The sequence below is a fragment of the Pinus tabuliformis genome, chromosome 5_2 (genome assembly GCF_031772625.1).
Source record: "Pinus tabuliformis cultivar Carrire ecotype Pingquan chromosome 5_2, CPIR1, whole genome shotgun sequence".
NCBI classification, from domain to species: domain Eukaryota; kingdom Viridiplantae; phylum Streptophyta; class Pinopsida; order Pinales; family Pinaceae; genus Pinus; species Pinus tabuliformis.
Genome location: NC_142306.1, coordinates 212128080 through 212272258, shown reverse-complemented (window position 1 = coordinate 212272258; position 144179 = coordinate 212128080).

Here is a 144179-nt window from a genome sequence, read left to right as displayed (position 1 = left end):
CTTCCACGATTTCCCAGACATTTGTTCCAAGAGATTGAATATAGGCTATGGTTCTTACCTTCCAATGAATGAAGTTTCTCCCATCAAAGGTTGGTGATCTAATGGATCCCACACTTTCCTGATTACTCATGATGATGGATCTACCTTCAAGCGATCAAGCTTCTTCTCAAGGACTTGCTCTGATACCAATTGTTGGAAATAATACTCAGACGAGGGTGAATCAGTATTATTAGATCAATAATTTAATTTTCAAAACTAATTTGTATACGCTACTGCAACTCAGAGAACTAACTTGTATACGCAACTATAATTAATGAAGCCAACGTATATGCAGAGATCTTTTGATTTACCCAAATTATCATGTAGTGAACTTTAATCAGTGCATCAGGAATTCCTTAGACAGTGCAGTAAAAGCAGAATACAGCATCACACATAAGCAACATACATAAACACCAAGATATAAGGTGGAAACCCAATGTGGGTGAAAACCACATACTGCAATCGTCTCTGTCTTCTTTTAATAATAAGAAAATTATGTTTACAATTTTTGTACTAGTGCAGTCTTATACTAGTACGCAGGCTTCTACCTACAGAAGGCTACAAACTTATCTTGTTCTCCAGCTTCTACTGGAAGGGAGCTACAACCCCGTAGATCTTGTACTAGCTGATATGTTTACTAGTACGTAGGTGTTGTCCTACGGAAGGCTAAAACCTTCTAGTTTCTTCCAAGGACCACGTTTCATAAATTTTCAGGCTGGATCCATCAACAAAATCATTCAATCATCAAATATATCTGCATCAACCAATCTCCTATTGAACCAACCACAACCAAATCAATCAATTACTTTGACAATCCATCAATCTGATATTTCATAATGTTGTCACCAGAATACAGTAACCAAAACCTAAGCTAGAACCCAGAACACTGCAATAACAAACAACAACAAATAAAACATATATTTTAAGGTATACACTACCTTCATGTGTTGAACCTATGTGTATACACGCTTTCCTCGAAGCCAACCAGCTTATACATCTGCAAATATTAATTCATAATTCTGCAGCTATACCAGACTTCAGTTATACCTAGATCATATCATTTATAGAATAATATATGCGCCAGTATTCAGATCTATAATATTCATGAGAAAAAGCACATAATGATAGTTTAGTTTATGCCTTATCATCCCGATCCATCATTAGATCTTGTCCTCCATCAACCGCTAAGGTTCCTCCTTGGTTCAGATCCAGCAATGCACCGTAACCCAATAACCCGCATACTAGATCTCACACTTCATCAGATATTCAATGCTTGAGTGCATTGGCCTAATGATCTTCTCCTCCTTTTATTGTTTTAGGCCTTTCTCAATACCATGGACCAAAACCACTTAGGACCAATACCTTGGATCAAATACCTATGGTCAATACCTCGGACCCGATACCTTGGACCAATACCATGGATCAAAATACCATGGACCAAATACTTCAGACCAGAAACTTAGTTTTCCAAGGTATACACGCTTTTCCTTTTGTGAAAGTGCTTGTGTATGTATACGCGACTTGTGTACAATGAACCCACGTGTATACGTAGCTTGGCCAATGGTGAACTTGCGTATACCTCTCTCTCTTCATTCTGTGAAGTCTGATCTGTAACTCTGAGATTTTAACTTGTTGTATTGTAATCTACCATCTGAGAGAGTTTCCATCAAGAACAACACTTGTGTCATAGTGCCAACAGTTTTAATGTATGGCTCATAGTAGTGCTCATCCAAATCTTGTGCTTTATACCATTTTTACCCCACATTTGGAATCCTTATAGCATCAACAATGATGTAGGATGAAACTGTAAATGTCAACCCGACAAGAGTTACCTTGTTATCACGGAGATTAGCTACAAAAATCCTGGTTAGCTCAGGATGGTGTTGAAATCTTTGGATATTCTCACAAAACTCATAACATCCTAGATTCCTGAAACAAGAGACAATTATATGAGAATCTTATAACTCTCTAATGTTTGATGGTTCCTCTCTAATAATTTTTCCTCCCTTATGTGGTTTTTTCTGATGCTGAGGTTCATCTACCATGATTTCATTGCCATTTTTTTTCTCCTCCTCATAATCTCCATCCTCTTTATCCATGTCTTTTGAATTTGAAATTTTGAAACCCTAGAGAAGGTATTCAAGAAGTGAGTTATGGTGAATAAGGATAGGGGAATGGGAGAGGAGTTTGTGTGATGTAGGATGAGATATGTATGATGTGAGAGTGAGAAGGAGGGTATTTTTTTGTAGGGACTGTTTAGTAAATAGCGGTTTAAGGATTTTGTTTTAGGGATTCGGGTATAGGGGATAGGTGTAGGGATTTTCTTTTGGGGATTAGGGTATAGGAACCAGCTGTAGGGATTTGTTTTGGGGATTACGATATAGGGAATAGGTGTAGGGATTTTGTTTTGGGGGATTAGGGTATAGGGGATAGGTGGAGGATTTGACAACAAAATGTGGGAATAAGGGATATGGTAAGCAAGGAGGATTTTTTAGGCAACCTAGGGCTTGAACATTTAAATAGCAAACAAAATTCAAAATTGTGAAATGAGTGCCGAGAGGATAGCTCAGTGAGTGTACTTACTTGTTTAGAGGATCTAGATAGAAAAAGAGCAATTTAGATGGTTTATAGGGTGGTCTTGGTGTTTGCCTGCCCTATGTGCAACACCTTGCACGAGTGCGCAACGCTCCGGTTTTATGTGAACCGTCGTGCAAAAATGCACTGGAAAATAGGCTCTATGCAAAACACTCTATCTATATGCGCAACGCTCCCTCCTCTATGCGAAATGCCTCCACAATCTCCCTTGCATGCTATGATCCCTACTCTATGTGTAATGCCTCTTGCTCTATGCGCAATGCCTCCTCTTTGCTAAGCCACCAATTGGCTTCAACTGCCTTCTCTCCTTCAACTCTCTTCTTTCTCTTTGTCAAATGAATATGATGAATTTGAAAAAGGATTTTGAAATCTTTCATAAAGGGTGATTTTTATTTTTCTTTAGAAAAAACCCACTTTATAATGTTTTTTGTAACTTTTACATTGTCATCAAATCTGTGTTTAACACTTTTCTTTCTTTGTCTCTTTTCAGGTGTATTATGCTTTGATTGAACTGATTTATTCAATGTCTTCATTTTCTTGCAACAAGGAGAAATGTTTGGCTAGCTTATGGGAACACTTATTACATGAAATGGTTTGAAATACAACAAAAAATATGAATCAACTAAAATACTCTGTTTTCATCTCAAAAACATGTTTTTTAGATGAAAATTACATCATTAAAATAATATCTTTGTACAATAACCATGACTTCACTCTTTTTTTATTGGTCTTCCTCATACCTTTGCTGCCCTTTATTTACACTTAAAACTATGCTTTGACCTTGGAAATGGACCCTAAGACCTAATGGAAACATAACTGCCATGACTCTAAACATAACATAACTGAAACCATAACTGAATGCAACATGGAGATGGGTCGGCAAATGTAACTCATGAGGGAAAATCTGATTTTTTGAGAAGAAGACAACCATGAGTGAACCATTTTGGTATGACCTAGTGGAATGATTCAAAATTCAGTATGAGACACCTAAAATGAAAATTCAAAGAGAAGATTTGATCCCTAATGGAAGTATGCATATACTTACACTAACATTGGCCTTATTAGGGATGGCAGCTCCTTGGAGGTGTTAAGAACACTGTAGACCAAGTGCCTAGTTGATTGGGCCAATACGGTCAAACAAATGAAATACTGAAATTTTTTTGAAACTTTTGAAAAATGACTCGATAAGAACTAAAAAATGACTCACAATCAGCTCTAAACTGACTCAAAAAACAACTAAATGCAGCACAAAGAATTTAAGCTTTATAGCCTTCACTTCGGGCCCCAAGCTCAAATGACATTGTACTTCAAAACTTGCAAGGACAACAAATTGGTATATACAATGATAGTGAAACAACTTCAGCAAGTTGCATCAGAAATAATAGTGTTTCAGGAGCCTACCATTCACTGGTCCTCCAGAGCATTCTTGATGATCCATTTCCTTTAATAAAAATGCATTTTTTCCTTGATAGGCTAAGATTTTATAAGGTCCTTTCCACATATTGTCAGACTTACCATGTTTTCCTTTTCCTTCATTCAGTGCATCCCATTGCAGCACTACATCTTCAGCTGAAACTTTTCTACCTTGGTTTTGCGATCATAGATTTCCTTTATCTTCTCTTGCAGTAGAAAAGTGTTTTGAGAAACCTCTTTCCTTGTTTGTTGAAGGTGAATCATTTGATTGATCCGATGCTAAATATCATCTTCTTCACTGCTGGATTCTTCTAATAATCTCATGACCAGGACTGCAAGGGATGTAGGAAACATTATATCAGTACCATAAACCAATTCAAACGGCGACATGCCTATTGATTTCTTACTGTTCACTCTGTTGGCCCACAAAGCTTTCGATGCCAATTCTTTTTATTTGCCTCCAACATCTTCTTAATAATGTTTACCAAGGATTTATTTGAAGACTCAACTAGTCCATTTCCATGCAGACAGTATGCCATGGAATGACCCAATGTGATGTCATATTCATTGAAAAACTCAACCATTTTCTTTGACTTAAATTTTGTTGCATTATCTGTAATAATATTGCGAGGGCAACCAAAATCAGACAAGATATTGGACTCTAGAAACTAAATGATTACTGTGTCTGTAGCTTTCCTTGTTAGAATGGATTCGGTCCATTTGGTGAAGTAATCTATAGCTCTCAAAATCCATTTGTGCGTGCTGATGACGTAGGATGAATTTCTCCTATGAAATCAAGACCCCACTGATGGAACGATGCATTAACTACAACTAGTTTCAAAGGAAGAGGAAGCAACTTCCTTTTTCCCTAAAAAACTTGACATTCGTGGTAGATCATGACTATATTATATAAATTTGAAAATAAAGATCGCCAATAATACCCTGCTCTCAAGATTTTATTAGCTGTTGTTTTCCAAAACAAGTGACCCCCACAATCTCCTCTATGAAAATCATTCATTGCTTGTTGAGCTTCATTTTCAACCAAACAATTAAGAAGAACCCCTCCCGGATTTTTCCAATAGAGAGCACTGTCTAAAATGCAAAACTTTGAAAACTTCAGTTTTAGTGATCTACCTTTACTTTTCGACATTCCAGGAGGAGGAGAAAGATGCTGAAGAACATATACTATATTGGAGTAACAAAGTGAGTTGAGAAACATCTTTGATACTTGAATGAGTGTGCCACCATCTTCATCATCTAACATTGTTGCAATAATATTTATGTCTAGAGCATGAAGATTTGACTCAGCCATGATTTTTGCCAAGCCTTGACCTTTGATTAGTTTCGTGGGCTTAATCTCAAAATCATACTCCGACATCACTGCTATCCACTTACCTCTTCTTCCTTCCGTATCAATTTACATGAGGACACCTTTGGCAGCCACATTAGGAACATATGCTATGGTATGTGAATGCAGAATGTAAACTCGAAAATCATTCAATGCCTTTATAAGAGCCAAAGCTTGTTTCTCAATGATGTTATAACACAGAGAAGCATCTTTGATAGTCCGACTGAAAAATGCAATGGGCTACTCCACCTAATCCTTCTTTTACATCAATACCACAGCCAGAGTGTACTCAGATGCAAATGAGAATATAATAAATTCATGAGTATAATCGGGACTGATCAAAGCAGGGTTTGTGGTCAAAGAAAGCTTTACCAAGTTGAAAGATTTCATGGCATCCTTGGTCCATTTCACAGTGTTTTCCTTCTTCAACATATTAGTTAACTCACGCAAATGCTCAACCAAATTTAGTATAAATCTGCAAGTTCATCTTACCATTGAAGGCTTGGATCTCCTTTTTGTTGCGCAGAAAGTCTATTTGCTGAATTGCCTCCACCGTAGAAGGATCAATGCAAATACCATCTTTAGAAATTATATGGCCAAGGAGTTTACCTTCCTCCATGGCAAAAAGACTCTTCTTTGGACTTAAAGAAATCCCAAACTCCCTACATTTCTGAAAAACAATCCTTAGGTGGTGTAAATGCTCATCATTAGAATTAGAAAATATTGTCAAGTCATCTAAATAAACCACTAAGAAAACATCCTTCTCATTAGTGAAAGCTATATCCATAGCCCACTGAAAAGTGGCCCCGAAATTCTTCAGCCCAAATGGCATTTTGGCATACTGAAAAGTCCCACATGGTGTTGTGAAGGCAGTTTTGTCTTGGTCTTTTTCGTGCACCAAAATCTGATTGTGACTTGAGTAGCCACCTTGTAGTGACATTTGTGATGCTCCAACTACTATTTGCAGAATATGGTCCATCTTAGGAAGAGGATAATTTTCTTTCAGGTATACTTTATTTAGGTTCCAGAAATCAATATACAACCTTATCTCTCTAGTCTTTTTTCATACCAGGACCAAATTTGAAACCCAATTAGAGAATCTAATTGGAACAATGATACCAGCTTTAAACAATCTATTTACCTCTTTCTTGATAGGTGGCAGCAACTTTGGGTTGATCCTCCTCAACTTTTGTCTAAAGGGTTTTTGATCCAGCTTGATAGGAATGGTGTGCTAAATGATGTTCTTGTCATATACTTTCAAATCTGAGTAATCCCATGCAAAAACATTAGAAAATTCAGAAAGCAACTTAACATACTTACCTTTGACTAATTTTTTTGATAAGTTGACAAGCTTGGGCTGGTCCGCTATCCCAATGTTTACATCTTCAACTCTTTTGTTAGTAGGAACCAAGGATGGTTTTCTTGCCACATCATATTGATCAAAAAACTCCTCTAAAGGTATAAGACCTCTAGGAATAACATTATCCTTTAGTTGTAAAACATCCATTTGATTTACCTCAATGTCTTGTTCATCAGAGTCACTAACATCATCAATGAAAGCATTGTTAAACTTTCCTTCATTCTGCAAAAAGGAATTAATTTCATTGTCATCCTAGAAAACTTGCCAATATCTCAAATTATCAAGAACAGCAGGCCTATGTTTGACATGAATTTCAAATTGATTGCTAGAATTCTTTGGAATTTTTAGATTGCTCGTTGTTGTAGCCAGTGAATCAGAAATGATGTTTTGACTTCTCAGCACCATTTTCAATGTGTATTCTTGAAACATTTTCAAGATATCGAAGACTATGTTCCTATAAGCTCTCATCAACGGATGCTTCAATTGATACCCTCCTTTGACTTATTTAATCACTAACTCTGAATCACCATAAACATAAATCCTTTTCACACCCAGCTTCTTCAAAATCTTTAGACCTGTAATCAATGCCTCATACTCCACTTCATTATTAGAGAAATCGAAAGCTAATTTATAGGAATGCACTCTAACATTACATGGGACTTTGTCTCGCTAAAAAATAGGACTTTGAATCCAAATTCCAATACCCACACCATCTTTACCCAAAGCACCATTGAAGTCCATGCTCCAAAGACCATCTTCATCTTCCAGATGTTGGAATTCTACTTTTGTTTCAATCTTACCTTTGCTGGTTGGTTCATTTTTCTGTTCTTGACTGACTTTCTACTCTTGTGAAGGCGGCTCAGAAGGAATTTCCATTTTTTTCTTTTCTTGATTAAGAACTACTCTAAAACTTTCAAAAATTTCTGGTACATCATCTACCTCTACAAGCTTAATATCTACATAATTCAATCCACTATCAGTGTACAAAACAAAAGACTCTAAATCTGTATGTACAGCATTTATCAAATGATTTATGGGCTTCTCTTTACTATTGATCATATATTTCATCTTCTTTTCTTGGTACAACTTCCTCAATTGACCGAAAACATGGATTGTCCCATAAGAGAAGTCAAGTTGTAAAGTGTGTTTGAGTTAGTCTCCCCACGATCTAGACAACAGCATACAAAAAAGGGGTGGTATATGAGCTACTACCACATCCATCAAAACATTATTGGTTGGGATTTGATCTAAGGAAACCACCAAATCTTTGATGAGACCAATGCAACGAACTCTACTAGAATGAAATGAATACAAATCATGATATTTTCTGGTCATATCCAGGCCCAGCGTTTTTATAATAGCCTTGGGCATTAAATTGTGGGAAGCTCTAGAATCAAGCATAGAATAATGAAGAATATACTCATGCAGTCTAAGACTCAAATAAAAGGGTGAGACTTCACTATCTTCTAGTTGATCTTCTATAGCTAGACCAAAAATAATTTTAGGGTGATCATCCTCAACGTTCACCATGTCGGACAAAGGATCAATTTGCAGTATTCTAGACACACGGTGTTTGTAATGGCTATTCTTAACAAACTTGATCAAAGGAATGGACACTTTCAATTTAGCAATTTCACTTTCTAAATTAAAAGATGTGACTTTTTCTACCTCTTTGACACTGATGTCCCTCTTATCTATTTGCTCCTTCGTTGCACTATCCTTTTTCTGACTGTATTTCTCTTTTGTAGCAGTACTTGTTGATAGCTGATTTACCTTGCTAGGATTCTGATCGGCATTCTCCTTTACTTTTTTCTGATTGTTTGAGAAATCATTCTTTGACTGAACATCCTCCCTCTTCTGAATATGACTTACTAGTACATCTCTTCACCTCAAAGGATATTGTCTCTGTTGTGTGCTCAAAGCATTCATGTAACCACACTGATAATCATCAGATTCAACCTCCAAAACAACATCATTTGCTAAGATGTAGTCCTCATCCTTTACAGTGTCCAAACATTCTGCATACTCCTCATCTTTGGTCACGAATATAGGCATACCATCTTTAGTGAAGAAGTTATTTGTTTCAAATACCAGATCTTCCTCCTCTTCTTCTTCCACTCCTTGAAAATAACTCCGTTGTAACAGGGTTCTGATCTGCTATTCTTGTTGTGGTAGTGTTATCAGGAAAACTAGTGTCCATTCAGCGTTGCTATTCCCACTAAGACAGGTAGCTATCTTAGAAACAAACAATTTGAAGTTACTTGTGTTTTCCTTTATGAGAGATAGATGAGAGAGAAGTAGAGAGTACCAACCTTAGTCTTTCGCTTGGCTCCTTACTTGTTTCCTCTCTCCTTTGATAGAGCTTTCGCCACTCCTTTCTCACTTGTCCCACTTCAGAAAAAACTTGTAGAGTCAAAGCAGCATAATACCATCAAAGCATAGAGATCTATAACCATAAAAAATGTAGGATCAGATATACATTAACCATACACATGCATAAACAAATACAAGATTCAGAGATATACAAGTATATGGAGGAAAACTCAAATAGCTTTATTGATAAAAGTAGTAGAAGATAGGATTAGAACCAAGTTGTTTGATCCAGTGCCATACTCCCAGCATGAAAGCCCTCTTCAACTCATGAAAATCTTAGATTACCTAGCAATACAATGTTTCACAGAGCAACCAACAACAGTTCCTTACAAAATACAAAATTCCAACCTCTGGATCTCTAGGATGAGGGATCCATATATAGATATTTGTAGGTGGGTGAGTCAACCTCTGGGATTTTGATTAGTGTCATTTAACTGATATTTCTTGGTTCCACTTGGAGATTTCATGATCTCTTACCCATCCCTGGGTGAATTCAGAGAGGTAAGTGTCAAATGAGCAGTTTCTAGAAGATTCTCGGGGTTTCCACCTAGCAAACTACCTTTGCCATTTGTTTTATCTCACTCATCACACCCTACAAAGGGGCTCTTTTGTATGCATTGCACTTTTTGCATGTAGCAGGTGAGATGCATCACACCCTTAGCACTGAGTAGTCTTTATGGTCTAGTTTTGACTAGTTCTGAGTAGTTTTTCAGGGAGAACTTCTAGGAGATGATGTAATCAATTGACCTTGTTCCTTTAGTGTATGAAATGACACTTTTATGGGATTAGAAGCCCTTGGTTTATGGACATATGAGATTGGGGTTGCAATGCCCAAATATGTCTATGACAGTTGCCCCCTAAAGCATGAGGTCGTAAATCTTCTGATGTCGGGTGAAATGCTTTATCATGAGGATCCGAGGTTTTTTGAACTGGAAGGTGACTTGTAATAAGATACAATACAATACATTATCTTCATAATATTCTCATGATCTAGCTAAGGCAAGAATTCCCATGCTCAGCTTTATAAATTCATTTTTATATACATAGGATAAACAACCGTTTGTGTGGCAGACTAATGATTCTGGTAGAGCCATCATCCCTTAGCTTGGATGATTATATGTGCAACTATGATGTACATTTGATGTCTTTATTTTCCTAAATAGATCGCAACCCAGATGGATGAAACTAGATCTTGGGTCTTCAAACTCATTCAATCTTTTCTCGAAGTACAAGTTGATCAATGTGAAAAGATGTTCTAGTTTTGAACATGGAAAGACATCGCCTGATTACTAGCCAATGATGTAAGCTATTAACAGGTGCAAAAGGAATCATCGATAATGATAATGACCCTCAAGGTGCTACAGTACAATTCACGTGGTGCGAATACATGAGTCGATGTCGAACACCACACAAAATCTTTCAATCAAAGGCCATTGATGTAAACCTATCACCGAAAGTGAGAAACTTGTCATTGAGGCATGCAAGCTTCAAAGTACTGAAAGGGTTATTCCTATGTCAACTTCTTGGATAATGAGCTGATGTCGACAAGAAGTGACCGGTCATAAGAGGGCCTTAATGAATCCCACATCTATGACATGAAACAGAGCAAATCATTTTTTGGAGGTGAAAACAATTTGATGATACAAAGTTCAGGGTGGCGGCCATGAAAGAATGAAGCATGAAGGTATTGCAGTGGATGAGATATTAGCTGGGTTGGTGAATTCTCTGAGCGACTTCTCTTGAACATATCAGTGACATTGAACTGGATTGGTAGCGTAAACCCGAAAAATGGATGGTACGGAGGACCAATGGTGATATAACCAGTGAATGGAATAACCCAACCCGACTCAATCATGGTTATGGAGTGAAAGTGTCATGTTCAAGAGCGACCTGCTACCAATAAAGTTCTTCAAGTTTTCTTCCCAAATTTTCCCCAGTCATTGCTGACCAGTACCTCTTTATTTTTGTTAAGTTTGAGGAGGATAACATATGCTTGTTCTATAATTTTCCCTTCGGGAAAACCTGTCACTATGTTTTAGCAAGCCTAGCAACAGTGAAACTCGCTCTTGTCTGTAATGGACAAGTTTGTCGCTATTGTTTTAACGAGTTTAGCGACAAATATAATTTGGTCCTTTTCAATTTTAGAGAGTATAAAAAGAGACGGAAAGGCAACTCCAATAGTCCTTTTTCGTAGTATAATCCCTTAAGTCCAAAAAAGTATAAAATAATACGAACATGATGACTTTTCGATTATTTTAACGAGCCGAAAAAGATAAGCACTTGATCTTTTCATATAATGATCCCTCGGGTCCAAAAAGATTAAAATATAGAGGAGGGATGGCACTTCCAATGACTTTAACGAGCTGGAGAGGCCAATTTCTTGGAAATCTTTTCATATTTTACAAGTCAGATGAAAAGAGCTTAAAGGAGACTCTTTTCTTAGGAACAAGTGATGTTTTTTGGATAGCAACTAGTTCCAAGTAAGGTTTGGAACCTTTTCAATCACGACAGTGTAACGAAGGTGGCTAATAGAATCACTCATCACAGTTGTTCCTCAAAAGGGTAAACAATCAAATGGAGGCATATGATTGGCTAAAAACAAGTGGAGGTGATGGTAAGAACATGAACAAGGTTCAAAAGCTGATAATTATGCGATCGCAATGGTTATTTACCAAAGGTGGGTGCATTTTTTAATTAGCTTGAACTCTGGGGGAACATGTGCTCATTGCTAGGTTTATTTTTTAACGAGCTTGAACTTCGCGTAAACCTGCTCATGCTAGTTGTATAATAAGGATGTCTCATCAATAGGTTCATTTTTTAGGGAGCTTGCCCCATTTGAAACTTTGCTTCAGAGCCTTTCTTTATGCAAGCTAGGAACGACCTACCTACGAGGTTAAAGGGTTGAGAGCCTACAAACTAAGAAAATAAGCCTACAAAGTAGGAAAATAAATGGTTGCTTTTCACCTGCATCTGAAATGTTTGCATGCCCCGAGGTATAATAAAGTAGAGTTTCCAGGCTACCATACGGAAGTTCTTGCATTAGCAAGATTGTTCCATCGGCGTGACAGACAAAACACTTCCTTGGCATTGTCCATTGAAGTGGACAAAGGTGGCTGTTGTTAGTTCCAATCACATAACCTTTGACGAAGGAATCCTTTTCCAGTCTAATCCCATTTTCCTAAACGAATGGGTGTGTCAGACTAGTCATATATCCTATGTGGAAACCTACCTTATACTTGGGGTTTTCCTGCCGAAGCAGACCAGGGCACATGTCCACTGGGTTTAGTCACATTCACCGAATCACTCACACTCATCACGTGGACGGACTGGAGATTGATGAGACATTCCTTGTGCAAAAAGACCAGTTAGGGATGGAATTTGACTAGTAGCTATGTTTGAACGAGGGAATGAAAGTTGGTCTATGAGCTGGACCACTTTGCCTTCATGCGGGAAACACATCACTCGAAAGAGTGAGGAAACAATAGCTCCCATGCTATAAATGTAGTCACACCCAAGGAGTAGATTTTAATCTAAATTCCCTTGGACTACCATTAGGTTCAAATAAACGGTTTTCCTTCTCAAAGTTATAGGCAAATTTGGAAGGATCCCTAATGGTCGATTGGTTCCCTTATTGAAGCCTAACAGATTTCGAATCTCAGGCAGAAGTGATGGCGAACCAAGCACTTTCCAAGAAGTTGAGGAAAGGATACTCACGGAAGCCCCTTCATCTATGATAGTACCCGCCATGATCAGTCTGTAAGCTTGTACTATGATTCGGAATGGTACATTAGATGGAAGGCGGGATCTCCCTAGTAGATTCCAATCAAAGGAAACAACTATATTGCTTGGAGGAGGGACCGAATAGACAGCCAGATTAATCTCTGATGAAATTCCTTCCTACGGTAAAGGAACGGGTAGATTTCCCCCAGGTTCATCGGATTATGTGTTGACAAAAAGAATTTGAACGATGTTGTCCTCATTCTCTTTGGTGATTGTATCATCTGAAGGTGGACCTTCTGAAGACAAGACTGGGTTGACTGCCATCTCGACCTATTCACTTTGGTTCAGTGTGGACTCAGAGAGTTTAACTTCAATGATAGGTGCTTTGACTAACAACAAAGGTGTGCGAGTGGAATTTTCAACTAGTGATGGACTCGGCAAGAGTTTCTTGTATCTAGGAGGAAGCTGTAGTGGTGAAGCAGGATGCTTATCTAAGACTCTTTTAGCTTCATCCAAGAAGGGACAATAGAGGAGGGTGTGATCGCCTTCACACAGTCTACAAGGAAATTTATATTTTCCTTTTTGTCCATTGACTTCGTTTTCACTAGTTGACGGTGTACTCTCAACATGATCGTTAGAGGTTGAGGACACCATATTGTGCAAACGAGGAGACCAGTCCCTTAAGATCCGCAAGATGCAAGGACAATCTCGATGATAGTTGTCTCCTTTGCAAATGACACATGGAGATTTAGGTTTGGATGGTGCAATGTGTGGATTTTTGCCAGACGATGCATGGTTGCTCCCTTTCGTCATTTGCTTCTTCTTCTTCTCAGTTACTTGTTTTTTAGCATTACTAGCTTCACCAAGTGAAGAGGAAGAAGGAGAGGGAGAAATGAACAAAGAAGAAGGTGGGGGAGCAGCTCTAGTATCTTCTGGTCACTGATTTGATTGCTTAGGAATTACGGGGTTTTGAATGACAGAGGTTGAGAAAAGCCATACTGGTAGGCCGATTGTAAGTCCTTGAAGGGACAAAGTAGCCATATGAGGTGCACCAAAACCTCCCCAAGAGGAGAAGGGAGTAGGATTCTCCCCAAGGGGAAATCCTTCGTTGGTGGACTCCATTTTCTAAATCTAAGACCAACGAGGGAACGGTGATGTTATTCCATTTAAAATAAATTTTATGACACTTTGACACAACTTGCTTTTTCAATTTTTAAGAGTCAAGAAAAAGCTAAAGGTGGCTCTAGTCGCCTTCGATTTTTAATGAGCCTGAAGTGACAAGTGCTCAGATGGACCTTTTCTTTTAAGGAGTCTAAAAAGGAATGAAAGTGACTTCTCTGGAAATATAGATAGAGGGATTACCAAACCAATTTCGAAACTGCAGAATACTTTTTACGGTATGGCAATCAATCTTCTCGAATGTTGTGTTCAGTGCATTGCGACAGATAGGGTGGTAGACATGGGTTCCTAAGGATAAAGGATATAGCCTATTGTGATCTCCGAATATATACTCGATGGTACATGGGAGCACAAGTTTGTACTGGCACTTGTCGTCTCAAAGGGGAGGAATCACCCAACCTACAATGAAAGCGATAGTTACCAGGCTTTATGACGCTGGAATATGTCTCTAGCCTAGACTTCTAAACGTTGTGCATTAGGTTCCAAAGTGTTTTTATGTTCATTGAGGTTTATTTTATAGTTGATATTTATTAAGAAGTTTGCCCTTAAGGTTCACCATGTGATGTAGATATACAATTCCTAAATATGTAATATAAGATGATAAATAGTCGTTTAGTTTCTTTTTGCAATGAAAATCCTAGCCACTAAGGAAAGAGAAGTAAAATTATTTCAACATAGAGCAGAGAGCACACACTAAGATGTACTGTCCTAAATCAATTTCCACATGCAGTCTAAATGCAAATGCACATGCATGTATTTTTTTTTCAGTTTTCTTAATGTGATAATGACAAAAAGAGAACTAAGTATAGATCTGAATTACTTTTTCTTCAAAGTGACACTTCAACTTTTGTATTCAAAAATGAAAGGAAGATTAGGACGACGCTTTCAATTTTGACTTGAAAACTTCTTTATACACTTCAAAGAATTGATGATTCAAATCAAATACAATGGCAAAAGTGTAATCAACAATCTAAAATAGGAATAATTTACGACACTCTTTTCTTTGACTGAAAACGACACTTGTGACACTTTCAAATCAAAAGACAACAGTTCAATTAAGCTATTGTTTGCAAAGGAGAACTGTACATGATGAAAAATACATTAAAAACATTCACAATTATTTACAATGGAGGTTCAATAATGCAAAGGAAGAGAGTTTCAACAGCGATATACTGATCATAGACAACAAAACCACTGAATAAAGCTGAAGACAATGAAGAAAAAACCAAAATCTAGAGGCAGAAACAGTCTTACTCAATCATCACACTTGTAACATAGGGAAATAGGGATGCATCTCACCTGCAACACATGGGAGGTGCGATGCATCCAGGTTGCCAATGAAAGATAGTGTGATGGTCTAGGGATGAGATTGAGATTGGTTTCCACTCACAATTTGCAGCTAAGTTCGGGGATTTAGGCTAAGCTAATGATAGACAGTAAACAAAAAGTATAGGGTCTGATCTAAAGATGTTACTAGAGCTACCACCAAGGCACTTAGGATGTTTGAAAGTCAGTTTTTCAGTTCATAAACAAACCTGGAGATGGACTGAAGCAACATTGATCTACTTTGCACTTGCGTAGAAAATTCAGTTCGAAGGCTAGCTCGCTTAACTTTAGGCTCCATCTGTAGTTTATAAAGCAAACAAATAGAAACAAACAAACAAACTATTCACTCCCCAATGGAGTCACCATTTTGTTATCAGGAAAACTAGTGTCCATTCAGAGCTGTTAGTCCCACTAATACCAGTAGCTATCTTAGAAACAAACAATTTAAAGTTACTTGTGTTTTCCTTTATGAGAGATATATGAGAGCGAAGTAGAGAGTACCAACCTCAGTCTTTTGCTTGGCTCCTTAGTTGTTTCCTTTCTCCTTTGATAGAGCTTTCGCCACTCCTTTCTCACCTGTCTCACTTCAAAGAACACATGTAGACTCAAAGCAGCATAATACTACTTGTTGTAAAGGTAAATCCCCTCTGCGGACAGAGGAGATCCCTACTAGCCCAAATGGGGTCTAGCAATAATCAAACAATGCTAACACGTAGGTTCCTACTTGCAAATCAAAGACCGATGATGAGGGCCTACCTGGATTCCAACGCTAATATTTGTAGAAGAGTCATCGCTCCCATTCCTTTTCTCCGGCTGGTCACAATCCCCACGATCCTCGTGAATGGACACCTGCACATGCAAAGAACGACACACACACAAGCATAAAATCCAATAGATGCAACTATATATCAGTCAGAAAGGATATAACTCAATCATCATTACAAAGACAATAAGAGTGGAACCATAATGATAGTCGTCTATTATTGATAAACAAAGAAGAATACAACCATAGTTCTAATGTCAAATCCTCCTTTGGCTGGGTGATCAGCAACACATGCATTACAAAGCTTGTTGGGAATGGGGAACAAGCCTCTCTCTCCTTGGCTACTTGGACAAGAATCTGTTCACTTTAGATTTAGCTTCATGGGAATGAAGAAGGCTTCTTGTAGCATGAGCATAGCAATTCCCAGACTTTGGGACTTAGAATTTGGAACTTGGAGAGTAACTTGTCAAAGGCAAAAGGACAAGCTTTTATAGATAGAGGAGAAGGAGTTAGGGTCATCCACAAGATTCATGGGATTGGCTTTATCACTAAGAAACTTCCATGAGAGGTGGAGAACGACTTCCCTTCTATGGAGATTCGAAGCCCAACTGAACTAACTCAAGATGGAATCAGTTCATGAATAGGTTAGGAAGAATCTTTGTAAGTTTGTTGGTTAAAAACTTTACCCAACTGGGCTGGCGCGAGTTCGACTCTGAGACAGAGCACCAGCTGGCGCGCCCTCTTTGGAGGATTTCCCCCATTGGCGCGTGTGATACACAGTGGAACCGCGCCAATGGAAAAAGGGCTATTTTTATGGGTATTTTGCAGAAGGTGTCTTCATGGCATATGAAGTACATACTTAGGGGAATAAAATGCAAGTGTTTCCAGGCTATGTCACTTCTCACAGGTCCCGGGATAAGTCCTCCAAGGTGCGGGAGAAGGGGTAACAGGGATGGTGACAAATTATTGTGTAACAGATGCCCCCTAAAGCATGAGGCCTGAGAGAGAGAGAGAGGGGTGAAATGCTTTACAAGAACATGGCCAACTGAAAACACTGCCGTCGGAGAACCTGCATGAAGAAGTACAACTAATATATCAAGTACATGATATATGTCGTATGGGCGCAGCCATCCATAGAAGAGTACATAAAAATCTGGATCCAAGTTATGGATGCAGCCATCCAGTGAGGATCGATAAACAGACTCAGGCATGGTCACAGCCATCCAGTGAATGAGTTATGTAATGATCATAATAATCCACAAAATTACAACCTGGATCTCAATAGACAAAATCCATGGTCTTGCACTCCATCTCGACTCAATCAAAGTACAAGTTCAAGCATGTGAATATGGGAGTCAAAGTCGAACATGCAAGAACAATGTCTGATTACCATTCAATGATGAAAATTGTTAACAGACGCGAGAGGTACCACCAATAATGACAATGGTCCTCAAGGTACTATAGGTACAATCTATGGTGTGCGAATCAGTGAGCCGGTGTCGAACACCCGTAGAATCATTCGATCAGAGGCCAATGATGAAAACCTCGCGTTGAACACGAAGAACCTGCCATTGAGGCATGCAGGCTCCAAGGCACCTGAAGGGAGTCTCTAGGTCAACTTCCTGGATAATGAGCTGAAGTCGACAAGAAGTGACCTTGATCGAAGGTGGGCCATAATGTTTCCCACATCATCAAAACGAGACAGAGAAAGATAAAAATGTTCTGTAAATCAGGATTATGTGAGTTATCAAAGCGAGGTTGAGTATTCTTCAGAGGTCAACTTCTCTTGAACATATTGGCAGCATGACAATGGACTTGGCAGTATTTGACATCAAATGATCAGGGGTCATGGTGACAAGGCAATGAGTAGATGAGACGTCAAATAGGATAAACCAAACCCACGGAGGCAAGTGTAAAAACAGGATGAGATGTCCCCACTGAGACATGAATGCAGACAAGTGCCATGTTCAAGAGCGACATACTGCCGACACGACAATAATTGTGGTTCCATTTTCCCCACCATTGCTAGCGAGTAGCCCGGTTATTTTTTGATGACAAGCTTGACGGGGATAGCATATGCTTGAAAGGCGTCATTTCGACAGCATCCAATGTCATTAAAGTTTAACGAGTCTGACAAAGGAAAAATACAACAGAAAAGGAAACTCCAGGGGTGTCCTTTTTCATAAAGTTGTGTCTCTCGAGCCCGAAAAAGTATAAAAGAATGCTCGAAAGAACCACCCAACCATTACGATCGAGGAGTAATTTTCATGACTAGTGACTTCAACCTGAAAAAGTAAAAACACGATCGAAATCACATCGTCTCATAACCGTTAACGAGCCTGAAATGACAGGGGGCCCAACAAAGTTTTCTCCTTTACATGGTCGGAAAAGAGTTTAAAGACGACTGCCTCTTATTTATGTTTAACGAGTCAAGAGGAAAAACTCGGAATCTTTTCGTCTTTAAACAGTCGGAAAAGAGGTGAAAGCAGACCTCCATTTTTATTCTCTTTAATGAGTCAAAAAGGCAAAATGCTCGCAATATTTTCATATTTTATGAGTCAGAAAAGAGCTTAAAGGTGACTCATCCTAGAGGAACGAGTGGTATAACGGGTAGCAACTAGTTCCGTCAATGGTGGAACTGCTCAAAACATGTAATGGTCAAGAGGCTGGCTAATAAAAGCACTCATCGTTGCAGTTCCTTAAGAAAGGAAAAACAACCAAGTGAAAGCATATGATCAACCAAAGAGATGGTGGCGATGGAATGAAACAACCAAGGCTCATCTAAAAGAATTTAGTGGATAAATGGCAATCACGAGATGTAAATTGGGAATGGGTTCATTTTTACACAAGCTTGAACCATGGAGAACTTTGCTTGGATTCAGTTTCATGTTTACACAAGGTTGAAATGAAAAACTATGCTTGTTATGAGTTTGCATGCCCCCAGCATAATAACGCAAATCGAGGTGCATGCCCCCCAAGCTTCATTGCATTCAATGAGGTGGATGGAATGAAGGTTCACTTTCGAGATCTTGGAAAGACTCGACTTGGATTTTACGAGATCTTAAACAAAGACTCGATTTGAAAAGGGAGTTGTTTCATTTTTTGGTGAGGTTGACATAGTAAAAGAACTATCCTCATAACCCTTATTTCATTTTTTAACGAGCTTGACACAAGATCAGGAACTATGCTTGAACACCTTGTTTCATTTTTTAACGAGGTCGACACAAGATCAAAAACTATCCTTGGGACACTTTTTTCCGTTTTTTAACGAGGTCGCCACAAGATCAAAACTATCCTCGGGACACATTGTTTCGTTTTTTAACGAGGTCGCCACAAGATCAAAACTATCCTCAGACACCTTGTTTCATTTTTGAATGAGGTCGTCACAAGATCAAAACTATCCTCGGACACCTTGTTTCGTTTTTTAACGAGGTCATCACAAGATCAAAACTGTGCTCGGGACACCTAGTTTCATTTGTTAAGGAGCTTGACACAGGGAAGGAACTATGCTCCGCTCAAACTTCATCATAATGAACAGGAAGTCAGGGCTTCCAAGAGTGCCACTCTCGGTCGAAGGAAAACATCTTGGAAGTCAGAACCCAATTCCCCCAAGACACTACGGACGACGGCGGCATCACTGGATACAGGCACGGGATAAGTGGCCACGTAGTTGATGTGTGGTGGGGCAGATACAACTGGTGGATAAAAACCAGGAGGGGATGACAACTGCGTAGGAGGCACCGGGGACCAGAGAATGATAATTGATCTATAGTCATGATTCTTTCGTCGTGTGGAAAGCAAACCACATGGAAAAGCGAAGAAACAAAGGCCCCCATGGCATAAACATAGTCACAGCCAAGGAGAAGACTGAAACCTAAAGCACCTTGGGTAACCAATACATCTATATAGACGGTTTTGCCTCCCAAAGTAATAGGGAACTTTGATAGGACTCCTAGAGATGGACAGGCTCCTCCGTCGAAGGCCAACAAATTCTGCGTGACTGGCCCAAGCGGCGAGGAACCCAAAGCTTGCCAGGTAGTGGACAGCATAAGATTGGCAGATGCACCTTCATCCAGAATAGTGTCAGGTACCGCCTTAGCACAGGCATGTACTGTAATCTGGGAAGGCACATTGGATTTAAGGTGGAAGTCAGTCAGGTAATTCCAGTCGAAGGAAGCGACCAAACTACTTGGTGGGGGAATCGTATGATTACCCCCATGCTCTAAAGGAATCGAGGAGGGACTCTTGGGATCAGCTGGGATAGGAGAGTCATTTCCGGATTCAGGAGAATCTGAGGAGATGAGAAGAACATGAGCATGATTCTCTTCTGAAACAGAGTGATCTACGAGTGGTGAACTCAAGTCGATACTCTTTCCAACCAATGGTTAGTCTGGAACAGTCTTGGCATTGCCAGGTTCGGGAAGAGGAGCCTGGACAAGAGAAGAATTTAAATCAATCTCTTTGTCAACAGGGAGACAATTTGTAGCTGCAGAGAGACGTTGATAACCAACGGGAAGTTGGGGTGATGAAGCTGTGAGACTTTCCAAAATAGCGGAAGCTTTATCTATGAGCGGACAAAGGTGAAGGGGATGGTTTCCTTCACATAGTCTACATGGGATTTGAATCTTCCCTTTCTCTTTAATTTTGTGAGTTGAGAAGGTAGCATCGCCATTAGCTTCAGAGGACGATGAGGGGTGGGCTGGATCGCGAGACCATACTTCTAAGATCCTGGGAATGCCAGGACAATCACGAAGAAGGTGGTCATCCTTGCACAATCTACAAGGAAATTTGACCTTCCGCGGAGGAGCAGAAGGTGGCTCGACTTGAGTTGTACTTTTAATCTCTCGCTTAGTAGACTTCTTCTTCTTCGTCTTCTTCTTCTTCTTCTTAGCCACCTGGTTACTTGAATCCAGACTTTCACCAAGCGAAGTAGAAGATGAGGATGTAGAAACAGGTGAAGAAGGGGAGAGGTCCACCCTAGAATCAACATGATGTTGTTCGGGTGGACAAACTGATTGACCAACAGTTGAGAAGGTAGGGACCAGAGAGGTTGAGAACAACCAAACAGGCAACCCAACAGTTAACCCAGGAAGGGACAACATTGCCATGTAAGGAGCACCAACATTTCCAAAAGGAGGGAAATGACCAGGATTCCCATTAGAGGGGATGCCTGGGTTGGTAAAATCCGGAAAAGTTGCCATCGCAAAAGAGAAAGAACCCTACTCAAACTAATGCAAACAAGATATAACCAGGTAAATGTGAATCGTGGCCAAATAAATTTTAAGACGCAAGGACATAACCTGACCTTTTCATCTTTAAAGAGTCGAGAAAAGGATAGAAAGATGACTCTAGTCGCCTTTGAATGTTTAGTGAGCCCGAAGTGACAAATGCTCAGATGAGCCTTTTCTTTTATGGAGTCTGAAAAGGATCAAAAGTGACTACTCTGGAGAACTAGGCAAAAGGTTTACCAAACAAATTTGTAAAATTGCATATACACCTTGGCAATCATATGAAAACCAAGGACTTCCCGTATGGCAGTCAATCTTCCCAAATGTCGTGTTTGGTGCATTACGGCTTGTAAGGCGGTAGACACGACATCCTATGGATAAAGGATGATAACCTAGTGGGGTCTCCCCATATACTCGACAATACGTGGGAGCTCAAATCCGAGCTAGACCACTATTGTGTCACGGAAGGAGGAATCACCCAACCTTGAGTGAAACAAAAGTGACTAGGTTTAATAACGCCGGAGCACATCTCTAGCCTAGACCTCTAAATGTGTGCATTATTTTCCAATGTGTTGTTAGATTTATTTAGTTCATTTTAAAGTTGATCTTGTATTAGGTCTCAGTTTTCAGGCCTTACCGTATGTGATCTCTAAAAATTCCCTAAATGCAAACTATATGCCAAAATGTGTCATTTCATTCGACGAATGCTAGTTATGAGAGGGTTTGAGGGCTTTCACGCAAACAAAATGATCACAACACAACAAAGAACTTCCCTAATGCAGATAATGGAAATTAACAAACTTTTCTTCGAGATCACTAATCACTAATCAAAATGAAAAGTTTTAATTCTCATTAACTAATACAAAGCAAAAGAGATCTTTTCCTTTTTGATGATGGAAAAATGCACTAAGTAACTTTGAGAAATGACAACAAACAAATTCTATTCAATACAAGCACATTCAGTTCCCTAAATCACAAATCAAAACTCCAAAGAATAAGAAAGATCCCAAAGACCCCAATGAGCCCTGTAATCTAGGCTCAAAGTGAGGCGAAGCGGAATTCAAGTGAAGACAGAGAAAGTCACCCAAATAACGCAACAAAATGATTTACAATCACCAAAAAAATGCAAGGGAGTAATCAAAGAATCGGCTGGACCACTAGAAGATCAAAACACTTGAGGAAGGCTTGACACACAAAGCCACTAGATGCCCTAGGTCTAGAAATATGAAATCAATGGAAAAAAGAAAACACCCAAAGGGTAACGATCAAAGCCAGTCAAATCACACTCCAACACACTCAAGTGGTCTAAGAAAAGGTACCCAGAACAAAAACCAAGCTCAGAGGGCTCAAAGACATGCAAACATCAAAAGTTCCCGGTCCTGGCGCGACTGTCAGGCTGAAACTAGCGCCTTTCAGGGATTGGCGCGGGTTGTCAATGTGCAACTAGCGCCAATTGGCGCGACTCTAACACTATAAAAGAGCACTAGCCAAGTTTGCTATGGAAAAATAAAAAACAAACGAGCCAAAGCTAAGTCAACAGTACCCAGGTACACCAAGGGGCAAGAAGCAACACAGGGACTCAACCCAGAAAGCTAATCAAGCAGGAGAAACCAAGAAACAACCAAGAAACAAGGCAAGTTCCAAGATGTTCAGCTCGTAAACCACACCGGAGATGGACTGAATTGGGGTTGATATACTTTGCTAATGCGGAGCAATAGCGTTTCGAAGGCTATCTGGCTGTACTTCAGGCTCCGTCTAAAGTTTACAAATCCAACAACAAGGCAAAAAGCCAACTCCCTAGCGGAGTCGTCAAATTGTTGTGGAGGTAAATCCCCTCTCTGGGTAGAGGTGATCCCTACTAGCCCAAATGGGGTCTAGCAACAATAAAACAACGTTAACACGGAGATTCCTAATTGCAAATCAAAGGCCGATGATGAGGGCCTACCTGGATTCCAACACTAATATTTGTAGAAGAGTCGTCGCTCCCATTCCTTTGCTCCAGCTGGTCACAATCCCCACGATCTTCATGAATGGACACCTGCACATGCAAAGAACGACACAAACACAAGCATAAAATCCAATACATGCAACTATATATCAGTCAGAAAGGATATAACTCAATCATCATTACAAAGACAATAAGAGTGGAACCATCATGATAGTCGTCTATTATTGATAAACAAAGAAGAATACAACCATAGTTCTGACGTCAAATCCTCCTTTGGATGGGTGATTAGCAGCACATGCCTTGCAAAGCTTGTTGGGAATGGGGAACAAGCCTCTCTCTCCTTGGTTACTTGGACAAGAATCTCTTCACTTTAGATTTAGCTTCATGGGAATGAAGAAGGCTTCTTGTAGCATGAGCTTAGAAATTCTCAGACTTTGGGACTTAGAATTTGGAACTTGGAGACTAACTTGTCAAAGGCAAAAGGACAAGCTTTTATAGATAGAGGAGAAGAAGTTAGGGTCATCCACAAGATTCATGGGATTGGCTTTATCACTAAGAAACTTCCATGAGAGGTGGAGAACTACTTCCATTCTATGGAGATTCCAAGCCCAACTGAACTAACTTAAGTTGGAATCATTTCATGAATAGGTTAGGAAGAATCTTCGTGAGTTTGTTTGTTAAAAACTTTACCCAACTGAGCTGGCGCGAGTTCGACTCTGAGACAGAGCGCCATCTGGCGTGCCCTCTTTGGAGGATTTCCCCCATTGGTGTGAGTGATACACAATGGAACCGCGCCAATGGAAAAAGGGCTATTTTTATGAGTATTTTGTAGAAGGTGTCTTTAGGGCATATGAAGTACATAATTAGGGGAATACAATGCAAGTGTTTCCAAGCTATGTCACTTCTCACAGGTCCTGGGATAAGTCCTCCAAGGTGCGGGAGAAGGGGTAACAGGGACAATGACAAATTACTGTGTAACAGATGCCCCCTAAAGCATGAGGCTCGAGAGAGAGAGAGGGGTGAAATGCTTTACAAGAACATGGCCAACTGAAAACACTGCTGCCGGAGAACCTGCATGAAGAAGTACAACTGATATCTCAAGTACATGATATATGTGGTACGGGCACAGCCATCCATAGCAGAGTACATAAAAATCTAGATCCAAGGTATGGACGCAGCCATCCAGTGAGGATTGTTAAACAGACTCAGGCATGGTCGCATCCATCCAGTGAATGAGTCATGTAATGATCATAATAATCCACAAAATCGCAACCTGCATCTCAATAGACAAAATCCAGGGTCTTGTACTCCATCTCAACCCGAACAAAGTACAAGTTCAAGCATGCGAAAATGGGATTCGAAGTCGAACATGCAATAACAATGTCTGATTACCAATCAATGATGAAAACTGTTAATAGACGCGAGAGGTACCACCAATAATGACAATGGTCCTCAAGGTACTATAGGTACAATCTACGATGTGTGAATCAATGAGCCGGTGTCGAACACCCGTAGAATCATTTGATCGGAGGCCAATGATGAAAACCTCGCGTCAAACACAGAGAACCTGCCATTGAGGCATGCAGGCTCCAAGGCACTTGAAGGGAGTCTCTAGGTCAACTTCCTTGATAATGAGCTAAAGTCGACACGAAATGACCTTGATTGAAGGTGGGCCATAATGTTTCCCACATCATCGACACGAGACAGAGAAAGATAAAAATGTTTTGTAACTAAGGATTATGTGAGTTATCAGAGGGAGGTTGAGTATTCTACAGAGGTCAACTTCTCTTGAACATATTGATGGCACGACAGTGGACTTGGCAGTATGTGACATCAAATGATCGGGTGTCATGGTGACAAGGTAATGAGCAGATGAGATGTCAAATAGGATAACCCAAACCCATGGAGGCAAGTGTAAAAACAAGATGAGATGTTCCCACCCAGACACGAATGCAGACAAGTGCCATGTTCAAGAGAGACAACCTGTTGACACGAAAATAATTGTGGTTCCATTTCCCCACCATTGCTGGCGAGTACACCGGTCATTTTTTAATGACAAGATTGATGGGGATAGCATATACTTGAAAGGCGTCATTTCGACGACATCCGATGTCATTAAATTTTAACGAGTCTGACAAAGGAAAACTCAGTGTCTTTTCATGTTTAGAGAGTTTGAAAAGACAGCAGAAAAGGAAACTCCAGGGGTGTCCTTTTTTGTAAAGTTGTGTCTCTCGAGCCTGAAAAAGTATAAAACAATGCTCGAAAGAACCGCCCGACCATTACGAGCGAGGAGTACTTTTCATGACTAGTGACTTCGACCTGAAAAAGTAAAAAAGTGATCGAAATCATGTCGTTTCATAACCGTTAACGAGCCTGAAATGACAAGGGGCCCGGCAAACTTTTCTTCTTTACACGATTGGAAAAGAGATTAAAGACGACCGCCTCTTATTTATGTTTAACGAGTCAAGAGGAAAAACTCGGCAATCTTTTCGTCTTTAAACGGTCGGAAAAGAGCTGAAAGCAGACCTCCATTTTTATTCTCTTTAACGATTCGAAAAGGGAAAATACTTGGCAATCTTTTCATATTTTACGAGTTTGAAAATATCTTAAAGGTGACTCATCCTAGAGGAACGAGTGGTATAAAGGGTAGCAACTAGTTCCGGCAATGGTGGAACTACTCAAAACATGTAATGGTCAAGAGGTTGGCTAATAAAACCACTCATCGCTGCAGTTCCTCGGGAAAGGAAAAACAACCAAGTGAAAGCATATGATCAGCAAAAGAGATGGTGGCGGCGGAATGAAACAACCAAGGCTCATATAACAGAATTTAGCAGATAAATGGTAATCACGAGATGTAAATCGGGTATGGGTTCATTTTTACACAAGCGTGAACCATGGAGAACTTTGCTTGGATTTGGTTTCATGTTTACAGAAGCTTGAAACGAAAAACTATGCTTGTTATGAGTTCGCAGGCCCCCAGCATAATAACGCAAATTGAGTCGCAAAATTGAGTCCCCAGTGGAGTCGCCAAACTTTTGTGAAGGTAAATCCCCTCTGCAGATAGACACGATCCCTACTAGCCCAAATGGGGTCTAGCGACAATCAAACAACGCTAACATGCAGGTTCCTAATTGCAAATCAAAGACCGATGATGAGGGCCTACCTGGATTCTAACGCTAATATTTGTAGAAGAGTCGTCGCTCACGTTCCTTTGCTCCGGCTGGTCACAATCCCCATGATCCTCATGAACGGACACCTGCACATGCAAAGAACAACACAAACACAAGCATAAAATGTTGGCATTATGCCTAAAGTGTTGTCCTTGATGGCAACCCATTCAGGTGATAGATCACAGTACTTCAAGTCAGCAGCAGAGATTGATGATCAGCTATCAAATATTGAAGAAAATAAGGGGTACGCAGGTACACCTTACATAAGGTGCGTACACGTAGGTCAGTGTTACATAAAGTGCGTACATACCCACAGTTATCCCGTTCAGGAGGTGCGTACCCCCAGTGCACACATTTCAAGGCAAAGAAATTCACATGTGGGGTTTTCTTATGTTTTACTCTTGGTATTTAGCCGACGGTATTGGGTTATTATGGTGTCGGCTCGTGGTATTGATCCATGTTTTAAGGAAGAGCTTTCTTATATAAAGCAAAGGAGATCATTTGGTTTGAGCATGTTTTGGATTGAATATCTTACAAGGGCTAGATCTGGTCTAGATCTAAATAAGGCAAATCTATTGATGGACTGAGATCTCTTCGGCGCATGTTCAGATCTGTAGATCTGACTGTCTGGGTTATTTCTGAAGTCTTGAAATCATCTATGCCCGAAGGTACGCAGGTACAGTGAAAGAAAAGTGCGTACATACGCAGGAACGAAGCATTGCAGGTGCGCCGGTACGCAGGCACAGAAGGGTTGCAGGTGCGGAGGTACGCAGGCACAGAAGGGTTGAAGGTGCGGAGGTACGCAGGCACAGAAGGGCTGCAGGTGCGTACATACGCAGGCACAGAAGGGTTGCAGGTGCGTACATACGCAGGCACAGAAGGGTTGCAGGTGCGTACATACGCAGGCACAGAAGGGTTGCAGGTGCGGAGGTCCGCAGGCAGTTCAATGGACTCAGAGTGAGGTACGCAGGCTAGCAGTTGAGCAGGGTGCATACATAAGCAGGCTAGCAGTTGAGCAGGGTGCGTACTGTAAGCAGGCAAGCAGTTGAGCAGGGTGAGTACAGTAAGCAGGTCAGCAGTTGAGCATGGTGCTTACGTAAACAGGCGAGCAGTTGAGCAGGGTGCTTACTTCTCTTAAGATATTTGTTTATCATTGTTGTGTTCTGGGTTTGGTCCTATTATTGTTGATCTGTTTACTACAGTTGATTGGGTGATTCTCTTATACTTGATGATCATTTGATGCTTATGGATCCAGTTTGAAAATTTATGAAAAGTGGTCCTTGTAAGAAGAGAAGTAGGGGGTTGTAGCTCCCTTCTAGGAGAGACTGGAAAATGAGAGAGAGAGTTGTAGCTCTCTGCAGGTTGCAGCCTGCGTACTGGTAAAGGACTGCACCAGTACAAAACCATTGTAAAAGGAGTTTCTAATTTGAAAGAAGATAGAGACATATTGCAGCAGGTGGTTTTCACCCACATTGGGTTTCCACCTTACATCTTGTGTTCTTTGGGTGACTATCTGTTTTCTTTTGTTCATGCTCATTATTTTATGGTACTGACATGAAAAAATAATTCAAAGAACAAATAAAGAAGATTTATTAAAAGAATTAGATAATACTGATTCACCCCCCCTCTCAGTATTATTTCCAACATAAAATCCAATAGATGCAACTATATATCAGTCAGAAAGGATATAACTCAATCATCATTACAAAGACAATAAGAGAGGAACCATAATGATAGTCGTCTATTATTGATAAACAAAGAAGAATACAACCATAGTTCTGACGTCAAATCCTCCTTTGGCTGGGTGATCAGCAGCACATGCCTTGCAAAGCTTGTTGGGAATGGGGAACAAGCCTCTCTCTCCTTGGTTACCTGGACAAGAATCTCTTCACTTTATATTTAGCTTCATGGGAATGAAGAAGGCTTCTTGTAGCATGATCTTAGCAATTCTCAGACTTTGGGACTTAGAATTTGGAACTTGGAGACTAACTTGTCAAAGGCAAAAGTACAAGCTTTTATAGATAGAGGAGAAGGAGTTAGGGTCATCCACAAGATTCATGGGATTGGCTTTATCACTAAGAAACTTCCATGAGAGGTGGAGAACTATTTCCCTTCTATGGAGATTCGAAGCCCAACTGAACTAACTAAAGATGGAATCAGTTCATGAATAGGTTAGGAAGAATCTTCGTAAGTTTGTTTGTTAAAAAAATTACCCAACTGGGCTGGTGCGAGTTTGACTCTGAGACAGAGCACCAGCTAGCACGCCCTCTTTGGAGGATTTCCCCCATTGGCGCGTGTGATACACAGTGGAACCGTGCCAATGGAAAAAGGGCTATTTTTATGGGTATTTTGCAGAAGGTGTCTTCAGGGCATATGAAGTACATACTTAGGGGAATACAATGCAAGTGTTTCCAGGCTATGTCACTTCTCACAGGTCTCGGGATAAGTCCTCCAAGGTGTGGGAGAAGGGGTAACAGGGACGGTGACCAATTACTGTGTAACACCATCAAAGCATAGAGATCTATAACCATCAACAATGTAGGATCAGATATATATTAACCATACACATGCATAAACAAATACAAGATTCAGAGATATACAAGTATATGGAGGAAAACTCAAATAGCTTTATTGATAGAAGTAGTAGAAGAGAGGATTACAGCCAAGCTGTCTGATCCAGCACCATCCTACTAGCATGAAATCACTTTTCACCTCATGAAAAGCTTAGATCACCCAACAATACAATGTTTCACAAAGAAACCAATAGTACTTCCTTACAAAATACAAAATTCCAGCTTCTAGATCTCTAGGATGAGGTATCCATATATAGATATTTGCATGTGGGTGAGTTAGCTTCTGAGATTTTTATTAGTGTCATTTCACTAATAGTTCTTGGTTCCACTTGGAGATTTCATGATCTCTTACTCATCCTTGGGTGAATTCAGAGAGGCAAGTGTCAAATGAGCAGTTTCTAGAAGATTCTTTGGGTTTCTACCTAGAAAACTACCTCTGCCATTTGTCTACTCTTGCCCATTGCACTGTACAGAAGGGCCCTTTAGTATGCATCACACTTTTTGCATGTAGCAGGTGAGATGCATCGCACCCTTAGAACTGAGCAGTCTCTATGGTCCAGTTTTGACCAGTTCTCAGTAGTTTTTCAGGGAGAACTTCTGGGAGATGATATAATCAGCTGACCTTGTTCCTTTAGGGTATGAAACAACACTTTTAGGGGCTTAGAAGCCCTTGGTTTATGTACATATGAGATTGGGGTTGCAGTGCCCAAATATGTCTATAACAATTGGTTGTTCCGGTGATTTTTGCTCTCTTTGCTTGATTCAGAATTGGGGCTGGTGCTTCGCTCTAAAGTTTGGGTTCTGGATCTGTGGTTCAGGTCTATCTGTGATGGACAACCATTCAACCATCCTTTCCATTTTTCGAATCAATGTATCCATTTTTACATTTGAATTAGATGCTTCTTCTTTCACAGTCGCTCTCTTCTCTGATCTCATTCTTGCTCTTTTGGCCAACAAGTTCACTTCTACGCTCACATCATTCTTTTGAATGTCTTCTAGAGTTGTAGGATCACCTTCATGCAACTGATATGCCATATGAGCATCAAATCCATCTAGAAACTTAAGCAAAGTCAATCCCTCTGCTAGTTTGATATTTGTAGGGATAGCATTGTATACTGCATTAAATCTCACACAATAGTCTTTCACACTCTCACCAACATTTCTTTTGATGTTTTCATATTCAGAGAAAATCTGAAGGGGATTCTTCTTCACCTCACACCAATCTAGAAATTACCTTTGAAGGGCAGGTAGATTAGTGATAGAAGCTGTTGGTAGGGCTCTGAACCATTTTTGAACTTCTCCTCCAAAACTTTGTACAAATAGCCTCATCATCACATCTTCAATTTCAACTTCATGGAGGTCAAATAAATCATTCATCTTGTGTACATGCTATTGAGCTGTAATAGTTTGGGTGCCATCAAATAAAGGTATTTTGGTTTGGTAATCAGGGGGCATGGCACGAGGATTTTGAGGAAAAACAAGGGGTGCATATCAAGTAGCCATAATTGGAGGTGGGGTAAGTGGTGGATTTAAGACAAGGATTGGGATATTCAGTAGAATCAAAGGGGGATTAATGATATCTTGAGTGGTGTGAACAATCTGTGAAGAAGAAGGTGGAGGGTGAGAGATAGTTTGAGTGGCAATAGATGCAACAGAAGTATTTCAAAAATCAAAATATGGCCTATGAGTCTTGTCTTGCACCCAAGTGTTTAAGTTTGAAGAGAGGTTCTACAAATGATCAAGGGTATGAATAGGTTGTGACCCTGATTTATTGTGTGAAAACAAGTCTTCAATGGGGTTATGAAGAGATATAGAGGAATCAACAACTATCTGATCAATCCAACTTAAAGATTTACTGCAAAATAAACTTTGCTCAAAATTAATATCAAACTTAATGTCTTACAAAGTGTCTAACCTTCCTGCGAGTGAATTAACTCGAGGAATGGAATCCTCACTTGATTCTTCTCTAGCTAAACTAGATTTCTCTGCAACTTTCTTATATTTTCACCCAATTTTATGAGTATCACTAACAATGGTTGAAGGATTCGGATCTGGATTAGATCTGGTGTACTTTCAGGAAGCCTGTATGTCTAATTTTGAAAATTAAGATATTTCTTTACAACTTTCCAATTCAGCCCATTAAATTCTAAAACTCATCATCCACAAGCTTAAGAATTCAAATGAAACATCTTACTAGGGCGATTAATTTCTAATCTTTCTTCCCCACTATGGTCGCCACTCTGTTATCACCTGGATTGAACCTCAGGCTGAAGGAAGGTAATGTCAGGATAACCACAAACCACGCTTAGCCAAGTAGCTAGCCTACTAGGCCAATAGAAGGCTCTATCCATAAGCATCTCTGTTACACAAAATATTATCACCACGACTATTTACAGTCAGTATGGGTCTATCATCATTCATACTATCCTCCTTAGCAAGTCTCAAACCTCAGCTCTTCATGTCAAGCTTCGAAAATGAGAGAAACACCTTAAAAATCAATAAAGCTCTGGTTCTGCAATTTCTCTCACTATTACCTGTAGTCCTGCACCCTTTTGTTCATGATACCTGCGGAACTGCCCGCTCTATCTCTAAAGGAGTGGATGCAGACCCCTGTGAAAGTCAAAAAGGTGCAAGTTTATTCTTAAAAACTCACTTGTGGTTAATTCTAGATGATTCTAGAAGGAACCTTGACGTGGATGGTTCGCTCCTAGGTGGTTCATGCATCCCAAAACTGAAGGAGCTAATCCCTTGATGAGAGGAGCTTATCCCTTTGAAGGAGGGCTTTATCCCTTTGAAGGTTGACCTAGTAACATCCCTCCATTGCACTATAAATTAAGGCATTGGGCTGGTTGCTAGGGAGGTTAGAAGTTGAACATTTTTTAGGGTAAATGCTGTTGGAACTGAGACTTCCTAGTTAAGCTTGAGAGGAGAGATCACATAACTTTTGGCTTCATTTGGAAGAGAGTGAAACTTGTCAAAGTAGAGGAGATTCTTGCTGGACCTTGGGAGGAGCTTGTACAGTATCAAGGCACCAAGGTTGTAAAGTTCTTCTTTGATTAAAGTTAATACAATCAGATTTGTTTTTCTCAACAAATTGTCTTATGTGATTTGTTTCATGAATTCCTTGATCATCATGATAAGTATGCTTATTATATTAGCTTTTCAGGTACTATTTAATGTGTGTGCTTGTTTGTGTTTGCAGATTCTCTACAAGGGATCTCATTTGGATCAACGGAGCAAGGCTTCCACAAACTTGCATTGGACCCAAGGTAGGCCTAAAACACTTGTTTGCATTTATTTATAAATTTCATATTTAGAGAAAAATAGAATTTGTTTGGTTTTCTTGTTGTTATATATCATTAGATACTAGGGAGGTCGGTCTTATCCGCAAGAATGACTTATCCAGGCCGACAAAATGGCGACTCCACTGGGGAGTTGAATTTTTTATTTGCTTTTACTTTGACTTGAGAAATTGTGTTTTTGTTTCTATTTTTGGCTTGATGTGTGTGGGATTGGGTAGGTTTAGTAGATCTTCAATTATTTTTTGTTTTTCATACTTTTGGGAGAGGACCGCACCCTCTGCTTGTAACACAGTGCGGACCTATCTGCACTTTTGCTTTACACACAGAGCGGTACCACACCTGTGTGAACTGCGAGCATGTGGACCCTGTCAAAATTTTGAAAAACTTAAGATTTTCTCTTTCAATCAGCTTAGGATTTGTTTAGGTGTTTTTAGCCTCTGCCCAGATCTACACGTGACTTGTCAGGAACTTTTCTTAGGTTAATTCCATTGGCATTAGGGTTTTAGGTGAAATTCCTAGAAGTTTTGGTTGCCGGGCTTGATTTTCATTTTGGTCTTGTAGTAGCTCAGAGCTTAAAAGCCTTAGAAGCCTTAGCTCACCTTGGTTTTTACTAGCCTTCTTATGAGTCTGCCTGTTTGTAAAATCTACCTGTGTTGAGGAATCCATCTTGTTTTTCTCTTTGCGAAACTTCAAAAGGACTTGTGTTAAAATTTTTGGATTTCATTTTTAGAAAAGAAAACAAAAATTGGTTGTTTTTTGACTGATTTGTGATTCTGGACAAATTAGTCCTTAGTTTGCTTATAGCTAAGTAAAACATCCTTGAAAAGAAAACTTGTAATATTTTACTTCAAATAGTTTTTTAGAATTTATAGATCTCAAGATTATATTTTTCCATAGTTTTGAGAGTTTTATAAAAATATAAAAAAAATCTCTTTTGAAAAATTTTGTTTTTGTAGTATTTGAGTGTTTGAAAGAAAAGGGAAATTTTCGTGAGCATAACTAGTTGTCTCATTTTTGAGTGTATTGGAAAAGACAAAAAGCTCTTCTTTTGATTTGTTTGTTAAGAAAATATTTGTTTTTACAAGTATTTGCATTCTAAACTCTTTCTTAGCTAGAAATTCATTGAAGGTAAAAGATTGCTTATCATTTTAAGTGCAATTTTTAGTGATTTGGAGTCGAGCCTTCACGCCATAAGTTTCATCTCTGCACCTTTTGAATTAAGAAAAAACCAATAAAAATAACGCTTAAAGTAAAATCTATCTAGTAATCGTTTTATTTCTAGGGCTCTATATCACCAACATAGCTTAGGCTAGTATCTTGGAGTAGGGAGTAATTAACTCTCCAAGATAGTAAAAAAATCAAGTAGTTGTATCTTGCGGTAGGAGATAAAATCCAATTGTTACATATATGCTCTGGGAAAGCTCCTCTTAAAGGAGAAGCACAAGATCATATCTGAACTAGTGTGGGAATCAATCCTTCCTCATTGGGAACGATAGAAGATATTCATGTATTAAAAACGGTAAAGATCAAATTAACCATTGTCGAGGAGCCTGGGGTCACTTGTTGGTAAACCTTAGATTATGTCAAGGAGCCTTCAAGGGGATTGAGCTTGTTACTCTGCCCTTGCGTGTGTATTGGATCGTAGACTGTTCCCCCCGATATATTTTTTTTCCATTGGTAACCTTAGTGACCATATTCTATAGGATTCTTTCCTAAGGTGATGGTGGAAGGAAGATCCCACTGTACCTGGAGTAGATGTCGGCTAGACTCACTTGGATTTTCTGGGGGTTCTCTTCACTCGAGATGGTTTAGTGGAGAAACTTGTGCCAGCCTATTTATTAAGCAGGTTGTTGGGGTAACTGTTCCAATTGCCATTTCTGTAATGAACTCTGCAACGTTGGATTTCATCACCAACTAGTGTTTTCAGTACGGAAAGTTACTCTTTGTGTGTGGTTTGACCTCCTAGATTATTCAGGCATGTGATTCAAATTTGTTTGGTTCTTTAGAGGCTTTAGGTGGTTTTCATTGAGATTTTTCTTTTTTTGCATGTGAAGTAGTTAAAATATTTAATCATGGCAGAATTACCGAGGAAGTCACGTAGACTTTGGGGCCAACCTCCTGAGTTTTCACCGAGCTAGCCTGAAGGGCTACGAGCCCTTGTAACTCCTAGTGACAGTAAAGTTGGGTCACCTGAAGAAGGAGAGTCTTCATTGGTTGTACATCCTGATTATCAAGCTTTAGTAACAAATTATAATCCACAATCTATTTCATTTTCCGAAGTTACTGGTAGTTTTTCATCTACTAGTGATTTAGCTAGGGAACCTAAAATATTTGAACCTGAAACTTAATTTTCTGCTACTCCAACATCAAGATTTTCCTCTCCAACTTCTAGTGGTCCTAGTTCACCCAGGGTAGAAAGAGTCATTACCCAAAATCTTCCTTCTAGACTTATTGTTGTTGAAGAACTTGTTACTCTGGAAGAAAGTATTACTATCCCTGAAAATCAACCGGCTATAGAACTTAGGGAGCGTGAATCGATCTTTTACAGTCCACCTAGGAGCGACGCTTGGTATCTTTAATTGACCAATTTTTTGGAAAACTCAGGACTAAGTTTTTCACCACCTCGCATTCCTTTTCACCCGACACCTAGGGGTTATTATCCTCCGTTAAATATGTCAAGACAATCGTCCATGTTTTCTCAATCTCCAGAAACCTTTTTATACGACAGTCGTTCTGTTCCCTCTAGGTATCAGTCACTCACTGGTACTTTTTTGGGAGCATCTCCTCAACCTATTGAACAAGGGTTATTAACTAGTAATAACGGAGCTAAGCCGTTGAGTGTAGAAGATATTCTTATGATGTCAGGTACTATTCCTAGTCCACAACCTCAAGGTGGCCAATTACCGCCTGGGGGGCAGCCTCAAAATCCTCAATTATCACCTGGGGGGCAACCTCAAGGTACCCAATTTCCGCCTGGGGGGCAACCTCAAGGTACCCAATTTCCACCTGGGGGGCAACCTCAAGGACAGTACATACCTATGGGACAATACATTCCTTAAGGTCAACCCCAGACTCAGAATGTACCTTCAAGGTCAACCCCAGTATCAATATGTACCTCAAGGTCAACCCCAGTATCAGTACATGCCTCAAGGTTATCAACCTCAAGGTCAGTGCCCAACCCAAGGTTTCCAACCACCTTCTGGTCAATCATTTGTCCAAGGAGCTGGAAATGTACCTTTGAATTATCGACCCTACCCTCAACCCAGTTATGGTCCTCAATATTCTCAACCTGCTATGGTTCCATACCCTGGAATGAATTTAGTGTGGGGTCCATCTTAATCTCAACAAATCTTGCAACCGAATGTGCAGTTGTCATCTCAATCTGGACAACCCTTGGTTTCTGGTTCACCCCAACAACCTGTCTAGTCTACTATTCAAACTTCTGCACCTTCTGTAGTTTCTCAGCCCAGGCCTAGTACACCTCGTACTCCACCTCAAACAACTGCTGCAACTGCTGCAACATCTGTTCAATCTACCCCACCTACTTCTGGAGTATCGACAGCTCCGGTTTCTACTGTTCTTGTATCAACTCCTCAGACATCTTTACCTTAGTCTGGATCCACAATTCAGACTTCGGTTCAAATGCCTGTAGGACAACCTGGTGCAAGTACAGTTGTCACAAGTCAACCTCAATTTACTTATCAATTGTACCAGGGATAGTACCAATTCGGTCCTGCAGTGCAGCAGCCAGTCTATCAGTATCAACTATACCCTGGATATACATATCAACAACCTCAACAACCCCAGTACGGTCTGGTTAATCCTATTTTTCCTGGAGGATATAATATCCCAAATGCAATTCCAATTCCTAGTTATCCTAGATATCCTCCTCCTGGGGCTGGTCTCATGACCCAAGGTTTGAGGGACCCTAATCGTCAGTTACCGTTCATTGCAACTTTGGACATGCCTCACTTGTCACACCTTACGAACGATCCAATTAACTATCTTCCATTTTGGCTGCCAATGCCGAATAAGTTGCCTAGTGATATTCCTAAGTTTGAAGGCAAATCAGGAGAGGACCCGTCGAACCATGTGATGACTTATCACCTCTCGTGTGCGTCTAATTCCATTTTAGATGATTCAATCTGTTTAATGCTTTTTCAACACACTCTAATTGGTCTTACGGCCAAGTGGTACATTGAGTTACTACGAGCCACATTTTATAACTTTAGTCAGTTAGGTACTTCGCTTTTAACTCATTTTCAGTTGCCATTCAGATATGAAAATGGCACATAATTATTAACTTCATTAAAACAGTCAATGTCCACTTACATTTCAGATCACATTCATGAATGGAGACGTCGACGGCATTTAGTGAAAGTTTTTATCCCGGATCAAATCTTAGCTGAATGGTTTGTAAAATCTTTATTACCGAAGATCACTGAGGATGTAGCTAAGGCAGGATTCGTTACTGAAGAGCAAGTAATTGCTCAAGATTAGTACCTTGACTTAGTTTATACGCAGTCAGTTACATTACATGAGAAAATCCCCGACCTTCCTAAACAAAATTAAATAACTGCAGCTCCTTTAGGGTCTCATGCCACTGATGGTACGATTGGTACAGTTAATACCAAAAGTAAGAAGAAATCTTCCAAGAATTCTTCTCCTATCATAACTTTACCAGATACCCTGACAGGAGATTCTTCCGCAGAAATTTCCGCCGATATTCATGTTGTAGAGTCATCTACAACGAAATCAAAATCCGGCAGTAAAAAGAAAGGGAAGAAGAAAAATAAAACAGATAAATATTCAAAAGAGAATCTAGAAAAAATGGAATCAACTAATGAGAAACGCAAACCTCGTTATCCTTGTCTCATTTGTGACGAAGAGCATTTTACAAGACACTGCCCTCATCATGCAGAGGTTGCGAAAATCATCAAAGGTTCCTAAACGCCTGCTATTTTGAAGGATCCTTTTCCTAGTCAAGACAGTAAGATGAAAGGTTCTTCCTCAAATGCCTCTGAAGAACCCATAATGATGATGTCCCATGTTAGGATTGCGACTTGATCGCAAGATTATGGAAGTAAAAGTCCTGTTGATGGTAAGGAAGTAGAATCTTCTCATTCGAACCCATCAACTTCAACTCCTGGTTCCGATCCACTACAGATTGAGAAACCTAACCTAGACTTAGTAATCAAGCCGCCTGCCAAGGGTATACTTCAAAATTTAGCTTTCAATCCACATGCAAGAGCAGCTCAGAACTATAACATTGTTGAAGATTTCGCTATTTCACCTTCGGCAATGTCGGCTTTGGAAGTGCTGCAATCATGTCCAGCACAGCGTAAACTGCTATTGTCGACTATAGGATCTGTTGACATTCAGGACTCGAACCTTATAATTTTTGATCTAGAAAATAGTACACCTCGCTTACCTCATCAAATGGCTTTCCAGATTCTAGTGTTAGTCAAAAACAGACCTTGTTATATGACTTTGATTGATGAGGGAGCCTCAACGTGTATTATGTCGATCCAGTGTTGGAGATCCCTTGGTTCTCCCATGTTTAATCAATCCCCGACGATTCTAAATGCCTTTGATGGCTGTGGGTTCCATCCTTCTGGAATTCTACGGGATTTATCTATAGGGGTTGAAGGCAAAATTGTTAATCTAGATGTGGAGGTGGTTGATGCCCCTTTAGATTACGACCTTCTCTTGGGTCGTAGTTGGTCTTACGCTATGTCAGTTTTTGTTTCATCGGTCTTTCGGCTTATAAAGTTCCCTCATAATGGAAAGATCATAGCTATAGACCAGCTAGCTTACTTTTCATCTGACCCAGCCTCTTCGAAAAGTATTTAGCATGTCAACAAAACAACTATCCCGTATAAGGATGTTGGAGTAGGACTAGTTAAAGATTCTAGTTTACTAGGAACTTTTCCTTTTCCTCCTATCAATGCATCATATTCTACTGCAACCATTCATATGATTTCATCAGACACTATTGTTTATGATGATCCTTGGATCATACCTTCCGAATCTGAGATAGATTCATTTGGTGATGTTATGCCTTTGAGTCCATATGAAATTGCGTATCAGGCCGTGTAGTCAATTTCCGACCCTTCTTCAACCGAAATTGACTTAATGAATGTGGTCCATGAAGAATCACTTTCAACATCAAACTCATATTCAACTACATTTTCTGAACTTGTCCACACTGATGAGCAAATTCGTGAAATCCTATGTGCCGATGATTTACCATGGGAAGATCTTCATCATAGATCTTCGTTTTTACCTGAGATTGATCGCTTTGAAAATGATTTTCCATCTATTTTTACGATTGAATATGTCAAGGAAGCTCAAAATCCAATGAAAATTCCTATTTCTGAGTTAGATTTGGGAAACATTTCTCGAACTATTCGTATTGACATTTTAGTTAAGCCTGGAGTTGTTGAAAACATTCATATAGGTGCCTCTTGTACATAAAATGAAATTCAAACATATAAGGCCCTATTTCAAGAATTCTGTGACGTGTTTGCCTGGTCATATGAGGAAATTCTAGGAATTGACCCAGCAATTGTTGTTCATGAAATCAAAACTTACCCAAAAGCTAAACCCGTCCGACAACGTTTGCGTCAGATCCATCCGCGAAAAGCTGCTGCTATTAAAGCAGAAGTTGAAAAATTACTTAAATCAGGTTTCATTTATCCAATTCCGTTAATGGATTGGGTATCAAATATTGTTCCTGTTAACAAAAAGAAAGGAACAATAAGAATATGTATCGATTATAGGGATATTAATCGATCCTGTCCAAAAGACGATTACCCAACTCCCTATATCAATCAAATCATTGATGATTGTGCCGGCAATAAAACATTGTCCTTCATGGATGGTTTTTCCAGATACAATCAAATAAATATTTTACCTGCTGATCAACCAAAAACGGCTTTCATTTGTCCATGGGGGACATTTGCTTATTGCAAATTACCTTTTGGGCTCAAGAACGCCAGGGAAACTTTTCAAAGAGCTGTGTCTTACGCGCTTCATGATATCAAGCACATTGTGTAACCCTATCTCGATGATTTACCTGCTCATTCATTACATCGAGCTGATCATCTCATCCATTTACGACCAATCTTTATGAGGCGTAGGAATTATCGAATTAGGTTGAATCAACACAAGTGTGTTTTCTGTATAGAAATGGGCCAGTTACTCTTGATATTGCAGATGTCGACGCCTCTCCAAACATACATTGGTTTTGCTGATGGTGCTTGTTGTAATACACGGAACATTTCTTCCGCAACTTGGGTTATCTATTCACACTCTAACGAGTTGGTATCTATGCATTGGGTAAGCCTTGGTCAAACAACAAACAACATTGCCGAGTATAGTGCAGTGATTGAGTTATTATCTGAATCTATCTCTTTTGGGATTCGGAGTTTGATAGTGAGGTTAGATTCTGAACTCGTTGTGTTACAACTTAATAGAGTGTATGCCATTAGAAATATAGTGTTATTGAGATTATTTTTGAGAGTTCGTCTCTTGGAACATGAATTTGACTATATTGAATATCAGCATATTCCAAGATATTTAAATACATTAGTAGATGAAATTGATTCTCGAATGTTAACTAGACATTTGCAATAATCATACAAGTAAATTTAAAAACATTTCATAACATGTTTTACAAGATAAGCCGGTAATAGTGATATAGTATAACATAGAAGTGTGTCAAATATACATCGTATTCGATCATAGGTTGAAAAACACCTTATGATCGGGAAAAATGATAGTACAAAAAGCAAAAAATGTCATATGTGTCTACAACAGGCGATCATCCTATCACTGGTTATGATCATGATAAGAAACCACTGTATGGGCCACCTTACAAAGGAACCTCCTGAAAGGTCCTGGGACCTCAATCACATAGCGTTGTAGCCTAAGAGGAATTTCATCTATGCTGGTCTCTGGAATGTCTGCTGTCAAACGCTCTAGATGACTCTCCAATTCGGCCAAGGTTTCTGTAGATTCGTCTTGCGGGGCTGGTACTACTGCAGCTGGTTGTTTCCTCTCATAGGGCCGGAGAGTGGCTGGTCACCGTGGACCTACATCTGCATTTGAAACTTTTTCTATCAATTTTTGGATGAGATAAAAAATAAATAAATAAATTAAATTAGAAAATGTTGAAAATGATTTTACCTGAGTCATCCCATTTCTCTCCTGGTGGAAGAGCCATGTCTGGGTCACCACGATAATCTACCCCAGCCTAAGGAAAGTCCTGAATAGAAAAAAATTGGTTCTCCAACCAATGAAAATACTCAAGAGTGAATCGAACAACTTTTGTTCCCTCCTCAGGATGACGGGCCATAACTGCAACCCATCGCATCAGTTTGGGCTATCAGGGAAATCCAGCTCCAACAGTGAGATGTTGTGGGACCAACATTGGAACCCTCTCCAAACCAAAGCTCACAATTAAAGCACCATATCCAAAGGTCTTTAGTTGTACATTCTTTGCTCTAGTTAGTTGGCCTTTTATATTAGCCAACACAACATCGCACAAGTTGAAGATGGTGCCTCAAAAGCAGTCTACTGCCATCTACATTTGTGATCCAGTGGTTATGCGTAGTGCTGCGCTTCCGCAGAGCCTGGTAACAGTAAAGGCAATCACTTTCAGTTCAAGAAGGGATATGGTTATGATATCTATCCCTTTGTCTCTAGTTTGGTCGTTGCAGAACTCTAGCCGGAGGCTATCAACAGAATGGCCACCTGGCCTAGTCCCGAATAGAGTCAAATGTTCACCTCTCTTAGGCAAACCAGTCAAACATAAATGTCCTCTGGCTCCATTTCGAGCTAGTGACCACCATTAAAGAAGCACTGGTCCTGTATGTTCCACTTGTCTACCAGCCACTGCAAAAAAGTCCACCTGGGCCCTCATGCCAGGTATGGCCCAATCTTTGTATAAGCCGCATGCCTTCAATGCATCAATCGAAGGTTGATGATTTATCGCGGTGAGATCTACATCCTCGTGCTCCCATTCTCGCCAATCAAGCATGATGTATACCCTACATTCAATAAAAAGGCGAATTAGAATATCTAAAATCAAAATTTTTGGGTGAAATTTGAGAAATTTAGGTTTAAAAACCTTTGCTGTGGGGACCACACCCTCTCCGTTAAAGAAAGTGTGTGGTGTTATAGACATTTTTGTGCCTTACAGCATTGAGCATGAAATGTCCATAATCTAAGGAATCCAAAGTCCCTAAACATGTTGTTCCTACCCCTAGAGGAACAAGGCTAACAAAACACAGCAATTCACAAAAGTTCTCCACCAGAAACTGCTCAAAAACAAGTCAATTCAGGATCATTTCAGTGGCTCCACTAGCTGTTTGCGCTGAATGTCAAAGCCAACACTGGCTACCTGCGTTGAATGTCAAAGGGAACACTGGCTACCTGCGCTGAACGAGAGTGGACATGTGGCAAGTTCATTTCTCAAGGTGTCAAAACCCAGGAAGCTTCCAAAATGACACTTGCCTCAGGGAATTCGACTGGTGATGAGTAAGAAGTTCCAAATCTCCAAGTGGAAGCAAGAACCTCCAAGTGGAATCAAGAACTGACAGAGGAAGAGGACACTAGTCAGATCTCACGCTGACTCATCCTCTCTCCAAACATCTATATATGGATCTCTCCTCCATGATATCTAGAGGCTGGAATTTTGTTATTGCAAAGAATTGCTGTTGGTTTGAGATTGGAATCATTAGGTGCTTAATGCTTTAAAGGGGGTGAAGATAGGAATTCCATTTGCTGGGAAGGAGATGCTGGATTGGAGCCCTCTGGGTTGTATCTCTTCCTGAACCTTGTTATTCATCAATAAAGCTATCTTGGTTTCTCCTATATACTGGTGTATTCTTGATGTATGATTGCATTAGTATGTTTAGTTTATTTCTAATCCTGAACTAGTTATGAATATGAATCCATGTCTTGTGTAGTGTTCTCTTCTTGTGATCTTGCAGAAACCTCTTGAAGCTGGGCGAGCGAGAAGGCAAGTAGTTGGGAACTCATCAAGAGAAGAGAGATCGGATCGAGGGACAAACGGAAGACACCAGTTAGTCCATCTATCTCTCTTCATTCTTAATTCATAAAGAAAGAATACTAGAATAGTTGTCTCTGTTTGTTGCTAAGGCACTGTCACACCTTAGGTGGATAGGATCGTCCTGCATAGGCATTTTTCCCCACAACATGTGGGTCTGCACTCTGCCTTCACAGCAGGTGCAGAACCCTGACTTTTTTCCTTTTATGAAAAATTTTGGGGTCTGCAGGTTACCTATGTTATGCCTGCGGATCCCCGCGCCCAGGTTTTTCACCTAAACATTCCTTAAAAAATGAAATCAAAACCTAAAAACAAATTTGAAACAAATGAAATGAAAGAGTAGGATGTTGTAGATTACCTGGAGGAGACGGTGTTCGATTCCAACGGAAGTATTTTCTACAATCTTCACGGGAAGTTTCTGACCAAAAGCTCTATTTTCTCACTCTGAAGTCAAATGGTAAAAATGAATTTACGAAAGCCCTTTTTATAAGCTTTTTTGAATAAATGAGTTTTTAATTTGTTTATTTTTCACTTTAAAGAGGTAAATTTTGAAGCATTTTTATCTATTTTAAACAGGTATGAGTAATGTTTGAATTTTTGTTCAGGATAACGGATTTTTCAGGCAAAAATTGGTCATTTTTGATGAAAAACATTAGAGTCACCTTTAAGCTCTTTTCTGACTCCTAAAACATGAAATGATTGCCAAGTTTTTCTTTTAATCTCGTTAAAACGGAACTAAAAACATGAAAAGATTGCCGGATTTTTGTCGTTTCAAATTCAATATTGGTTATAAAACGACGTGTCGTTGATCGCTTTTTTACTTTTTCAGGTCATAGGCACTAATTATGAAAATTAATCCTTGGTCGTAATGATCAAGCGGTTCTCTCAAGTATTATTTTATATTTTTTCGGGCTTGGGAGACACAAATTTACGAAAAAGGACAACCATGGAGTCTTCTTAAGTTTTTTCAAACTCTCTAAAATTGAAAAACGCTGAGTTTCTCCTATACTAGACTCGTTAAAATTTAATAGTAAAGGACTTGTTCAATTACAAATAGGAACATACCACTCCTTCTTAGGGTTCAAATTTAAACTAAGTTGGACTCATCTGAAGGATGAGCTTATAATCAAGCAAATGTTATCCTCCTCAAGCTTGTCAAAAATAAAGAGCTACTTGCCAGAAATGGTGGGGGAAGAGAGAGAAAAACGAGCCTATTTGTCATACTTTGTAACCACTCTTGAACATGACACTTTTATTCACCTGGGTTGGGAAATCCTTTGCCTAATAGTTGATCAAACCATATTGAAAGTCTTCATCCGGTTTCTGGGTATTAACTTTGGGTCAATTGTCACAAAACCATCTGCTGTGTCATTATGTGTTCAAGAGGTCAGTGTAAATAAACCATTCATCTGCAAAAGATCTGTCATCCATTTTGACCATCCTTGAGTCAGTCCTTGCAACTAAATTTCTTCAAACTTGATCTATGATTTCGTATTGTGGGCCTCCCTATGACAGATCGCTTTCTATCGACTTCAACTCATTTTCTAGGAAGATGATCTAGAAATCATCAGTACCTTGGGATTTGCATGCCTCAATGGCAGGTTTCTCGCCTTCGATGATAGGTTGCATCATTGACCTTCGATCAAAGGATTCTGTGACATGTTCGACATCAACACATCTATTCACATCTCATGGATTATACTGAGTACTTTGAGAGCCATTGACATTACTGGTGGTTTCTCTCACACTTGTTAACAGTGTACATCATTGACTGGTAATCAAGTGGTTTCTACCATGTTCGACTTCGACACATTCATTCACATGGTTAGAATCCTACTACTTCGGGAAGTAGAAATCAAGACCCTGGATCTAGTTTCCACTATCTAGGCTGCAAGGAATTTTGTATTCATTATATAGTGGACTATTCATAAATAGATGAATGTGTCCATACTATGTCTACATGTGTCTATACTTGTGATGTATTGCAAGATCATTCCTATATCAGAGCAATAGTTATTTTTCTACTCAGTTTTGATCTGAGTATGGGAATACCTACCTCAGCGATGATATGATCTCATATATATATTTTGCATTAAATGTTTTTATAGGTTCCAACCGGGATCTCCACAATATGATCCTCAAAATGATAAAGTACTTCACTCTTCTTAGATGATAAATGAAATCCTCATCTACTATAGACTTCGCACTTTAGGGGCCAATCTGTTACACAAAATATTGTCACCATGACTATTTGTAGTTAGTATGGGTCTATCATCATTCATACTGTCCTCCTTAGCAAGTCTCAAACCTCAGCTCTTCATGTCAAGCTTTGAAATTGAGAGAAAGACCTTAAAAATCAATAAAGCTCTGGTTCTGCATTTTCTCTCACTATTACCTGCGGTCCCGCACCCTTTTGTTCATGATACCTGCGGACCTGCCCGCTCTGCCTCTAAAGGAGTGGGTGCAGACCCCTGTGAAAGTAAAAAAGGCGCAAGTTTATTCTTAAAAACTCACTTGTGGTTAATTCTAGATGATTCTAGAAGGAATCTTGACGTGGATGGTTCGCTCCTAGGTGGTTCATGCATCCCAAAACTGAAGGAGCTAATCCCTTGATGAGAGGAGCTTATCCCTTTGAAGGAGGGCTTTATCCCTTTGAAGGTGGACCTAGTAACTTCCCTCCATTGCACTATAAATTAAGGCATTGGGCTGGTTGCTAGGGAGGTTAGAAGCTGAACATTTTTTAGGGTAAATGCTGTTGGAATTGAGACTTCCTAGTTAAGCTTGAGAGGAGAGATCACATACCTTTTGGCTTCATTGGGAAGAGAGTGAAACTTGTCAAAGTAGAGGAGATTCTTGTTGGACCCTGCTATGAAACCAGCTCAAGAAAAGATAGATCAATGCCTTAGAATTCAGCCTCTTCAAGGGGGCAACCTCCTTTACATTACATAAATGAACAATTCTTGGATGATACAAATGAAAAGACCTCCTTTCTATATATAGGAGTCTAAGGGGTCATAACATAATCAGAGCCGACATAACAATAATAATGTAAGGGCACAATAATAACAATAGTGGGCTTCTATGGGGCACAATAGTAACAATATGGGCACTACATGGGTACATCAATATAATAAGTGGGTTATACTAATAACAATAAGGGGTTACACTAGTAGTATAGGGGCCTAACATGCCCCTCTCCTTCAAAAAGTGTTGTCCTCAATGCTTGAGTAGTTCTTGATGCTTCTATATAAAATTCTTGTCCTCCCATGTGGAATATTCAGCGGGTAAGTTCTTCCACTTGATGAGATACTCTGAAATTGATCGATTTCGTAGCTATCGGGTTCTCATTTCTGTGACTGATCCAGGTTCCAATATGATTTTTCCTTCCTCTTTAATTTCTAGCAATATTGTTTGAATTGGGATCTTTTGCAACTTTTGAATAAATGGCCATACTTCTTCGTCCTTCTTCCATTCATCCCTTGCTTCGTTTATCCAATCTGGTTGGATAATATAAATAGCACAAAACAATTCTTCCACATCCTCATCCTTGAAGAGTCTTCCCATTTGGTAAGGTCGAAATTTTTTAAGTGCCTGTTGTTTCGTTTGATTTTGCACCGAAGTGGTGTTATCCTTTAAAAGTTGGAGAACTTGTTGTTGATGCTCGATGTGATCTTTCACTGCTTAAACCTTTTTCTTCTTGATATGTCCTTCTATTTCTAGAGTTTGAGGAGTGGTAATTTCTTCCAATCCTTTACAATATATGGTCGGATTTATTTCTTGATGTTCGATGTGATTTTAACTTCTTGAACATTTTTCTTCTTTATATGTCCTTCTATCTTGATAGTTTGAGGAGTGGTAATTTTGAACAATGAATTACAAGATATTGTTGGATTAATTTCTTCTTTCTTGATGTGATCTTTCACTTCTTGCACCTTTTTCTTCTTGATATGTCCTTCTATCTTGAGAGTTTGAGGAGTGTTAATTCTTGCCAATGCTTTACAAGATATGGTCTGATTCATTTCTTCTTTCTCTGGGATGGGGTCCTGGCATATATCTTCTTCTTTTGTTGTTTCTTGATCCTTTTCTTCCTCCTCTTCATATTCTATGTAAAATAATTTCTTCTTAGCACACTTATGACCTTTAGTGCATTTGCTATCACAATTGTAACAAAGCCCTTTTTCTCTTTTTTCTTCCAATTGTTGTGGTGTAACCCTTGTAGGTTGTGGAAGGCTAGGAGAAACAACACTTCCACCTTTATAGTTGTGAGGGGTACACTTCTTGGTTTCCATAATTTTTCTTTCCACTATGTCACAAATCCCTTTTACTCTTTCCAATTGTTGTGGTGTTGCTCTAAAGAAGGTGTTGCTCTTTGTATCCTCATAATGTGCTATCATTTCCTCCGTGAAAATTGACCACGTAACAAGTTGTTTACGAGAAAAAAGCCCTTTGTACCATAAAAATTGATTTGGTTCTAAATATGAAGATGCAATACATACCTTTTGTAAAAGTTGTACACCATGTATATCAAAATATTGCTCCATCTGAAGTATCCAATTTACCGGATCCTTGCCATCAAACTTCCTCATCTTGCTTTTTCTTGATTTTAGGAGCTCTACCTTGAAACGACCGTAACTCTGTACTTTTGGATCTTTAAGTTCTAAAATTGTGATCTGTAGTAGCCATCTATGTCCTCTTTCCAATGCCACTGGTCTGATCGAAATTGGATTCTCCAAGAAAGAGTTATGCACAATCTCCCAAGATGACCTGATTATAGACTAGTTCAATAGAGTGAACTTGTACTACATGCCACAGGTCACTGTTTCAACCTCTCGATCTGAAAAACACATAAACGAAACTACTGTCCATCCTCTTTTTGTACCTTCTTACGAAATTTCAATCTGATCCTCAGAGAGAAAGTTATGACGATTTTCCCCAGGTCACTTGTTTTGAATGTAATTCAGGAGTCTGCAAAAAGACCAACTTCCTCAGATCATATCTCCGTAAATATCGCTCAAAAAGATCTGAACTTTGGACCAACGGTTCAGTGCGTTTTCTTCTCAAATGGGTTTTTTTTGCGACTTCTGAAACGTCACAGAAACAAAGTTATATCGAAAATGCCACGATGACCTATTTGGAGCAGCGAAACCCTAGAATCAAAAGCTCTAATACCAAATGTTATGAAACCAGCTCAAGAAAAGATAGAAAAGATAGATCAACGCCTTAGAATTCAGCCTATTCGAGGGGGCAACCTCCTTTAAATTACATAAATGAACAATTCTTGGATGATACAAATGAAAAGACCTCCTTTCTATATATAGGAGTCTAAGGGGTCATAACATAATCAGAGCCGACATAACAATAATAATGTAAGGGCACAATAATAACAATAGTGGGCTTCTATGGGGCACAATAGTAACAATATGGGCACTACATGGGTACATCAATATAATAAGTGGGTTATACTAATAACAATAAGGGGTTACACTAGTAGTATAGGGGCCTAACAGACCCTGGGAGGAGGTTGTACAACATCAAGGCACCAAGGTTGTAAAGTTCTTCCTTGATTAAAGTTAATACAATCAGATTCGTTTTTCTCAACAAATTGTCTTATGTGATTTGTTTCATGAATTCCTTGATCATCATGATAAGTATGCTTTATTATATTGGCTTTTCAGGTACTATTTAATGTGTGTGCTTGTTTGTGTTTGTAGATTCTCTACAAGAGAGCTCATTTGGATCAACGGAGTGAGGCTTCCACAAACTTGCATTGGACCCAAGGTAGGCCTAAAACACTTGCTTTCCTTTATTTATAAATTACATATTTAGAGAAAGATAGAATTTGTTTAGTTTGCTTGTCGCTAGATATCATTAGATACTAGGGAGGTCAGTCTTGTCTGCAAGAACGACTTATCCGGGCCAACAATCTCAACCAAGATGACTGAATCAAGAAAATTATATTAGGCTAGGTATAGTAGCACAAGGTTTGATTTGATTTTGAAGGGTTTTGCTAGATTAGGAGGAGCCAAACAGTTAGGGCAAGGAAATGAGGTCAAAATTGTAGGGTATTAGATGGGGCAAGGTAGGCACAAGGCTCAACACTCTAGGGTTTGATGGGTGAGGTGATTCAAGATAGGTGAGGAGCTAGAAAGAGCATGTAAGCAACATGGATTCTTCCTAAACTAAAGAAAACATTAACTGTGAATATTTTCCCAAAACAAAGCATAAATATTATGGGTTTTTCTTATCAACTTGAAAAAATACACTTAAAAGAAATGAAATGATTGATGAAGTACAATTTTTTTTTTAATATATGATCACAATAGAGAAAACTGAACTAAACATCATACCACATGGATCCTAAAGAAATAGCTGCAACTTTTCATTAATCTCCTGCTAAAAATGGATACAAAATGATGTCTACTTAAAGCATAAGCATCCAATTGAGCCCAACCTTTTACAATGAGAAATAAGAGGAAGATATAGATATTGATTCAACCTCCTCCCATCCTCAGGGGTTGAATCCTTGAAATGAGGAACTAATCCATCAAAAACTAAACAGGAAACTTAAATCTAGGAAACCTAACAACTTGCCTCTAAAAGAGAGGAAACTAATTCATTTATCCTCAAGATAACTTTTGATCTCACGAATATACCCTCCAGTAACTACTATCCATCCTATTTAAATGCCTAGTCACCATTTCCATCAGTAAAAACATCATCCATGAGAGGAAATCCAAAATTACAGTCATGGCACAATAAAGTGAAAATTGAGTACAAAATTGTCCTATGCGCAACACTTTTTTCAGGACCATTTTGGAGGTCTTTCCAGTGTACAAATTGAGATCATGATAGCTCATTGGAAATCCTATCCTATCTACTTTCAAAATATTCCTTTATTTTCCCATTTGGAGTTGATTTGACCCCCCAAAAACAGATTCTTCCAAGACTGCTTTTGTGGCTCAAAAAGAGGGCAGAAAGGTCATTTTTGGGTGTTTTTTGACCTTTTGGTTGACCAATTTTGCTCCAAAAGCTTATAAAATACACATGGTGCATATACTCATCATTATAAATCCAAAAATTCTGACCATTTCCTATTTAGATGCCCCTAGGAAAAGTGCAGTGCTAGTGGCGTTGCGCATAGAGCCAATTTTTCTGAGTCAAAAATTGCAAAATTCTTCAAAAAGGAAAAAATTCTCAAAACCTACTCAAAATTTGTGGAGAATGCCATCATCAAGTGTTTTGGTTAGCCAAGGAAGCTTCAGCAAGAAACCTAAGCCTATCACCCTCCTTTTTTCCTTTGAGTTCTTGTTTTAGCCTTGTCTTCATTTGCTTGACTCTTATGTTGCAAATCTTGTTCTAGGTCCTGTAATGGTGAGCCGTGTGGCTAATGATTTGATTTTCCCTGTTGGCCCTTTGTAGTAGCTTATCCGAATGAAAATTGACCCTGTCAAGCCATGTTTCTCTATTGTGCTCAACCTCCTTTTAAAGCCTTTGTTTTGTAGTGAAGGTGGTTAGGGTTTCCTCCTCTTGCATTACTAACTTGCCTTTGTCACCTTGCCCCCTTGCTTTGAGAAGTCCCAGCTCCATGAGGACTTGTTTGTCACTTAGCTACTTGTTCTCTTGCTCAAGTTATGTAATGACATACTTAGCTCTGACCAAGTTGTACATCAGTGCTTGGATCTATGCATCTTTTTCCCTTATGGTTATATTTTCGTTTGTTGCCTCATCTTGAGCCTCCAAGTCGACTATCTCAATGCCATGATGAATGTGTGGATGTTGTAGTCCATCATGTTCCATAAAATCAAATTCCCTTTCCTCTTCATCATTGAGGCTTTCCTTTAGCATCTTTTCATTCCCTTTATGCACCTGTTGCACCTGTTGTACATGTTGTGTTGATGAAGAAGGCAAAGCCCCTTCCACAGTTTATGGAGCAAGCATTTACCTATGAGCTGATGATGAAGGGAAGGCCCCTTCCACATCAAGTGGAGTAAATACTTGCCTATCCACTGCAAACAAATTTCTAGCCCCTCTCTAATATGTCTTGTAGGTTTCTCGCTTCTCAGTAACTTTAGTCTCTTTAGCCTTCTCACTATTCTCTACTTTAGCACTGATGGAAAGCCTTTCTGCTTCTTAGGGCATCGGTGGAGGAATCTAAGGACCATTGAAGATGTCATTGGAAATAAATGTATCCCAAGAGATGTTGAGGAGGTTGAGATGATGTAGCACAATCATCTTAATTAAGGAATAATGGTAGATACTACTCATCTGCTGGGGGTATGGTTGTTTTTGTACAATGTAGGCCATCTTTTCAATGTTCCTGAATAAGAAATATGGGATGTTCATAATTTTCACTCTTGTGAAGCACATAAGAAGCCTAATATGATAGGTGTATAATCTAGAAAATATGCCCTCACATGTAAAATACTTCATAATGATCCTCATCATAGGATCATACTTGTCATCAAGGAACCTGAAAGGAAAGGTCCTCTTCTTTTCATTCCTGTACTTGGGTTTAATGTATGGCTCATAGTAGTGCTCATCCAAATCTTGTGCTTTATACCATTTTTCCCCCACATTCAGAATCCTTGTAGCATTAGCAATGATGGAGGATGAAACTGTAAATGTCACCCCGACAAAAGTTACCTTGTTATCATGGAGATTGAATACAAAAAGCCTGGTCAGCTTAGGATGATGTTGAACTCTTTGTACTTGCTCACAAAACTCATAACACCCTAGATGATTGAAACAAGAGATAGTTAGATGAGAAGGCTATAATTCTCTGATGTTTGATAGTTCCTCTCTGATAATTCTACCTCCCTTATGTGGTTTTCTCTAATGCTGAGGTTCATCTCCCATGCTTTCACTACCACTATTTTCCTCCTCCTCATAATCTCTATCCTCTTTATCCATGTCATTTTAATTCGAAATTTTGAAACCCTAGAGAAGGTAATCAACAAGTGAGTTATGGTGAATAGAGATAGGGGAAGGGGAGAGGAGTTTGTGTGATGTAGGATTAGATATGTATGATGTGAGAGTGAGGAGGGTATTTTTTGGTAGGGACTATTTAGTAAATAGGGGTTTAAGGATTTTGTTTTGGGGATTAGGGTATAGGGGATAGGTGTAGGGATTTTGTTTTTTGGGATTAGGGTATAGGGGATAGGCGTAGGGATTTTTCTTTTGGGGATTAGGGTATAGGGGATAGGTGGAGGGATTTGACAATAGAATGTGGGAATAAGGGATATGGTAAGTAGGGAGGGTTTTTTAGGCAACCTAGGGTTTGAAAATTTAAATAGCAAACAAACTTCAAAATCGTGAGATGCGTGTCTACAGGATAGTTTAAGCAGTGTACTTACTTGTCTAGAGGCTCTTGATAGAAAAAGAGACATTTATATGGTTGATAGGGTGGTCCTGGTGTTTGTCGGCCCTATGCATAGTGCCTTGTATAGGTGCGCAGTGCTCCAGTTGTATGTGCAGCACCATGCAAAAATGCATTGGAAAACAGGCTCTATGCATAGCGCTTTGTCTGTATGCGTAATTCTCCCTCCTCTATCTATAATGCCTCCACAATCTTCCCTATGTGCAACACTCCTTGCTCTATGTGCAGCGCCTCTTGCTCTATGCACAATGCCTCCTCCTTTCTCAGCCACCAATTGGCTCCAACTCCCTTCTCTCCTTCAACTCTCTTCTTTCTCTTTGTCAAATGAATATGATGAATTTGAAAAAGGATTTTGAAATCTTATATAGCAGGTGATTTTGATTTTTCTTTAGAGAAAACGCACATTATAATGTTTTTTGGAACTTTTACTTTGTCTTGAAATCTATGTTTAATGCTTTTGTTTCTTTGTCTCTTTTCAGGTGGATGATGCTTTGATTGAACTAGTTTCTTCAATGGCTTCATTTTCTTGCAGCAAGGAGAAATTCTTGGGAAACTTATGGGAACACTTATTACATGAAATGGTTTGAATTACATCAAAAAATATGAATCAACTAAAATACTCTGCTTTCATCTCAAAAACATGTTTTTGAGATGAAAATTACATCAGTGAAAGAAGATCTTTGTACAATAACCATGACTTCACTCTTTGTTTATTGGTCTTCCTCATGCCTTTTCTTTCCTTTATTTACACTGGAAACTATGCTTTGACCTTGGAAATGGACCATAAGGCCTAATGGAAACATCACTGCCTTGACTCTAAAAATAACATAATTGAAACCATAACTTAATGCAACATGGAGATGGGTTAGCAAATGTACCTCATGAGGGAAAATTTGATTTTCTGAAAAGAAGACAACCATAAGTGAACCATTTTGGCATGACCTAGTGGAATGATCGAAAATTCAGTATGAGACACCTAAAATGAAAATGTAAAGAGAATATTTGACCCCTGATGGAAGTATGCATATACTGACACTAACATCCAGCATGAGGCATAGACTTGCAACATGGCGCTTCACCAATTTGAACACAATCCAGTCATCAAAATAAACCTCCATGAATGTATGAATAAACTCCTTAAACGACATGATTACTACCTTGGAGAAGATTCCAGGTGCATTCTTCAATATGAATGGAATTACTAATTACTAAAAGTAACCCCATTCCGTTACAAAGGTTTTCTTGCTACAATCCTCCGGTGCAATATTTATTTGGTGGTATCTTAAGAACCCTTCAGTGAATGAATAAGCCTCCTGTCCTCCAACATTATCTAACACTTCATATTTAAATGGTGTTGGAAATGGATCATGCACACTTGCACCATTAAAATTTCTTAGATCTATGCATATCCAAATTTCGCCTTGTTGTTTCTTTTCCTAGACAGCCATTGCGTTTACCCAATCGGATTCTTCTACTAACTCAATGATTTTGGCCTCCAGCATCTTATCAATCTCTTTATGCACCTTTCCTTTATGCTTCGGATTGAACCGATAAGGTGTTCACTTTACGGGCTTTGCATCAGGTTTCAAATTAATTTTCATTATGCCCAAATCTCCTACAATACCCTTCAGATCCAAGAAATTTGTGGGAATAGATCCTCATATTCACACGTTAGTTCGACCACCTTATCAACTGTATCTTCATCCCAATAGTCTCCTATCTTCAAAAACTTAGGCTCTATGTCAGATCCAATATCTACTTGTTGGGTTTTGAGCGGCTTTGTTACATCAGGGTTCTCTTTCTGAGGTCCCTCAACTTCGCGGTGTCCCTCTGATTTTGGAATGTTAATATTCTAGGGATATTCTTATTCATCCTAAGGAGTCACTTTATAACATTCTAGCACATGGTGTAGTTGTGTACTCCATTCTGGTTGATTCCATTCTATTGGTTCCTTATGTGTCCAGAAGATAGCGGCTTTTATCTACTGAAGCACTTCATCAATGCATTAGAACCCATCCTCAAAGATGAACTTTAGTTAAAAACATTTCCCTTAAGATGTCACATTCAATTGTCCCATGGAAAAGCTATGTTTCCAAATACCAATTGATTAGGATTGTATCTAAGGTATGATAGGAGATGTGCACCCATTATGGTTGTGGCTTTGTTCCCTAAGCTCTAGTCCATCGCGGTAAATTCTCCCGAGGATAATTCTTCCCACTATACTTCAGATTCATCCTTGTATTAGCATATCCAAACCTTAATCTCACCATCCGTATATATTCCTTCCAACCAGCAAAGTTATCCTTGTGCCTACCCCACCAACAGATAGGTGTGACACGTAGTGCCAATTCAAGCGCTTGGAAGTGATGTTCTTCCGGCACTTCCCTTTCAAATTCATTCAAAAATAGATCAACATCAATCAAGCCATCATAATGTGGAATATTTCTTACCTTAGTTGAGACACACTGTAGTGATTTGGTCATCATATTACACCGAAGTGTAGATAGTTCATGCAACCGATTATGTTGGTTCTCGAGCTCTTCATCTGATTTTGAGGTACAGGAACTATCACTGTCCTACACAATTTATCCATCAGTCATAGCATTGATCTAATCTTCGTCTCGCACTGTGATTTTGTATATCTGATCTAGATCATCATCATCCTCCATAAAGTCATGAACAGGTTCAGTATAGCATGCTCACTAGGCAGGGTCTAGTGGCACTATAACCCTGACTGCCTTCCTTTCAAAATTCATCTTCTGCTTCTTCGATTTGATTACCATGTCCATGTCAAAATCCTAGTCAATTCCTAGTAGCACATGGTAAGGATTACTATCATCTACCATTTCAATGACCTAAAAATTAGCTAGTACGCTTGCGCCTTCAATGTCTATTGTCACACCATATAAGTGCCCTAATGGAATAATATTCTATTGATTAGCCATGTGTAGATGAATAGGAGACCATTGCAGTGTAGGTCTCCCCATCCTCTCCCACATTTCCTTAGGTAGGAAATTTGTATGAGATCCCAGATCCAAGATTACTTTGTCCATTTCAAATTCTCCTATCTACGTGGTCAGCCTGATTTCGCACCTTGTTCGCTTCTTATGCTTACCAAGTTTTCTCATAGTGTGTTGTTCAGTAGGGGTCTTATCTTTATTCGCACACTTGTCGATTAGCTCTTGGAGCCCTTCTACTACCTTCTTATTGCGTAGTAACTTCATGCATGTTTTCAGGAATGTGGCTAACAGTGAGGGATCTACCTCCTGCATCGTACTAGTTTCCAGCAGATTCTCCTGACTTCTTGAGGTGGAGGCCTCAGCGAAGCTCTTCTTGGCTTCCATGAAGGTCTCTTTAGCTTTATTAAGGTCAAAGTCTACTTCTTTCTCGGTATCCTTACGCACCCAACCTTTAGCCTTAGGTTGATTTCCCTTGTCCTCTCATATGGCCATACCACTTCTTGTCACTATATTTACACTATGGTATTCTTCGTGAGGCTCTGCCCTCATCATCTAGATGTTCTGCATCGGATGTTGGGTCTGCATCTTCTTTTCTTGCATCTTTTCTATAAGGATTGTGCAATATTCTATCACATGGTTGAACTGTATGCAATATAGACATGATGGATACATGGGGTTTTGGAAATCTCATGCAAATTGCCCTTCTTCACCACAGTTAAAACAAATAATTTGGCCATGACCCTTGCCAGCCCCTCCTCCTCTTCCTCTTCCACAACCTTCGAATCCTTTGTGCACCACACTCATGACCTACTCTTGAGGCTGATTTTCTGCCTGCATTTGGTAGGTAGGGGTCCTATCCATTATTAGTTCATAATTCTAATAATGACATTCTTCATGACCTATAGACTTGTAGAAGTTACAAAACAACTATTGGGGGGTTTGTACAAACATCTATAGTAAATGACAATTATCTGTTGCATAATGTCCATTAACCTAACAAATAATGCACCATGGAGTAGCTCCTGTGCTTGGCCCAGTAATATTTTCTGGCTTCAGCGGGACAGGTCCCCCTATAAGATAATTATGATAAACCAGAAAATGGTCCATATCATGACCATGGCCCTCGCATTTCAAGCACCAAACTTCCATGTGAACTTCAGGCTGGGCCTCCTTTCCTTTCTTCAGGCTCTGCAACTCCAAGTGCAGGCTTTTTAGCTGTGAGTGAATCTGTTGTACTCCAATGTTTGTATCATGTATTGGTGAGGCTTCCAACCTCATCATGATTTTTTTCGCCTCTTCTTGGGCTACTATCTTTTACTGTGACAACGAAAATATTAATCTTGGTAAGAGTGATGCGATGTACCAATCCTGATGTTGGGAATTGGAAATCACCATATTGGCCTACCTGATTAGGAATTTCAACCTCTGATCGAAATCCCAAGAAGACACATTTACATTTTGTTGAATTTATTTGAACTCACTTACTGATTGCACCTCTAACTTAGGCTTTCTAAAGTCTTTATTCAGTGCCTGCTATGTTTCTGCCAACGTTGTGTTGGGGTTATCAGTTCAGTACTTGATATACCATGTTAATGATCGATCTAGTAATGCCATGACCAGTTGCGCTTTCTTGATGTTATCATCTGTAATCTGTTGTGTTGTCCACACAACACCTACAATGAACTAGAACTGTTCGGGGTCTTCGCTCCCCGCCCCTTTAAAAATTGGCATCTTCATTGAGTTTTCCATGTTGAATGGTGTAGGTGGAGGTGGAGGCGAAGGTGTAGGTGTATTCGATGGACATGGAGGTGGAGGTGGAGTGGATGGATAAGGTATTTGTGGGATACCTTACCTAATCAACTGTACCACACACCAGAGTGTTCTTATTATGATCCCTTCATCATCACTCGAAGGGAATCCGATCAATGGACTATACTCAAAGCTTGATTCTCTGTTCCATCTGAAGGTTTTCCCACTTCAAATAGTTTCAAATATCAAGGTAATTGCATAACCCTTTTTTCACATAAAATTTTAATCCAAGTTTTTAATGATTTCAAGTACTTACCTCACGGTCCCTTGAAGAGCGTTCACTTTGCTTCACTATAACTGAAGGTTGTGTAGTTCATGAACTCAGCCATAAATTCTCCAAGTGTTTGATCAATCCAGTGATCGACAACCTACACGATGTTGTATTCTAAAGCTTCGAAGCACCTCACCAGTTTTGGATTCCACATGATAGGGTCTGTTATCAATTTGATAATTTCTTTGAAGTAATAAGAAGGAAAAGAAAAGGTAACCACTATCCACTTTTGGAGATCACGACCTACACTTCTTGATGCTCAAAGAGGGATATCACTTTAATATTTAACTTTATTTTAGTTAAGATGTTTTAGGCTAGCTATGATTGTTCAAGGGGTTTTGATTTTTTAAATTGGGTGGTGGGATCTCTTAAACATATTGATAAATTGATGTCTTTTGGACAATTAGGCTATGGAGTCAACTGATAAGGAATCAAGGCTTGATACACTCACTAAAGGGGATGTTCCAAGGGCAAGATAGCAAAGTGTATTTCAGAATGTTTGAGACAGAGGGGTGAAAGGCTTTCACTCGGGGTGAGAGAGAAGTTAAGGGTTTTCAGACCCAGATAATGAATGAGGATGGAAGGGGTAATCGAAATCAAAGGGAAGTTAAGAATCCTTTAACCCGGATTATTTATGAAATCAATATAAACCAAAGAGTAATTACGAATTCTTTAATTTAAATATCAAAAGAAAACATTTAAATTCTTAATTGTTAAAACAAAGTGTGATTTAAACAAGTTTTGAAATATTATTCCAGTTATAGCATTTAGATTGAAACACATATAAGATTATGAATAACTTTGAGAAAATGACAAAGACACATGAAAATACTTGTCTAAAATTTTGCTCAACACATGAATCCTTGGAAAATTCTGATCTTTATTAATCAATTCAGCTTGTTGGCTCATCAGCTGATACAATAACCTTCTGCGTCTTCTTGATCAAAAAGCTATAGAAATGTCTAATAAAATCCACACTACATACTTCAAATTGTGAAGTATTTATACAAAAGTTTATTACAAAATATCTCAAACTAATTTGAGATTTAATCTAGGAAATACAAATATCTTCTTGCAAGAAGATAGAGACAGGTATTGAACTGCTTCATGTTGTCCCTTTTATTTTGGTACTGTTGGCTTTTATGGTTTGATTTTTAGCCCTTTATGCTCCTTTTCTCTTTGATCTTTCATGATGGAAGCTTCATTTACTTTTGGCGTTCATCTGATACACTTTGACCCTGCTGATCTATCTTCATCTTTTTACCTGGTTGTTTTACTTTTACTATACCTTAACCTTTTGACTACATTTTGCTACAGTAAATCAGTCAATTTTTCCCATGTTTCTGCATTAGGTAATTTGGTTTTTAGCATCCTCCTATATATTTCATTTGCCTCAGTGTATGTGGCAAAAGTAGGCTTATTGATGAACAATTTTTTTACCTCATGTTGGAGGTAAAATAAGTTTTCAAATGTCTAGTAGAGTACTTTGCCTGTCAGCAGTGCCTTGATTCATGATGTGTTGACCTATTCTTTTTCTCGCTCTTTGATTTTTCTATTGTAATCCTGCTATGTCATGAGATTGTCACTTATCACTAAGGGACTAGGTAACCCTTTCTCTCTCAAAATTTGAAACTTAACCATAAATCTATTAATGGCTACCTGCATATTATGACACTTGTCCTCGAAGTTTAGCATTACGTTTCTCTTGGAGAGGACCTTTCTCACCTCCAAAATTGTCTCTATTCTATCCTCTATTTCCAATTCCTAAAGCTCATACTTATTCTTACTATTAAGGAATTGGATGATTATGGTACCCTCTTCTAGAATTTCTCCTAATTCTTCTTTTACTCTTTGGATGGCCTCTGTAGCCATGTTTAAAATCGCTTGAATAGATGGCCAAATATCATTAACAGAGTCAATGATATTGGCCCATAGTAGTTCCTTAGCTTGCCCAATGGGTTCCTTTAGTGTTAGGTCCTTCTCCATGGTTTTTAATCTCTTAGTCATCCTGGCATCTTTTTGCACTTCTTCTTTATGCATGATTTTGGCAAGCTTGTAATCAGTTTCGAAGCTTGTCACCCTTTCTTTGAGATTATTTATCGATGTAATCTGTATGGACATTTCTTACATAGCTTTAACTAACTTTTCTTCTTCTTCTTCATTTCATTTACATGTTTCTGATGTAGACTCTGTTAAAACCTGTTGTATTGTGGCCATAGGAGCTGTGGGAGACAATGAGGTTACCAATGTGCAAGGAACAACTATGGTAACTGATGGGATGAAATTCACTGAGGTAGTGGCAATATTAGTTTGCTTTAATTGGATTAGGATGTCCAATTCCTTCTTCGTCTCCCTTAACTGATCATTCAGTTTGAGGACTAAGTCCATCAAATCTTCATGCCTGGTTTGGTTTACCAATACTTCATGTGTCTCAGGATGTTTTAGTTGAGGTATCTTCAATTTCTTTTTGAGTGCTGTAATTTCATCATTCTTTTTATTGATTAGTTGTTCAGTAGATTTGATGTCTTTGAGATCATGTCCTAATTCAATCACTAAGTCTTCCAAAGACTTGATTCTAGTGCCTTTGGCCTGTGAGGAGGCTTTTTCCAACTGATACTGGGCTGAAATGTTGTTCAATGAATTTTGCAACTGATGGGTAGTTATGGCTTTTCCTGTAAGGGTGGAGTAAATCATTTCTTCAGCCTGTTTGCAAAATTCAGTTTGGTCAATGGGATGAATATCCCTTGCCAATACCTCAAAATCAATCTTCTTAAAATCTGTTGATGTCCTTGGTTGTTGTATAGTTGTCTTTATGAAGGAAATTTGCATTTTTCCTTCCTTGATGCTAAAAGATGAAATCAACGTGGTTTGATTTGTAGGTGTAAGCTTGAGATGTTGTGCATAAGACTGTCCCTTTAGTTTCCCATTTCTCATTTGATTTCCTTGAACCTATCCTTTATGTCGTTATCTTTATTAGCAGGCCTACTAAATGAGGATACTTCTACACTGAGCTGCCTTTCTAACATTTTAGTCTGTGATGTAGATGGCTCTTGTGTTTCTCCAGATGGAGTTGTGCCCTTGCTCATGTCTAACTCAGCATTAGTTATTTCTACTGATCCTTCTGTGTCTTCTTGTTCTGAAACATGATTGAGCCTTAGCCTTTTACACTGGCTGGCTTCATATTCCACATTTGAAGTGTCCATTCCTGAACTAGAGGCTCCCTCTCTATTCCTCACTCTGAGGAGTCTACAAAACAACAGGGTTACTCATGGTTCCTTCTTGCTCTATTATCTACAAGAATGAACATTCATCAAGTTGTCTCCCTAAATCAAATAAGTGATTCTCAACATTTACCTTTGTACTATCCCTCTCTATGAGAGTGATTTCCAACCACTTAGATTGATTGACATATATTTCTATCTTTGGTATGGAGTGATGAATGTAAGGTCCCAATTTGACCTTTTGCCTAAGTTTGGTCATAAACCCTTGAGGGTCATACCTCCACATGAAACTATTTTGGAACTTCATTTGTTGTAGAATTTGATCTGCTTCCTACCCTGCTTCTCTAGAATTTCAAATGAAAGTGCCTAACTAATTTTTGACTTTCAACTAATTTCTTTTCTTGGCTGAGACAAAGTTGACTTCATCAAAGTTCATTATCTGCGTATAATACTCTATAGAAAATAACCTCATGGGGAGGTATTTGGGTAATTTGTGTGGGGCAAGCTGGCAACCATAGATTGTTATCTCAGTGTGGTTTTGGTAAAGGTACCAACTGGACAATTAGAGGACCCTTTTTATCTCTTGGATTATTTTGGGAGGAGTACTTCCTATCAGCATAGTCATGACTGGATGGACAAAAAAGTCAATGAAGTCTATATAGTTGTATGGTGATGAATACTTGTGGAAAAGTGGTCTCAAAAATATGGTAGAATTGGGTTGGCCTCTAGTATCCAGCTTTTGGATAGTGAAGGGAAATCTTTCTGACTAATAATACAAAAACATGTGGTATAGTATAGATGAGTACTTGTATACTCTTTCATTGTGCATTCTGCTAAATTGTTCATGCATTCTTTCAGCTTTGAACTGGGCATTATTGTAAAAATTAGCAGGAGGCTTTTCTGGGGTGAAAATGGACATGAAGGCTAGAATGAGCTCATCAACAAATTCATCTGTGGTATAGCCCAAAATACATGATATCATAGTCACAATATGCTTTTTTGTTTTAGAGAAAATCGCAGAAACATATGGAGGGGCATCTTTATGAATGTGTTGCTCTTCTACAATGAAAGTTTGGAATATTTGGGCCAATTTTGATGGATTCAATTTCATGTAAAAGTCTAGCAAATCCTCAATGGAGAGTGGGGTTAGGTTTGGACCTAGTTGGACTTGCAACATCTCATTGATTGATTCAGTTGTAATTGTGAACAAGACTTGTTGGTTTGGGGACATTATAGCTCTCTGGCTAGGAATGTAATATGCATGGAACATATGGAAAATCTCAGGAAAAATATGTACTTGTGGAAACTGGTATTTGTGAAAATTGGAGTCCCAAAGGCCAATGTCATCAGAATGGTTCAGATATCTGGCTTTACTCAAATAGTGAATTTTGAGTGGGACTTCATATGCACTTGTGTCTCTGATTTCAAAATCCCTGTCTGCCAGGGGGAGGTGATCAAGGTCCAAATGGGGATTTGTGATTAGGTTTGACATCCATGGCAACGGGGGCAGCCATAACTCAGTTCTTGTGGATTTGAATTTGGTAATACAGGTTTATTCAGAGATTTTGAAGGAAACTAAAAGCTTTCAGAAGGGTTTGGGAACAGACTTTTAAATTTACTGTAATTTCAATTAATTTTATTTATTTAAAACACTTTAAAGATTGAACATTTTCAAATTGAAAGGGTTGTCTGGTAATTTGTCTTCAAATACCTGGAATTTGGTGAATTAACTTCAAATTTCGGTGTTCTCGGTAATTGCAAAAGTTCGGATGGCTCTGGTATGGACTGAGAGGTTGATCAGGGTCTCAGCAAGTTCTTGAGGAGTAGAATTTGAGGTCAATTGGTGAATTCAAAATTTGTAGGTGTTACAATGGTTTGTAGAGGTTCACATAGAAAATGAGTGAAAAAGGCAAAATAGGGCTTCTCAGCGATTTTATTGAACAACAGTCACTTTTTGGCGGGTAATTCTCAACTGAATAGTGGGCAGTTTTTCAGGTTGAATGGGGAGGTGGTTTCCCAAGCCATCACACCGCTTTCATGGAGGAGTCGATACTTAGGAAGGGTCACTCGATCTATGCCAGCACTTGACACATAGCAGATGGGGGGCCGGGGAAAACCACTTTATCGGGTGGGTAAAGGTCAGCCATTGGGTGAACTCGATATGGTTGTGGACCATGGGATGTAGGCATTCATGATTAGATGGCAGTGAGGTGAAGGATGTGCATGGGTGATATAAGCATAGGCTTCAGGGGGCCTAGGGCTTTAATCCTTGGCAGTTTGGGATTATTTAGGATTTAATCATGGGATTAAATGATAGAGCGAGGCTTAATTACATAATTAGTTTAGCTGTACCATGCAGTGGTGTATTAAGTAAGTTCTATCAGGAATATGGGATAATGAATAGTTTATAGCTAAACTAAGGGTTGGGGGTATTATTTTGCGATTTATTTATATAGGGGAAAAGTTATATCAGGAATTATAATATTATGTTAAAAATTAATATGAAATGAAATGAGTGGAGTGAACATACCATTAATCATAATGTAACCTTTGTGCATTTTATTCGCATACACTTTATACTTAGGATAAAATATTTTTGTGGGTTGTTTGAATGAAATGGAATTTTAACTTGGGGTTGTTTACTTTTCCTAGGCAAATGAAATTTAACCTTACGAAAAGGGGTTTTATTAGGGCGATGAAAGGAAATGAAATTTATGAAGGGGATTCTAACACTTGATTTCCGTAAGTCATTAAGCCGAGGGTCTAGTCCCACCAAAAGTCAGAGAAATGCTCTGAGCCTTTATGACTTAAAGGATTTAAGTACTAGAACTTACTTATGGATGGGGAAATTAGTAAGTAAAGGCATGAAATGGATTAGGGGGAGTTAATTAAATGAGCTTGTAAACCATTGTTTTTGCCTTATTAAATGTTCATGCACATTGAAACATATAATCGAGCATGATAAATGTGCTTTTATCCAAGCAACTTTATACTTCAACAACCTTTCTTCTACTTACTCATTACTTACCCTACCTTTTTTTCTTCATTTTATTTGGGTGCATTTAGGCTAGTAGACCCTTATCATTCATTTTCCTTTTGAAAAGTAGACTATCTAATTCTAATCTTGTATCATCCAAGGGCTCAGATTAAACTGATGAGCTCCTTTTATTTTCTTTACCTATTTAATGATCTGCCAAGATTAAGCTGTTTGGTCAGATTTTATTCTCTAATTATAAACATAAAATTCAAAGCATGAGATAGTCAAGATTAAGTAGTTTGACTACCATGGGTTGTGGCATGTATGACAAGATGCACACAACCATTATTGAAGACAAGAAAGGAGTAAAATAATAGTGAAATTTAGACTTGTACACTTTCATGATCTGTTTTTGTTTTCGGGGTTCATAAATTTTCATTTTTTTTTATATTTTCCTATCGTTTTTCTCCTTTGATATTTATTTTAGGACATACCCTCTTTACATTTTTAAAATTTTTAATATGGAAAACATTTGAAGAAAGAAAAGGTATGTACAATACTACAAGGCTTAAACTTAGCCAATTCAAAATTATGAATCCTATCACTATAGGACTATAACAGTGGCTCCACTTGGGGGTGGCACTTCCTAGTGAAATGTAAATAACTCTAAAGATCAGTAGCCGTTGAATTGTGGCCGGAGTCACCTTTCAAAGTGTCCTCTGTGAATCTACATTATTGAAACTTATGACAGTAAATCTTTCAAATCTTAGGGCCTTCTCTCAGGCTTCAACTTCAAAGGATTACCATCCAATCCAATCTACACTATGCAATGTTATGTACAATGATGGAAATAAAGTGAACTACTGTATGTCAATGGGAAAGTAGTGCTTCAACATCCTACCATTAATAGGTCCTCTGGGTAGATCTTATACATCTATGTTTCTCAAGAAAAAGACATTGTTGCCTCTGTAGCCAAAAATGACATAAGTTCCTGGCCACAAAAAATCAAATTTTCCATGCTTTCCATTATCTTCTCTCCTTGAATCCCACTTGAGGACTTTGTCTCTATGTGAAAATCATTTACCTTAGTCTTTTTATCAAAGACTTTCTCAATTTTTTCCTGGACTTTCTGTGACTTTACATACACTTCTTCCTTGGTCTACTGCAGGTGTATAGTTTTGTTTACTCTCCTTTGAATGTCATTCAGTTCCACCTGTAATTCCTAAAGGACTTTCATGACTGGAACTCCCAGGGATGATGGGAAAACTGCATCCATCCCATAAACCAGCTGATAAGGTGATGTTCCAATGGACTTCTTAGTAGTCAGTCTATTTGCCCATAAGGCATTGACTAACTTCTTGTTCCATGTCTTTTTATTATCCTCCATCAAATTTTTGATAATATTGACCAGGCATTTTTTGGATGACTCTCCTAGTCCATTACCTTGAGGGTAATAGGTTGTGGAATGGCCAAGGGTGATATGTTATTTATTACAGAGATCTATCCTATCAGTAATGAGCTTCTGGGGACATCCAAATCTTGAAATGATATTACTCTCTAGGAAGGTGATTATGACAGTGTCTGTGGCTTCCCTAGAAGGTATGGCCTCTGTCCATTTGGTAAAATTGTATGTGTCTGTTAGAATCCCCTTACGCTGAGCTGAGGATGTTGGGTGTATTTCTCCAATGAAGTCTAAACCCCATTGTTGAAATGACATCTCAGTGGAAATTGGTTTAAGAGGCAAGGGTAACAGTTTCCTCTTTCCCTAAAAAATATGGCATTTTTGAAATGAGGTCACATGTTTTTTGACATCTACAAACAAAGTAGGCAAGTAAAAATAAGCACTCAGAATCTTGTCAGCAGTACTCTTCCAGTACAAGTGTTCTCCATAGTCCCCTGTTGTTATTGGGAAAACTACTGTCCATTCAGAGCTGCTAGTCCCACTAAGATGGGTAGTTATCTTAGAAACAAACAAACTAAAGTTACTTGCATTTTTCTTTATGAGAGATAGAGGAGAAAGAAGCAGAGAGTACCAAACTCAATCTTTTGCTTGGCTCCTTGCTTGTTTCCTTTCCCCTTTGAAAAAACTTCGCCACTCCTTCCTCACTTGTCCCACTTCAAATAAAATTTGTAGAGTCAAAGAAGCATGATACCATCAAAGCATAGAGATCTATAACCATAAAAAATATAGGATCAGATGTATATTAACCATACAAATGCACATATCAATACAAGATTCAGAGATACACAAGAATATGGTGGAAAAATCAAATAGCTTTATTGATAGAAGTAGTAGAGGAGAGGATTACAACCCATTGGTCTGACCCAACGCCATCCTCCCAGCATGAAAGCCATCTTCACCTCATGAAAAGCTTAGATCACCCAACAATACAATGTTACAGAGAAACCAACATCACTTCCTTACAAAATACAAAATTCCAGCCATTGGATCTCTAGGATGAGGGATCCATATATAGATCTTTACAGGTGGGTGAGTCAGCTTCTGGGATTTTGATTAGTGTCATCTCTCTAATAGTTCTTGGTTCCACTTGGAGATTTCATGATCTCTTACTCATCCTTGAGCAAATTCAGAGAGGCAAGTGTCAAATTGGCAGTTTCTAGAAGATTCTTTGGGTTTCCACCTAGCCAACTGCCTCTGCCATTTTTCTTCTCTCTCTTTTCACACCCTACAAAATGGATTTTCAGTATGCATCGCACTTTTTGCATGTGGCGGGTGAGATGCATTGTACCCTTAGCACTGAGTAGTCTGTATGGTCGAGTTTTGACTAGTTCTGAGTATTTTTTCATGGAGAACTTCTGGGAGATGATGTAATCAACTAACCTTTCTCCTTTAGGGTATGAAACAACACTTTTAGGGACTTAGAAGCCCTTGCTTTTATGGACATATGTGATTGGGGTTGGAGTGACCAAATATGTCTATAACAGTTTCCCCCTAAAGCATGAGGTCATAAATCTTTTTGATGTCAAGTGAAATGCTTTATCATGAGGATCTGAGGTTTTTTGAACTGGAAGGTGACCTGTAATAAGATACAATACAATACGTTATCTTCATAATATTTTCATGATCTAGCTAAGGCGGGCATTCCCATGCTCAGCTTTATAAATTCATTTTCATGTAGATAGGATAGATAACTGTCTGTGTGGCAGACTGATAATTCTAGTAGAGCCATCATCCTTTGGCTCAGATAATTATCTATGTAGCAATGATGTAGATTTGATGTCTTTATTTTCCTGAATATATCGCACCCCGGATGGATGAAACTAGATCCGGGGTCTTCAAAACTTGTTCAACCTTCACTCGAAGTACAATTTTATCCATGTGAAAAGATGTTCTGGTGTCGAACATGGAAAAACATTTCCTGATTACCAGCCAATGATGCAAGCTGTTAACAGGCATGAGAGGAATCACCGATAATGATAATGACCCTCAAGGTATTATAGTACGATTCACGTGGTGTGAATACATGAGTTGATGTCAAACACCACGCAAAATATTTTGGTCGAAGGCCATTAATGTAAACCTGTCACCGGAAGTGAGAAACTTTCCATTGAGGCATGCAAGCTTCAAAGTACTGAAAGGGTTGTTCCTAGGTCGACTTCTCGGATGATGATCTGATGTCAAAAAGAAGTGACCCATTGTAGGAGGGCCTTAATGAATCCCACATTTATGACACGAAACAGAGAAAAGGATTTTGTGGAGGTGAAAACGATCTCATGATACAAGGTTCAGGGTCGCGGTCATGAAAGAATGAAGCATGAAGGTATTGCAGCAAATGAGACATAAGCTGGGTTGGTGAATTCTCTGAGCGACTTCTCTTGAACATATCGGCGACACTGAAATGGATTGGTAGTGTAAACCCCAAATAGGGATGGTATGGAGGACCAACGGTGATATGACCGGTGAACGGAGTAACCCAACCCGACTCGATCATGGTGATGGAGTGAAAGTGTCATGTTCAAGAGCGACCTGCTACCAATAAATTTTCTTCAAGTTTTCTTCCCAATTTTTTCCCCACACATTTCTGACCAGTACCTCTTTATTTTTATCAAGCTTGAGGAGGATAACATATGCTTTTTCTATAATTTTCCCTTTAGGCAAACACGTCACTATGTTTTAACGAGCCTAGCGACAATGAAACTCACTCTTGTCTGCGTGGAAAAGTTTGTCACTATTGTTTTAACGAGTTTAAGGACAAAGATAACTCATTTCTTTTCAATTTTTTAAAGAGTCTGAAAAGAGACGGAAAGGAAACTCCAGTATTCCTTTTTCGTAATATAATCCCTTAAGTCCGAAAAAGTATTAAAAAATGCAAAAGGGATGACTTTTCGATAGTTTTAACGAGCCAAACAAGACAAAAGCTTGATATTTTTGTGTAATGATCCCTCAGGTCCAGAAAGATTAAAATCTAGAGGAGGGATGGCACTTCCAATCACTTGAACAAGCTGTAGAGACCAATTGCTCGACAATATTTTTATATTTTATGAGTCAGATGAAAAGAGCTTAAAGGAGACTCATTTTTTGAGGAACAAGTGATGTTCTCAGGTAGTAGCTGGTTCCAGATAAGTTTTGGAAATTTTCAATCACGATAGTGTAAAGAAGGTGGCTAATAGGATCACTCGTCATAGTTGTTCCTCAAAAGGGGTAAACAATCAAATGGAGGCATATGATCAGCTAAAAAAGAGTGGAGGTGATGGTAAGAACACGACCAAGGTTCAAAAGTTGATGATTATGTGATTGCAATGGTTATTTACCGAAGGTTATTTTTTATATGAGCTTAAACTCTGGTGGAACATGTGCTCATTGCTAGGTTTATTTTTTAACGAGCTTGAACTTCGCGTAAAACTTCTAGTGATAATAGTCAGAGATATTCGATTCACTGTTAACACTATGTTCTCTTGATGGTCGTACTACCTATTCAATTGCTCCATAAAACTAATTAGAAATGTACATACATGCTTGAAAATGAGTAAAAAACTAATACCTTGAATTACGTGAGTAATAACACAAAAGTGGTTTTTACCTCTCATTTTACCATTTCATTCAAATTTGGGATTGTTGGAGCTTTGATGGTGTTTTCCCCCTCAATTTTCATTAGCTGATTCTGGGAGATTTTGTGGATGACTTTCGGTGCCGTCTAGACCAGGTAGGAGCTAACCCTGAGCTCTTCAATTGCATCCTTTCCTTTTTTGATTCTGAGCATGTTTTCCTGCTTTTCTGAGCCTCTGGGGTTTGAACATTTCGTTCTCTCCCCATCGCACCTAGTATACATCGAAAGGTGCGATGCATACTAGGTTGGCCATTGCCCAGTCAGTATGCATCCCACCCAGTACACAACTAGGGTGCGATGGGCGTAAGGAGGAATGTTTTTGCACTGATTTTTATTGGAAATTTTGCCTATTTTTTGCCAAATCAGGATCCTAATTCTTCTCTTGTTTGTTTTTCAGAGATTCATTGGAGAAAGATGGTCATTACATGACGTGAATGTGAGCATGAAGAAGAGGACATGGTTGCCTTGCATGATCTGACTACGGTAACTGCATTGCGAAACTGTGGCTTGCTCAAGTTATTCTGCATATCTAGCATGAGGCAACAAATCAACTTTTTGCAATATTTCCTCAATGCATGGGATCCTACCAACCAATTGTTCCAGATTATAGGCAAATCCATCCCTTTGATTGCCAATAACATCTACTTTTTGACCGATTTATCAAGGCGTGGCGCCCCTCTCTCATTATTATGTTCTGCCCGTGGGGGAAAATCCGTGAGGGATTATATTCGTCGATACTGCAAAGATGGATCTCAGCTGAGCAGGGATGGAAAGATCAGTATCTGAGATGTCACTGACTGGTCCTTGAGGACTATCTTATTCACCTTTTCTAGATTGGCTGGTAGCACAACCCTTCACTTAGCCAATAGGTCCTATATGCAGTATGCCTTGGAATGCCTTAAACCAAAGGTATTCAACTAGTGTGATGCAGTACTTCCAGTGATAAAAGAACAACTTACCAAGGTGAAAAATGGAAGATCCAAGAACTTTGGTTATGGTTCTATTCTGACCACTTTGGCCTTGGAGAAAATCACACTGATGCAGCCACAGTACATTTCACTCGGCCTACCACCACCGACTAAGCCACGGATGCAGAGATGGGTTGACCTTATGGCCAGACATGCTGGTCAATTGCAAGTTTCATTCTCTGATGTCTTCTTCAAGTGGTCCAACCTTCAGCATATGGTTTATGCCGAGTATCCATATGCCAGGATGGATTTCTGTGGTGACCCAGATTTGGTGCTGCCGGCAGGCGAGTAGTGGGGTGTCATAGGTAAAAATCTCTGACCATATCTTTGTTTATTGCTTTTATAATGTTCTTGTGCTTTTTCTTTTTATATTATCAAGACTAATCAAAACTCATGTGCATGTAGATATTGGACCAGTGCGACCAGCAGTGCACCCAAGAGTAGCAGCTACCATTCCAGCGGGAGAGGTTGTAGGGAGGGCTGTCCTTCGCGATCTAGATGTAGCTGAGACCCTTGTAGTATTACAGGATCTGATCGAGGGTCTCACCCTTGGTATTCAGGATGTGAGGACCGATAAGTTACCTCTGAGATGACAGCACCATACCACTGGCGTGCCGAGCCGATGGACTAGGCTCTTACGCATGATTACACAGGCGGTGACTTGTTATCACTAGCACCATTAGTCTAGGGTGGCCCCCTGCATTTTTGAGTTTTTGGTCATATGACCGATTTTGTCCTCGACACAGAACACTATGTACAAAATATAAGAAGTTATATATATTTTTGATTTTCAGAGCTTTATTTTGGTTAAGTTACATGATCCTGATGTAAATATTCATGAAATTCTTTTCTTTTATAAATGTTGCAAATGTCTATCTAACACATAGTTTGCTAATGAATCAGTTAATGTGTTTAAGTTTCTGTAAATGTGTTGATATTGAATAGAATCAAACTGCCTTTCGAAAATCTTGACCCCTAGGAACATACGATAGATAGCTGGATTCCGAATGGAATAGATGCCCATAAATTGTAGAATGATTTGTTGTGAGTCTAGCATGATGACAAGTCGGTGTATGCCATGCGCAATGGCATCAGAGAGGAGCTCTATCAACGCGTTGTATTCAGCAATGATTTTCATCGGTCGACCAATACATACCCCTCTGAAACTCACTAACTCACCGCTTGGATCAAAGATGACCCAGGTTGCAGAAGATAGGTTCCACATACTATGACTTACTCCATCGGCATATCCAACAGATGATTCCAATAGGTTCGACATTTGCAATAAATGAAAAGTGGATTACTTAACCAAAACGATCACTCTTAACGAAAACAAAATGTAACAAAAGCATATGAAGAGGTTACGATTCTTAGTCAAGCATAGTAACGCTTAAGGTACAACCCGTTTTGAGGTTGTGACAGTGGAATTCCATCATAATCTACTAGCTTGTAGGCTCCTTTTGCTAATACATGCTTAACAATATAGGGACCCATCCACAAAGACTGGAACTTACCTTCTCCCAATTTATCGGATTCCTAATCGTAAAGTAAGCCCAGATCACCTTCTGAGAAGACACGGGGTTTAACATTCTTGTCAAATTGCGTCTTGACTCATTCCCTATGCACTTTGTTAGCCAAGGTAGCATCACAACAGGTTTCATCCAGTTGGATTAATTCCAAGAAACGAGCTTCTTCCTCTAAAGTTCTGGGGAATGTCTACTGCAAGCTTAAGACATGAAATTTCACACTAAACTGGTAAGACTGCTTCCAGGCCATACACCTGCTGAAAGGGTGTAAATCTGGTTTCATTTCTTACCGATGTCCAGGATGGCCACAAGGCCGAGTATAGGATTAGGTGCCAACTCCGTTTGTGGACTCCAATCATCCTTTGTAGAATGCGCTTCATGACTTTGTTGATTGCTTCAACTTGCCCATTAGCTTGCGGATAATACAAAGTAGAGCTGTCGTGGGACAATCCTAATTTCGCATCTAATTCAATCATCATGTGATTGCAAAAATGTGATCCATGGTTTGTGACTATAACTTTTGGAACACCGAATCTAGAGACTACATGATTGAAACAGAAAAGAGTAGCCATTTTGCCGTTGTTGTTTAATGTAGGCATTGCCTCGGCCCATTTCGTAAAATAGTCAACTACGACTATGATATACCCATGCCCCCTGGCTGAGGTGGGGTTACATGTCATGAAATCTATGCCCCATTTGGTGAATGGCCCAACAACAACTACTGGGTCCAGAGGTGCGGGTGGTATTTTGGTTTTGCAGTGGAAGATTTGACAAGCATGCCAACTTCTGACTGTGGTTATGCAATCTTTGAACATTGTTGGCCAGAAGTAGCCTTCCCTTAAGATATTTTGTGTTGTAGCGTAACCAAATTGATGCCCCCCACACGTGCTTGAATGACAATCGTTCAGGACTTTTTTGGCCTCCTCATGGGTGAGGCACCTTCATAGAACTGTATTGATACCACGACGGTAAAGTGTGTCACCAATGATCATGTAGTCTTTTTCTTGGTATCAAGTATGGCGTTGTTCTGAGTGACAGGCATCAGGCCTGTATGTTTGGGTTTGGAGATAGATTATTATATCTCCATACCATGAATCGTTTGAAGATATCAGAAACAAAGATTCATCCACGATTGTTGGTTTGGATGTTGAATCGTTGGACGATGATGGGAAGTCACATAGTAACTCTGAGAAAACTAGAGATTTCTTTGATTTGGATTTTACAAATTCCAGATCAAACTCTTGAAAAATTTCTATCCATTTCGAATATTTTCCCCCAAGCAACTGTCACAATAAGATGTAAGTCATAGGGTTGCAATTTGACAAAATGGTAGTTTTGCAAAAGAGGATATCGTGTCAAAATATCTGCATTTCTTGAATAGCTGCCAGAGCCAACTTTTCAACATAGGAGTACTTGATTTATGTATCATTTAAGTTTTGACTTAAATAATAGACAGGACGTTTGATTCCATTGTCTTCTTGAACTAAAACCATTGCGATGGTTGTATCTACCGCAGCCAGATACAGGTTAAAATCTTTTTGATAGTCAGGAGCATACATTAATGATGCTTTTATTAGGGATTCCTTTAGAGCATCAAATGAAGCTTGTGCGACCCGATCCCAATTGAAGGGCACTTCTTTTTTCAAAAGGCATGTATAACCTTTAGAAATTTCAGCGTAATTTGGAATGAACCTCCTTAGAAAGTTTTCTTTCCCTTGGAGTTTCTGAATCTGAAGCAAATTTGAAGGTGGAGGAATATCAATACTCGCCTAAACCTTACATGGGTCGAGACAAATCCCGTCCTTTGAAACCACAAAGCCAAGTAAATGACCAGAATTGACACAAAACACACATTTTTGTGGATTAAGTCATATCTTGTAGTGTTCACAACGTAGAAATATAGCTCTAAAGTGTTGCATATGATCAGTCCACTTTCACGAATGAGTCGGAAGATCATCGAGATATGGTTGAATGATGTTCTTGATGTCATGGAAGGCGTAATTCATAGCCCTCTCAAAAGTTTCCCCTACATTCTTCAAACCAAAAGGTAGCTTGCATTACCCGAATGTGACCCACAGACAAATAAATGCAGTCTTTGACTGGTCCTATGCATAGATATTTATTTGATTATACCTAAAAAATCCATCCATAAATGAAAATATTTCGCATCTGGCGCATTCATCAATTATCTAGTCGATCAAGGGTGTAGGGTAGTTGTCCTTTGGACAAGCTTGATTTACATCCTTGTAGTCGACGCACACTCTAATTGTTCCTTGCTTTTTCATCACAGGAACAATGTTCGATACCCAATCAGTTAGATGAACCGAGTAAATGAAACCAGCATGGAGAAGTTTTTCAACTTCCACCTTGATGGCAGCGGCTTTCTTCGGGTGCACTTGCCGAAGCTGTTTTCATATTGGTTTGACATCTCGATACATCTTAATTTCGTGTTCAACGATGCTCAAGTCAATGCCTGCATTTCTTCATATGACCATGCAAAGACATCTCTAAATTCGTGAAAGAGAGCGTAATATACTTCCAGTTCTGATGAAGAACAAGATTTTCCGACATGAATATTCTCTACAACATCTGGTTTGATCGAAATATTTATGGCAATAGTTTCTTCAATATTGGACAGATTTCGTTTGGAATCCACCGTATTTACAATATTTGATAGGAAATCAAAAACTAAAGGATGATTAAGGTCACCAGAACAATCTTCGTTGTAATCCAGAAGATGGGAACGATGGTGGTAATCTTCCCATGGTGCCTCTCCTATCATCACTGACTGAACAATTCCTTCGTATGTAGAATGTCCATGCGACCAAGGATCTGAAGAGGTACCATATTCCTTAGACCTACCTATCGAAACACTCGATGAGAGTTGATTTGGGTTCACTGCCCAGGCCAAGAACATTGATTGCTACAATATTTCTATTGGGCTTGGGGGCAATACCTCGCGATGATCCATGTTAACATCATGTTTGGAAATCCTCTGAATAGAAGATACCATATTGCAGGCTCTCTCCGTGGCCACTTCCACCAGATTGTTTGGAGGCAGTAGGGCAAAAGTACCCATAAAAGTAGGGTCTTTTAGGAGGCCTACTCTGATATTTTGAAGTGATTGAGAGCTTCCATGGATCATCAGGATGCTTCCCGTAACTTGTGAACTATTGGGGAGGAAGGTTTGTTGGTCAACAATTGTCATTCCTCCTTGAAAAGGAAATGCAATCTTTCTGAAGTATGTTGACACAACAACGGCCATAGAATAAATCCATGGCCTTCCCAGTAGGATATTGTAATTGAGGTTTCCATCGATAACTTCAACATCAATTTCTATTGTTTTCCCCCCCAGTTCAACTTGCAAGTTACTTAAAATACCGTATGGGGTGTATGTTTGTTCATTGAATGCTTTTAATGTCGTTGATGATCTTGACAAGGGTGGAGATCCTAAACTTTTCCAGCAACTCATTGACATAATGCAGGTAGATGCCCCCTCATCAATGATTGTTCGATGAATAGTTTTGCTGAGGGATTTCACTTGAATGAGGAAAGCGAGTTGAGCTGGTAGCTAAGGTTCATATCCTTTATGATTAAAGGCCACGAGATTGGAATCTGCGGACAACGATTGGGCCAGGTCCTCTACTATATTATAATTCTGTGCTGCTCTGGCATGAGGATTAAATGTCGATTTGTGTACTACTCCCTTTGGCGGCTTTATCGTTAGCTCAGGGATGATGGGTGGCACAACTTCAGTCGAATTTGTTGTTGAACTACTAGGTTGATCAGTAGCCTTGTTGTTTGACAACTGTGGATTCTCATAATCTTTATTCCTTGTCGATATCAAAGCATCATTTTGTTGTTTCGAAATAGACAACATAAGTGTTATAGACATTTTTGTGCCTTACAGCATGGAGCATGAAATGTCCATAATCTAAGGGATCCAAAGTCCCTAAACATGTTGTTCCTACCCCTAGAGGAACAAGGCTAACTAACCACAGCAATTCACAGAAGTTCTCCACCTGAAGCCACTCAAAAACAAGTCAATTCAGGATCATGTCAACTGCTCCACTGAGCATCTGCGCTGAATGTCAACTGCTCTACTGTCTACCTTCGTTGAATGTCAACTCCAACAAAGGCTACCTGCGCTGAGCGAGTTTGGACAAGTGGCAGGCTCATTCCTCAATGTGTCAATGCTCAGGAAGCTTCCAAAATGACACTTGCCTCAGGGAATTCGACTGGTGATGAGTAAGAGGTTCCAAATCTCCAAGTGGAAGCAAGAACATCCAAGTGGACTCAAGAACTGAGAGAGGGAGAGGACACTAGTTAGATCTCAAGCTGACTCATCCTCTCTCCAAACATCTATATATAGATCTCTCCTCCATGAGATCTAGAGGCTGGAATTTAGCTATTGCAAAGAATTGCTGTTGGTTTGAGACTGGAGACATTGGGTGCTTAATGCTTTGAAGGGAGCTGAAGAAGGAATTCCATTCTGCTGGGAAGGAGATGCTGGATTGGATCCCTCTGGGTTGTATCTCTTCCTGAACCTTGTTATCAATCAATGAAGCTATCTTGGTTTTCTCCTATATACTGGTGTATTTGTATGATTGCATTAGTGTATTTGATTTACTTCTAATCCTGAATCATTTATGAATATGAATATATGCCTTTGTGTCGTGTTCTTCTCTTGTCGCAAGTAGCTGTTCTCTTCTCATAGGTAGCTGTTCTCTTGTGGTCTCGTGGGAATCAAGTAGCTGTTCTCTTGAGCAAGCGAGGAGGCAAGTAGCTGTGAACACGCAAAGAGAAGAGGATCTAGATCGAGGGACAAACAGAAGACAATGGTAGGTCGATCGATCTCCCCTCTTTCACATTTCATAAAGGAAGAAACCAGAATAGTTGTATCTGTTTGTTGCTAAGGCACTGTCACACCTTAGGTGGATAGGATCATCCTGCATAGGCATTTTTCCCCACAACAAATTGGCGACCAACTAGGCAGACCCCGGTTGCCAGCCAGTATACCATTCAGAATTATTTGTCAAATATACAGAATGGTAATGGCTGGCACTATCATTGATGAGGGGGCATCTGTGAGTATCCTTTCCTCTATTGCTTGGAAAGCGCTTGGTTCGCCAGCGCTTTTTCCTGAGATGAGAAGTCTATCGGGCTTTGATAAAGGAACCAGTCGACCTTTAGGGATCCTCCCCAATGTGCCCATAACATTGAAAGGGAAGACCGTTCAAATGAACGTGATGGTCGTTCAAGGACCCTTGGATTATAACCTACTCCTTGGACGAGACTATATATATTGCATGGGAGCTATAGTCTCCTCACTCTTTAGAGTAATGTGTTTTCCGCATGAAGGAAGAATGGTCAAGCTCGTAGACCAACTTTCGTTCCCCGAATCACGCATCGCAAATAGTCATGTACCATCCCTAAATGGTCTATTCATGCAAGAAGTGTCTCAACCCACAGTCTGTCCTCCTGATGAGCGCGAGTAATCCAGGAGGATATGACTGGAACCCAGGGGGCATGCGTCCTGGCCTGCTTCGGCAGGAAAACTTTGGGTATAGAGTAGGTTTCCGCGGGAGAATATGACTAGTTCGTACCCCGTCCGTGATTGGAAGAGGGGTTGTTCTAGAATAGGATTCTTTTGTCAAAGTTACGTGTTTGGCGCCAGAGTCATTCACCCTTGTCTATTTCGGTAGACATTGCCGAGGAAGTGTTTTGTTTGAAAGAGTAACGAGACAATCTTTGGGTAACCTGAAAGAGGTAGGCCTCTCCCGGTAAAACAAAGGTTTTATCTGCAAATTGAGGGGTAACCTTGAAATCGTACTTTATACCTGGGGGCATGCAAACCTTTTGTAGTGCAAGCAAGGGGCAACTATTTATTTTTTAAATTTTTAGGACCTCTAACCCTTTAAACTCGTAGGATTAGTCGTTTCCAAACTTGCATAAAGAAAGGATAAGGAGCAAAGCTTAGTGAGATGAAGCTCCATAAAAAATAGAATCTTGATGAGACACTCTTATCTTATGACTGGGTATTCGAGCAGTTTTAGCATAAAGTTCATGCTCGTTAAAAAATAAACGCAAAATCGAGCAGTTTTAATGCGGAATTTATGCTCGTTAAAAAATAGAAAAGCGATTGTGAGCAAGAGTTTCCTCCAAAGTTCAAGCTCATTAAAAAATGAACCTACCCCAGTAAATAACCACTGTGATCGTAAATTTATTAGCCATAAAAGCCTTGGTCGTGTTTGCACCTGCCACCTCCACTTTTCATTTGGCCGATCGTTCACCTCCATATGATTGTTTACCCATTTTGAGGAACATCTGCGAAGAGTGATTTCACCTAGCCATCCTTGTGACACTGCCGTGATTGGAAAATTCCAACCTGTACCTGGAATCTGCTGCTAACCCTGTTTATCACTCGTTCCTCAAAAGACGAGTCTTCTTTAAGCTCTTTTCAGCTGACTCGTAAAATATGAAAAGATTGCCGAGTTTTGGCCTTCCAGCTCGTTAAAGTGACCGGAAGAGCTATCCCTCCTCTAGATTTTAATCTTTTTGGACCTGAGGGATTATTGCACAAAAAGATCGATCGCTTGTTTTGTTCGGCTCGTTAAAACCATCGAAAACTCATCCCTTCTGTATTGTTTTATACTTTTTCAGACCTAAGGGATTAGATGACGAAAAAGAAATTTTGGAGTTAACTTTATGTACCTTTTCAGACTCTCTAAAAATGAAAAGGACCGTGTTATCCTTGTCGTTAGACTCGTTAAAATTATTAAATAGCAACAAACTTGTCTTTAGACGAGAACGAGTTTCACTATCGCTAGGCTCGTTAAAACATAGCGATGGGATTGCCCGAAGGGCAGGTTATAGAACAAGCATATGTTATCCTCCTCAAGCTTGACAAAAATAAAGAGGTACTGGTCAGCAATGACTGGGGAAAAATTGGGAGAAAACTAAAGAAAACTTTGATGGTAGCAGGTCGCTCTTGAACATGACACTTTTCCTCCGTACCACAATCGGGTTGGGTTGTCTCATTCACCGATCACATCACCATGGTCTCGCCATACCATCCATATTTGGGGTAATTCTACCGATCCATCGCACCAGTGTCGCCATATGTTCAAGAGAAGTCGTTCAGAAAGAGTCAACCGGGTCCCATCCACTGCCATACATTATCCTTCATCCATTCATGACAGCCACCCTGAATCATATGTCACAGATCGTTTTCACCTCCATTGAAATCATTAGCTCCGTTTTGTGTCACTGATGTGGGATTCATTAAGGCCCTCCTTTGACGGATCGCTTCTTGTCGACATCAGCTCATTATCCAAGAAGTTGATCTAGGAACAACCCCTTCAGTACTTTGAAGCTTGCATGCCTCAATGGCAAGTTTCTCACTTCCGGCGACAGGTATACATCAATGACCTTCGACCAGAAGATTTTGTGTGGTGTTCGACGCCAAGTCCTTTATTCACACCACGTGAATTATACTGCAGTACCTTGAGGGTCATTATCATTATAGGTGATTCCTCTCGCGCTTGTTAATGGTTTACACCATTGACCGGTAATCAAGCGATGTCTTTCCATGTTCGACTTCAGTGCAATTCTCACATGGATCGACTTGTACTTAGAGTGAAGATCGAACGAGTTTGAAGACCCCGGATCTAGTTTCATCCATCCGGGCTGTGATATATATTCAGGAAAGATAAAGACATTTGACATGTACATCATTGCAGCAGATGATCATCCTACTCAAAGGATGATAATTTCGCCAAAATTATCAGTCTACCATCAGACGATCGTCTGTTCTATGTACAAAAATGAATTTATAAAGCTGAGCATGGGAATGCCCACCTCAGCTAGATCATGAAAGCAGTATGAATCATAATGTATTGTATTGTATCTTATTACAGGTCTCCTCCCAGCAGATGGATGAACTTCGGACCCTCCTGGATAAAGCATTTCGCCCGATAAATGGCCTCATACTTTAGGGGGCAACTGTTATAGACATGTTTGTGCCTTACAGCATGGAGCATGAAATGTCCATAATCTAAGGGATCCAAAGTCCCTAAACATGTTGTTCCTACCCCTAGAGGAACAAGGCTAACTAACCACAGCAATTCACAGAAGTTCTCCACCTGAAGCCACTCAAAAACAAGTCAATTCAGGATCATGTCAACTGCTCCACTGAGCATCTGCGCTGAATGTCAACTACTCTACTGTCTACCTGTGTTGAATGTCAACTCCAACAAAGGCTACCTGCGTTGAGCGAGTTTGGACAAGTGGCAGGCTCATTCCTCAATATGTCAATACTCAGGAAGCTTCCAAAATGACACTTGCCTCAGGGAATTCGACTGGTGATGAGTAAGAGGTTCCAAATCTCCAAGTGGAAGCAAGAACCTCCAAGTGGACTCAAGAACTGAGAGAGGGAGAGGACACTAGTCAGATCTCAAGCTGACTCATCCTCTCTCCAAACATCTATATATAGGTCTCTCCTCCATGAGATCTAGAGGCTGGAATTTTGCTATTGCAAAGAACTGTTGTTGGTTTGAGACTGGAGACATTGGGTGCTTAATGCTTTGAAGGGAGCTGAAGAAGGAATTCCATTCTGCTGGGAAGGAGATGCTGGATTGGAGCCCTCTGGGTTGTATCTCTTCCTGAACCTTGTTATCAATCAATAAAGCTATCTTGGTTTTCTCCTATATACTGGTGTATTTGTATGATTGCATTAGTGTATTTGATTTACTTCTAATCCTGAATCATTTATGAATATGAATATATTCCTTTGTGTCGTGTTCTTCTCTTGCCGCAAGTAGTTGTTCTCTTGTCACAGGTAGTTGTTCTCTTGTGATCTCGTGGGAATCAAGTAGTTGTTCTCTTGAGCAAGCGAGGAGGCAAGTAGCTGTGAACACCCAAAGAGAAGAGGATCTAGATCGAGGGACAAACGGAAGACAACGGTAAGTCGATCGATCTCCCCTCTTTCACATTTCATAAAGGAAGAAACTAGAATAGCTGTATCTGTTTGTTGCTAAGGCACTGTCACACCTTAGGTGGATAGGATCGTCCTGCATAGGAATTTTTCCCCACAAAAATAAGCACTTGGGATGGGGAAGCATTTTCGCTAGCAACCAGATTCGTTTCTAGGTTTAGGAACAGATCATTCAATACTGTTGAAGTTTTTGAACTCTTAAAGAATTTTTTAATCTCATCTTTATGTGGACAATCTCTCGTCCAATGATACTCATCGCATATCTGACACCTCGAAGGAGGTTTATTTTGCCCAGAAAGGTTTGCAAAATATTTTTCAGGAGACGAATCATCTTTTTTCTTCTTTTTGCTTTTCCCTTTCTTCTTGCCCCCTGGTTGCTTTGGTTTTTTGCCTTTGTCTGTCGACATGGCATTAACCTCTAAGGTAAGAAGTTCTTCATTTTCATTTTGACTCGAAACCTTACGGGCTTTCTTAGATGTATCCTTTGTGGATTTCGTGTTGGTCATACCTATCACTCCATCACTGGAATGAGAGTCTTTGTTTGATTTAGGAGGAGGAATGGAAAACTCTGGTCTAGGAGCATCAGGGATTTTGTCATAGAGCGTGCTAGACTGAGTATAGATCAAGTCTAGATATTGCGCACGAGCAATGACTTGCTCTTCAGTGACAACCCCCCCTTTAGCCACATCTTCTATAATAGAAGGTAATAATGACTTAATAAACCATTCAGCTAGCAGCTGATCAGGGACATACATTTTTACCATTTGATGACGATGTCGCCACTCATGAATATGATTAGATATGTGAGTGGTTGTCGTCTGCTTAAAATTGGTATGAAGCTCTATTCCTGTTTCGTACCTTATGGGCAACTGAAAATGGGTTAAAAAGGTCGTGGCAAGGGCACTGAAGTTATTGAATTAAGCTCTAGGCAATTCGATGTACCATTTTCCTGCCGGACCAGTCAACGTTCACTAAAAAGGCAAAGCCTAATAGAATCATCATTTAGAGTGTTGGATGAACACCACAGATGAAAGGTTATCACATGATTCGATAGATCTTCACCCAGATTTCCATTGAATTTAGGAATATCTTACGGAAGTTTATGAGGAATTACCAGCCACCAAGGGCCGTAAGCAATTGGATCATTTGTTAGCCGATTCAGATCTAGTAATTCTAAAGTTGCAACTAAAGGCAATTGTTAATTCAGGTTTGGCGAAGCATACCCAGGATAGGACGAGATCGCCTGAGCAGTGGGTCTTTGCATACTAGCATATTGTACTTGATGCTGATAAATTTTATAAGGTTGATGGGCATAACCATTATGATATGATGGCTGGTGACCGTTTTGAATATATGGCTACCCATTACCCACAAAGCTTTGTTGATTAGGTCCTTGGTAAGCTTGCCGGAATTGTGGTTGTTGATATTGCACTAGCCATGGCTGTGAGACCATTTTCTGTTGCCCAATACTGAATGTTTAACCAAGATGAGGGGTTATAGTACCTGTTTGAGCTTGGGTCACTTTAGTTAAGGATCCACTAATCGACGGTTGTGATTGGGTCGCAGAGACAAGAGGTTTTGTATCACGACCTGAGAGACTAGTGGTTGACATACAAAAGGCAGTGCTTGTACTTGCGACACCATCACAATAGTCGGTTGAGTTGGAATATTTGACACAGGTCGATTCATTTGTATAGAATATACAACCCTTGGTTGTTGAGGCAGCATTGGTATCCAACCACTGGATGCGATTCCAGCCTGACCTAAATTCTGTTGTGAACTCTCATATGCTTGTTCACTCGGAGGGAACAATGAAAGGGCATATTGCCCCCCATATGGTTGCCATCCAGTGTTCAAAGGCAAAATTGGCCTTTGGAGACTGGACTGCCCAAATTGATACTTGTGCGAAGGATCAATTTGCTGAGACTCAACATAAGAGATTCAAAATGAGGTACTGGATGAACAAATGGGAACAGACCATACTATCGAAACAGTCCTTGGGTGGACTCCATCTAGCGATTGAGAGCTAGTTGGGACAGATGGTATACTAACGAACATTGTCGAAGAGGCGGTAGGAGGTTCCGCTACTGCTGTGTCAGATGACACAGTCCTAGATGTCGATGGTTGTTCAGACATATCAAGTCTATCCAAATATTTCCTAGCAATTCTACAGGAACTTGCGATGAAGGATGACTAACTTCTGTTGTATAAGAATATAGATGGATCCCGGTTCCAAAATGCAATGGGGTACTGGATGGAAGACCCTCCATAATCTCTTCTATAGCAGTCAATTCGGGTGGAAGAGGTAGACCGTCAGGTCCGTAAAATATTTCTAGTGCTGAAGAAGGTATAGACTCTGCAGCGATAGATGTTGGAGGGGTGACACCTTCTGAATCAGCCCTAGATGGAGCTGGTTCGGGAATAGAAATGTTTACCGTTACACGAGGATCAGTTCTAATGTCCTCTTGTGACTGCAGAACTTCTTCTGTAGAGGTAGGGATACCAGAAATGGTTGGAGTAACTGGAGTCTCTCAGGATGTTGAAGCACAAGTTTCAAACAAACCAGGGGACTTTGACCCAGTTAAACAAGTTCGCTTGGCTCGGAATGGCTTTGTTTCCTGAGTCAAAGAAAGTTGACTCGTTAGTCTCCATGAATGATGGGGTTTTGATTGACTTTCTTCCACGATTGCAGATTACTTAATCAACTCAAAATAGAAAGGGAAAATGTTATTCCAAATTAAATGAATTTTATGAAGTTCTAACACAACTTTCTTTTTCAATTTTTAAGAGTCGAGAAAAAGCTAAAGATGAATCTAGTCACCTTTGATTTTTATGAGCCTAAAGTGACAAGTGCTCAGATGGACATTTTCTTTTAAGGAGTTTGAAAAGGAACGAAAGTTACTACTCTGGAAATCTAGAAACAGGGATTACCAAACCAATCGCAAAACTGCAGAATACTTTTTACGGTACGAAAGTCAATCTTCTCGAATGTTGTGTTCAGTGCATTGCGATCGATAGGGCGGCAGACATGGCTTCCTAAGGATAAAGGATATAGCCTATTTTGGTCTCCCAATATATACTTGATGGTATGCGGGAGCACAAGTCCATACTAGCACTTGTTGTGTCAAAGAGGAGGAATCACCCAACCTACGATGAAAGTGATAGTTACCAGGCTTTACGACGCCGAAATACATCTCTAGGCTAGACTTCTAAATGTTGTGTGTTAGGTTCCAAAGAATTTTTATTTTCATTGAGATTTATTTTACAGTTGATCTTTATTAAGAAGTTTGCCTTTAAGGTTTACCACATTATGTAGAGATACAAATCCTAAATATGCAATCTAAGATGGTAAACAGTCATTTACTTTCTTTTTGCAATCAAAATCCTAGCTACTAAGGAAAGAGAAGAGAAATTCTTTCAACATAGAGCAGAGAGCACACACTAGATACATTATCCTCAATCAATATCAACAAGAAGTCTAAATGCAAATGCACATGCATGTATTTGTTTTCCGCTTTCTTAATGTGTGAATGACAAAAAGAATGCTAAGTACAGATCTGAATTATTTTTCTTTCAAGTTGACAGTAATAACAATTTTCTTTTCAAAAACAAAAGGAAGACGGAGACAACACTTTGTGATTTCAAATTCAAAAAATGAAAGGAAGACTAAGATGATACTTTGCGATTTCAAATTCAAAAAATTAAAGGAAGACTACTTTGCGATTTGGAATTCAGAAAATGAAAGGAAGGATAAGATGATACTTTGGAATTTCGAATTCGAAAAATGGAAGGGAGACTAAGAGCTACACTTTCAATTTCAACTTGAAAACTGCTTTCGACACTTCAAAGAATTTATGATTCAAATAAAAAACAATGGCAAAAGTGTAATCGACTATCAGAAAGAGGAAGACTCTTTTCTTTGATTGAAAATGACACTTGCGACACTTTCAAATCAAAAGATGACAGTTCAATTAAGCTACTGTTTGCCGAAAGAGAACTGTAAATGGAGAAAAATACATAAAAACATTCACAATTCTTTATACAATGGAGGCTGAATAATGCAAAGGAAGGGAGTTTCAACAGTGATATACTGATCACAGACAGCAAAACTACTGAATAAAGCTGAAGACAATGAAGAAAAAACCAAAACCTGGAGGCAGAATCAGTTTTATCTAATCATCACACTTGTAACACAAGGAAACAGGGATGCATCTCACTTACAACACACATGAGGTGTGATGCATCCAGACTGCCAATGGGAGACAGTGTGATGGTCGAGGAACGAGACTAAGCTTGGTTTTTTCTCACAGTTTATGGCTAAGTTCAGGGGTTTAGGCTTAGCTAATGATAGGCAGTAAACACAAAGTATAGGGGCTGATCTAATGAGGTTACTTGAGCTACCACCAGGGCTCTTAGGATGTTTACAAGACAGTTGTTCAGTTTATAAACAAAACCAAAGACAGATTGAAGCAACATTGATCTAATTTGCACTTGCATAGCAAATGCAGTTTGAAGGCTAGCTGGCTTAACTTCAGGCTGTGTCTGTAGTTATAAAGCAAACAAATATAAACAAGAAAACAAGCTATTCACTCCCCAGCGGACTTGCCATTTTGTTATCGAGAAAACTAGCATCCATTCAGAGCTGCTAGTCCCACTAAGATGGGTAGCTATCTTAGAAACAAACAAACTAAGGTTACTTGTGTTTTCCTTTATGAGAGATAGATGAGAAAGAAGCAGAGAGTACCAACCTCAATCTTTCACTTGGCTCCTTGCTTTTTTCCTTTCGCCTTTGACAGAACTTTGCCACTCCTTCCTCACTTGTCTCGCTTCAAAGAACACCTGTAGAGTCAAAGTAGCATGATACCATCAAAGCATAGAGATCTATAACCATACAAATGTATATATCAATACAAGATTCAGAGATACACAAGAATATGGAGGAAAACTCAAATAACTTTATTGATAGAAGTAGTAGAAGAGAGGATTGCAACCCATTGGTTTGACCTAGCGCTATACTCCCAGCATGAAATCCCTCTTCACCTCATGAAAAGCTTAGATCACCCAACAATACAATGTTATAGAGAAACCAACAACACTTCCTTGCAAAATACAAAATTCCATCTTTTGGATCTCTAGGATGAGGGATCCATATATAGATGTTTGCAGGTGGGTGAGTCAACTTCTGGTATTTTGATTAGTGTCATCTCTCTAATAGTTCTTGGTTCCACTTGGAGATTTCATGATCTCTTACTCATCCCTGAGCGAATTCAGAGAGGCAAGTGTCAAATGGGTAGTTTGTAGAAGAGAATACCACAATTTTTAAGAGAATACCACAATTGTCCTTCCAAAGCAATGTATTATCTATAACACAATATCTCAATGACTTCATTTTTAAGAATCTAGCTTTAGTTCTTATCAGTCCAAGAGGAGCCTATAAGTTTAGTAATAAAAATGTAATATCAGCATACCATGGTGATTCAGTAAAGGATTCACTTATCTGTGGAGTTGCCATCTCCTCCTGATCATCCAAAGCACTAATGAAGTTGATATCAGGGGCCTACTAGTTCGATTCACCCATGAGTTTGGCTAAACCTTGGCCTTTGATGAGCTTGGTGGGTTTTATCTCTATGTCATATTCTAATATTGTGGAAATCCACTTGCCTATTTTTCCTTCAAGCCCATTTTGAGTGAAAATGTCATTAACTACAGAGTTCGAAACATAAGCAATAATGTGAGAGTATAGAATGTATACTCAAAAATATTTGATAGCTTTAACCAAAGCCAATGCCTGCTTTTCCATGATATTGTATTTTAGTGTGGCATCCCTCAAGGATTTACTAAAGAATGTTATTGGTTGTTCATATCCTTGATTTTTCTTTTGCAGCAAGATTGCTGCAAAGGTGTGTTCTAAAGCAAAATAAAAAATAATAAAATCTTTGCTAAAGTCAGGACTAATCAAGACTGGAGTCTCGGTTAATGCTTCCATAATAGCTTCAAAGGATTATTTGGCCTCCAATGTCCACTTGATTGATGAGTCATTTCTTAGCATGTTATTCAATTCCATAATTAATTTTGTTAGATTTGAGATGAATCTCCTAAGAAAATTAATCTTACCTAGAAATGATTGTAGCTCTTTTATGTTTCGGGGATGGGAAATGGTCAAAATGGCTTCTATTCTAGTAGGGTCTATCCTAATCCCATCTTTAGATATGATGTTTCCTAACAACTTTCTCTCTTCAAGACCAAAAGGTGTCTTTTTAGGATTTAAAGAAATCCTAAATTTCCTACATTTGATAAATACTCTTCTGAGGTGGTCTAAATGTTCATTGTCTGATTTAGAGAAGACTATAATTTCATCCTCATATACTACTAAGAAATCATGGATTTCTTTGGCAAAATCTATATCCATAGCTCTCTGAAATGTGGCACCTGCATTCATTAATCCAAAGAGCATCTTCAAATACATGAAGGTACCTGAAGGAGTAGTAAACACAGTTTTGGGTTGGTCCTCAGGTTGGACTAATATTTGGTTATAGCCAGAGAATCCATCTAACAATGAAATCCTAGATGAGCCCACTACCCTTTGCAATATATGGTCCATTTTCGGTAAGGGGTAGTTGTCTTTTAAAGAAGCCTTGTTTAAGTTTCTAAAATCTACACAAAGTCTAATTTCACTTGTCTTTTTCCTAGTAACTAAGTTTAAAATCTAGTCTGAGTATCTAATGGGTGCTATTATTTGGGCATCAATCATCCTTTTAACCACTTTTTCTATGGATGGCATAAGAACTAGGTTTATCCTTCTAAGTTTAGGCAAAAAATTATCTTTCAAATTAAGAATCTCAGGATCATCATCCATTATTTCATCTATCTCTACATTCTCTAAACTATCTATTTCTACCTTAGTAAATTTAGTTGGTTTATGTACATCAAAAACATTTACATCTAAGTTGCTTTCTACATTATTGTCTATTGTGTAGTTATTATCTATCTTACAGTTCTGAAATTCACCTTCATTGTTCATGAAATCATAGATCTGAGAGCCCTCGAAAGAGATCTGCCAATACTTAATGTTATCTGGTATAACAAGCCTGTGTCTGACCTCTGCAGTGTACTCGTGGTTTGGTTGAAATGGTAATTTACAAGTACTAGCAAAAGTAGCAAGATTGTGGGCCTCGATGTTTTGTTTTCTGGGAACAGCAGCAAATTTTGATTCCAGGAGGTCCTTGACCAACTCTAAAATGGTATCCCTACTACCAAGCCTAAGGTTGTTTACAAAATATTCACCACTTATCTATTTCATAATCAGCTCTAAGTATCCCATGATAGAAACTCTTTTGGCTCACAATTTCCTAACTAATTGTAACCCTAGAATCGAGGCTTCATATCCGGCCATGTTATTGGTACCTTTAAAGTTCAATCTGAAAGCATGCCACTCAACATGGTTATTTTCCATATTATGGATCCAGACTCCTGCACCAACCACCAACCTATTTACACACCCATCAAAATCTAAATGCCATAATGACTCATGGAATATGTTCTCATTATCAACTATTCTGTACTTAAGGTCTTTGGCTGTGAATGCCTTTTTATCATTTTCTGCATTGTATAAAATGAAGGAGTCCATATCTAACTGCATGGAGTATATGGGAAAGTTCTGGGGCTTCTCCTCGCTACTAACCATGTACTTTATTAATGTCTCCCTATATAATTTTCTTGGTTGGCCAAAAATAGATATGGTGGCATAAGACATATCCAACTACAAAGATCCCTGCAATTTTTCTCCCCATAAGCGAGAGAGTAGCATTCCATATTTTGGTGGGATATATGTAACTACAATGTCCATCAAAATGCTATTTGCAGGGCATTGGACACGAGTCACACATAAGTCTTTGATTAGACCAAGGCATTTAACCTTGCTGGAGTCAAAAGAAAATAAATTCCTTATTAGGCTTGGTTATGTCTAGGTTCAATCTTTCCATTATTGCTTTTGGCATGAGATTGTGGGATGCTCCTGAGTCCAACATAGTGTTATATAAAATTTTATCATGAATATTTAGGCTGATGTAAAAAGGAGGAACTCCCCCTTGCTGATGAATTCCATTGGCCTCAGGGCCAAACAACAATTCTGGCTGGTCATCATTCAAATTAATAGAATCCTCTCCCTCTCATATGTTCAAAGTCTCAGTTATCTATGACCTATAAGATTTATTCTTTCCCAGTTCGTTGAAAGGTATTAATATGTTTAATTTAGCTATTTCATTCTTAATATTGAAAGGGAGCTGAGGTTTGCTTGTTTGATTCAGATCTTCCTTAATGTGTGCAGGTTGAGTGTCTTTATCTTGTTTCTCAGTGGTAGGCATTTCAGTCTTTGTTTTTATTATTTTACCTTGATCTCTTTTATCTTGATTGTTTTCAATGATTGGCTCTATTTGGGTTTCATTAGAGGTTATATCAACAATCCTAGGGGTTGAAGTTTCAGGTGTTCCCGTAGGGAGAATTTGCAATACTTTTTTAAATAGAGTTTCTTTTATTATATTATTCTAAGTTTGGATGGATCTTTTAATGGGAGTCTCGTTATTATTCTTACTTATCAAGCTATATTGTTTATGTACCTCATATATAGCTTATTCATACCATTTTTTAAAATCAAAATATTCACCGGATTCTAACTGTAAATGCTGAAACATATATAACTCCTGTTCTTCTTGAGTAAGAAAAACATTATCTTCCTCTGTGGTTTCCAGTAAGTTAATCTGGGTATCATCCTCTTCTTCTTGGTTTTGTGATTCCTCAACATAGTTTTCATGGAAGGGTGGCCTAATCCTTTGGTCATGGGGGTTGTTGTTGTTGATTATCCCATTGATTTTTCCTATCCATGATATCTAACCTATCCATAATTCCTTCTAAACTTTTAGCTAAAACATCTACTTCTCCATATAAAGTTGAAGCGTCTTCACTAAATACAACTTTCTTTTCATTCCTCATTTGTGCTTTCCTAGCTAACAGGTTGGATTCTACACTGACAGCATTACTCTGCATTTTTGTGTTTCAGGATTTCTCTCCCTTAGTTGGTATGACATATCAGCATCAAAACCAGCAGGGAACTTAATTAATGCTAGGTTAGGTGGGGGCTTAATATTGGCTGGAATTTCATTATATATATTATTAAACCTAGTGCAATAGTCCTGAACTGATTCGTTGGGAGCTTTCCTAATATTTTCATATTCAGAAAGTATTTGCAATTAGTTCTTCTTTCTTTCCCATCCTTCAATGAATAACCTTTGAAAATTTGCTAGGTCTGCAATGTGGTTGGCAAGAAAGGCTTTAAACCACTTCTTGACATCACCAGTTAAAATTTCAGAAAACAATCTCATCTGGACATATGCCTCATCTATTTCATGCAATTCAAAAAGGTCAGACATCTTGTTTACATGCTTCTCGGTGGTGTAATTACCAGTAGCTTCAAACAAGAAAATATTACTCTGATAATCTACAAGCATGGCATGAAGTTTGGCAGGTAGAACAAGATGAGCATATCTGTTTGCCATTGCTGTGATTCTGGTTTGACTGGGGGGTAAAGTTGAGGTGGTTGAAGAAGGTCTTGAAACTATTGGAGGTGAATTAGATGATGATGAATATGATTGATTAATAAGTGATTTAGGTGATTCAATTGTGGTAGATACAATTGATGAAATTTTGGTAAAGGAAGGTGGATTTATGGTGAGTGATGATTGTGAAGAAATTTGAGATGAAACAGTAGTAAGGAAAGATAGCTCTATAGATTGGTGAAGATAAACATTATCTATATTACTAATCAACGTAGAGGTCAAGGCTTATAATTTTTCAAAAGTATCTAGGACAAATTTTTCCAAATCGGGATAATAACCCTTTTTCATTCAATGAGTTGAGTAAACTCAGGGTCTAAAACTATTTCATGGACATCATTCTTAGATTTGGTTCTAAATAGTGAGATGTCAAATGACAAACCAAAAGGGACTTCTTCTAAAGTTGAAAACTCCTTACATAGTGAATTGGCTCTGTCTAGCTGGCTACTACTGGCTTGAGTTTCTATTGTTCTAAGTTGTCTTCAAATCCTCTATGGGTTATCCACTACAGTTGCAGGGTTTGGATCTGGGTTGGCCCTAGTGTAGTGAATCTTTTTAGGAGCCTGAATTTTAAGTTTTAAACTCTTTTTATGAATTTTTTTGAAAACTTGATTCAAGGTTTGATTGAAGGTTTCCTTAAAGTTTTTATGAGACTGAGGATCGAAGTCCCTAGTATGGTCAGTAGAATTTTTTTCACTCTCATAATTCCTTTGAAGTAATAAGAAGGAAAAACCGAAGGTAACCACTATCCACTTTTGGAGATCTGGACCTAGCCTTCCTGATGCTCAAAGAGGACTCTCTCTTTAAGATTTAACTTTGTTTTAGTTAAGATGTTTTAGGCTAGGTATGATTGTTCAAGGGGTTTTGATTTTGTTTGAAATTGGGTGGTGGGATCTCTTAAACAGATGGATAAATTGATGTCTTTTGGACCATTGGGCTATGGAGTCAATTGATAAGGAAGAAAGGCTTGATAACCTCACCAAAGGGGATGTTCCAAGGGCAATATAGTAGAGTGTATTCAGAATGTTTGAGAGAGAGGGGTGAAAGGGTTTCACTCGGGGTGAGAGAGAAGTTAAGGGTTCTCAGACCCAGGTAATGAATGAGGAAGGAAGTGGTAATCAAAATCAAAGGGTAGTTAAGAATCCTTTAACCTGGATTATTTATGAAATCAATCTAAACCAAAGAGAAATTAAAAATTCTTTAATTTAAATATCAGAAGAAAACATTCAAATGCTTAACTGTTAAAACAAAGTGTGATTTAAACATGTTCTGAAATATTATTCCAGTTATAGTATTTAGATTGAAACAAATACAAGGTTATGAATAACTTTGAGAAAATGACAAAGACACATGAAAATACTTGTCTGAAATTTGTTCAACACATGAATCCTTGGAACAGTCTGATCTTTATTAATAAATCTAGCTTGTTGGCTCATTAACTGATACAATAACCTTCTGAGTCTTCTTGATAAAAAAGTATATAGAAATGTCCAATAGAATCCACACTACATACTTCTAATTGTGAAGTATTTATACAAAAGTTTATTACAAAATATGTCAAACTAATTTGAGATTTAATCTAGGAAATTAAAATACCTTCTTGCAAGAAGATAGAGACAGGTATTGAACTGCTTCATGTTGTCCCTTTTATTTTGGTACTGTTGGATTTTATGGTTTTATTTTTAGCCCTTTATGCTACTTTTCTCTTTGATCTTTCATGTTGGAAGCTTCATTTACTTTTGGCTTTCATCTGATACACTTTGACACTGATACACTTTGACCCTGCTAATCTGTCTTCATCTTTTTACCTGATTGTTTTACTTTTACTGTACGTTAACCTTTCTATTGCATTTTTCTATAGTAAATCAGTCAATTTTCCCATTTCTTAGCATCAGGTAATTGGATTTTTAGCATCCACCTATATATTTCATTTGCCTCAGTGTATTTGGAAAAAGTAGGCTTATTGATAAACATGTGCTTTACCTCATGATGGAGGTAAAACAAGTTTTCAAATGTCTGGTAGAGTACTTTTCCTATTTGCAATGCCTTGATTGATGATGTATTGATGTGTTCTTTCGCTAGCTATCTGATTTTTCAGTTGTAATCCTGCTGTGTCATGAGCTTGTCGTTTATCACTAAGGGACTAGGTAACCTTTCTCTCTCAAAATTTGAAACTTAGCCATAAATATGTTAATGGATACCTCCATATTATGACACTTGTCCTCCAAGTTTAGCATTAAGTTTCTCTTGGAGAGGACCTTTCTCACCTCCAAAATTGTCTCTGTTTTGTCCTTTATTTCCAATTCCTAAAGCTCATACCTATTCTTATCGTTAAGGAATTGGAGGATTACTAGTAGCCTCTTCTGGAATTTCTCCTAATTCTTATTTTACTCTTTGGATGGCCTCTATATCCATATTTATTAAATCTATCTGTTCAAAAATCACCTGAATAGATGGCCAAATATCATTGAAAGAGTCAATGATATTGGCCCATAGTAGTTCCTTAGCTTTCCCAAGGGGTTCCTTTAGTGTTAGGTCCTTATCCATGGCTTTTAATCTCTCACTCATCCTAGAAGCTTTTTGCACTTCTTCTTTGTGCATGATTTTGGCAAGCTTGTAATCAGTTTCCAAGCTTGTCACCTTTTCTTTGAGCTTATCTATCTCTGTATTCTGTATGGACATTTCTTCCATAGATTTAACTAACTTTGCTACTTATTCACTTGATGTACCTATCGTTGATGTAGACTCTATTAAAACCCGTTGTGTTGTGGCCATAGGAGTTGTGGGAGCCAATGAGGCTACCAATGTGGAAGGAACAGTCATGGTAACTGTTGGGATGACATTCACTGAGGTAGTGGCAATATCAGTTTGCTTTAATTGGATTAGGTTGTCCAATTTCTTCTTTGTCTCCCTTAACTAAACATTTAGTTTGAGGACTAAGTCTATCAACTCGTCATGCCTGGTTTGGTTTTCCAATACTTCCTCTATCTAGGGATGCTGCAGTTGAGGTATATTCAAATTTTTTTTATCAGTTTTTCAGTAGCTTTGATTTCTTTGGGATCATGTCCCAATTCAATCACTAAGTCTTCCAAAGAATTGATTTTGGTGTCTTTGGCCTGTGAGGAGGCTTTTTCCAACTGATAGTGGGCTGAAATGTTGTTCAATGAATTTTGCAACTGATCGGCAGTTATGTCTTTTCCTCTAAGGGTGGAGTAAATCATTTCTCCAGTCTGTTTGTGAAATTCAATTTGGTCAATGTGATGAATATCCCTTGCTAATACCTCAAAATCAATCTTCTTGAAATCTGTTGATGTCCTTGGTTGTTGTACAGTTGGCTTTATGAAGGACATTTTCATTTTTCCTTCCTTCATGTCAAAAGCTAACATCAACCTGGTTTGATTCATAGGTGTAAGCTTGAGATACTATGCATAAGACTGTGCCTTTAGTTTCTCATTTCTCATTTTGATTTCCTTAAACATGTCCTTTATGTCCTTATCTTTATTAGAAAGCCTAGTAAATGAGGAGACTTCTACACTGAGCTTCCTTTCTAACATTTGAGTTTGTGATGTAGATGGCTCCTTTATTTCTCCAGATGGATTTGTGCCCTTTCTCATGTCTAACTCGGTATTAGTTATTTCTATTTAGCCTTCTGTGTCTTCTTGTTCAAAACAAGATTGAGCCTTGGCCTTTTACTCTGGCTGGCTTCATATTGCACATTTGAATTGTCCATACCTAAACTGGAGGCTCCCTTTCTGTTCCTCTTGGGATTCCTTTCCCCATTTTAAAAGGTCTGCAAAATAGTAGGGGCACTCATGGTTCCTTCTTGCTTTGGTACCTACAAGAATGAGCTTTCATCAAGCTATCTCTCTAAATCAAACAAGGTATTCTCAACATCTACCTTTGTACTATACCTATCTATGAGAGTGCTTTCCAACCACTTATATTGATTGGCATATCCTTCTATCTCTGGTATGGGGTGATGAATGTAAGGTCCCAATTTGACCTTTCATCTAAGTTTGGTCATAAACCCTTGAGGGTCATACCTCCAAATGAAACTATTTTGGAACTTCATTTGTTGTAGAATCCGATCTTCTTCCTGCCCTACTTATCTAGAATTGCAAATGAAAGGGCCTAGCTAATTTTTTACATTCAACTGTGTTCTTTTCTTAGCTGAGACAAAGTTGACTTCATGAGAGTTCATTATCTGCCTATAATACTCTAGAGAAAATAACCTCATGGGGAGGTATTTGGGTAGTTTGTATGGGGAAAGCTGGCAACCATAGATTCTTATCTCAGTGTGGTTTTGGTAAAGTTACCAGTCTCCCACCTTACCTTTCTTGGACAATTGGCGGACTCTTTTGATCTCTTGGCTTATTCTAGGTGGAGGACTTCTTGTCAACATAGTCATGACTGGTTGGAAAAAAGAGTCAATGAAGTCTATATAGGTTGATGGTGATGAATACTTCTGGAAAAGTGGTGTCCAAAATATGACAAACCTGGGTTGGCCTCTAGTATCTAGCTTTTGGATGGTGAAGGGAAATATATCTGACTGATAATACAAAAAAATGTGGTATAGTACAGATGAGTACTTGAATACTCTTTCACTGTGCATTCTGCTAAATTGTTCATGCATTCTTTTAGTTATGAACTGGGCATAATTGTAAAAAGTAGTAGGAGGCTTTCCTGGGGTGAAAATGAACATGAAGGCTAGGATGATCTCATCAACAAATTCATCTATGGTACAGCCTGAAGTACATGATATCATAGTCATAATATTCTTGCCCCTTTCAGGGAAAATGACAGAAACATATGGAATGGCATCTTTAGGAATGTGCTGCTCTTCTACAATGAAAGTTCAGAATATTTGGGCTAGTTTTTATGGACTAAATTTGGTGTATATGACTAACAAATCCCCAATGGAGAGTGGGGTCAAGTTTCGACCTGGTTGGACTTGCAACATCTTATTGATTGATTCAGCTGTAATTGTGGACAAGAATTTTTGGTATGGGGAAATTATATCTCTCTGGCTGGGAATGTAATAAGCATGGCACATATGGACAATCTTAGGAAAAATATGTACTTGTGGAAACTTGTATTTGGGCAAATTGGAGTCCCAAAGGCCAATGCCATCAGAATGATTCAGATCTCTGTCTTCGCTCAAATAATGAATTTTGAGTAGGACTTCATATGTGATTGTGTCTCTGATTTGAAAATCCCTCTCCGCCAGGGGGAGGTGTTCAAGGTCCAAATGGGGAGTTGTGATAGGTCTGACATCCATGGCGATGGGGTAAGCTATAACTTAGTTCTTGTGGATTTGAATTTGGCAATACAGGTTTATTCAAAGGTTTTGAAGGTGATTGGAAGCTTTCAGGAAGGTTTCGACACAGGCTTTTAAATTTAAAGTAGTTTCAATAAATTTTACTTAATTAAAACACTTTAAAGACTGAACATTTTCAAATTGAAAGGGTTGTCTGGTAATTTTTCTTCAAATACCTAGAAGTTGGTGAATTAACTTCAAATTTTGGTGTTCTTGGCAACTACAGAAGTTCAAATGGCTCTAGTACGAATAAAGAGGTTGATTAGGGTCTCAGAAACTTCTTGAGGAGTGGAATTTGAGGTCAATTGGTGAATTCATCATTTGCAGGTGTCACAATGGTTTGTAGAGGCTCACAAAGAAAATGAGCGAAAAAGGTGAAATAGAGCTTCTCAACCTTTTTATTGAACAATGGTAACTTTTTGGCAAGTAATTCTCAAATGAACAGTGGCTAATTTTTTGGGTTGAGCGGGGAGGTGGTTTCCCAATCCATCACACCGCTTTCATGGAGGAGGCGATATTTAGGAGGGGTCACCCAATCTATGCTAGTGCTTGACATGTAGAAGATGGGGGGATGATGAAAGCCACTTTATTGGGCGGGTAATGGTTAGCCATCGGGTGAACCCAATACGGTTGTGGCCCGTGGGATGTAGGCACTGATGATTGGATGGTAGTTGGTAAAGGGATGTGCGCAGATGATATGAGCATAGGCTTTGGGGGGCCCAGGGATTTAATCCTTGGTGGTTTGGATTATTTAGGATTTAATCATGGGATTAAATGATTGGGTGGGGCTTAATGACGAGATTAGTTTAGCTTTACCATGCAGTGGTGTATTAAGTGGGTTTTGTCGGGAATATGGGATAAAGTATAATTTATAGCTAAACTAAGGGTTGGTGTATTATTTATGGGATTTATTTATATACAGGAAAAGTTATATTAGGAATTATAATATTATGTTAAAAATTAATATGAAATGAATTGAGCGGAGTGAACATACCACTAAGCATAATTTAACCTTTGTGCATTTTATCCACATACACTTTATACTTAAGATAAAATCTTTATGTGGGTTGTTTGAATGAAATGGAATTTTAACTTGGGGTTGTTTACTTTTCCTAGGCAAATGAAGTTTAACCTTAGGAAAAGGGGTTTTATTAGGGTAATTAAGGGAAATGAATTTTATGAAGGTAATTATAACACTTGATGTCCACCAAAAGTTAGAGAAATCCTCTGAGCCTTTATGACTTAAAGGATTTAAGTAGTAGAACTTACTTGTGGATGGGGAAATTAGTTAGTAAAGGGATGAAATGAATGAGGGGGAGTTAATTATATGAGCTTGTAAACCATTGTTTTTGCATTCTTAAATGTTCATGCACATTGAAACATATAATCAAGCATGATAAATGTGCTTTTATCCAATCAAGTTTATACTTCAGCAAGCTTTCTTCTACTTACCCTACCATTTTTTCTTCATTTTGTTTAGGTGCATTTAGGCTAGTAGGCCCGTATCATTCTTTTTTCTTTTGAAATGTAAACTATATAGTTCTAACCTTATATCATACAAGGGCTCAGATTAAACTGATGATCTCCTTTTACTTTCTCTACCTATCTAATGTTCTACCAAGATTAACTTGTTTGGTTAGATTTTATTCTCTAATTATAAACATAAAATTTAAAGCATGAATAGTCAAGATTAAGCAGTTTGACTACCATGGGTTGTGGCATGTATGACAAGCTGGACACAACCATTATTTAAGACAGTAAAGTAGTAAAATAGTAGTGGCATTTAGACTTGCACACTTTCATGATCTGTTTTTGTTTCTGGGATTCATATATTTTCATTTTTTTTTAATCTTTTCTTATTCTTTTTTTCCTTTGATATTCCTTTTTGGACATACCCTCTTTACATTTTTCAAATTTTTAATATGGAAAACATTTACAGAAAGAAAAGGTATGTACAATATTACAAGGCTTAAACTTAGCCAATTCAAAATTATGAATCCTATCACTATAGGACTTTAATAGGGTCGTCAAGTCTCCACATACCTTGAGTGTCCTCCAATCTAGACAGCCACTCGTGAAATTCGCTAGGGAAGAAACATAAAAAGTTCTAAGTTTCATCTGAGTATAGGTATCTACTCAACCACTGCTCGTTGGATAACAGTGGATTTTTTTTCTCCTGAGCCGCAAACACATGCTCCTTTTAATCAAGCCACTTCTTAGTTTCTTTCTTTGTAGGGAACCACTCGTTTGACATGACACATTCCTCATATCGATCCTGGTCTCAACAACAAAACCATTTGTTTTCTTAAGGGGGCTTGACCCAGGTTCAAAGTTATTGACACCAACCAATGAAGCCCTAACTACTGGCCCTTTCAGCAATAGCCTACATAGTGCAGGTTGCAGTCTCACCTTAAGGAGTATTGGGGGATGCCAGAATTAGGTTTCTGCATCCAGAGGCGTGTGCGATGGTTTCCTAAGGTTCTTAGCTGAGATCTTTCTTCACATAGATCTATTCCTTCGAACTGTCAACTACTGTAACTCTATCAAAATGATCTTCAAATCTTTGTGAAGCTACACTATCGAACTTAACTTGCATAGAAGGTACAGATTCACTACTTATGCACAATAAATTGTATCCCTAGATCGGCCTTTACGCAAATCTACCCGTTCAAAAAGAGTTAGTTACATCATGTCTATTCAATACTTTGCGAAGGTACTTAATTACCCTTATCATGTATAAATATTATAGATCCCACAGTTTCACCCAATAAATACACTTTAATTCATAGGAAACAGATCATTGAGCAAATATGCATAAAATTAAACATAATTAAGGAAAAAGGCACACTTGCAATAGATTCGATCCAAAACAGTCTTGATTAGATTGAGCATTCAGCTATAGACTCTTTCCACCCTGCGCACTCAGTCACAGGGGCCCGCGCATTCAGTGGCAGACTTACCAAGGTCTCTACGCACTCAGTGGCAGGAGCCTTCCCCATTTTCCTAAGTATAGGAAACAAACTTTTCTTGCCTTAGCACCTTTCCCTTACAATGATTCTCTATCAAAATTTATCCATAGACTCGCTATGACTCATCTATATATAGCCTTTTCATTACAATACCATGGACGACAGACCATGGGTGAGTCTCAAAACTGACCTATCACCTACCCATACAAGGGACTAAAGCCCCTTTGATTCTTACTTAGCTTCACCCTCCACTTCCATGTTTCAAAGAGTCTTTACATTCTTTAAAAAAAATTATTACAAAAATTGACTTAACTATCAAAAATTGACCCTAGGGACCCTGTCCCAACACTAATCTATTAGCTAGAGCTTAAAATTTGCATGGTCTTTAACACGATGTACCTTCATTTCTTGAATGACAATAATCTCGAGACTATGAGCTCTAATGAGCCTTTTGAGGGTGTTTAGTTTGGAGGCACCCCCTACTTGTCTTACATTGAAAGAAATTCATATCGTAGGGATGCCCTGTTAAAGCCTCCCTTCCTATTGCCTATTTTGATATCCAAAATACCCTTAATATTCTATTTATAGATTCAATTTCCTTACCACCTAAGGCACAATGTAATTGTCTATGGGTGAGCCTCCTATAGAGGCTAATTCCTCCTTAGTCCTTGCTTTGAAATGAGATTGTAACCCTTTTTATGGTACACAAAGCCGATCTTAGTAGGTAATATTTAGATCGGAAAGTATCCTCATTTATTTTTTTACTCCCTCTCCTTACTAACGTCTTCCCTCTCTAAAGGCATGTTAAGGGATATTTTTTATGAACTTAAAGAAACATTAAGAGAAGGTGCCATGGATGAAGGGATAGGTATTACATTTACAAAGAAAAATTATTTGAGAGAAATAAATTTATCAACAACAAAAAACATGCATAAACACAATGTTTATTCTAAAAAACTCTAATCTTGGGAAAAACCAACTAACATAGTTCTATTAGTCCTTTGTCCAAAACCTAGCCAAGCTGTCCAAGTGAGCCTTCACCACTCACCTCCTTCACACATTACAAAAAGTATTCCCAATCCTTTTAAAGGATTAATTACATGCAATCCATGCTGAAAAAACCATGGCCAACTAAAACTGTGTGCCAAAAACCACCACTATTGTGACTTTTCGCTAAGAGAATTTTACCTAACAACCCGCCATTAAACCTTAAGTTGGGATTTCCCTTAGACAAATCTACAAAAAATTACCAAGTGAGCCAACACTCTTCACGTCTAGGTCCTACTCCCTCAAATTTTATATCGAAGGTATCCTATGATTTGGCATACCCCTCTATCACCTAGGTCTAACTCAAGACTTTATCACTAATTTCCTAGGGTTACACATGCCTTTCCAGGTCTTACAATTGTATGCCTATTTACATGAAATTTAAAAAGTTTTTGACTCCTATATATATATATATATATATATATATATATATATATATATATATATATATATATATATATATATATATATATATATATCTTTTTTTTCTATCCTATCGCTTATGTCACCATCCTATTAACTTGGCACACATGATGCTCTCCACTCATTTGTAAAACCACATTTGGTCAATCCATAATAAATCATCTCACTAAAGCATTCTATTAAACACTTTGCATGCACCCTTGACATATACATATGCTCCCTTTGGTGTTGCCTTGTCAACTAACAATCATAACATCATCCACTAAGGAGGGCAGAACCTCTCATTTGCAACCTCTTAAAACATACTGTATGAGCCATTAATACCATAAATTCAAGACAATTATTCTCCTTATAGATATAAGAATTATAGATCCTCAATGCACTAATCATGTAGATGCATATCCTTTTTATGAAATTTCCTTATACCACAACAACTACTAATGAATATCCTCACATCCAACAAACTCTTCCTGGCTCCCTATAGTAAACCACTCTCCTTTGAGAGTCTATATTAATCTGGATCTGGTACCATGTTCAAATTTACTAACAGATATAAAAAAAAAAATAACAATAATAAGAACAACACATGCACATAATATTTAGGCTGAAAAACCCTAATCTAAGGAAAAAACTGGCTAATAGAATTATGTTAGTCTCTTTGCCAAAACCTAATGAAGCTACCCATGTGAGCTTTCATCACTCACCTCCTTGGCACTTTAAATGAAGTATTCCCAATCCTTTTAAATACTTCATTACATGCAATCAATGGGCATAAAACCATGTTCTCAAAACCACCACTATTTACCAAGTTACTTTGACTCCTTCACTAAATAAAGTTTACCTAACAATAGGAATAATAGATGAATGGGAGTAGATAATACCATCACTATAAATATCTGTTGGGATCCTATTTTGCCATCTTTTCCAATACCTTATTTATTCTTTTTACCACTCAGACTCTATACATATAATTGCATATTGTCCATCTTATCGTATACTTTCACTCCTTTCAACCAAAACCATTTTGACACACATAACAAGAAAAAAATTAATTTTTTTGTTAGTTTATAAGTCTCTAATATATTAATTGAAATTTAATTTTATTTCGCTAAAGCTTAATTAGCCTAGTTCCTATACCAATAGATTATTTTCGGTATATGATCATGGTTAACATATATGCATGCTTCTAGAAGAATTTCTACCGCGTGGGTTTTGAAAATTGAGATTAAAATAATTCTAGGCCAGTAAGATAGCACCTATGTTGCACGTGTTAATCTCTAACTGAAAAAGAACAGTATAGGTTAATGTTTCTAGAAAGTCAGTTTAGGCATAATTCCCGAGCCGATGAGGGTGAATCTGAAAATTCTATAACATGGGTTTTCTTCCTCATATGGAAAATTGGTTATAAAATAGGCTATTTTCTAGAATACTAAATTGTTTGAGAGATATCGATGGTTCTTTAATGCTAATCTACCCAAAATGCACAATTTCACCCCATATTTTCAAAATGTGCCCAAATTTGAGGAAAACTCTAGATCAATCACCTCAAAAACAAGAGAAGTGAATCTCAACCATTTTCCAATGTATAGAAACTATTTGTATTTTGGGGAGAAAATAACCCAATCTCACTTTGGATGTTATCATTTGTTATCTTGTTCATATCTCATAGTTGAGCATATCTAAGCTTGGGGGATTGGTTTTGATCCACCCCAAAGTTTTTCCTGTACACATATTCAAATCTAGAATAAATATTACTTTTTTAATTAGTCATTTTGTAATATGTATGGGATGGGTAGTTTATAGGAGATTCATATAGAACCAAGTTTGGGGGTTTCTCCTTCTTTTCAAACAAAGCTTATATAATGAATGTTCCTTGTTCTCAAGGTTTGGTGCATCACTCTAGTTCGATTTGATTATTTTGATAGCGTTAGTCATATTGGGAAGGCCCCCTCAAGCCTCGGTAACATTCTTCCCTTTTATTTTGTCAATTTATATTGAAAGAGTGTTTGATTTGCAATAGTGTTTATATTGCAAGAATGTTTACATATTTGTTTTTAGTATATCAATTTTCTTAGTTAGAAGCTAATCATATATTAAGTTACTTCACTTTCCTTTAATCTCCAATGTTTACTTCATGTTTCTTTGATAGTTTGTTTTATGCAGATTTATTTCCTTTACATCATTATGCCTCTAATTCCTTGCATTTGGTTATGACAAACTAGAATTTGGAACTATAATCCTTTTCCTTTTTAACCCAAATTTCTATTGAATGCAGGAACACTACTTTATAGAGTGAAAGATTGGATTCCATGTATTTTCCTCGAGGTTTGAGACAAGCGCTAATGAGACAGATTTTAGTCTAGTTTGTTTATCAACATTGTTATTTAGTTGTTGTAATTGTCTGTTCAAGGGTTGTGAGCACCAGATGGATAAGGGCTTTGATCCCACATATATTTTTCTATTATCTCCAAGTATTAGGATCCTGGTTTGATAATTAAATGTTGCTAATATAATACATATATTTTTACCTAGGTTTTGAATAATATCCTTCTCTATTTCATTGTTCATGGGATTATTTAAAAGTTGAATCGCATTGATTGTTTCATGACTGTTGCACCCATAATTCCATATGAGTCACCCCAACTCCCATTCCTTACTCTGTCTCTCAAGCAGAGTGGAGATTCAACTTGCCATTAACATAGATTATATTCATCAACTTTTCATGGGAGATATCGATTCAAAAACCTAGTTTTCTTGTTCTATTTCATTGGATTCATACCTCTAAGATGTTGGAAGTTGGTGCATTGAAAATAGCCTCAAATGGTGGCACTAAAATTTTCACACAACTTCCTCTTTTTTTCCTTTGTTGAATGTGGGATGTTCCCTACACTTGACATGGTTTTCCCTTGTTATATTTTTTGTTTAAGGAACTAGGACCACTCTCAAGGTTTTGTTTACTCAGTGATTGGATGGGTGTATTGATTGTTGAGTTTGCAAGGTAGTCAACCAATGTATTGACTTATTTGAGCACATGTTTTTCATGCAAGTTGGAAAAGGAAGATAGATTGTTCATTGTGCTTTTGTATGAAGAATTTGGTCTATGATCTACTAAAGAGGTGCCCAAAACTAAATCGTTGATTAGGTTGTTGGAATCTCCCACAATTATAAGGGTGTGAGTGCTTCATTGCTCTTTTAGATTTATACTTTATAGTAGGGCATATATTTATGCTTGCTTATTTCTTATTTTATGTAGACTCCATGAGTACCTTATTTCAATTTGCACATTAGGGTTATAGACTAACCATCTTGGCTCTTTCCACCCCTTTCACCAATCCAATTCTTAACAGTAGAGAGAATTGATTTATTTTAGAAATGATTAACTACATGTCTTTTATTTTATCATTTCTCCTTGTAAATGTGTCTTTACATCCATGAGGACTACATGGTAAGGCACATGCAACTTATTTACTTGTTGATTCCATGTATAATATTTTAACCATCCATGATGATTTGTTTTATTAAATTGCTTCTGCTTTTAATATTTTCCTGATAGGTGATTGTCCTTCCCACAATGAAGACATGACTGAAGATCAAAACATTGACTTTTTATATGACCAACTCTTTGATAACATTGGCACTTATTATCAAGACTCTGAACATTTTCAAGAAATCCTACACTAAGAAATTGAACTCGCTTTGCGTGATTTGGAATATGCAAGTTGCTTCCCTTGTCATATCCCAAGCCATGTAAATTTCTATTAAATGATAATTGTTCTCAACGTCTCACAAAAATCTTTGAAATATATTTTTGTTCTTATTTTACTTGTCCACTTTTATTTTTTCTATTATTGTTGTCGTCATTCTTGGCTTCTTCATGTGTCCCATCTTCAACATTGTTTCCTAATTTAGCAATTAACTGGTATATCGAATATATATCATATTTTCTCTTGTCTATGTATCAATCATCAAGCCCTTTGTATCACAATTTACATTAATCATCCGTGTTATGCCTTATGTGTCACAAATCACATCAACCTTTTGCATGACCTCATGTGTATCAAATGTTGCATCAAATTGTTGGATAAGATCCCGTGTATACATGTTGCATCAAATTGTTGGTTAATATCCTCTTTATCACATATTACATCTATTTTCTCTATTAGATGCTTCATGTCACAAAATTGCATCACACTTTTCTATGAGGTTATTTGTTATATATTGTGTCAATCATGTCATCAATTTAATTATGCCCTTATCCTAATTTTATTTAAAGTGCATCAATCAATTAATCCTTCCTGTTTATTTTCTTTTGAATATCAATAATCCAATTATGCAACTCATGTTTATACTCTTGTAATTCCTTGATATATTGAGAAGTTTTTTGTAAATTCTTTTTTGCTTTAACCATTTTTTATTTTTCTCTCACTCGCTTCTACTCACTTTCTTTCTTATATGCTTATGTATCATGCTCAATTGATTTTATGTCGCCTTACGGTGTTGAGTACTATGGATCATGCACCCTAAAGTATTATTTTTACAATAATTTAATGATGAAAATGACCGTTTTATTCAATTTCACGCAAGTCCCTTTATAATAGTTCCTCTTGGACTCCTCTCTTTGAACAAATCAATGATTCAAATTAAACGACTTCTTCAATTTTTACAATTCAATTCTTGATTCAAGGAATGTCCAAAATTAGATTTCATACCATACAAAATTGGATTTGTGATGTTTTTAAACTGTGTTTTTATGCTTATTTAACCTTAAATTCTTTTATCTCATTTTACTCAATGTGTGTGTTTTAGATAGCAGCATGACTATTTACAAATTTCAATTTAGTGTGATAAAGACTAGGCTTAAATTGTCACAAGCACCAAAGTAAGATATATAATCACACACAGGTACATATGCCCTTAGACCCCCTTCTTCCATTTTTTGGGTGGGTTAGGATGCTTGAGCCAAATGAATATATATATATATATAAATATCTCTCTCTCTCTATATATATATATAGATATATATATATATATATATATATATATATATATATATATATCTATATCTATATATATATATATATATATATATATATATATATATATATATATATATATATATATATATATATATATATATATATGCATATGCTTTGTCAATAATGTGGCCAAATTAAATTTAAAACCTTCAACCAACTTTGTCCTTCATTTGAAGATCTTTTATAATTACGAATGCTTTCTCCAAACTTTTTTGTAATTATAATAATTTCAAGAACAATAATTTTTGAATGATTTATGAAAATACTTAAGAAGTATTCATACATTACTTTTCATTGAATATATCAAACTAGAAATCTACTCACACCTTCATCTCAATATTGTTGCAAACTTGTTTCGTGCTACTAATTTTCCTCCATAGGCATATGCATGCTCCTTTATCAACAAGACTACTTTTCTTCTTTCCAAACAGGGAGTTGAATATGAATGTAGTTGAAACTTGATCGTTGTTAATTTTATTGCAAGGAATGTTGTGTAAAAACGGTGAGTGCATGTGGATCTACCATAGAGTAGAGATCCTCTTATTCAAAAAAACATTAATGTGTAATATAGAGCAAAGTAGGCATGAATGGATTGATTTTTAATAGAAACAAGCAATCTTAAACATCAAATCCACAATTCCTCACTACATTGTGGACTGAAAAACCCATGAAATATCAAACTATTCTACACATTTGATTTGGCAGGAAGATTCTCCTTTCTCCTCTACACTATTCGAGTGCTTCTTATGATTCTTTAAAACAATGTGGATCTTTTGTAGAATCAATCTAGGATAGAAAGGACATGCTTCAATCTTCAACTTTTGAAAAGATTGTTGTGAAGAACCATTGTGGCTAGAAAAGGAAACTAACAATTCTATTCCACAAGAAATAGTATTTTGAATAGGGTTCAACAATAACACTATCTCATTCTTAAAAAATTTCAAGATATATCCATAAATTAAGAATTACAACATAAGAAAGATAGAATAACTTGGTGAATTTTGGATGCTAAAATGCTCTCATTTATTGCTTACTTTTGTGATCAATTACATTTTCACTTTAAGCCCATTTAGTGAGATCGACGAGATTGTTGAACTAAAATATGACAAAAGAAATCCTAAAGTTTCCATCTAACAATGATTGTAGTTTGATCTAAATTAGATGGACATGAAAGAGAGAATTCATATCGAATGACACAGCTGCAACTTCAAAAATCAAGATGTGAATAATCCAATGACAACATATTTCTTCAACATTATTGTTATTTTTTGGGATTTTCATGTGCCTATGATTGTGTAGGGATCTCTCATTAATCTCTTTGAATTCATTGACATTTTTATTAGGTTGGAACACAATTACAATGTTATGAAACTAGCTCAAGAAAAGATAGAAAAGATAGTTCAACGCCTTAGAATTCAGCCTCTTCGAGGGGGCAACCTCCTTTACATTACATAAATGAACAATTCTTGGATGATACAAATGACAAAACCTCCTTTCTATATATAGGAGTCTAAGGAGTCACAATATAATCCAGCCAACCTAACAATAATAATATAAAGCCACAAAAATAACAATAGAGGGATTCTATGGGGCACAGAAATAACAATATGGGGGTAATAGGGGCACAACAATATAAATAAGGGGTATAACTACCATAGTAATGGGGTAATCACTAGTATTATAGGGAACCAACATGCCCCTCTCCTTCAAAAAAGTGTTGTCCTCGATGATTGAGTAGTTCTGGATACTTCTGCATAGAATTCTCATCCTCCCATGTGGAATCTTCAGCAGATAAGTTCTTCCACTTGATAAGATACTCTAAAATTGATCGATTTCGTAGCTATCAAGTTCTTGTTTCTGTGACTTCTTCCGGTTCCAATATAATTTTTCCTTCCTCGTCAAGTTCTGGCAATATTGTTTGAATTGGGAGCTTGTCACCTATAACCTTCTTTAAACATGAAACATGGAAAACTGGGTGCAATTGAGAAGCTGCAGGAAGCTCCAATTTGTATGCCATAGTACCAATCTTTTGCAACACCTTGTACGGACCATAATACTTTGGTGATAATTTATTATCCTTCTTAGCTTGCTTTACGGACATTTGCTTATATGGTTGTAGCCGTAGGAATACACAATCACCTACATCAAAACTTCTTTCACTGCGTTGTTGATCTGCCTGTTGTTTCATTCTATTTTGTGCCAACACGAGGTTATCCTTTAAGAGTTGGAGGACTTGTTGTTGATGTTCGATGTGATGTTCCACTGCTTGAACCTTAGAATTTTCTCTTAAATATGATGTGATGGATGGTGGTTGATACCCATAAAGTGCCATAAATGTGGTCATTTTTGTTGCTGTATGGAAGGAAGTGTTATACCACCATTCAGCCAGAGGCAACCATTTGACCCATTGTGTCTGTTTATCAGATACAAAGCAACAAAGATATCCTTCCAAACATTTGTTTACTATCTCAGTCTGCCCATCAGATTGAGGATGATAAGATGAGCTATGAGCTAACTGAGTACCAAGACAAGAAAATAATTCTGTCCAAAAATTTCCAGTGAAAATGGGATCTCTGTCACTTACAATAATCTTTGGGTTTCCATGTAGCTTTTGAATTGTTTCCATAAATGCAGTAGAAAATGTACTGGCTCTAAATGGATGTGATAATGCACAAAAGTGTGCATACTTGGTAAGTCTGTCAACTACCACCATGATGACACTCTTTCCCTCAGACTTGGGTAAACCTGTGATAAAATCCATTGAAACCTCCTCCCAACGTTGGCTTGGAATGGATAAAGGTTGTAATAGACCCGGTGTCTTAATTGTTTCAACTTTATTTTGTTGGCAAACCAAACATTCCGCCACAAACTTTTGAATATCTGATTTAAGGCCATCCCAAAAAAATTCCTTCTTAACCCTGTGGTAAGTTTTTAAAAATCCTAAGTTCCCTCCTAGGGAAGAAGTGTGCAATTCCATAAGAATCTTTTGTTTTAGCTGGGAATTCTTACAGAGGTATAAGCGATCTTTGTACCATAACGAATCATTTTGCCAGCTAAATGTATCAGAAGTACTGGAATCTTGTTGTAGCTTTCGAATAAGTGCCCACACTTCTTCGTCATTCTTCCATTCCTCCCTTGCTTCGTTTATCCAATCCGGATGGATAATAGAAATGGCACACAACAATGCTTCCACATCCTCATCCTTTCTTGAGAGTGCATCTGCCACCACATTTTGCTTCCCTTTTTTGTAGATGATTTCAAAGTCATAACCCAACATCTTTGTGACCCACTTTTGTTGCTCTTTAGAGGATAATCTTTGTTCTAAAAAGTATTTAAGGCTATCATGATCTGTTTTTACCTTGAAGTGTCTTCCCATTAGGTAGGGTCGCCATTTCTTAAGTGCATGGAGTATTGCCAACATTTCCTTCTCATAAATAGCTTTGCTTAAAAACTTTCCCTTGATTGGACGACTTTCAAAAGCAATGGGTCTTTCATCTTGCATTAGAACAACACCAATTCCATTTCCTGAAGCCTCACATTCCACAATAAAGGTTTTTGTGAAGTCCGGTGTAGCTAAGACCGGTGCTTGGCACATTGCCTCTTTAAGATGTTCAAAGGCCTTTGTTGCTTCCGGAGTCCATGAAAATGAATCTTTCTTCAATAATGTTGTTAGAGGTGCTGCTATTCTCCCATAATTCTTAACAAACTTGCGATAATACCCTGTCAACCCAAGAAATCCTCGCAGATGCTTTATGGATGTGGGAATTTTCCATTCCTTAATGGCTTTAATTTTGCTAGGGTCTACCTTAACTCCTTCATGAGATACAATATGACCCAAATATTCAACCTCCTGGACTCCAATGAAACATTTGGATCTTTTTGCATATAATTGTTTCTCCTCCAATAGTTGTAGCACCCTGTCAACATGTTCAACATGATCCTTCCAAGACTTGCTGTAGATTAGTATATCATCAAAAAATACTAACACAAATTTTCTAAGGAATGGTTTGAAAATTGAATTCATCAAACCTTGAAATGTTGAAGGTGCATTGGTAAGGCCAAAAGGCATGACCAAAAATTCATAATGATCCTCATGAGTTCTAAATTTCGTTTTCGGAATATCTTCAATCTTCATTCTGATTTGATGATATCCTAAACGAAGATACAACTTGGTGAAGTAAATTGATCCATGCAATTCATCCAGTAATTCATCAATAACAGGAATGGGGAACTTATCTTTAATAGTGAGCTTGTTGAGCTCCCTATAATCCGGACACATGCGCCATGATCCATCCTTCTTGTGCACCAATACTACTGGAGCTGAGAAAGAACTTTGACTCGGTTGAATTATACCAGCCTCTAGCATTTCTGCAACCATACGTTCAATTTCACTTTTTTGGACATAGGGATATCTGTACAGCCTGATGTTTGGAGGAACACTTCTTGGAGTCAGATGAATAGCATGATCATGATCACGCATAGGTGGGAGACCTTTTGGAGTCTCAAATACCTTGGAATGATTGTCCAGGACTTTTTGGAGATCTGGAGAAATAGATGATTCCAATGTGGAAACATCTAGCGAACATAATTGTGCAATTACACCTCTTTGCTCCTTTTTTAGAAGCTTTGTCATGCCATTAGAGCTGATTATCTTTCCTGGTTTCCCTGCAATACCCCTTAATTCAACTTCCTTTCCTTTCATAGAAAATTTGATGAAAAGTTCTTGAAAATTAAAAGCTATTGTACCCAAGGATTGTAGCCATTGGACTCCTAGTACAACATCAGCACCTCCCATTGGAATGGAAAGCATTGGGCTAGTCAATACATATTCTCCCATGGATAGCTTGATATTATGGCACTTTCTAGAGCAATTTATTGTTCCTCCATTTGCAATCATCACTTGACACTCTGGTGCTGGATATATAAAGCAATTCAATTCTTTTGCTACCCTACAATGAATAAAATAGTGGGTGCTTCCTGAATCAATCAACACTATTACCTTTTTCTTCTTGATTTGTCCTTCTATCTTGATGGTTTGAGGAGTGGTAATTCCTCCCAATGCATTACAAGATATGGTCGGATTTATTTGTTCTTCATCTAGGCTTTGTTTCTGGAGTATATCTTCTTCTTTTGACCCTTCTTGCTCATTTTCTTCTTCCTCTTCACAATCTATGTAGAATAATTTCTTCTCAGCACACTTATGACCTTTAGTGTATTTGCTATCACAACTGTAACAAAGCCCTTTTGCTCTTTTTTCTTCCAATTGTTGTGGTGTCAACCTTATAGGTTGTGGAATACTAGGGGCAACAACACTTCCATCTTTATAGTTGTGAGTGGTATGCTTCCTGGTTGCCATAATTTTGCTTTCCATTTTTCTTGCTAACCTGAATGCCTTCTCTAATGAATCAGGTTCCCAAAGGCGAACATCATGTTGGATATTATCCTTTAAAGACCTTATGAACACATCAATCCTATGCTCCTCTGGAATATCTTTTACCCTTATGTTCAATTTTTGGAACTCCTCAATGTGCTCCACTACTGAACCCTTTTGGTTGAGACTTATCAATTGGCTAAAAAAAGTGTTGCTTTTTGTATCTTCATAATGTGCTATCAATTCTTCCGTAAAAATTGCCCAAGTGATAAATTTTTTACGAGAGAAAAGCCATTGATACCATACAAACTGATTTGGTTCCAAATATACAGTTGCCATACGTACCTTTTGTGTGTTTTGCACATTATTGAGATCGAAGAATTGCTCCATCTGTAATATCCATGTTGCGGGATCCTTGCCATCAAACTTCCTCATATCGATTTTTGGAATATGGTGATTCTTCGATCCAACATTAGCGTCTATGGAATCATGATTAACATTTCTTTTGTTCTCATCATGAGTTTCCTTTACTACCTTTTCACCATTAGTGACCCTTTCTTGTAGCAACTTCTTTAATTCTTCCATGTCTGTCTTCAAATCTATCTTCAAATCTGCCATGTCTCTCTTCAAATCTGTCTTTGAATCATCCATCTTAGCTTTCATGCCCTTTATCTTAGATTCCACACCATTTATCTTAGATTCCATGCTACTTATCTTAGCTTTTGTTAGCTTTTGTGAGCGTGACATTTGTTGCACTTGTTCTTGTAATTTTGATATATCATGTAGCATTTCTTCCTCTTCTTCATGAGTCATGCTAGAGCTTTCAGGTTCCTTACTAGGTGTTTGCATTTTCTTTCCTCGGGGCATCAGTTACCGATAATAATGCTTTATTATGCCCTTTGAATTCCGTTAAACCAAGCTTACACAAAAATTAAAAAAAAAAACTACACACCTTTTTTCACTTTATAGAAGCCTGATATTGAATCTGATGTATCTCTATAATTTCGGATCATCGAGTTCTCAAATTGCTACTTGTAGTAGCCGTCTGCGTCCTCTTTCCAATGCCACAAGTCTGAGCCAAATTGGATTCTCCAAGGAAGAGTTATGTGAAATCTCCCACAATAACTTGTTTTTAGACTAGATCAGTAGAGAAAACTTGTACGATGTACCACGAGTCATTGTTTCAACCTTTGAAACTAAAACACACACACAAGAAACTAAAGTCCATCCTATTTCTGTACCTTCTTACGAAATTTCAATCTGATCCCCAGAGAGAAAGTTATGACGATTTTCCTCAGCTCACCTGCTTTGAATGTAATTCAGGAGTCTGCAAAAGGACCAACTTCCTCAGATCATATCTCTGCAAATATCACGCGAAAGGCTCTGAAATTTGGACCCAAGGTTCAGCGCGATTTCTTCTCAAATGGGTTTTTCTTGCGACTTCTGAAACATCACAGAAAAAAAAGTTATAGCAAAAATTCCACGATGACCTGTTTGGAGCAGCAAAACCCTAGAATCCAAAGCTCTGATACCAAATTTTATGAAACCAGCTCAAGAAAAGATAGAAAAGATAGATCAATGCCTTAGAATTCAGCCTCTTCAAGGGGGCAACCTCCTTTACATTACATAAATGAACAATTCTTGGATGATACAAATGACAAACCTCCTTTCTATATATAGGAGTCTAAGGAGTCACAATATAATCCAACCGACCTAACAATAATAATATAAAGCCACAAAAATAACAATAGAGGGATTCTATGGGGCACATAAATAACAATATGGGGGTAATAGGGGCACAACAATATAAATAAGGGGTATAACTACCATAGTAATGGGGTAATCACTAGTATTATAGGGACCCAACATACAATTGGAGAATGTAACCATTTTTTAGGGGGTTGTGGAACATTGACTGAATTGGAGAATGGTGGTTAGTTGACTATATTGAACAAATAATTGCACATATTTGAATCCATTATTACCAAAATGATAGATTGATCATAGTGCATTCCTTGGAAGGGTATAATTTTTCTAGAATGATACTAGAATTACTAGATTGATGCGTAATAGACAATGCCTAAATACTAGATCTAAGATTTTTATTTTAGTATGTAGATATGATAAAAATATGCAATTTTAAAGACATATGCCACATATATCTACAATAGGTAGAATTATACAACATATCTACATGATTTTATTCCATTTGGCCATCAAATCATTATCTTGCATTTGATTTACTAGATTTTATATTCTTGTTTCCTTTTTTCAGGTGAAGGAGGTATAAAGGCTTAATAGATCTAAGTAATTTATTATTATATTCTCTCCTTCGCTATGAGATCTCACAAATGAGACATAATCAAATATTCACCAACATATATTAAAATATAATTTGTACCTTAATACAAGAGGAACTTGAGAGATCTATAACTTTATCTTTTCTTTTGTTGATGTAACTTGTGTGTGCTAATCATTCCTCTTTTTCTATATGTTCATCTTAATACTGTTAGTTGCACATCACCTTCCATGGATTAATACAATAAATGAATTACGAGGTTCCCTCAGGCTCAAAGGGACTCTAATACTATCAACCTCTCTTGACCATAACTCTAATACCATGATAAATTTAGCATAAGTGTCCTCAAACATGTAATTTTATTCATCAAACCAAAAACTTACATAATAGGTGAGAGGCATAACATATATATAATATCTCTAGCCTCATGTCCGAATTCCATGTCTCCTTGATCAACAACTCAAGGATGCTCACTATGATAAGGATGTGACAAGGCTTATCTATCTTCTAAGAAATACAACTCTTCTAGAATAAAATTATTATTTTAGGAAAAATGTCTATCTAGAATAACTTTATTATTCCAAGAAAACTAATGGACTAAATAAACTTTAGGACTATGAGGTTAACACAATTCCATTTCTTTAATAATAATCATTCTAAACCTAACCTCCATCACTCGAACAAAATTTTCTTTTCTTCTTCTCCCATCCTAGTCACCTAGATCAACCAACCTTTTATAGGATCATGATTTGTGGGGAGAAACCCTTAGATAGTTTAAAATTGATCTTTTTCCAAGTATTCAACTCCTCGTCACTCATCATTTTCCCAAGAGAATAAGCAAAGAGCACCTCTTAGAAGGTTTAAAATTGATCTTTTTTTAGGTATTCAACTCCTCATCACTCATAATTTTCCCAAGAAATCAACCTAGCAGGTCCCATGCTCTCATATCCATTATATCATTGAATTTGGTTTTACCTCCCTAAATTAGGCTAATGGATTCCTAATACTTTTTAATATAGATCCATGACTTGGATTTCCTTGAAGCTTCTTAAGATTTATCCCTAACACCTCAGAGTTAGAGAAGAGAATTCTACTCAAGAGTTTTGAATATAGCATTTCGCCAACAAACACCGAAAGAAAGGAATTTTCGCTTCATTCTTCTACACATTTGCCTTGGAATTTGCATTTGTTACTTACCTCAATTAAGGGGTTTAAGGAATCTAAAATCATGTGCATTAATTCATTGTACTCTTAATGAGTGATTAAGGTTTATAGATTTTTAATACTAGATTCATAAATATCTACACAAGGCATATGCCTTGTGCAATGATGACCCACAATTGGATCAATGCTAGCTTGCTCATTCAAATCATGTGCTAGTTCATCTAGTAAAGTGATAGTGTCCTTCAATAAACATGGACCTAATTGGTAAATCTTATTAGGATCCAACTTAACATTAGATCTACCTATCGTCGAACTAGCCCATATTTGTTATTTTTTCAATGATTCTACCAAATAATTTAGATATTCCTCCTCCATACTATATTTAACATCCATGCATGCCCTTATTAACACCATATGTTCCCTTCCTAACACCAATGAGATTAGATTTCACCAAACTTCAACCCTAATTACCTACTTGCAAAAATCCTCCTCGTATGGCCTTCACCCCTATGACTCCTTTTGTTTGTCGAAAAACTCTTAAGGATTTACTAATCATCTACTCATCAACATGGACAATATGAAGGCCATGGCTCCTTTTTTCTATAGAAAAAATCTAAGGATTTACTTGTCATTGTGGACTACATGATGGTATTATGTGTTTGGTACATAAGGGAGATCCACTACCAATGGTAAAAACCCTATGTGAATACTTGAGTGGTAAAAACTTATGTAATGAAACTCTACTAATATTACATAGTTACGTGGTAAATGTCATAAAAATATCCTAATAAAACACACTCATGTGACAAAACTTTGTATAAACACTTCTATGTATGCTAAAATTATATTATTATAACTCATGGAATGAACTTCTACCATTCAATAATGAATTCCCCTACGTGAGATTATGCTTTCCTTTCGTGTAATGTAGTTCTACAATAAAAACCCTTACTAATGATCACACACTCAACTCAAATATGGTTCTTGACCAATTATATTTATATAAATAATTTTAAATTAAAATATATATATTTGTTTATAGATTGAATAAAATTTTTTTATTTTTATATATATCATATAATTTATAAAATTATATTTAAAATAAGAATTAATTAAAATTAAAATAATAATAAAATTATACCAAATTCAAAATCAAAAATTTAATTAGTGAAATTTGTATCTCCACATTAGTTTATTTTAAAAGAGAAAAAATGATATGTAAAATGATATGAATATTTATATATGGAAAAAGATTTTTTAAAATAATATTATTATTGTTATTAATTAATGAATTTGAATGGAAATTTTTAACTTGTTCATTTTATTAGTAAAAAAAAATACATGTAAGCCAATATGTAAGTTAATGAAAGAAACTTTTTTTTTTTTTTTTTTTTGACAAATTCACTAATTTAAATGATTTTAAAATTAATTAAAAAAATAAATTTCCTTAAATCCTTACATAATTATTATTAAATTAACAAATATATTTATAGAATTAAATAAAATAAAACTAAATTTAAAATATAAAAATAATATATAACTCTAATTAAAACCCATTGAGTTATATAAGTTTCTAACTATTTAAGGAAAAAAAATCTAAAACTAAAAATACTATCCTTATACTACTCAAACCAATTAAATAGAAAATTTACATGGTCCAAAACCATTAAATCTAAATCCACTTTGTCTAAAACATGACAAACCATTGACATAGTCAAATAGATATTGTTTTCGTAAATTTGGGGAGTGGACTCACCATATTGTCCATCTAAGCCTATTTAAAACATGTTCGTGATAGTTATGGTTGATTTATGGTTTCCCTCAATCCGGAAGTTCTTGCTTCTGATTGATGATAATGTTTTTCTCGCTAAGGGTTAAGGCTGAAATATCATTTCAAGAATCAAAGATGACAAATGGTGTCGAGATTACTAGGATTCGACTGGCAAAAGGATAAGAATGTGGGAAGTAATAGTGAGCAACCCTAGAATTTGCCGACAAACTGAAAATGTCCCCTCTTAATCCCATGAGAGGCAAATTAGTAAACCTATCAAGAAAAAGGGGCGGGTCGACAAATCAAATGAATGCTTGTGGGACAGTCTACCAGATGACATTGTGCAAGACATTCTGTCTGGTATTGACCTATTGAGAGCTAGGCTTACTTGCAGCCCTTGGCACAACACCACTTCCTCCTGCAACATGTTTCATTTGTTATAAGATGGAAGAAACCAGGAGTCATGGATTGCTTTGACCAACATTCCCTGGAATCCCAACTATTGCCTCGTCAACAACAACCCTAGCCAGTGGTATTATATCTGGGTTAGCTATCACGGGGATCTCACTACATCTTGGCTTCTCTTGGGAGCTGCCGATGGGCTTATGCTTTTCATAAGCACTGAAGGAAAATTGGTGGTCTGTAATCCCTTAACGAGAGGCTTCCAACAGCTGCTTCATACAAAGGTCAGCCCGCGCCTTTCGCTTCAATCAGAACAACTCCACACCTAGTACGGCTGCGCAGTCGTCCGTGTCCATCCACCTGGTTGTAGACGCTGCCAAATTTAAAGTGATGGTGTGGGGAGAACTGAGATGGAATATGGTGCACGCTCTTGTTTACAGCTCCGCTACAGACGAATGGACTGTACGGCCGTGCCCAGAAGTCAGCTATAGATTATTCAGGCGACCATTCCACTCCACTGCAGATGGCGACACGATTTTCTACACGTCCAAAGATGGGTCTATGCTGGCGACTTATAACACAGAGAGTGGCACCTTTGCTGCTCAGCAAAGATTTTGGCTATTGCGGCAGTGGAAATTATGCATGGTAATGGAACCCGCGCAGAACATTAAGCTGCTGGTACACAAGAGCCGAGTATATCTGTTAGGTATCATCATCCAGTATCATTACAACACTTTGTTAGGGTTATGGCAGGCAAATCCAAATGGTGGGCGATGGGATCTTGTGACCACCCACGCCTTGCAATCTGCATTATTGCAACCTGCATTATTTGAGGCACCACCAGCCCACGACGAGGTAACAGCGGCGTACGATGGAGCGCCGAACGTCACAATTATTCCAAAGACGCAGGGGTTGAAGGTGAGATTTCTGAATTTGGATACCAAAGAGTGGACGGTGTCGGATGAAGATGGCATAGCCGGGAGGTTGTCCAATGGAAACGCACCACAAGAACAGATAACCTTCTCAGCACTTTCCATGGCCTTTCATGCGAAATTAGAATTTTGCACACCCATTTGATCTACTTCTCAGTCTTTTTCTCTGAATCCTTTGCCATCAAATATACCCATTGACAAATTTTGATATGTTTGGACGTTTTGTCATTCCAGTGGTATCAAATCTTTGTACTTTTCATGACTTTTTCTCTGAATGCTAAGTCTGACGAATGCTCCTATACACAATTTTTATTGTGTTGATACAGTTTATCAGTCAGGTGCTCTCATGTCTTTGGATTTTAATTTAAGGATTTACGTTAATTACTCTATCATTTTGCCTAATTCAGTTTTTTTACATGGCCTCATAGAAATGCTTTCTTATTTAATTGTGTTCAGCAATCAAATGAAATGATGCATACTATGATTTTTCATAGGTTCAAGATTCCCATAATCCATCATGAAAATGGTTTATATGATGATCATTTATATTCTGAATCTGAATGGACTTAATTTGCTGGAGGGAGGTCATGGATTCCCATCAGTGAATGGACTTAATTTGCTGGAGGGAGGTCATGGATTCCCATCAGTGTCCGTGGACAGTGGCCAGAAGAGGAACGTGGAGGTACTTCTTTCCTTCGAAAAACATATCACAAGCGATCGAACTACTGGTATTACCGGCAGCCAACACTCTAGAAGGGTTGTCTCAATAATCCTTCCTGTTTTTAATTCTGAATTATGGTTGGAAGGCACCCTTTCCCCTCTCTTGGCAATCTCTTTTCGCTGCATACTCTGAATCTGTTTTCTAATAATTTTAGAGGAGAAATTCCACATAAATTTGGGCAGCTTAAATCTCTAACAATACTTGACCTCAGCTATAACTGGATGTTTGGGGATATGATTGCCTAATTGCAGACACTTGAAATGGATCAGATTTCGATTTCTCAATTTTACAGGCCCATACCAATAGAGTTTGGTCGGTTAGTGTTATATACATTTTTGTGCCTAACAACATGGAGCATGAAATGTCAATAATATGAGGGATCCAAAGTCCCTAAACATGTTGTTCTTACCCTTAGAGGAACAAGGTCTGCAAACCACAGCACTGAAAATCACTTCTCCACCTGAAAACACTCAAAAACAGCCTATTTCTGGATCATGTCAGCTGATCCACTGAGCATCTGCGCTGAATGTCAACTGCTCCTGCTCCACTGAGCATCTGCGCTGAATGTCAACTGCTCCTCCTTGTACCTGCGGTGAAGGTCAAAACTAATGAAGGCTCCCTGAGCTTGCTGAGATTGGCCAAGTGCCACAGTCATTCTGAAAGGTGTCAACTGCCCACGAAGCTTCCAAACTGACACTTGGGTCAACGAATTCGCCTAGTGATGAGTAAGAGGGTCTTGATCTCCAAGTGGAAGCAAGATTCTCCAATTGGACTCAAGAACTGAAGATTAACTAAAGTGGGAGAGGACACAAGTCAGCTTCAGGCCAGTCTCAAGATGACTCATCCTTTCTCCAAAACCCTATATATAGATCTCTCTCATGAGGTCTAGGGAGGCTGGAATTTTGTGCAAGTAAGGAGGTGCTGTTGGTTTGTGTATAGAGCTATTGGGTGTTTTGCTTGAAGGAGGTGAAGAGGAGATTTCTTTCAGCTGGGAGGTGTTGCTGGATTGGACCTACTGTGGTTGTAACTCTCTGAGAACTTTACTTCTATTATCAATAAAGTATTTGAGGTTCTTCTATATGCATGTATCTTGATGATGAATTGATGCTTGTATATTTGGTTTATGCTAATCATTAGATCGATTATGGATGTATGCTTATTTTAGTTTCCTTTTCTTGTGCTTTTACACGATCTGTGTGTAGCTGGGCCGGTGAAAGGGCAAGGAGCTAGGAGCAACCAGCAAGGAGTGAAGACTGGATCGACTATTAGCGCAAGATAATGGTTAGTAGATCATCCCTTTCTTCGCTCTCTCATAAAGAAGAAACTTTGAATAGCTTTGCATTCTGTTGTTGCTGAAGTACTATCACCTTCAGAGTGGGATAGAGGCATTCTGGATTAGATACTTTTCCCCCCAACAGCTAGTAGAGTTGGAACATCTTGACTTATCTGAATGGAAATATTCCAAGTTCTCTAGGCAACTGCACCTCACTCCTACATCTGGATTTGAGTTGGGATTATTTTAGCATTCCAAGTTTTTCCTGCAACTGCACGTCACTCTAACATCTAGGTTTGAGTGGGAATGATATGGAAGTAAGCCCCCCTCTCTCTAGGTTCAATGCCAAGCCTATTTTTTCTTTGCCTCTTTTTCAACAATTTTACTGGTATATTCTTTGCTCCTCTTCCAACAATTTTATTGGTCATATCCCTTCTTTCCTAGGTAATTTCTCTAGGAGTGTGTCTTATTTTTACCTCTCCAACAACAGTTTCAGTGGTCCAATCTCTTTTTTTTGGGTTTGATGAAAAACCTATCTTATCTTTCTCCCAAAGACAATTTACCAAGTAGTCACATCCCATTGATTCTCAACAATTGTACTAGACTATTGGAACTCTACTTCTCTGAGAATGACTTGAATGGGACAATACCAATTGAATTTGGGTTGTTGCATAAACTAAAAAGGCTTGACTTAACTAATAATAACCAATAACAATAGGTTCAAGAAGCATGCCTTGATTTTTCTGAAATTTGAATGGAATAATGTGGTACCTATTAGTTGTAACATCAATCTGTAAAAATCTAATGAAGTTATAAAATTTAATGAGAGTTTTACATGCTATTTGTTCATGATATATGTTTTTTAAGATTTCAATGGAATAATGTTGAACTTGTTAATTGTAATATCAATTTGTAAAATTGAGTTTTATATGATATTTGTTTAATGATATTGGTAGAACAATCAGTTAGAATTTGAAATTGAGGTTATGGAAATTTCTCTTATTATATAATTTCAATGAGATAGTGTAATTGCAATTGTAATGTGAATGTAAAATTTCAATGAGGGTTTTAGATGACATTTGTTTAATGATATTGGTTAAAAAATTAGCTAGAATTTGAAATTGAGTGGTTAACTAGTATAGTATGGGGATTTTCTTTATGGTGTTAGTTATGGGGATAGTCATTTTCTTCTTTCGGAATTTTATGATTACTTGTAAAGTAAGTATTGGCCAAAAAACAAATTTTATAGGTGAACTCCTTGCTATGTGGTCTACCATGAGGATTTCCCTTTAGAAGATGGTTACAATATTCATATTGTATAGGGATTTATAAGTCCTTATAGACTAGTTCATTGGAAAAGCTATCTTAAAGGTCTTTTATTTAGAATTGTGGCAAAGGAAAATCCACCAACTACAAGAGCAATGAAGATGATTGCGCAAATTATTCATACTAAAAATAGTGTCATGCTCATATGGTATTCAAGCAAGCTTCTCTATTAGATGTTGCCTTAATTTTCATCTCAGAGGTGTCTAATGGTAATGTGTTGTATGTATTATGCTTTAATGTGTTTGATCCTATTCAAATAAGACTTAGCTATGATATGTTGAAAGTCAAGATATATGTGAAAATTTATTTTCAATCCACTTTTTAAGTTATCAAGTATACTAATGTGCAACCAAGATTGTACTTTTTAATTTCCTATAAAATATAAAAAATATGTTTTTCCTTAAAAAAAAATTAAAAAATATATTTTTCCTAAAAAATTATCTAATATAAAAAAATATGTTTTTCCTTAAAAAAAAATAAAAAATATATTTTTCCTTAAAAAATTATCTAATTATGTTCATGTTAGATGTTTTCTAAAAGTTTTAGACGAGGTTAGGAGATTTCTTGAATGATACTAGTAGAACAAGCAACGAAAATTTCAAATTAAAGTTACCTACAATTCTCTTAGCAAATATTGTATTGGTAAGAATTTGAAACACAAATTATGTTAAAATATTGAGAACAGTTATATTAACTTCAAGTAAAAAATTTCAGTGTTATATAACCATTATTTTAGGAAAAATATTTGTTTTAATTTTAGGTAATGATTATATAATATTATTAATATTTTTTATATAAAAATAAATAAATTATTTATATTTTTATTATTTTATATTAAATATTTGTTACCTTTTAAATTAAATATTTAAAGTTATTTTTAATAATTATTGAAATATATTTTTAATAATTATCTATAAATTTATTTTATTATTTAAAATTATAATTTATTATTTATTATTTTATTTTTTAAAATTATTTTATTGGTTGATTAGATATTTAGATTGGTCTATTCAACCCCAGATATTATCACAAATAGGAGGACATGGGATGGACTTTCATCCAACTATGTGGGCTAACATAAAAAGGAGAACATTGGGTGGGTTTTCACCCACTTATGTGTGCATGAGTCATGAAACCATTTGGCCACTACTTCAACTTGTCTCTATAACTCCAAGTCAAACCTTTAAGACTAGCCTAGATCCATCTTAAATGACAATCTAGCAAGCCTCAAAATATCCATCTTAACTCACAATCTAGCAAGCCTCAAAATGGATCAAATCTATGCACTCGAAAACTTATTTTGAGTGCAAATGGGAAATATTTGCAACTAGAGAGATTTGGTCCCTCTAGAAGTTGATAAATGTTGAGTTAAGATGGATCTAGCTTGGTTTAATTATTAAATTTATCATTTTATTTTTATTTTTATGTAATTTGACCTAGTCAAAATATTTTTGTAACACAACATAATAGGACATTGCACATCTCTTCCATAGTAGGCTAGAGAGTATCTCTCAAATGTGATAAAATTAAATTAAAAAAAATATTTACTAACAATTGCACCACATGTTGCAAAGTAAACCCCTTAAGGTGGTAGCATAGGAAAGATTGTGAGAGAAGAAATAAGTTCTTAGTTGTCATTGTAGCTTAACTTATGCAAATAACATATTGGAAATGGTTTATTGAATGTTGTCAACTATTTGACCTTTAGTAGTTCTCAATTTGGATAAAAATGTTATCAAAATGTTAATTTCTTCTACGAACAACAAAACATAGTACACATAAAAAAAACTAAATTTGGAAAGATGAGCTCCTTTGAAGCGTGAAGAAACAATTGTGGGAAACTAAACTGTGACAATGTTGCCTACTCTCAGCGTTCTTCCCTTAAGTGAACACCATCAACAATGCATTGATCAGCAACATCAAAGGGAGCATTATTCCCTTAGGTGAACACCATCAACAATGCATTGATCACCAACATCAAAGCGATGAATAACTAACACAAACACAAGTGAAAACTAGTAGGAATTTCTAGTCTAAATTGTTTATAATCTAGCAAGTATTTCTTGGAATCATATGTTTGAGTTGTAAACTTTCCTAGTGTCTCAAGAGTAGGGTTTGAATCCATATATGTAGTTGAAAAATATTTTTAAACAACAAAATTAATATTTGGAAAAAAAAAATTCATTAGATTTCTCCCAAAAACACCAAAACATAACATGTTTAGTTAGTAAATTTTATAATACTTTTAATTAAAACTCACTATATATATATATATATATATATATATATATATATTCATTATTTTTATTATAGACTATATTGTTTTTTAATTTTGTGTATATTTTATCTTTATTTTGAAAGAGCCACCTCTTAACTTGAGTTACATGGTGGAAAAACTTATACATCTCTGTTATGAATTGTAAAATATGTCTCTGAAAACCTCATGATCATGAAAACATTCTTTGATACCTTTGTAATAGAGAAATATTAGTAAAAACATAGAACAACTTTCAAATAGTAAAATTAAACATAGATGTGGAGGTTAGAGAAGATAAAATATTATATTCACTTACTACTTCCCACACAAATATAGAGAATACAAATCTTCCCACACAAATGGCATGTTTTCTGTAGACCATCATCATAATATCACAATATGATTACATTCTTTCATCATTTTAATGCTTCATTTATAGTTATAATACAAGGATTGTTGCAAGTACCCATTTTTAAAAATTATACATTAACCAACATAGGGAGTTATATTATTCTAGTAATTGATCTTGGTTTCCAATTTTAGTCATCCACATGTCCTAACCTAGACCCCCATGTACCTTCTTTCAAATCTTCATTTAGGAGTCTTCTTGTTTACAATCCCTTTGTAAATTTCCAAGGAACTTTTGTATGTCATTAACCTAATCACAATACTAGATTTCATCATGCAATCTTAATAATTTTTGCAACTTTGGTTTACATGTCCTAAAAAATCTCACAGGAATATCTTGTCTAGAAATAAATTGAAAGATTGAGGATGCAATTTTCTAATATTCTCTTATGTGTCAACTAGAGAGTTCAACTCAAAAACATTTCACTCCTTCAATTGAGTGTGGATTACTTATGAATTTTCTTGTTTCCATAAAACAACATGCACTTATACAATAGATCTTCCCATCATATGATTCCCAACTTCCCATGGAAATCCTATTGATTAATTGCAATATTGAGTTATACAATCTTCTGAGTTGACAACATTTTCTTGAATGACCTTACTCATACCCATGAAATACCCCTTGCTAAAACGTCTTCCATCAGTTCCTAGAACACATTTCAACTGTCCTAACAAGACTTTTGAACACTTACAAATCTAGGTCACTTTTGAACACTTACAAATCTAGTCTAGACCATTTTTGAATTGCCAACACATTTGGAGTAGCTCCATGCTATTTGCATGGAGGGCCATAAACACTAGTAAAAATTGATAAGAACAAAAAGTTCCCATTTTATCTCACCCTCTCCCTTGTTGTACATAACATGCCAACTAAATTACCGATCAACAATTCTAGAATGTTCTCACTTGTCATATGGTTGTTAATCTCAATTTTTCCAAAGTTTAAATTCAACATTTCCACCATGATCGGAAGGTGCAACTTCAATTTATTTTAGATGTTCATTTTATATATATATATTAGAAAATCAAGTTTATTAAAGGCCCATTCTTACTTATGAGTAAAGAGAATACCATTAAAAAATAGAGTATAACTTACACTATATATATATATATATATATATATATATATATATATATATATATATATATATCAAAGTCAATTTCATAATAAGGCCTAGTCTCACTTGTCACCTAATGTCATATAACTAACAAATAAACTAGTACCATTGTCAACAATCCTGCGTTCAAACATTGACTATGATAATTGTACACGTATTAAAATACATATACAAAATACCTATCAATGAATAGTTGTAGATTATGATACCTCTACTTTTCCTACAATAATGAATGTGTACTATTTGCAAAAAATACATTTTTAGCTTTCCTTTCCCAAAATGACAGTTGACTAAATCTTTCATTTCTATAACATATTTCTCTCCAAAGATATATCCAACCTCTACATTTACATGTCCCTTTGTTAAAAAAAATGAAACATTCTATGTTCTTTTCAAAGATACATGAATAACATAATGCTTTTGTCCTTCAAAATTGGTAGATTCCACAGTAAAATGGTAAGGGAAACAATAGGAAAAAGAAATGATTTTGTGACTAAAAGTGGGGTGCAAAATTGCTTAAAGTAATATTTGTCATAGTCAAAGGAAATCTCACATTGCCAAGGACACTACGAGTGATAGAACAAGTGCCTTTTGCAACAACAATGCAACAAATGTCAAAACGATTATCAGCATGTTAATAACAACAATTTAAAAATAAATATCATTGATCTAAATTTTAAAAGAAGATCTACAAGTCCATGATGCCACTTCCCCACAAAGTATGGCATAGGGAGAATTTGATTAAGAAATGCATTTTGCTTAATCCATTTCTCTCTATGCCATTATGTTTCCCAATTGTCTCAATAAATCTCTCTTCCATCTAGTTCCTAATTGTCTTAGTAAATCTCCCACACTTTTAAAATTTAAGAAAAATGAATTTCTTAATCCGATTCTATCTATGCAATTCTAGTTCCTAATTGTCTTAATAAATTCCCCAGTTTAAAATAAAAGTAAAATGCATTTGTTTAGGAAAGAAAAAATGTTGGTTATCATATTATAAGCTATGCAACTATATCATCTCAAAAAAACCTTAAAAAAACTTATTTCTTCTTGTCCATTATCAACATATAGACTTCAAGTCTAATATAAACATATAGAGCATCACCAATTTTCTACCCAGCTACCCTATACCTCTGCAAAGAGGCAGATGTATATCCCCTAATATTACTAGTATTTGCACCAGATGTTGTAGAGAAAACGTCGTAAGGTAGTAGAAAAAGAACTAGTAACTTGAATTAAAAACTAGTAGCTTGAATTGTCTTGTAAAATCGTTGTAGTCTTTGCACAGTAATATAATGTTTGAGAACTAAAAGCTTCCAATATCTATACTGATATTGGCTATTGAACTCAGAAAATGATCACCTGGAAATTAGAAGAAACTGAAACTTGATCTCATATAGGTGTAATTCTTATCAATATCGAAAGATTGAAATAGAATTGATTGATCCAACTACACAAGGTTATTGTGGTGAATGGTATGTTGAGGGGAGATTACTTTCAATTGTGAGTATAGTACAGATGAGGACACTATCTCTTCCTACATAGGAAGACAAGTAATCTGAAAATTGCAAAATAATAACATGCCATACAGAAATGGACTATGGTAGTATCGCATACAGAAACGTACTATGGTTGTATAAAAGGGATGAGAAATGGACTATGGTTGTATAAATAGGATGAGAGATAGGATAAGAGATGAAGACAAATGGACTATGGTAGTATGGCATACAGAAATGGACTATGGTTGTATAAATAGGATGAGAGATAGGATGAGAGATGAAGACATTGTAGTCCATTATAGAAATGGATTGTCACTCTCCATTGTCACTCCATAGACAGGTTTTCATTACATTTCCAAACTTAGAGTCATTACATTTCCAAACTTAGAGATGTCGGGACCTCAACTTTTATTTTCTCTTTAAACTTTTCATGTTTAGAAGAGATTTACAGAAATGGATTGTCACTCTCCATTATCACTCCATAGACATGTTTTCATTACATTTCCAAACTTAGAGACGTCGGGACCTCAACTTTTCTTTTCTTTTTAAACTTTTCATGTTTAGAAGAGATTTAGGTGAGACATGATATAAAGAGATTCATGTTTAGAAGAGATGTAGGTGAGACATGATATAGAGAGACAACACAAATAGAAATGATATGGATAATAATTTGATTTAGGTGAGACATGATATAGAGAGACAACACAAATAGAAATGATGTGAATAATAATTTATAATCAACTTTTCTTTTCTATTTATACGATTCATGATTAGAAGAGATTTAGGTGAGACATGATATAGAGAGACAAACACAAATAGAAATGATATGGATAATAATTTATAAATGGACTTCATGGATTTAAAAGAAATTAAAATAATTTTTGCATGTCAAAATCAAATTGGAATTTTCATTTTATTCTTATTAATCTTTTCTAGCTAAGGAATTGGCAAGAGATTTAGGTGAGACCTCATATAGAGAGACAAAACAAATAGAAATGATATGGATAATAATTTATAAATGGACTTCATGGATTTAAAAGAAATTAAAATAATTTTTGCACATCAAAATCAAATTGGAATTTTAATTTTATTGTTACTATTCTTTTCGAGCTAAGGAGTTTATTTACTTTGGAGATTCAACATAGAAATTTTCACTTATATTTACTTTATACTTTTACTAATTTATCAAATAAACTAAATCAAAATACTTTATATCATTTTTAGTAGGAGGATTGAGATTCAACATAGAAATTTTCACTTACATTTACTTTATTTTTTCACTAATTTATCAAATAAACTAAATCAACATACTTTATATCATTTTTAGTAGGAGGATTGACAACTGTGTTTATTTACTTTGGAGATTTCACTTATATTTACTTTATATTTTTACTAATTTTTATTTCATATTTCCACCTCAAGAATTGGTAACTAAGTTTATTTAACATAGAAATTTTCACTTATATTTACTTTATATTTTTGTGAAATTTTTATTTTTTTTATTTTTTTATTTCCTGTTTAAGAAACTTACTTTATTAGAAATATGACATACAAAGTAAAGATGAGTGCGTTCACCTTACAGAGGTTACTTTATTGAAAATATTACATTGCATAGTTGTTGTTTCCCCTTTCCCCTTCATAAAGCAAGTGCTCAAACATATATTTAAATATTTAAACATAAATGGAGGGGAGTTTGCATTCTGTTTAACCATATATTTAATATATATTTCTTTTAATACAATTAATATGCAATCATATAACATTTATATGTAATGGGAATGCTTCAATTTCTTTAAAACGTATGTAACTTTAAATTCCATACATAGACCGTTATTAAAAATGTATTTACCATTTTCTTTTAAGTACTAATTTACAAGTATATAGTTAGCTTCCTTTCAATATTTCGGCACAGTTAGATAAATTAATTTATAATTATTACTATTATTGATTTGAAAAATGTATTTTAAATTCCATATATACACAGTTAAAAACGCATTTACCAATTTTTTAAGTACTAATGAACCATTATCTAGAGTTGGCTTCCTTTCAATATTTCGGCACAGTTAGATAGCATTGATTTGAAAAATGTATTGTTAAGAGAGTAACGGGATTTATTGGAAAACCAACGGGCCAAACGAAGACACGGAGGGACATTGCCACATTGGCGAGACATCACGTGACCAAGGTTTCACTCTTGTAAGCCAAGGGAGAGGCCGAGGATTGGTATCACCACTCCAGACGTGGTGGGCGATGGCTCCTCCTCTGCTTCAGAAGGTGCCGCTTTAGCTGAACTTCCCCTTGCTTCTTGGAAGGACCGCGGGCGAGGAAGGGAAAACCCTCATTTGCAAAAGAGACCCAGTCAAGACCGCTGCAAGAAAACCTTTTTCGGGCTCCCACGAAGGCCATCTTTGTCAAACAGTCAGAGCACCAACAATGCCTAGCTCGAAAGAACATGCAGAAGCACTGCCTTCATTAGCTGAACTTTCCCTTGCTTTCTGCCGCGGGTGGGGAAGAGGAAAACCCTCATTTGCAGAAGAGACCGAATCAAGACCGCTGCAAGAAAGCCTTTTCCGGGCTCCCACGAAGGCCATCTTTGTCAAACAGTCAGAGCACCAACAATCCCTAGCTCGAAAGAACACTGCCTTCATTAGCTCAACTTTTGCTTGCTTCCCCGGCGTACCGCAAGCGAGGAAGAGGAAAAAGTTGAAAATAATTAATATTATTTTGTATTAATGGAGAAATGGTTACATAGTTGTAACGTATCTCCTTAGTTTAGGATTTATTCCTAGAGTTTAGGAGTGTGATTGCAACGTTTTGTGAGTGTAATGTCCAAGTGGAGGCCATACCTGTGAACTACATCTCCTTCTTTTCAATTTTGTTCACATTTTATCTGAAAACCCTCATTTGCAGAACCTTTTCTGGGCTCCCACGAAGGCCATCTTTATCAAATAGTCAGATCACCAGCAATGCTTAGCTCGAAAGCGCCAATATGCTCGTGGACGCGCTAATCTATCTTCAAGGGGATTTGCGGGAAGCCTCATCTTCGTTTGGCGATTTGCTAGCGGTGCATATCGGTGAAGTTGTAGATCTATCCGGGAGAGGCAGATTGGATCAATTTTGATGAGATCAATTCTTCGGTTGTATTGAAAACACCGAATTTTCTCATCGAAGCGGGATTTCCAGAAACTGTAGATCGATGACAGAGGTGACAGATCGATCTCACAGGTATCGTTTTTTATTGTTGGGTAGATTCATTTTGTAGATCTGATCATAATGAGTAATACGATGGAATCTTATCTTCACGAGTCTGGTAAACTCGATGGATCTAACTTCACGAAGTGGAAGTTTAAGATCCACATTTTTCTTGAGGGTGTGAATGCGTGGTCCATAGTTACAGGTGATGAGCAGAAGCCAAATGTGGTGACGCAGGAGCAAGACTGGGATAAACGAGAGAACAAGGCAAAAGTTTTGCTGAAAATGTCTGTGAAGGACAACGTTATTGCGCACATTAGGGACTATAAAACGTCCGCAGAGATCTCGACGACCATCAAAAATCTGTATCAGACCCAGAACACAAGCTGAGTCTTGGCACTTAAAAGCAAGTTATTATCGATGAGGATGAACGAAAATGAGACTGTTGCTGCATTTGTTACATGAATCAAAGATGTGAAAGACTGATTGGGGAACATCGGAGTGACATTGTCTAACTCTGATCTTGTCACAATCACATTGAACAGGATGCGAGATGAATTTCAAACGTTCATCACTGGATTGGCGGCAAGGGAAAAAGCGCCCACATTTGATGATCTGATAGGGATCTTGCAGCAAGAGGAGGAGTGGCGACAGAACTTGAACCCCCAGAGTGATTATCTTGCGCTGATGGCGAATCGACGATCATTTAGAGGAAAGCAGTCACAGCAGCAATCAAAGCAAAAAGGAGGAACATCACATAAGAATTCACATTCACATAAAGGTATGTTTGCAAATCATTCTGAAAAGAAATTTTATTATTGTGGAAAGAAGGGTCATATACAGAGTGAATGTTATAAGAAGTAGGCTGATGATGCAAAGAGGAAGCAGGCAAATGCAAAGCACAAAGGATACTTTGTTGAAGAAGAAGATAAAGACTTCAGTCATGAATTTTGACTCTTCAGAGTCGACTGTGCCCTTTCATCATCTAATGAGGATGATATTTGGTATGTTGATTCCAGAGCATCCTCTCACATGACAGGTAAAAAGGAATTTTTTAATAGTCGTGAAGAAAATATAAATGGATCAAAAATATACCTAGGAGATGATAGTGGATACGAGATTAAAGGTTATGGGGTGATTTCAGTCAAGTTACCAAATGGAAAAATTAGTCACCTTAAAAATGTTTTATATGTACTTAGAATTAAGAAATCCATGATGGCTGATCAAGATACGCAAGTTGAGTTCTTTAAGACTCATTGTCTGATAAAGGATTGTAGGAATGAAATAGTTGCAACAGGCATGCGAGTTGGAAGCCTATACAGACTCGATGCAAAAAGTATACCAAAGCAAGCCATGGTTGCAGGAGGATCGACAACCAAACAACTATGGCATCAGAGGTTCGGTCACTTGAATTTGCAGGACCTCATGTTATTGCAGAAGAAAGGTATGGTTGAGGGGCTCCCTATCTTTCGTAATATTCAGTTAAATTGTGATGGTTGTGCCTTAGGAAAAAATGCATAGAGAACAGTTTCCTGTGCATGATAGGAGGAAGGAAACATATATTTTAGAACTAGTGCACAGTGATGTATGCGGACCTATGCAAACAAGGTTGCGAGGAGGAGCATATTATTTTCTGTTATTTACTCATTACTGCACTAGATATTTATGGGTTTATTTTTTGAACAAGAAAAGTCAGACTTTCCAGTGCTTTATAGAATTTATAACCTTGGTGGAAAAATAGTTTGGTAAGAGTATAAAAATTCTCCGATCTGATCAAGGGGGAGAATACAAGCTAAGGGAATTCATGAAATTCTGTAAATCTCACAGGATTGTTCAACAGTATACAGTGCCACACACACCACAGCAGAATGGAGTTGCAGAGCACAAAAACAGAACCTTGGTGGAGTGCGCAAGGAGCATGTTGCAAGGTAAGGGTCTCTCTAATAATTTTTTGGTAGAGGCTATTAACACTCCTGTATATTTGAAGAACAAAAGTCCTACCAGGTATCTTGGCTTCAAAACCCCTTTTGAAGCTCTATATAGATTTAAACCAGAAGTAAACCATTTAAGAGTATTTGGGTCAAAAGCATTTGCCCATATACCCAAAGCTAATAGGAAGAAATTAGACCCTAAAGCAGCTAGATGCATCTTTGTTGGTTATGGCACAGAATTTAAAGCATATAAATTATTCAATCCTGAGTCTCATAAGACATTTGCAAGCAGGGATGTAGTGTTTCATGAACAGGTACAACAAAGAAAAAATGATGTTGGTGATGATTGACACATTCCATTATTGTTGGAGGAAAGCAGCGAGGATGAAAGAGAGCAGGAGGAGAAAGGAGAGCAAAAAGAAAAACAACAAGAAGGTGATAATGCAAGCCGAGTTGTAGCAGAAGAAAACAAATTTGAGGTAAGTCCCCTACCAAGGAGATCAGGTAGGAAGACTCAATTACGATTAAAATTGAGAGACTATGCTTTGATGTTAAAGGTTTTGAACATTGTAGAACCCACTAATTACAAAGAAGCTAGTCAATTTAAGGAGTGGAGTGCTACAATGAATGAAGAAATGGAATCAATTCTTAGAAATGATACTTGGGATTTAGTTGAGCTGCCTAAGAATAAAACACCCATAGGATGTAAATAGCTGTTTAAATCAAGAATGAATGCAGATGGAGGCATAGAGAAATTAAAAGCTAGGCTAGTTGCAAAAGGATATTCACAGGAGGAAGGTATAGATTTTGATGATACTTTTGCACCTGTAGCAAAGTTAAATACAATCAGAATGCTTATTGCTTTAGCTACAAAATGTAATTGGGAATTACACGAGCTTGATGTTAAATGTGCCATTTTAAATGGTGATTTAAAAGAGGAAATTTACTTAGTATGACAAGAAGGATTTGTAAAGCAGGGGCATGAAGATCTTGTTTGCAGATTGAAAAAGGTTTTATATGGTTTAAAGCAAGCACCCACGTCTTGGTACGAAAAGGTTGATTCTTTCTTTTTAGAGCATGGTTTTCATAGAAGTTTAAATGACCCAAATTTGTATACCAAGTACAATAATCAGGGGCAGATTATTTTGATTTCTTTGTATGTGGATGACATGATTATAAAAGGAGATGCGGATGATTTAATTAGAGGAATCAAAAAGCTTATGGCAGAAGTTTTTGAGATGAAAGATCTCGGAAGCCTTCATTACTGTCTGGGATGAGAAGTATGCAGAGATACTGGGAAACTTTTCTTACCCAAGGGAAGTATGCCAGAAATCTATTGGAAAAGTTTGGTATGGATCAGTGTAGATCAACAGCAACACCTTTGCAGCAGAATCTGAAGTTGAGCAGTGACGATGGCACTAAAGAGGTTGATGCTACAATGTACAGATAGCTGGTTGGCAGCTTGATATATCTTACAACAACCAGACCTGACTTGGGATACTCTGTTAGTGTGTTGAGCCAATTCATGTCGAAACCGCTTGAAAGTCACTCGGTAGAGCAAAAAGCGTGTTGAGGTATCTTTGTGGTACTATTAATTATGGTATTTTATACACTCACCCATGTGATGTTACTCTAATAGGTTTTTCACACTCAGACTCGACAGGTAACTTTGATGATCGGAGTTCCATCATAGGTTATGAATTCAACATAGGATCGAGGGTCATAGCATGGAGGAGCAAGAAGCAGAGTACTGTAGCTTTGTCTTCGTGTGAAGCTGAGTATCAAGCATTTTGTGCAGCGACGTGTGAAGCGACGTGTGAAGCGATCTCGTTCAGAAGGCTTCTCAAAGATGCAGGAAAAGAACAGAAGAATCCCACTTCCATCAAAAGTGACAACGAGAGCACCATTAAACTGGCATACAATCAAGTGTTTCACAAAAACACCAAACATATAGACAGTCAGTTTCATTTTGTTAGAGAGAAATTGTTGTTGAATATTGTAAAACTTGTGACAATGTGGGTCATATTTTTACAAAGTATCTTGCATGACTGAAATTTGAATTGTTTAGAGGAATGTTAGGAGTTTAAGAGAACCCTTTCTCCATTAAGGGGGGAGTTGAAAATAATTAATATTATTTTGTATTAATGGAGAAATGGTTACATAGTTGTAACGTATCTCCTTACTTTAGGATTTGTTCATAGAGTTTAGGAGTGTGGTTGCAACTAATGATGTAACGTTTTCATTGATGATAATAGAGTGTACGAGAGTCATCTCTCTGTTTTGTGAGTGTAGTCTCCGGGTGCAGGGCTACATCTCCTTCTTTTCAATTTTGTTCACATTTTATGTGAAAACCCTCATTTGCAGAAGAGTCCGAGTCAAGACCGCCCAGAAAGCCTTTTCTGTGCTCCCACAAAGGCAGATCACCATCAATGCTTAGCTCCAAAGAACATGTAGAAGCGTTGCCTTGAGTGAGTGGATTTTGGCGAAATTTGGGTTATAAGAACTTTGGGTTATGGAAGCTGTAAGAAAATCTCATTAGAGAATTTAACTGAATTATATCGAATTGTAACTGTTTTTAATTTGATGGTACAGGTGATTTTGATAGTCTAACATGTAAATCGAAGGTATACAAAGAGACAAGTGGCATAAATCGAAGGTATACAAAGAGACAAGTGACATTAGAGGGAGTTCTTTTTATAAACAACCACCTTACCGCGTAATTATATTAACCCATTAACCCTCAGTACATTACATTACAACTATCATTCTATTTTAAACCTAAGAAAAGAAATTACATCTCAAAAACAAGAAACCTAATTGGAACAAGGTTCCACTATTATGAAAATTTAGCGCTTACAATGTTCAGTTTTCGGTAATTCTTACAGAGGAGATCTCCACTCCCGGATCGATTTTTCTTGTATTCTTTCTACCAGTCGATGAAGCTGCTCCTTTCCAAGAAAACATTTGAAGAAATTTCGCGATCATTGATCATTTTTGCGGCATAACTTTCAAATATTTCAAGACTTCCTACCTTTTGGTGATGGCCCTATTCTAGATTTTTCATTTCTTTCAAAGCGTCTTCTACCTGCGCCCAAAAGCACGAGTACTGAGTGAGAGATGCAAGATTTGTGCGACTACTCCAACCTCTTGAACTCCTTGTTTTTTCTTTCTTTTGCATCCATTTCTGAAGAACATTATCATGAGTGGGTCTTCCATCAGAAATATAGTTTCCTTTACCCCAGAGATGTGATAATAATGTTCAATTTCCAAGGGCTCCACAAGCCAGTTAATATTAATAAAAAATTAGTTAGCAAAAAACTGCAGAGCCCCTCTTCTTCCTCCTGGGCGCGAATAACCAGCTATGTATGCCATTTGCATTTGCAACATTGAGATAGCTTACAGGAATTTTTTCTCATAGTTGGAGCAACCCTTACATTTTATTCATAGAATGTCATATCCTTGGTGTTGGAGAGTTTGGAATCTGAAGGCAATAACCATCTCCATTTCAGAGACTTGGCAATAAACATTCTAGGTATATTATTTATTGATCATGGCCCTTTTCTAATATGTTAGAATGTTAAATAGACTATGTGTTTCTTCTTTGGCATAGACCCAAATGGGCTCGTTTGAAAGTAGCATTGTTTCAATCCGTAGTTTGCTTGGCTATTGCCATTGGCTGTACTTTGCTTGGGGTTAGAGCTTGAAGGTTTTTCTCTGGATTCTGCCTTAAAGATATTAATTATGGCTACCATTTTCCCTTTCTTGGAAGTTATATGATACTTAATCCTCCATACGTCACATATCAAGCTTCTAGGATATGTAAGTATTAATGTTTTTATATGCCAGATCAACCTTAACCTCGTTGAATTTTTTTAGCATGTTTAATTTTTGTGCTAGTGGGACTTACATACATTACGAATTTGTTTTATTTAAAAAGTTATTCTTAATTTCATTAATAAAACAAAACTACAATAAAAATAATTAATAATTATAAGCCATATATATATTTATATTTTACTTTATGTAGTTTGATCTAGTCAAAATATTTTAACATGTCACAACATTTTGACATATCTTCCATATTAGACTAGAGAGCGTCTTTTAATTAAAAATATATATATAATATTTTGATTGTGAAATGACAGATTGGGCATGTGGTATTCATGAGCCATAATATTGGCCCCTGGTATTGTAAAACAAGTTTAATAATATCCATGATAAATGGTTAATATTTATGGTCAGAAATCTTGTTATTTTATAAATATTAAGTTTTAATGTGCTTTTAATGAAATTTAAATGTGGTTACAAAATTATTATTTTAATGTATATGGTAAAATTGATTTTAATAGTTTTAAGTGTGACTTATTGGAAAGTATTCTGGATCTAATTTGTCTATAATCACTTTGGGATTCATTCAAATCACAAGCTTGACAATTCAAGTGATTTATGAAGGTGCATGGATATTTTTTTGGTTTATTTTCAAATCTAATTTGTCTACAATCCCTTTGGGATTCAGTGAAATCACAAGTTTGACAATTCAAGTGATTTATGAAGGTGCATGGATAGTTTTTTGGTTTATTTTCAAATCTAATTTGTCTACAATCCCTTTGGGATTCAGTGAAATCACAAGTTTGACAATCCAAGTGCCTCATTGAAATCACAGGTTTGACAATCTATGTGCCTTAGGGGTTTTTGAAGGTGTTGTGAAAAAATAGTTTAAACAACATAAATCAAGATTTGGCCACACAAATCAATATTTGACGACATTTTTTTTGCATCAGGCTATAAATCCTCAAGAAACTCCAAAAAGTAGCACTTAAAGGCTACTCCTTAAATAGGAGGCCTTAGTGGGGTAATGGTTAAGAGCATAATCTTTTTGCTTTTAGATTTAATTAGAAAATGTTATAAAATTAAATTCAAATAAAATATTTATGAAATATTTTGATTGTGAAGTGAGAAATGATTTTTGGGCATGTGGTTTTGATGAGCCATGGTATTGGCCCATGGTTTTGTAAAAAATCTTATTCATAAGTAGGCTCTACAAGATCTCCCCCATACTAGGCTCTATATTACTTTTAACCTTTTATTATTATTTAATTGAGCCCACACTAAAAATGTTGACAATTTATTTTACATTACATCTACACATCTCCCTATCCTCACCTATATAGAGCTTCTTAGCCACAAATTAAAAAAAATACTGTCTTTAGAAGAAATACCCTTTTTCATTTTTCGGTTAATTTTAACCAAATTCTAGGAGAGGATTTAAGTTATTTGATGTATAGAATTTGAGTGTCACGTGAGATTATTAGGGTCTTGAATCAATTTATGTATTCAAAAAAACATTTTAAACAATAAAAAGTCATAATCTTGCTTGAAATAATATCACTAGATTGGATGAAAAAGGTTATTTCATCAATAAGACCAAGCCTTCAGTTTTACATAGTAAATATGTAATATTATTAATGATTTTTATATAAATATTAAATATTTAATAAAATGATTATTTACTATCTCTTTACATTAAATTTAAATTAATATTTTTAATTGTTATTATGAGTTTTTCTAAGTTTGGTGGGTTGTTTTAAGAGCATGGGGTGGGTTTGATCCACATATGGATACCCAAATCAAGAAACCATTTGACCATTACCTCAAAGTGTCCTCCTAGATAAACCCTCATACTAATTAAACCTTATTCAATTTTGAAATACTAGTGAGTTTTACTATTATATCCAACCCCACTTTTGTTGAAAAATGTAACTAGGTTCAGTCTTCATAAAATGTATTTGTAAAAATAATTTTTATTATTGTTACAATGACTTATTAAAACATGGGTTTCATGCTTGGGTCAACATTTTACTAGTAAAAGTCACCATTGTGGACTCCTAAGATTAATAAAGAGTCATTAGATTCATTGTATATTTTATGAAGTCCTTCATGGGCTTTAAAATGATGTAAAAAGAATTATTTTTGAGTCAAAAATGAATTATGTAACCTCCACACCAAGTGGGCCTTAAGGAAGGAAATTAGACCACATTGGAAGGTATATATACAAGGTTGTTTGTATTCATTTGGATCATCTCACTCTCTCACATATAGTTCAAAAAGTTCTAATTTGAAGGAAGAGTCTAAAAGGAGTGCAATTTTGGAAGATGAAAATTGAATTTTTGGTCTCTCTCTCTAGTGTGTGCTAGTTTAGGAAATCAAAGTCTCCCTTCCAAAGTTGAAGTTGTTGTTGATGCTAAAAACTACGCAATTGAAGCTACTGCTCATTCCAAAAGCTACCAAGTCGAAGCTATTGCTCATGCTCGAAGTTGCCAAGTCGAAGCTATTGCAGATGCGAGAAGATGCACTCGAAGTTGTTGTTGATGCTAGAATTTGCCAAGTCGAAGCTATTAAGCTGCTAAGTTGAAACTCTTGCTCATGCCAAAAGCTACCAAGTCAAATATGTTGCTCATGCTGGAAGCTTCCAAGTCTAAGTTTCTAGGGTCGAAGTGCTCTTACTACTGAGTCCAAGGTTGGATTGAAGAAGGAGAGGTTGGCTTGGGGTGGAGGAGGTATTTTTCTAGGTTGAAAAATCTCAAGGAAAACTATTGAAGGAAGAAACTTTGACTAGGTTTTCCCTAGATAGGGGTTTTTCCCTTGTAGAGTTCCTACATCTTGTGTCTTATGTTTTTGTGAGCTTCATGCACACATAATTTGTTAATTTCTTGATGAAAGATAATATAACAAATAAGTAAAAAAACAAACATAATTCACAAGTAATTATAAAGAAAAAGAAATTTAACCCTAATCCTACTAGCATTTATTTCTCAACAATTTTAAACTATTTTATTTATCAAAACTATTTGATTTTAAAGGTTAGTATTCTATAGTCAAACCCTCTTAGGAGTTAAACCTTATCCAATAGTGAAAAACTCCTCACTTTTATTTTTATATCCAACCCCACTTTAAACTACTTTATTTATCAAAACTATCTTTTTGTAAGCTTAGTATTATACTGATCATTGAGGAGACAGCATGTATATCATATGCATTATGGCTGTCATCTGCCACTTAGGAAACGAGACCAACATTGAAAGTATAATTCTTTTGTCAAAAATTTCACATATAACTCATAAAAACTATACCTATACCATGCGCCAACATTTTTACCAGTACTATCGTGAAAATGCATAAACCTAAGTGCATTTAAAAGGTAGCTATGTTAGTGCCTAGTTACCAGAAACGGGACGATGTCCCCCATTTCTGGCAGAAACCCGACCATACTAGAAACGCCGTCTGCAACGGCCGTTTTCGCTTTCATTGGCAAGAAACGGTTTCCCGCGAAACGAAACAGTTTCTTCTGGCCGTTTCCAGATAGACTTACAGTTTCTTCTGGCCGTTTCCGGATAGACTTGTAGTTAATTTTTTTTCACACTCAGATTAAATTTAATTTTTTCAAATCGTGGGTTAAATAAAGTTTAAGTAGCAATTGATTACACATACAGAGAGTTTAATTCGCAGTTGACTGTTAGTCTGCTGCGTTGGATTGTTAGTTTCTGAGCTGGACTGTTAGTTTCTGGAAATTAAACATAAGCACTCCAGAGTCCAGGGTATTGTGAGCGAGGAACTGAAGAAAGAACTAGCTGAGAATGCAGGGTATTGTGAGAGCGTTGCCAAAGAAAAAAACCAGTTGCCGTTAAATTTTAGTTTTAGACTCCAGTTGCTCATGTTTTTTCAAGGATTTAAGCAGAAGAAGAGAGCAAACCCATCACTACTCAGATGCAAGCCAGGCACAGATTAGAGCCAAGTAGCTTCACGCCCCCATCGATTTACCTTCAACAACATTGTCAATTCTATTGTCAAAAGGTACTACCTACACACTTCAATCTTTGGTTTTCTTTTATGAATGCTCGTTCTACAGTCTAGACCACATAATTCTGTCAAGATTTGGGTAGGTAAGGTTCGCTGGGATCAACTGTTCATATCATAATGCGCTATCCCTGTGTTCATTCCTGTAATATCCTTGTATGCTTGCCAAGTTGTATGTGGATTTTGAACTCTGCTATACGGTCTTGTCATTCTCCTGTTGTAAGTACTATGAGTATAAATCAATCTACAGAGGATGAGCAATCCTCTGTTCAGTTCCATATGGATCAAGAGGAGTGCTTGAACCTGAAACTTGCATTGCCAAGCGGTAAAAAACAAGTATCTCCTTCTCTTCCTAGGTCTTTCATTAGACCTCAGGTTGGAATTTCTGATGCATCTTCAATGTGTTTAAATGGAGAAATCCCAGCCCACAGTTTCAACGATCACTACTCGATATCAGAATCTATTGGAAGCCCAGATATTTTATATGAGGCCGTTGATTCAGAGGAAGATGTATCAAATTCCACAAACAAAGAGACTCGTGCCTTTGATCCGAAAATAGTAAGAACCAATTAGTGTGGACATTTTTGGGTACAAATTGTCATGACTTTTCTCCTCTCTGGAGTATGCATTTGCATCACAGGAACCGTTACAATGTTCTACATTTATTTCCCCGAGGTTTATATAACATCCATATGGTTTACAAGATTTCAAGCTGCAAGATCATTCACACAAATTAGAGGAGTATTATGCCCTGTCTTAGTTTTGAAGTAAGAGCATAAGATCGAGAACTCTATGTCGTATCCTCACAAGTCTCAGCATAAGTAAAATAAGGATTACAACATAAGTAAAATAAGGATTACAAGGTGAACAATTTAAAACCCTCAATCATTTATTTTTGGGCCGGTTACATGGAAAAGATGAAGTCTACAGGTTCATCAAGTAAAGTGTCGAAATTGGGTAGAAATTACTGAAATGAACCTATATCTTTCAATGATGTTTTCAAAATCTCAAGTTCAGTTCAAGATAACCACCGAACATTAGCATCAAGAAATTTGGTTTGTATTTTTAGGACTAAGAAGCTATATAAATTACCCAACAGTCATTTGATCTAGCAATGTGGAATTTTGGTTTTCGAAGAATTGACATTGAAATTAACATGATGAAACCTTGGTATTATATTGCTCAAGTTACAGTGTTTTCCTGAAAATTACATTCTAATGAGCACGTAAAGCATGCATCATTAACAACGAGTTCGGATCTAGTAGAAGTTTATATTTAAATCACCGCCAGATAAAGTGACAACACAACACATCATTATTGTATGGTGCACACTTCCCAAGTCTAGAAATCAACACCGAAGAGCATGAAAATTGAGCAGTGATTCTCGCTATTTCTTTTATTATTCATAGCCACCAATGACCAAACATAAGCTTGTTCTGGAATTCATCAAGAATATCACCAAAACACAGACCAGGTGCAAGTAGCATTCTCTACTAAATCTTAGCAAGAAATTTCGACACATAGTATTTGAAGAGGCTCGACCTTCATAGGCAGTTAAAAGAATGAGACTTTGTTATTTCCAATAAATAGTCGTGTGCCAATTTGTACTAGAATTTAAATGGCAATAGCTCCCCTGAGTTGACAAGGAATGCTCGAGACAACAATGAGAATCCACTTGGTTTTGAATTGTCTCAAATGAGTGAGGAAGAGTGGAACGTTTTCTTGGAGTGCTTTCAACAGTTGCTACCCAATGCTTTTGTAGATTGTAAAGCAAAGAATTTTGGCCAGTTGCCAAGGCTAGGTACTTCTTGTCAATTTTGATACAAAGCTATTCCTCATCTATTCATATCTGTACAAATCAATTTGTTTAGAACCCACACTTCTTGATTTTAAATGTACCTCGAGAAAAATATTTGGAAAAGGAAGCAACTCTAGTGCTTCATTCAAAACTTTAAAACTTCTCTTGCTCTATTTGCATTGCCTAGAGCTATTTGAAGAAAATGAGAGTGTTGAAGATACAACAGAGGCAGTGACTGTGACTATTATTTTTCTTTTATAATTGCAAAAATTGTTTCAAATATTGACATTGATGATTGAGAGCTCCCTAACTGATGTACCATGTTGGCATGTTTAATTATAACATCTAGGAGACTAGGGGCTAGCTCTGTGTAAGGTAAACCTATTATAACTCTGGTTATATTTAGATTTAGAGAGTTTTGTCCTATAACAACGTAGTGTTAAGGAAAATCTTATTCCACTCATAACAATCTGTGAACAGGCAAGGTCTTAGTATGTGAGAGCAACTGAGGAATGTTGCTTACCTCCACCGTATTATAATGCAACAAGCCACCATCATTTGTGTGTAAATGCTCTGCCTTTCTTTGTATGGTTTCTTCAGCCTGATTCAATTATATTTTTCATTTCGGACTAGTACTGTGTTCCTGTAAGATTATCTTAAATGAACAAGCTGTGATACTGTTCCCATGAAGGGATTAAAATTTTGGAGTAATGGGTGATTTTTCATAGGAATTCCTTGAGGGGAGATTGTATATATCAGTTATCTGAATTGTATATGTGAGTTACCTTTTGCTTCATTGTCCCCTTCCATTCTCCTACCACCTGGCAACTCTGGTATAATGGGATTTTTTTTTCCAGCAAACATAATGGTGGCTTCTTGTCCAGACCATCAATTTGTCCCACAAGACTTCATTTATGGTTTTGTAATGTGGTCTGATACTGAATGTGATCCATAAACAAAGTGATTCCTAGTTTTGGGTGTCTGAATGAATCTCTACACAAATTTGACTCTCAACAAACAGAGTTTGACAGAGTTGTATGTGGTAAAATGAAAACACTGCAAAAATATATTATTAAAGTATCAAATGCAGGGTATAGATCTTGAGCTTGAGTTTCGTTGCCAAATTTGAACCTTTTGAAAGGGACATCCGGAGATATGAGGAAGCAATCATAATTCTAGATGCACCTTTCTAATTTCCTCGAATTGTCTAAAATGGGCCCCTCTAGAGGTGAACTAGGCACTCGCTGACTATTGAAGTTCCCTTGAATAAGCGGTTGGTCCAGCTATATGATCCTAGAGGGGTTGCCAGAGCAAGGGACTAGCATCAATGGATCTAGGAGGTAATTGGATGGGCCAATGACCCCTTTCTTTGGAGCTAGTCCCTCCTATGCTCGAAGTAAGGTGATTTAGATGTTTGAAAATTTGAAAAAAGATAAATAATTTTATTTTGTTTAAGTTTTCCAAAATTTTCTTTGATTTTCTCTTCAAATTTTTAGTTAATTATATTTTTCTAATTAAGTGTCAATTTTTTATTTTATTTTCTGTAACTAATTTTCAAATATAAATTGTGCAGATTAAAATTGGTTGCAGAGGAGAATCATTTATTTCTTATTCCACTCATTTCTCATTGCAATGGAAGAAATTTCATCAATGTCACAAAGTAGACCACCCCTTTACCAACAAAAATCTTCCATAGAGGCATCCAAAAAAAGCCAAAACAAAGAATATCAAGAAGCAAAAAAAGCTTTTGAGGCAAGGTTATGGGCAGCTGTGAAATGCACTCAATCTTACAGCGGAGGATCAAGTGGATCATCTGGTTCAAAGGTTTGGTTGTGCCCTTATTGTAAAAAACAAAAATCGGGGAATGTAGGAAGAGTTCGATGGCATTTACTTGGAATGGGGAAAAAAGAACAATGAGCTTTATGTGGCAGTGTACCTAAAACAGAAAAATCTTCTCTAATTAAGCAATTTAATGAACTTGAAAAGCTTAGACATATTGTTGAAGGTTTAGTTCAAGCTAACAACAATCCTAGTGGACTGACAATTGGTGGTCCACACTCTTGTTCTCAACATCAAGTTTTTGTTTCTCACCTTCAAAACTTATGGGATGTAAAAGGATGGGGAAATCTCGATGCATCCATTGGACGATTTTTTTTCGCAAATGGCATATATTTTAATGTTTGTAGGTCTCCTTATTAGAAAGAAATGTTAAGAGATCTAGTTAACAATGCTCCTAAAGGTTACAAGCCTCCTAGTTATGAAAAGATGAGGACAACCGTGTTATCTGAAGAGAGGGGTCGGGTTGAAGCTAGACTTCAAGACATTAAAGATAGTTGTAAGGAATCTGGAGTCTCCATTGTCTCAGATGGTTGGACAGATGTTAACCATCGTCCCCTTATCAATATTTTGGTTTCTAGTCCAAAAGGAGTTATGTTTTTAAAATCCTATGATACTACAGGAAAGACAAAATATGGTCCATATCTAACAAGTCTCCTCAAAGAGGCAATAGAGGAGGCTGGTAGAGAAAACGTGGTCCAAATTGTTACAGATAGTGCCTCAAACAATATCCTTGCTGGTGGGTTGATTGAGGATGAATATCCAACAATTTTTTGGACTCCTTGCTCTATGCATTGCTTGAATTTGCTCTTGAAAGATATTAATAACATTGCATGGGTTGATAAAACTATAACTGAAGCAAAGATGCTACAACACTTTATTATTAATCATGCAGCATCCATAGCAATTTATAGGAAATATGCAAAGCTTCAGCTTCTTCGATGTGCCGAAACTAGATTTGCATCTGCTTTCATTATGCTTCAACGCCTTATTAAAATGCATCAATCTTTGAGAGAGATGGTGGTATCAATGGATTGGCAAAGGTGGAAGGGTTCTTATACTCGGGATGGCCTAAAAGTTGAGGACATTATTATTGGTCTTTCTTCAGAGAATTTTGGAGGAGAGTGGAGGATATTGTTACCCTTATTACACCTATTGTTTCCACCCTTCGCATATTTGATAGTGATCAACCATGCTTAGGGGATGTCTTTGAGAGCATGGATCAAATGAGAGAGACGATTCATGACATAATGGAAGATGAAAATTCTAGGATTGACAAAGACACCAGAAATGAAGTGTGGGAACTTAGTTTGACAAGGTGGAAAATGCTTCATAGCCCTCTTCATTCAATTGCATTTTTACTCAATCCTAAATGGTTTCATAAGAAACCATCATCAGATGTAGAGGTTATGCAAAACTGGAACACTTTTATAAGTAGGTGTTACAATCGTCAGGATTGCACTGCTTTACAGTTTGAGTTAGGAAAGTATTTGAGATCAGAAGACCACTTTGCAAATGAAGATTGTGCATACAACAGACAACAACTTGGACCCATCAACTTCTGGATACAATATGGTACAAGGAACCCCTTGCTTCATTGTTTGGCTATCCATTTGCTTTCACAGGTATTCTGAACAACAAATACCTTTAATGTATTGATTTATTGTTTAAACAATTAATTCTAAAGCTCATTATAGATTATTTATCTTATAAGATTTATTGATTGACTATGACTAACATAATTTTAATTTTATTTTATAGGTGACTAGTTCCTCTGCATGTGAAAGAAATTGGAGTGAATATGCTTTCATCCATTCAACGAAGAGGAATCACCTAGGCACAAAAATGGCACAAGATTTGGTGTTTGTACATTCAAATCTACGTTTGTTATTTTGACAACAACTGGAATACAAAACTGGACCCACGAGAATGCGGGATTATGGTGGTTCACAAGATGACGAAATTGATGAGCTTCCACTTGAGGTGCTACAAGACAATGCTGAAGACATGCTTGATGATACCATGAAGTCTATTGACCAAAATAATTCTTTTGGAATTGGCTCAAGCTCAACAACTATTCGAGAAAATGAGCTTCAAAATTTAGATTATTAGGTTTACTTGCATTTTCATATGAATTGTTGAAGGTGACTTTAGAGATACATATATATTCAAAAGAACAAATTTAATTATTTATATTTCAAATCTCTTATTCTTATCAATGTTTGCTATTTTCTTGGAATTAATGATGGCTAAATTTTTGGATCTACAAAATTATTACTTCTTTCTTAAAACTAAATTAGTATTTACAATTGTTTTTTACAATTTCATGAGCAAAAATATTGCAGGTTTATGATTAATGCATTGTTTATATTGTTCACCTTTAATATGGTGTTTTTCTCTCTCCTCGTTTCTTATATGCGAAACCTCCAAACTTCGTTTCTCGTACCGTTCTCGTTTCCCGTTTCTCGTTTCTGGTAACATAGTGTTAGTAAAAGTGCATGATAGCTATGAATCTCCAAACCGAAGAGAAGATGTTACAATAAACAAAAAGAGGTGCCATGAAATAGATTACTTAGATGTTGAAGCATCAACTCATGCCATTGGTGTGCGAGGAGAAACTAGATCTTTTTCTTTGGGGAGGATGGCCTTACTTCATGCTAATTGAAGAGCGATGTCCTTGAGTTTGATAGAAATCTCCTATTTCTCCACTTGGATGGCACTCAGTTGAAGATATAGATTCTTGTTAGTGTCTTCATTATCATTGAGGGCTTTGGAAATGAGTGTTTTGATGTTCCAATATAACTCTAAGGTACATACTATATTCATTATGTCTTCCTTGAGCGTGGCCTCGATTTGGAAACCACTCAACTATTGAGGAGAGGAATTCCTCGTTAGTGTGCTCATTCCTTTGAGTCATTGCTTCAACAACCACTTGATTCACAAATGTCTCAATGTGTTTAGGGGTGTGATTATGGTACCTCTGCATTGCATTTTGGGCTCAGAAGTGGTTTCAGAAACTCCCTTTACCTATTCTAGAGGA